This window comes from Scleropages formosus, chromosome 23 (assembly GCF_900964775.1).
Source record: "Scleropages formosus chromosome 23, fSclFor1.1, whole genome shotgun sequence".
Classification (NCBI taxonomy): Eukaryota; Metazoa; Chordata; class Actinopteri; order Osteoglossiformes; family Osteoglossidae; genus Scleropages; species Scleropages formosus.
The window spans coordinates 18,616,285-18,735,185 of NC_041828.1; the positions used below are offsets into that span (position 1 = coordinate 18,616,285).

Here is a 118,901-nt window from a genome sequence, read left to right on the forward strand (position 1 = left end):
TCATTTTTACCCGTATTTCTCACAGTATTAGCCCCCTCCAGGGTTACTAAACTTCCTGCTGCTTCTCCTCCTACACGTTCGCTTGGAGGTGCCGGCTGAAACTGTGAACGTACGCCCTTCTTTCGCCATAGCTAACGAAAGGAGGTATTTTCCACATTGATTTCCCATGCGCTTCTACGGAGAATAAAAAAAGAAGACAAATCAGAGGAGTGAACCGTTGGAGGCATTTTTCCTCCAAAAGCGGGAATCTGTCCTCCTGCAGTCCCCAGGCTCTCCTACAGGGGGTGCTCCTGTCAACAAATAGTTTAGCACCCCCCTTACTAACCTTATTTCAACTCTAACTTACAATGTTACATCAGTAAGTTTACAGTGTTTTACCCATTTATACAACAGGGTATTCTTACTCTACTCATTCTAAGTAAGTACTTTCATTAAGGGTCCTACAGCAGGAGCGGGGATTCAAGCCGACAACCTTGAGATGGCAAGACAGCCCTGTGTACTACACCACTCGCTGCTACCTGGGGTCAGCTCCATTTACCACGACCCAAAGCGAAATGATTCGACCATTTGGCCGAACCTCATTCACACTTCCACCGATGCAAAGTGTCTGTCCATATGTGTGTGAAGAAGCACAAGACTCAGTGCCTCCGCCCCCAGGGCAACCAGATACATTGCTTTGAGAAAGCAGCTACAAACAGGAACACTGTTTCTTCACGAGCCAGTTAAAAAAGTGACCAAACATTATCTCAGGGTAAAAATAACACCCAGTTTAAAGACAGTACCAACCTCTAGGAACATCCTCAAGTGTGCAACATACAAATTGCATCCACTTCCAGGTCATTTCCAGGTTATAAAATAGTAGCTGAACTAGTTCTGAATAACACAGAAGTGGTCCAAGACCCATCGATTTTAAACACACTGTGGTCACCTGTACATGAAACATTAACTATACATTGAGAAATCCTCATGGGATGTCATGATTCAGGCCAGTTTACACTGCTAAACAGGAGATGCCTGCCACTATGTTACTTTGGCACCAAGCATCCACAACTTGTACAGTGGATTTGTACAGTGAGTTAATTCATAGGGGGTGCGGTGGCGCAGTGGGTTGGACCGCAGTCCTGCTCTCCGGTGGGTCTGGGGTTCAAGTCCCGCTTGGGGTGCCTTGCGGCGGACTGGCGTCCCGTCCTGGGTGTGTCCCCTTCCCCCTCCGGCCTTACGCCCTGTGTTGCCGGGTAGGCTCCGGTTCCCCGTGACCCCGTAAGGGACAAGCGGTTCTGAAAATGTGTGTGTGTGTGTGTGTGAGTTAATTCATTGGCATTGTTTTGCTCTGCTATGAAACCTACATAAGGAGCACAAGGATCGGTGTCTTCACACTCTTCCTCATGGGTATTCATAACATTAGTGAAAACGGGAATTCTGGCGGAAGAAAACAAAATGAAGAGAAATGTTAGAATCCGCCTAATTAAAACATACCTTTCTGCAATACTAAAGGACTACGGGTGCTGTGAGTTTTTACAGCTCCAAAGCACTTTGTGAAACGCACGGGCTCTTTGTTCACCGCTCACAGCAACACGTACAAGTTTTAAGTGTCAAGTTCATCAGTACTTCCCCGAAACCACTTTGCTTTCAATGAAGCGGACGGACGTTTTCTGATCGCGACCGCTGTTATTTGCACACTGCGGTCCTACACCTGTTACCAGCTCATGTAGGTGAAGACAAGGTGAAGGTAGGACTCTGTGAGCATCCAACACAGGGCCATACTGGTCTGTGGGCTGCATACTATACATTGTGTATATTGTGTGATTTTTGTCCATGTGAACGTTATCAGGATGTTTCTGCATTTAGGTAGGAGGGGGAAGACAGATTTTAATGGAAATGTGAAGCAAGACGGAGTTTGACAGATTCTGACTTTCAGAATTATTGTGCAACATTATAATCTGTCTTTACTTAGAGAATGAGAACTGTGCTTCACGTTTCATTAAGAACTGAATTTTATTTGTTTGATTGTGATAATGTGTCTCAGAACTGTATTTAGTGTTTTTCAAATATTATATATATATATATATATAGACACACACCGATCAGCCAAAACATTAAAACCACTGACAGGTGAAGTGAATAACATTGATTATCTCGTTACAATGGCACCTGTCAAGGGGTGAGATGTATTTTGCAGCAAGTGAACGGTCAGCTCTTGAACTCTATGTGTTGGAAGCAGACGAAATGGACAAGAGTAAGGATCAGAGAGACTTTGACATTGGCCAAACTGTGATGGCTAGACAAGTGGGTCAGAGCATCTCCAAAACGACAAGTCTTGTGGGATGTTCCCAGTATGCAGTGGTCAGTACCTGCCAAAAGTGGTCCAAGGAAGGACAACCGGTGAACCGGCGACAGGGTCGTGGGAGCCCAAGGCTCACTGATGCGCGTGGGGAGCGCAGGCTAGCCTGTCTTTTCCGATCCCACAGAAGAGCTACTGTAGCACAAATTGTTGAAAACCTTAATGCTGGCTATGATGGAAAGGTGTCAGAACACACAGTGCATCGCAGCTTGCTGCGTACGGGGCTGCATAGCCACAGATGAGTCAGAGTACCCATGCTGACCGCTGTCCGCAGCCGAAAGCGCCTACAATGGGCACGTGAGCGTCAGAACTGGACCATGGAGCTATGGAAGAAGGTGGCCTGGTCTTATGAATCACATTTTCTTTTAGATCATTTGGATGGCTGGGTGCGTGTGTGTCATTTACCTGGGAAAGAGATGGCAGCAGGATGCACCATGGGAGGAAGACAAGCCGGCGGAGGCAGTGTGATGCTCTGGGCAATGTTCTGCTGGGAAACCTTGGGTCTTGGTGCTCATGTGGATGTTACTTTGACACGAACCACCTACCTAAAGATTGTTGCAAACCACGTACACCCCTTCATGGCAACAATATTCCCTGATGGCAGTGGCCCTTTTAGCAGGGTAATGCGTCCTGGCAGACTGCAAAAATTGTTCAGGAATGGTTTGAGGAACATGACAAAGAGTTCAAGGTGCTGACTTGGCCTCCAAATTCCCCAGATCGCAATCCGATCGAGTATCTGTGGGATGTGCTGGAGAAACAAGGCTGATCTATGGATGTCCCACCTTGCAACTTACAGGACTTGAAGGATATGCTGCTAATGTCTTGGTGCCAGATACCACAGGACACCTTCAGAGGTCTTGTGGAGTCCATGCCTCGACAGGTCAGAGCCGCTAGGCACGAGGGGGATCTGCACAATATTAGGCAGGTGGTTTTTATGTTTTGGCTGATCGGTGTGTGTGCGTGCGTGCGTGCGTGCGTGTATAAAATATACAGTATATATATATATATATATACACACACACACAGTATATAAAATACACACACACACACGCACACACACACGCACACAGAAGGATTGATTAGTTTTATAAGGCTGAATTACTCAGTCATCCAGCCAAAACTTCATTTAAAATTTTATATGTTCTGAAAGCCCTTTTCCCATGAAAAGATAAAGCAATGCCATAAACACACAATTATAAAGCCCTAAAAAGCTCCAAACCACTGAAGTAGGTACAATAATATGTGAGGTAACAGTTTGTTGACTTAGTGCTTAGATTTCACTACTGATTACTTACCTGTGTCTTCTGTACTAATCCTCTGACCCTGAAAGTGACTTCTTGACACACTGCGGGGGTTCCCAGGTGTCACTGTCATCTGTCTCATTGTCTTCCTCGTTTCCAATTCCAGGAGCATCTCCCCTCTCCTCAGCCACCATCTCGCCATTGCCTTTGCTCTGTGACTCCTCCTCCTCCACCACCTCCTTGGCTTCCTCGAATGGGTCACTGCCCATTTCCTCCCGCTTCCTGACCTCAGCAAACCATTCCCGCACTTGCTCATAGCCCATGTTGGACTTGGCCACCAGCTCGTCCAAGTCCTGCTCGTTCAAGAACCGGTGCTTGAGGTAGTACTCCTTCAGAATCTCCTTCCCCATCTTGAACTTAATGACGGGGGGTGACCGCCCCCAACTCGAGGCTCGTCTACTCTTCCGGGACCACCCGCGTCCTCGGTTCCGTGCCCGGCCCCTGCCTCTCTTCCGGTACCCGCTCCCATTAATAGCCCCAACATTGCCACTCTGGTAGAAGTAGTACCACTTCAGATTGCCGTTCTTCCAGGCATAGCGAGTGTCCCCAAACCAGTTGACGATGTAGGACCTGGGCAAGCCGCTCTCCTTAGCTAGCTTGTCGTACTCCTCAGCGGAAGGCCACTGCGTGCGCACAAAGGCAGCTTTCAGAATGTGGAGCTGCTCGGGCGTTTTCTTGCCGATCTTCTCCCTACTCTGTCTGCTGCTACTAGGAGAACTCTGCTTGGAGGAGGACGCAGATTTGGTGGAACCGGCCTCCTTCCGCTCGGCTTTGGGCTCCGCCGACTCCGGCGCTTTCCGTCTCTCTGTGAACCAGGCGTCTATCTCTCGCCGGGTGAGTTTTGTTTCCGTCCTCAGCCGGCTCAGCTCCTCGTCCGTGGGCGTGCTACACTTCTGATAGCTCTCCTCCAAAAGCAGCAGCTGCTCAGGTGTCTTCTCTTTGAACTTCTGCAGCGTGAAGTCCGGAAACGGGTTTAGGCTGCGAGACTTGCTGCGCGTTTCTTTCACAGGAGTGGGAGTGGGAAGCTCCGTGGTCTCGTCGCTAGAATCGATGAAAACGGCGGTGGTGCCGCTGCCGTCGCTGGGAGCGCCGTCATTAAACACGATGACATGGCTGTTCTTCGAGTTACGCTGGTTGTACCGTGTGTCGCTGAACCACTTCTTTATCTCACCTCTGGTAAGGTTTGTAAGCTTCATCAGACGCGATATCTCCGCGTCGCTGGCAAAGTGGTTCTTCAGGTAGCTAGCCTTCAGTTCTGCCAGCTGCTCCTTGGACTTCTTAGTCCTTATGCCGAGATGATCGACACCAATGGCGGAGCTCTCCTGAGGGCTCAGAGCAGGGGCCTGCACTGTGGTGGCCCTCTTGGCCTCCACAGCAGCAGGTGTTGTCTGCATGGCAGTGGGTTTGGGTGTTTGAGTCTGGTTGTTGGGGATCCCAGCTACCGTCAGTGTAATGGGTGCGGTCACCGGCAGAGCGTTAGCGTTCCCAACTTGGGTCAGCACCAGCCCAGGCTGCCCTACAATCTGGCAGGTCTGCAGGACAGACTGCAGCCCATTGGTGGTGGCAGAGAGATGGGCAGGTATGACGGTGATGGTCTGCGGCACGGTATGCACCGTGCCATTGAACTGCTTCCTCCTGGCCTCTTCCACCTCCTCAGGCGTCCAGCTCACGCCGTGTTTCAGACGCTGGGCCGAGAACCAGATCTTAATCTGCTCCTCCGTAAATTTGGTCTGCACAGCCAAGCCCGTGATCTCGGACACGGACGGATACGGGAACCTGTTGTAAGTGCTGACCAGCAAGGCGTTGCTGTCCATGGCCCCATTGTATGTTGGGATGCTGCTGACGGGTATGAGGAGCTGCGTCTGAGAGTTCTGCTGGGCCTGCAGGGCAGACAGGACCTGGGCCAGGCCTGCGGGCAAAACCGTGGCAGAACCTATTATAGTCTTCTTTGGGTCGGCCAGTACGGGACCCGGGTTACCGATCACGACGCAAGTCTTTGCTGGCTCAATGTTAAGTGTAGCCGCCACCTCCATGGCGGACGGGGTGCCCACGGCAACCTCCTCCATAATCTCCTGCTCCCCTCCACTGTCTGCTCCCGCTTCCCCATCATCCACCACTTTATGAGGCACGGCGATCCTTTTCGGCTCAGCTTTGCTCCTCATCTTCATGATGGGCGTCTTGCTGAGAGGGATACCTGTCGCAGACACGTCCTCGGCCTCCTCGCCCTCCAGCTGAGGCACAAAGCCGCAGTCAAAGGTCAAGTCATCAACGGCGTGCTCGGAGACGGTCCGGCTGCAATGCCTCACCGAGGTCCGAGTGAAACAGCCCTCGTCAGGGTGGGGAATCACGCTGTGCTCTGCAAGTGAATCGCACCTTTTGGTTAGAAAGGTGCACTCCACACACACAGGCTGAGCTGAGTCTTAAGAAACTCAGTGCCAAAATGAAACATGAGGACACAAAGCTCTGGAGAAGGGGTGTCAACCTGGCCCATAACAGACAGGTGTGCAAGTTTATTCTTACTCCAACCAATCCACATACCTAATTAGCTCACTACTGGACCATATTAATTATTATTCAAGGCCATTTCTGTGCAGTTACTAACTTATTCCTCAAAAGTCTGACTCTGATACTCCAGTGAGGTCTGAAATCAATCCACACACGCACTGACAAAACACCCCTACCCCCACTCTTTTCACCATCCATTGTTCCAGGGAAGTGGTCAACAGCCATCATACTATTCTCACCTGGCTCAATGTCTGTGGGTACAACAGCACCCTCTACGGGAGCAGCTGCCATGCCCTCTGCACCCTCCTCTCCCTCCATCATCACCTCCATCTCTGGGTCCTGCTCGATGGTGTCTGAGGGAAGGACCATGCAAGGGGTCGACGACTTCCTTTTGCTCGCCATGGCGTGTCAGGGGGCCAAAGGAAAAGGCTTTGGAAAGACACACAATCCCGATTCGGTGTTGGCCTTGCTTTGGACTTCCTCAGAAATCGTTCATTTCACATGTCTAACTCCTGTCTTTTCACATTTCACTGGTATTCTGCAAGAAAGGAAGAAAACTTGATAAAGCAAAAAAGTTTAAGAAAAACCATTCATTCATTCATTCAGTGTGACCAGGTGAAAGATGCCAAATGTTTAATACTCCATCCAAATGTATAGATCTGATTGAAAATTGTCTAAAACTGATCACATACTTTTTTTGCATCACCAGGTTATACTTCCAGCAATTTAAAACTTAATACTCCCTTTTCCACTGAGTATCATGACAAAATAATCCATGATCATGTAACCATTTGTTACCATGTAAATCTGAAGCCTTATTACCACCTGCAGTATGTCATTTAAATACTTTTACATTCATTCCTTGTCAATAATCTCTTATCCAAACACACTCACAGAGTGCTGCACCAAAAAAAAAAAAACACTAAAATGGCTCACAAAGATACATTTCACTTTAATATAACAGTTATTATTCAGTACAACTGCATTTTTGTTCATTATGAGGTCATTTTACTTCCACTGCAGGTATTTCATTCTAAATAAACAAATACAGAATAATTTAGAAAAGATTTTTTTAATCTATTTCCTAAGGATCTTACAGTTTTAAGATCATTTTTACTGTTTCATATTATATCGAATTAAACCTGGAAAGTTCAGTGCAAGGCAGCAGCTCTAAGTGTTACTCCCTCTGAAATACTAATGCCTGGAACTTAACTATAAAAAGTAGCCTTTGACTAAACGTTAAAGCTTTAATAACACAAACAGCCTTGTGCTATGATAAATTGACTCAATGTTGTCAGTAAAACTACACAGCACTACAGAGTGAAAGACGGAGGCAGTGATCGTGGGAACTGTTATATCATAAACATCCATGAATCAAATTATGACAGTGTCACCATCTAGGGAGTCCAGTGTCTCATGTCCCATGGTTTTTGGCCAAAATCCAGTCCCTTGTGTTACCCTGATTTGGACATATGGTTATTGATAATGAATCAATAAACTGATTTAATGGACAAGAGGGGGCGCAGTGGGTTTGGCTGGGTCCTGCTCTCTGGCGGGTCTGGGGTTCGAGTCCCGCTTGGGGTGCCTTGTGACGGACTGGAATCCCGTCCTGGGTGTGTCCCCTCCCCTCCAGCCTTACGCCCTGTGTTGCAGGGTTAGGACCCAGTTTGCCACGATCCCACTTGGGACAAGCAGTTTCAGACTGTGTGTGTGTGTGCGTGCGTGCGTGCGTGCGTGCGTGCGTGCGTGCGTGCGTGCGTGCGTGCGTGCGTGCGTTAATGTACATATACCATAACACCACAAAGCCAGAGGTGGTAGCTGTAACTGCTATGCTACCTACTGCCCCCAGAATAAGTTCATGTCACTGATTCTTTCATACAAAGTGATTTACATCACTGCTTGTCCTTGTCAGGGTCACAGTGGCCCAGCACTTAATCCAGACAGAATGCCAGTCCGTTTCAGAGCAGCCACACGAGCGCACATTCACATTCAATATATCGTAACCAGTTCTCCCGAAACGCACATCTTTGGACTGCGAGAGAAAACCAGAGCACCTGGAGAAAACCCGCACGACCACAGGGAGAACACACAGACTGAGCTGGAATCCAACCTACGCCTGAGCAGTCCAGGTACTCTAAAGCTAAAATCTTACCCGCTGCACCACTGTCCTTACAATCACTGATTCATTTATACAGCTGGGTAGTGTTACTGCTTCAGTAAAATCATAGTGCAGTACTGTTATTACCGGTGTTAATACTGTCATGCATTAAAATACCTTTCATTTGATCTTTTCCTTTAGGCAATACATTTTTTCCCATAACCTAGTTAGAATAATTAGACCCCCTCACAACGGGAAGTGGCCCAGTGGAGAGACTTCACTGAAGGAGCAAATGCCGTTGTGCGAGGAATAGGTGTAGAAGAGTCCCGGGGGATGTGGGGGCCAGACGCATTTTACAGAACACAAATAAAATCTGATTTCCACTTAAATGTGACAATATCTGACAAATTTCCGTTTATTTTAAGCTATATAATTAAAATGAGAGATGATGCTTCTCAAACATCCAGGCGTGACATCACTACAGGCAGCTAAACCACAGCTCTTATTCGAATAGGTTTTTATTTCTATTCTTGACTTGGAAGCGTAGTAGTGTATTCAGCAAATTTATATGGAATTCTTTCTTCAAATATTGCTCGCCCCCTCGAGTGAAACACAATGAGACGTCAAGTAAAAAAAAAAAATAATCACCTAAACCACCTGGAAAAGTTTGAATAACTGAGGTACACTATGTATGACGTTTTCGGGTGTGGTTTTTAGAGCACTTGAACTGTTCACATGATGATGAAACACTGGAAAAATAAAACATTTAAAGCTGTCGCTCGTCACCTAATCGACGCGTTTGAGAAAGCAGGGAGTGCGTTAAATTCCACAAGTTGAGGTAAACTGACACGCACGCGCATCTGCTTATGTCACATATTGATATTGCAAGCGAAGCACGCGCCGAACATCGTCATGTCATGCTGCGTGGTGCATTGTTTCCGAGAGCATGATGAAAACGTTGCACATTTATCACTAGATGCACACGAAATATTATCGATACAACACCTGGATCGGACCGAAATATTTATCACAATTAAAAAAACGAGTCCGCCGCCCAAACGCGTGTCTCATTGAATCATTGAGGCTTGTTTAGTCAACTTCCGTGTAACAGATAATATGCAGCCGCGCAAATGCTCATCAGGCTCGTTCTGCAGTCGCGCGCGAGACACGCGGCACAGATTGACGGACACCTACCAGGATGGAGCGTCGCGTGCGCAGCTCGTCCGGGCGCGCGAGCTCCGCTGTTGCTCGCTCGCTCGCGCCCGCCCTGCGCCGCGCCGCGCCGCGGGCTCCTCCTCGGCTCGTCGCGAGTCCCTCTCAGCGCATGGGCTCTGTTGCTGCACGCTGACAGGCGCCTGTCGCGGCGGACGCGAGCGAAACGGGTCCAACTGCCGTGGCCATAGATGCACGACAACACAACAAAAAACACACACGCACGGCGAACGGACAGTTTCTGATTTTGCTCAGGGACTAGAACTTTAGACGAGCGGCGCTGCGCTACAGCCTTTAATGAAATGCGATAAAACGGTTACAGCCGCACGCCAAAAACGCGTGTAATTTCACATTTGACAAAGCGAAAAATAGTTCGTGGCTCTAAATGCTAGGCTTTTAATCGACCGGGCGTCACCATCGATGAAATACGTCGTTGCGTCATCGTGACGCGACTCCCCCGTGCACCCGCAAGGTCGTGTGATACAGTACGGGCAGAGGCGCGCGGCTCGGGGCTCGCCGCGTGTCCTCACCTCCCGGCTCGGCGCCGCGCGCCTCCGTGTCGTCTCGCACCTGTCCGTCCAGAAGAAGAACAGCACAGAACTAACTTCTCAGTTAGTCACAGCGCTGTGTGCGGAGAACAGTCACACGCGCTCGGGTGTGCAGTAACACGTGTCACATGATTTTGTGACATCTGTACTCTTGCATTTTTATATAATGTACTTGGCCTCAGGCCTCATTTATAACCACAGTGTGGTGCAGTGACCTCTGTGAAAGCACCCTACACTCTTTACTCTTGCAGACTACAGTACTTCCAGACATGTATTGTAGTGTACAGTAGGTATTGTATTGTAGTACAGTAGTGAGGTAAGCTACAGTTTTTGGGGGACCCAGGTTTCCTAAGAATCCCACCTCCTGCTGGCGTACCCCTGAGCACAGTACCTACCCCTCCAGTGAAAACAACACAGCTCTGTATATGGGTAAATCACCATAAGCTACTTAACATTATAAACTGGTTTGAAGAAAGGAATGTGTTTGGCAGAAAATTATGGATTATTTATGGACTAATGAAAATTATTATTTAGATGCTAAAGACAAACCAACTGACCAATGTCTACAACCACTTTCCTCGAGCGGGGTTGCGGCCAGCCAGAGCTCACCAGGCAACATGGGACGCAAGGCCGAAAGGACACGCCCTGGATGGGATGCCAGCCCGCCGCAAGGCACCCCAAGCAGGGCTCGAACCCCAAACCTGTGGTGCCTCTGTGCCCCCACACTAAAGACTGGCCCAACAAATCAAAACTGTGCAGATGCTATGCTGTGCTGCAGTTAAACAGCTCGGGTGTGAAAGAAATGCACTCAATAAAACTAATTGTCATTAGGCTTTTCTCAAGTTGATCTGTACAAGATGGGGAATGATCAATACGGGATGGTCCCAACTTACACACCAGGTGGCATGATGTTTAAGAGTAAAGTTCCAATTAAAGTCCCATATTCGCCGATTCCTGAGGCCGATTTTCTTGCTATTTGCAGGTGGCTGGTTAAAGTCCTTTGAAATGGCCTTGTTGTTGGACCTTTTAAAATTGATTCCCTGAATAACACCAAGGGTTTGCATCATGGAAAAGCTTTCTGCCACTGTAAGAACAATCAAGTAATTTTTTTAAATTAATTTTTACATGTTACAGCATGGATTCCAGAATAATTATTTGTCCCCCACCCCCAGCACATACAGTTTTAAAACTGTGATTGCGCTGGTGTTCAGTTTTCACTGTGTAGTGTAACTGAGTCCTGGAGCATACCTCATATAACATTTTAGTGCGCTAGATATAATGTCAGTTTGCATGTGGAGTTTGATTAAGGAGATGATTATTATCACTATATTTGCTTATCCATGGAAACTGTACCCATTTATATGTTTGATGTTTTACCGCAGCACTTCCAATTGAGTCTTTCTCTGTAAAAGTTTTGGGGGCACAGTGGTTCAGGGTTCCTGTGCTGCTCAGAGGGCATGAGGTTCAAGTCCAGCTTGGTTGCTATGACTTGGCTTGGACTTGATGGCACATCCATCCATCCATCCATCCATCCATAAATGAAACATCACCAGAAACTGTTCTGAACTTGCACCTGCAGCCATCACTGCAAAAACAGCCCTCAGATAAGTGTCTCTCAGATAAATGCTACAGAATACTATGGTTTGTGCCTTGCACCTCCTGGGTGTAGGTTTGAATTCAGCTCTCTGTGCCCCCAGTTTTCATATTCTACCCATGTTGCTGTAGGTTTTCTCTAGGTGCTTCAATTTCCTCCCACAGTTTAAGGTATCTAAGCTACTTACACTTACTTAACCATTTGTACAATTGGGTAATTTTTTTGTGGTGCATGTACCTTACTTAAAGGTACTACAGCATGATACAATTCAAACCTTGATCCTTTGACTCTTTATAACAATAAACTATAACCATGCAGGGGGGTGTGGTGGCACGGCAGAACAGCAGGTTTGGCCAGGTCCTGCCCTCTGGTGGGTCTGGGGTTCGAGTCCCGCTTGGGGTGCCTTGTGACGGACTGGCGTCCCGTCCTGGGTGTGTCCCCTCCCCCTTCAGCCTTGCGCCCTGTGTTGCCGGGTCGGGCTCCGGTTTGCTGTGACCCCATTTGGGACAAGCAGCTTCAGACAGCATGTGTAAAGATGCAACTGCTAATTTCATTACTTCAATCATTGTGAAACACCAGCTCCTTCCCGAGAGCAGGAATGAGGACTGACTGAAGGTGTGTGTAACACTTGTGCTTTTTTTTGTGCCATTTACAGAAATGGTGACTGGTTAGGGATAAAAGTGAGGCAGGGACCTCCCTCAGAGGATCAAAATGTAACCTGTACCGTGTACCTTGTCTCACACCTTGTGCTTGGGAGATAGATTTGGGACCACCGCCACCCGGCATTCGATGAGAGGTCATCGATAATAAATGGATGAATAAAAGTATAACATTAAAATAATTAAGAAATTATGATTTTTTCTTACAAATATTATAAAATGTGTTGTAATGCACAAAAATACCTTTTATTTTTGTTTTGTGTTCATACTTTTTTATTCATACAGTTATTGTGGAAATGTGATAACATATCTTACTGGACTGGAGTAACTGCAGCCATCTGGGACACGTTTAACAAAATGTGATTTCTCCACAACTGTTCTCTTGTTAAATTGTACTTTTGCTGAGATGTACGTCACTTTGGACAAAAGCGTCTGCTAAATGAATAAATGTAAATGTAAATCACAACCCAACTGCTTTCTTGATGATGGGTATGGCACATAGACAATCCACTCTGGCATATTTGGGAAAGGAATGAATTTTAATGTTGTGTTCTACACCTGAAGTTCCCTCTGTAAACATGCGGATGACTGAAGTTGTATCATTTAAGTTATATCATTTTTTTAACCCCAGCAAAAATGGACAAAATGCAAATCAAAAACGTGAAAAACGGACTTATTCCAAAAGGTTGTAGTTTTCAAGCGGATTTATATTAGTGTAACACGCATAAGCGGGTGTTCTCCGGACTGCATTGATTGTGACACAACAGGCGGAAGTCTCGGGAGCGGACATGTAGTTGTGCCGTGGGCTCGCACCGCCGGAGTCCGGCGCGGTGAAGTGGTTCGCGGCTTCGAGATGCAGCAGAACGGCCTTTCGGCGCAGCACGAGCGCATCGCTCCGGCCAGACACGAGTGTGTGTACACGAGCTGTTACTGGTGAGCGCGAGCGCGAACATGAGCATGCGCAGAGCAGCAGCGACGCTGAAGAGCGCTGGCTCTCATTATCATTATTTATTACAAATATTGCGCTATCTCTGTACCTAATAACCTCAGTTAATGTTGCGTTCGGTCTGTTACTTCGCGCCGAAACTATGGAGCAAAATGCCAGCGGATATTAAACGTAGGTTCTCTAGACATTAAAAAAGCGGATCAGAAATATTTTCAAATCCTCCAAGTTGTTTTCATTTCAGTCTGTTTTCTTCAGACCTCAGATTTACTTTTTTTTAAAGATTTTTTTACTATTCGTGTTCATTTCGTCTTTTTAAATTTGCATGAAAAGTGTTACTAAAGCTATATTATTATTATTATTATTATTAATAATAATAATAATGAGGTGACATGGCTATTGTGTAACTTCACATGTGCTCCAGAGTGTGGAATGATTGTTCTATACAGTATTACTTTCAGCACAGCTTCTCCATTCCGATATTATTGTTCTCTGCTGACCTGATATCGTGGTGAATTTTACAATGATTTACCCCATGTGTACAGCAGCTTGTTCTTAGCATTATCAGTTCAGGGTAAGTATCTTGATCGAGCCGGGAGCTGCAGCAGGAGAGGGATTCAAAGAGGGACGCTTCGGCTTGTAAGGCAGCAGCCTGAACCACTGCGCCACCTGCTGGCCCAGGCAGAAAGATGCAGAGACTGAAATAAGTGTGTGTTTGTTATAATGATGGACACTTACAGTTGTGCTGAGGTGTCAGGTAGTGTTGTTTATTGGCGCTGGATCATTAATCTCAGTTGCATATGCAGAATACAAAATAGAATTTGTTAAAAAGAATCGAAAATGTTCTAAAAATGTCTTTTTCCATTTATAGTGAAGAAAATGTTTGGAAGCTCTGTGAACATATTAAGACCAGCAAGCGGTGCCCTCTGGGTGACGTTTATGCCGTCTTCATATCGAATGAGAGGAAGATGGTGAGATGGAGTCCTCTGAAGGAGGACAGTATGGCAGACAAAGACGTAATTGTGTTTTTATCGATTATTGTGAAACGTACACAGTGTGATTGAACTTTCGTCACAGGTCCCTATTTGGAAGCAGAAATCTGGCCGTGGAGAGGAGCCTGTCATTTGGGTGGGTTCTGCTTAACACCCGTGTTTCAGCTTTAAGGCAAGAAGAATACGGACACCCCTCGACTTACGCAAATAGACCGTTCTTTAACCCGTTACGTAAGTCGAAAGTTACGTATGTCAGATTTCCCCCTCCTCCCCCACCGTTCATCATAATAACATTAATAATTTTTCCATCTCAGTTATTGCACTTTGATGTTTCTTTGGTATTAATTTCATGCTCGCTGTTCTTTCACATGCTTCTTTATACTTGTAGCATCCTTCACTATCGTATTTATAGTCTATACGGCTAAACCTGGTTCCCGTGCTATCGACCATAATCTTTGTCCACCTTCATACTTCCTTATTTTTTTCGATTTCATCTCCAAATCGATTGCCGTACGCTTGCGAGACGCTTCTCGTTTTCCTTCAAGGGCACATTTACCACCAGTCATTGTGAACAATGAGAAGGGGAGAAAATATGAGGGGAAAAAAAGCTCTACACTAACGAGAGGAGATGTGTTAAGGGCTCAAAACTCGTGGGAACTGGGAAGATGCAGCTTCCTGCCTCGTCTGGCTACGCCGACTTTCGCTTAACGTATTTCAGATGTTTTGCGTAAAATGAAAGCGCGATCCGTAAATAATGCGTATGTCGGGAATTTTTTACATAAATCCGGATTCACGTGTCGAATTTACGTAAGTGGAGGGATGTCTGTAAATTGATTTTTGCATGTGAACATTTAATGCTTTGGTTAATGAATCTCTATGCCATTTTGCTATAATAAGGTGGGCAGTAGAAACAATATAGTGTTTAATTAACACAACACGCTTATTGCATGTGTTTGTCAAAGAAATGTCATATTCTTGATGAAACGGAGTACTGTGGGTATTGGGAGTTCAGGAAGGTGAGTTTGATTGTGAGGCGAACACGGCCTGGAGTGGAAAGAAAAGGGGGGGGGGATGCGATGAGGGGGTTTATATAGGTTATCAGGAGACCCCCTATAGGTGGACCATTCTAATTGGCTGATTGGATTTCCGCTGACCTTGACCCTTTGCTGTTGATCTTTCTGGATTTCTGAAAGTTTTGTCATCCTTTACCCCCAGGATTACCACGTTATTCTCCTGCATGACTGCCACAAGGAGCAAACCTTCATATATGATCTGGACACTACTCTGCCGTTCCCCTGTCCGTTCGACACTTACGTCAAAGAAGCGTTTAAGTCGGACAATTATATAAATCCAGCTTTCTGGAGGTAGTTGTTTTTTGATATTGGAGGAAAAATTTATAGTGTGTGAAATTAATTGCTGAAAGTCATTTCAGTTGTATATTCTGTTTATTGTACAAGTAATTTGAACATGCAGCGTTACACAGTGTTTATCATTTGGTGAGCTGGTGTGTGTTGCGGCATCTAGAAAGCTGAGAGTTGTTCCTGCGGACGTGTTCCTGCAAAACTTTGCATCGGACCGGTCGCATATGAAAGATGCCAGCGGAGGTTGGCGCATGCCTCCGCCCCCGTACCCCTGTATCGAAACTGCAGGTAAGAGAGTATTTTACTCAAATGTAACATTGGCCTCTTTCAGTAGATTTGCTTACTGTAACTTGGGACACACTTGCAGCGTATTTATGTAAGTGTTCCTGTGCCCTGTAGAGTAAGGTGCAGACGTGGCTTTACACAGCACTCGATTTCTTTTTGGCAGAATCCAGGATGAACCTTGACGACTTCATCAGCATGAACCCCAGTGTGGGCTGGGGACACGTCTACACCCTCGAGGAGTTTGTGCAGCACTTTGGAAAAACCTGATGCCCTGTGAATTTTGCCAAACGGGGCTTGAGCGAAAGGTTGTTTACACTGTGGAATCAAATTTCTTAAGTGCAAAACAGAGCGATAGCCTGAAGAAATGTGACATCATTTTAACTGCCAGGCTTGTTACATTTGTACTGATGTAAATTGTTTTTATGCAGTAAATACTAAATGTGAAATGTCCTATAAATAAATTTTGGAAATGAAACCATGCAGACCAGAAAAATGCAAATTTTTAATTACTGGCATTTATTGGTGTTTTTCTCTGTAACCAGTGCAAGAAATACAAATAATAAAAATAATCATGAACCAAATGTACAATATTTGAGGTCATTTTAACCACAGAAGAGAAACAATTAAGGAAAATGTTGTTCAGGCAATGGCTGCCAGGTAATCTTTAACCTCAGTTGGAGAGAGTCTTCTGAAGCCGGCTTCATTGCAGATGCCCACTTCAATGTTGTCTTCAGTCATCTGGCCCTCAAAGCTCTCCTGTGACATGATCACACATGTGGATTAGGTCATGTTTCAGGGTGCCTGCATCGCTCAGCTCCTCACTACATCCCATCTCTCATCGGTCCCACTTGTTTTTTAATGTAATCTCTATGCTCCACCTCCTCTCCATGTCTCCTTTCCCCACACACACTGAGGAGGACCATCAGAGCTGTGGAATGAGCTTCCTCCCAACATTAGTTCTGGCCTCAGTCTTGAGATTTTACACTGCTTTCTGAAGCAGCATCTCTCCAACTTCAAACTTTCTGAACATCTTTGGTCATAGGCTCATGGCATCTCTCACTGTGTTCTTCACCCTTGTTTCTTTGTGACAACTTCACCCTGTTGCCTATATTTTATTGGGTTTTGGCTCCTTTTTTGATTTTTTTGTTTAAATGTCAACCATTGGGTGATGTCATTGCTTGATCTTTTATTGTCATCATCATACGAATCTTATCCTGTAACCCTTTAAGCACTTCTGTACTGCACAAACTCAAAATTCTCACCTTTTATTATGAAGTAAACCTTTTGTCTTAGGTGCCTGATGTATAGCATATCTTACGATGATGTAAATCAACTTTACCATGACTTACACAGCAGGGTATTTTTGCTGGAGCTTTCACAGTAAGTACCCTGATCAAAGGGACTATAGCAGAAGTGGGACTGAAACAAGGAACCTTCAGCTCTATGCCACCCTAACAGTATGCTACCTGCATGCTGAATTCAGATCAACACATATATACACGTTAACGTCAGTGTCAATTCACAGCGTCCCCTGACCCCCTTTGGGTGAGCTCCTCGGAGCCCCGTAAAACCAGATGTTTCTATCTGGAAGTTGTAAGTTGCTGTGGACGGAGATGTCAACTAAATACAAAATAATAATTATACTGGTCTTAAACATGACTAAGGAAACTACAGGGATTAAGGACACAGTTCTGGCTGTTAGGACTCAGCCATGTTGTAGTTAGGCTTGCAGTACCTTTAGTGTCAAGATAGCCGTGTGGATCGCATCTTCCAGTTCAAGGTCCTCATTATACCTGTAAAACAGCAATGTAGTCTAATATCTTAACTTGAAAATTATCAATATTCAGGACAGTACATTTTCTGCAACTTAATCTTGTTGTTTTTAAGACACAGTACGATACCTTTTCTCGAGGAATGTTTTTCCATTTACGTAGTTCTTTCCCATTGCTGTTGCTTTCCAAGCAAAATATGCACCCTGTATGAAAAGAGGCAGAAACGACCCGTCATGGAATTCCACTTTTTAACATGCACATCAACATCTACAACACAGTAATGTTTGTTGGCGTACACATTTTCACTCAAGTGTTGAAAAATAGCACAAATTTGTGCCCTCTCCCAGAAGACAGTGGCCAGTGGTACTTACAGAAGGGTCTGATTGGAAGAGGTATGGGCGATCTTCATCCCAGCCAGCAATGAGCAGAGACACCCCGAAAGGACGCACACCTCTGCAACATAAACAGTATTTGTCAGAACTTTTCTTACCATGTACAGCTCCTTAAAGCTGTACGTCCTCCATAGCTACGTAGCTCCTTAGAGTCTCATCTATTCATCTGTCTAATCTTAAAAAGTACTAATCACCCACTTATATCTCTGACAAATTCACAAATACACTTGTACATCAACTTAAAAACACAACTAGGACCAGAAGTCTGTTCATAACTTGGAAGCATTCGTAAGTCCAACCATGTCTCAATCAGAAAGTCTGACACAGCTTAATCCCTCAATTTTTTCACAATTTAGCTTCTGTTGAAAACATCAGATAGAGCTAAAATGATTTTAAAATTCACTGTAAATATTTTGTCTATGGGGGTGCGGTGGCGCAGTGGGTTGGACCGCAGTCCTGCTCTCCGGTGGGTCTGGGGTTCGAGTCCCGCTTGGGGTGCCTTGTGATGGACTGGCGTCCTGTCCTAGGTGTGTCCCCTTCCCCCTCCGGCCTTACGCCCTGTGTTGCCGGGTAGGCTCCGGTTCCCCGTGACCCCGTATGGGACAAGCGGTTCTGAAAATGTGTGTGTGTGTGTGTGTGTGTATTTTGTCTATATTCACCAACAGCTCGCCATCAACAGGTAACAGGTTGCTGTTTTATTGACATGAAGTAACAAGTCTGCTTTAAATCAACTGAAAATAAAATGTATAATGCCCACAGCCTCCGATTCAGTCTGTTGTGTTCTGCTTTATACACACAAAACAGTGCTGGATTACTTCTGCACATCAGGTGTCACAGGAGAAAGAAACAGTAGAGTAGGGAAAGGACAGTGCATTTAGAGAAGTGTTCCAACTTAAAATCCCAGCTGTATTTCTTGGCTCCAAGGAAGCAGCCAATTCATCACACAAACATGTTTGCGAGCATTTGGTCACTTCCAGTTTAAGAAAGAAAGAAAAAAAAACGTAACAAGATATGCACCTCTAGTTACTCACTGAGCAGCTTCTGTAAAAGTTTTGCATATAAATGTAATAAATAGAAATATACTAAAGGACATAGGTCCGGCAAATCCTCAAGAGGACGTGCAACACAAACCCCCCCCCCCCGCCCCCGGTGCCCTTCTAGTGGCAGAAAACAGAAATGCAGGGCAACAGACATTTGAGAAAAAGGTTGAGAGAGTGAAATGAAGAATAAACTAGAAAATGTTTGTGTTCTTGGAAATTTGCAGCTTGGATGTTTGTAACACAAGGAACAATTGTACAGAAATATACTCACGTGGATTAGGAGCAATTATTGAAAGAAACTATTAGTAATTAAGGCAACTTTAAACGCCCATGTCACCCACCCAGACTGCGTGTACTCCTGCATAACAGAGGCCACCCTCTGCACCAGCTGGCCGGTGGGAATAGGCTCCTGGTAAACTAGGAAGTACTGCTGGGCGAGCTTCCTGGCTCTTCTCACCAGCACCCTGCCAAAAGAGATCATCTTTAACAAAGCGGAGCACCTCATGTTCTCCCCTCCGACTTTCACACATCCTAGCGCGTTGGTAACCGAGACTTGGAGCACAAGCAGAAATAAACAAGAAGCACATGTATTTCGTAGCCGCTCAAAAAGTATACAGACGTAAGCCTGGTGGACACCGCAGGTCCTAAAAGCAACGTGCACGTTGAACGCAAGCAAACAGAACTGAAAAAGTTCAAACAGGTTTACCTGTAGTCAGGACCCATACCGCTGTAGACCATGCCTATGTGTTTGGTGATCGGCTCCACTTTGTGCACGCTCTGCTCGTCGTACAGAATGGACTTTTGTTTCTTTTCAGTTGCCAGCACCACGCCATTTGAGGCTGAGTAGGTAAGACGCAAATGAGAATTTACTTTAACAAATTAAGTCATGTGCAGCAACTTCTAAAAATGTCAGCCATGCAAGAGTTTTTTCTTGAAAGTACAGAACCAAAGCTAACATTTCTCATATTTCCCCAAATTGACTACACCTTCAGCGCCTCCTCAGCAAAAACTTTCACCCTGAGAGGTTTTCGCTTCTTTATACAGCTGCATGGCAGAGGACTGGAACAGCAGCAGATGGTGGTGTAGTGTTAGTAGCCGCTGCCTTAGTATGGCGAGATTTTTGATTTGAATCACTCCCCTTCTGTACCCTTGATCAAAATACTTTCCCAAAATTGCTACAGCGATAATACCCTGCTGTATAAATAGGTAAACCAGTGTAAAGCTGACAGTCCAATGCATTTCACATACACGGAAGCATCAAATCAATTATTAACTAGCATGAGAGCTGCGGGGAATTCTGTGGGATGAGCAAATTCCTTCGCCAGTGCAGCGAAATGCGTCGGGAACACACTGGGGGGACAAGGACACGTATTTCCCACCTTTGATTCCGACTGAAGGGGCCCCTGCAGCCACTGCTGCGAGCGCATATTCAATCTGGACCAGTTTGCCGGAGGGGCTGCGAACACACAATAATTCACTTCAGTGAGAGATACAACGGGAAACACAGCTGCAGCAAAAAAAACCCAAAATCCATCAGTTTTCGTGCTCTCGTCTGGGCTGAACCGAAGTGTGCTGCACTGAGCCAACACGCACCGCGTGTATGTCCATCCACGGACCGAGCAGCATAACGCAGGCAACTAGAGGACATCCCATCAAGAGAGCAGAAAGTGATATGCATTTACATATTTAGCAGATGCTTCTCTCCAAGCGACTTCCAATTAACTCTATGTAGTGTTATCAGCCCACACACCTTATTCACCAAGGTGACTTACACTGCTAGATACACTACTTACAATGGGTCACTCATCCATACATCAGTGGAACACACACACACTCTCTCTCTGTCACTCACACGCTGTGGGGTGAACCTGAACAGCATGTCTTTGGGTGTGGGAGGAAACCCACGCAGACGGGAGATCATGCAAACTCCACACAGCGGGGATCGAACCCATGTCCTCGTGCACAACCCAGGCGCTGAGACAGCGCTACTCGCTGTGCCACTGTGCAGAGAAGAATAGCATATAAATCATGAGCTAGCCTACAGTAACAGCCCCAACAACGAAAGTGAAACCAGAGTGACTGCAGCCGCGCTCAGGAAACACTGAGAAAACGAACACATAAAATTTATAAATAATTATGGCTCCTTAACGGGAGAGGAGGGAGGCAGCAGGTTCCCGTGCGGTAAACACGGCGAGCGGCTGTAGTGTGGAGCTCCACGGCGGCGGTCAGTGACCGCGAGCTCCAGCCGCCGGGCTGCGCGCGAGACACACAGCGCTGAAGTGAGAGCGGCGGTGACGATGCAAATCCGCGGCCTTCGCAAGAACACCAGCACACACTTTTAATTTACATTCGCTACCATTTCTCCTTCACTCGGTCGCATATAGCACACGCTACATTCTATCCAACCCAAATGCAAACAGTTTTAATTACCTAAATGTAGTCAGAGAGAAACTGTATCCTCTTTCTGCCATTTTCGATGACGTGCCGGGGAAACACAAATAAGAGAGACATGCGCCGAAAAGCCGCAGTGGATGCTGGGAAATGGTGTTTGGGCGGAGGCACGTAACACTGAACCGTATAGGATGCCGGGAACATGAGTTCAGCATCGATGCTGGGGTTCTGACTTAAGTCTGACAACCTACGGGAAACTGTACAGCATGCTGGGAAACTGAGTAACAACGAATTCACACTATGGGAGGCCGCGGTGCATTGTGGAATGTTGAGTTAAGACGGGCACAAGCTGTGAAGAACTGCAGATGATTCTAGGACACCGAGCTTTCATTTGTCAGAATGGGGCAGTTTTACATTACAACACGGTTGTTATTTATATAAACAATATACTACTTGAAAAGACCACTGTAGCAATTAAATTATGTGGAGATCAAAGCCATTCAGATTCTTAATCAGTGTAAGTTTCAAAAAAGCACTATCATTGAATACTTTTAAGAATGCTATATTAGACTAGTCAAACATTACAATAAAAATTACCATTAAGACACCCAACTATTAAAGCTATTAACTTTATATTTCTGATATAAATTTAATCAATATGTAATTATATATTTCAGAATAAGTCAATCCCTCTTTGAAGTTACAATGCTGAGCTCATTTAGTATAGCTATCTGGAGAGATGCTTTATATAACTAGAAAACATGACACACCATGGAAAAATATACTACAATCTGCTGTATTTCCATGCATTGTCTCAACCAGTAAGTCCAAGGAATGCAAAAAATGAAATTTTTTCCAATCAGAGTTGAGTCTTTACTTCCTGAAATTTCACAAAGGAGTGAAAACTGTAGTGGAACATTACAGTAATAGAAGATTTACCAGTGATACATCTTTATTGATCATAATCGCATCCCAAAAGCACAAGTCACACTACATTTACACATTTTTTACTTCACCGAGCTCTAGTGGTCACAGGAGTAAACTGCATATCGTAACAGGATCTAAGAATTCTTTTATTTTATGTATGTATATAGTGGTTTGTGATTACACTGCTACTACTTGTAAATATTTATTGATTTGCCTGAAAAATACTATGCAGGAACTTCACTGGCTGGCCAACTGAAGCTGAAGTAAAGTGTATTAGTGAATATTAAGTCCAAGATGAATGTAGCATGTTGTACTTTGCATGTTTTATGAACACCACATATTAAAAAAGAAGCAAATAGGAGAAATGAGCGGGTGGGGGGAGCACACACGAAATTCTCATTACAAAATACAGTCAACCAGATCAGTATGAGCGGATTGCAGGGGGGATGGCAGCACATTTCTCCTCATTCAAAGAGTTGTCAATCACAGGCCTGTAATCCAATGTTACCTAAGGAACACAAACACAACCATTTATAAAAATAAAAATCCAAACTAAAAACCCAATGTCTGATACATTTTTTTTTTTTTTTTTTTGAAGTTACATAAAGTCATGACCATTTCATTAGATAAGTGTTTGTAGGAATGAGGTGCACTAAGAAATATCTTGTAAAGTGTAAACTGACTGCCTTCATATGCATTTTTCCAAACAACACTTCAAAATAAATTTTCAGTGACAAAACTACAAAGAATACATAATGTATGCATAAAGCTACAGTAAAGGTTCTTAATTTACCTTGCCAGATATTGCATCTACGTATGACAGGGAGTGCTTCCTCCAGTGCTCATCAAAAGGCTTCTTCTGCTGCCCCTGGATTGGTTTGGAGTAGTCATATTCATCTATACGTTCCTGGAAGACAGCATTAGTCTCAATGTTAAGCAAGACCCCTGCAAGACTCATGCAGTTCCCATCAAAATTTGTTAAACACACTCATCACCCTCCTCTCAGTGTCTGGTTTTCATGTATTCAGAGTTCAATTACTAATACCACTTATTGTAAATTGGTCCGGATTTTTAATTCAACATACATTGAGTCCTCCCTAATGGCATCTGGTAGAGTGAATAAACAGACTGAATTGGAAAACTGTGCAAAGCAGCTATCGGAGACAGACTGGGAAACACAACAGCACTGTGAGTAGTATGTACCAACACTATCATTTGTTACAGCATAGTATAACAAAAATCATAAAATATATATTAAAAAAAAAAAAAAAAAAACTCTTATGTAGAACAGTCAGGAAGCTTGTTATTCTCATTTAATATGTTACACTACTTCCTTATATTAGCCATAACTGGGGTGACACCTGGAATTCTGACACTCTTTTCTGGAACGAATTAGGACCAGACATAGGGTGCGTTATGTATAGTACATCAAAAAAAAGAAATCAGTATTGGGGAAAAAAGTAACCTTTACAGTGTGGAAAGAAAATGTCATTTTAAAAGCCTTATTATGTCTACATGCTGCTATAATGGAATGTTTAACAATGCTTAGTTACTGAACGGCCTATGCAAGAAAGTGCCACATTCCAGGCAGCTGTTTGGTGTCAGTTTGCCCCTTTCCGGTGTCAGTGAGATATCCAAGGAATGCAGACTTACGTAAAACCCAGAGAACTGGTTTTTTGTAAGAAAGGAGATAAAGGACATAAAACTGGCAACTTCTGGAAGTGTTTTACGAGAGGATGAGCAATTAAGGGGCACAGCGACATGCCTAAAATGTTGAGGGGGGGGGGGGGGAACGTATATCTTACCCATGCTTGCGAAGATCCGCCCTAGAATGTGTATCAATATCTGCTTGCTTAGATGCTGTGGTGTGACTCTCTCTAGGAGGCTCACGCATGTGCGCACATGAATAAATTAAGTTTTCTGCAACTTTAGTGACTGAGTGATCCGTTTGTGTGACAATTCTCATTTTTCCTGCCACAGCGCCTGTCTCACAGCGCCTGTCTCACAGCGCCTGTCTCACAGCGCCTGGGTGGTGGGAGAGGATGTGAGTTCGATCCCTGCTCAGTCTGTGTGGAGTTTGCATGTTCTCCCCTTGTTTGTGTGGGTTTCCTCCAGGTGCTTTGGTTTCCTCCCACAGTCCAAACACATGCTGTTCAGGTTCCCCCATAGTGTGTGAGTGACAGAGACTGTGTTCCACTGATGTATGGATGAGTGACCCATTGTAAGTAGTGTATCTAGCAGTCTAAGTCACCTTGGTGAATAAGGTGTGAGGGTTGATAATACTACATAGAGTTTGTTGGAAGCTGCTTTGGAGAAAAGCATCTGCTAAATTAATAAATGTAAAAACAGCTTATGTGGTGAATAAGCAGCTCCAAGCAAAATAAAAATTCACTATTGGGAAGAGTTATTTTTGGGGATGGAGAGGAAGAGTTTTGGGGGAGGCTGCAGGCAACCTACTCACCTTGTAATCCTCCCTGGCATGAGCACCACGGCTCTCTTTACGTGCCAACGCAGACTGGATGGTTTGCACAGCGTTCAGCATCAAGTTTTGCAGCTCCAGGGTCTCCACCAGGTCCGTGTTCCATACGATGCCTGGTGGCAGGAAGGAAAAATTTTTTGGTGACAGTTACAGTGGCTGAACTGTGAGCTACAGAATAACTTTTTTTTAAATTGATCTTGACTTGCCTTACAGGTAAAAGTGACTGCCACTGGGGCCACTGTACTTCCTCAAACTAGGTCCGCTTATGTGGGGTTTTCAATATCAAAAAGTTAACTTCTAAACCAATACAAAGACCAGGAGCAGGAGCAGACTGATCACTGGTCTTTACAGAAAGTCACAGTGCACAACACTCTCTAAACAAATGACTCCCGGGGTGATGAGGGGGAGGGAAATTACACCTCTGTCAAATGTTTTTATGTCGTCCATGGATCTGTAGATGGAATCCATCTTGTCACAGCCCTCCTTTAGGATGGAGCCAGTGCGGAAGACAGCAGCATTACTCTGCATAGTCTTAAAAAAAAAAAAAGACAGGGACACCTTTGCTTACTAATCAGCAGCTTGGGGTTAAATACCAATCAGCAGCAGCAAAAACAGTTCCTTCAAAAAAGAAGAGAGGTAAAAATACTAACTTACAACCAAACACAACAATATTAATCAAGATAGGTTAACTATGGATCATTTTGGCTTGTAAAAGAACACAGCTCCGTCTATGCAAGATGTAGATGTCACGGTCGAATCTGAACCTTTTGCATATTAAGCCGGATCTCGGATGTTCTTGTGCTTCCGTTCGCAAATCTCAGTTTATCAAGGTTAGCCACAGACTCCTCGCCAACATCGGCCTTCAGCGGGGGGAGAGTCTCTCCTGAAATCGCCATCAGAAAAAGTCCCAATAGAGTCCCACTCTACTAATCCCAATCACTGTAAAATTACTATTACTGGTGACTTGAACAGCATTAGAGAAGCCAAACTGTCTCAACAAAACACTGACAGGCTTCTAACAATATTTTCTGCTGTTTAAGAAAAATTTTTCCAAAAAAAAAAAAAAAAAATCAAAGATTCCCAGCAGTATGACAGGAATTACCTGGGGTGAAATTTTCAGCAATGGTGAGGGCGCAGGCACGACCGAACACTACCAGGTCCAGCAGAGAGTTGGCGCCCAGGCGGTTGGCACCATGTACAGAGGCAGAGGCGGCCTCGCCACACGCATACAGCCCTGGCACCACCTTGTCCACCCCATCCTTGTGGCTGATGACCTGCAGAGAAAGGCCACGGTCTTACACAGCACCTGAGTGCAGGTCAATTCACAAGAAACCCTTTTTTATTTACATCTTTTATATTTATTCTTTTTTTACTCTGTAAATATGCTATTTATTCTGTGTCTGTCAGCTGTCTGTCTTGTCTATTGTCTGTAAAACTGACAGCACCAAGCACCAAAGCAAATTCCTTGTGTGCGTCAGCACATCTGGCAAATAAAACCTCATTCTGATTCTATGCATGAACATCCAGTCCAACTGGGGCAAAATGCACCAGGACATGCACTTTAAAAAGAAATTAAAATGTGCATCAACTTTTCCACGGTAAAGACGTTCCAAGACTGACAACTACACAACACTGCTGTGATTACCATAGAGCTATCATACCATTATACATAACACACACGTGCCAATCGCTCGCAGTCACAGCAGCTAACTGTACAAGTGAATGCTCATTTTTTAAAATTTATTTCTCACAACCTGCATATTGCAATTCAACTGTGATCAATGTTTTGCTTCTGCTACTTCTGAATGACTACAGAAGATGAGTACATCTTAACACTAAGATTAACAAAGATTTGCATGTGGCACATTAATGAATGTGATCATGTCTGTCATAGAGCTTTGGCTCAATCAAGGGATGTGACGATTACCTGGCCCTTGAAGTTTGTAGGTATGCCTCCCATGTTGTAGTGGACGGTGGGCAACACAGGGATGGGCTCCTTGGTGACATCCACTCCGGCAAAGATCATGGCTGTTTCTGAGATACCAGGCAAACGTGTGGCCAGCTGCTGGGGAGGGAGGTGATGCAGCTGCAGGTAGACATGGTCCTTCTCTGGCCCGCAGCCCCTAGGAATCCAAAACCCACGGGGTGTATCAGCTGGCCCATCGACTAAGGCAAGGTATAACAGCAAACTTATCAAATCCCCTAACTTGTTCAGCAAAACACACCACACCAAATAAATTATTTCTCCAAACAACTTCATTTTACCCGCTCTCTTTAACAGACACCGAATAAATCTGCAGACACTATTAATGCAACCATTCAACCTGCTTATATTTATTCATTCAACTGATGCTTTTCTACAAAGCAGCTTACAATGTCAAGGTTACAATTATCACAGGCTTATAATTATTTACCCATTTATACAGCTGGGTAATTTTTCTGGAGCAACTGAAGGTAAGTACCTTGGTCGAGGGTACTACAGCCTGAAGTGGGGATCAAACCTGTGACCTTTAGATGCAAAGGCAGCATCTCTAACCATTATGGAACCAGCTGTCCTAAATACATTTTCTAGAAACCTGGTTTTCAAAGCATGACCATGCTTAAGCGAGGAAACCATACTATTAGCCTGAACTTTGCTCAGGAACGAAAAAGATATTTTATGATCTTACTAGTTCAAGAGCATCAAATTTCCAGGCCTTACAGCCCATACCACATGTGCTTTATTATAGCCTTAATCACTTTCTGAAAAAAAGGATTTTCTGCCTTTTGGACTCATGGTGTGAAGGTTATTTATTCATTAAGCAGATGCCTTTCTCCAAAGGAAGGTACATCTCAAGAGGAAAATACAAGGTTAAGATGGGAACTGCTGATCTCAGCCCAGAGAAGCCCAAAACTGCTTGTACCTTCCCTCTCGGATTTCGATGGTCATGGAGCGACTGACCACATCACGGGAGGCCAGGTCTTTGGCATTGGGGGCGTAGCGCTCCATGAAACGTTCACCCTCACTGTTGATGAGGATGCCGCCTTCCCCACGGCAGCCCTCGGTGATCAGGCAGCCTGCGCCATAGATCCCTGTCAGGGTTGTGTCATGCAGAAGTTATCCGAAAGGGAAAATGCAGACCGAAATACAAACACACACAGGATTGAACAACAAAAAAGGTAAAAAAGCAGAATATGGAAATTCCCATACCTGTTGGGTGGAACTGAACAAACTCCATGTCCTGGCATGCCAAACCTGCACGGGTCACCATGGAATTGCCATCACCGGTGCTGGTGTGGGCAGATGTGCAGCTGAAATAGGTGCGACCGTAGCCACTAAAACACAGATACAGCAAATGACTGAGGTCAAAGTTACTTGAGGAATGATGAAAGTGAGAAGAAACTCATTTGCTAACCAGTTTAAGCACGACTGCACGGAAAAGGCCAAAATATAACAGGAAAGAAGACCTTGCTAAACTTTCAAACAATTGTCACATGTGTCATTTATAATATCAGTCAATTTCTTCTCTGCATCCTTGTGGCACCAATTATTTATAATAAAAATAAAAAAAAAATAAAAAAAAGAGAAAAATCAGTTCTGGGGCTATTACTCTCCAGTCCTGTAAGGCCAAGCTTAGGAAACATCTGCCACAGCTTTGCAACAAAACACCTCACTTAAGCGACCACTGCGAATGAGCCCATTTGATTCTCTCACTGAACTCTCCACAGAGTAAGAAGTGAAAAAAATCTGGTAAATTTGGACATCCAGGACCATGACTGAACAGCCCTGCTCTACTCAGTACCTCTGAGTTTGTGTAAAGACAGAATAAGAGCAAGCCCCTGGTACCCTGTGGCGATGACCGTGTTCTTGGCTCTGAATCGGTGGATTGAACCATCCTCCATGCACAGCGCAATCACGCCTCTGCATTCGCCATCTTCCATCAGTAGGTCCAGGGCAAAGTATTCCACAAAGTAGCTGGTGTCATATCTCAGGGACTGACAGGGAAAACAAATCATCTTGGAGTGAGCAAAAGGAAAGGCTAAATGATGGTTTCACCTCTATAGCAAACAGCATTCCGTTACCTGAGAAAGGCAGAAGTAGCTCTTGCTGCTAGGCTACAGACGGAGTCTGGTTAACCTCATGTAGCTGTCATAAATGATATCCCTAGAGATTTTAGTTACCTGGCCTTGAACAAGCTAACATTCTTCGACACATTTTGGGGGGGAAAAAAATCTATATTGATACTTTCACATTTTCAGCAGTAATATTAGTTTTTTTTAACTGAAATTGTCATTACTGAACACATTCAGATTAAAAAACATCAATAAAAACGCACGTAGTTTAATAACTTTAACAAATGAAAATCTTAAATATAAAAATGCATAAAACAAAATATCAAAAAAATGCATAAATATTGTTAATTTCCATCTACTATAAACATGATTTCTCATTACCATTGTATTACTTCAAGTGCTTGTCAGTTACAGCTAAAGCATGATTTCTCTATGATGCCTCAACAGGATAAAAGATAGAAAAGATGAACTATCTTTACTTGTTCAGTCCTTAAAAGTGTCAGTTTTCTTTGTAGCCCCTACAACACCATTAGTTCTCATTGCTATAATAGGATCTTATTAGAAATCTTAAGAGCATTTAAATAAAATTATCAATCATTGTTATTAAAGGGCCTAGAAAGATAGGTAGCAAAAATTGAGAAATCACTTCTACCACCATTGTGAGAATTTCCTCATCTACTTTGGATTAAAGTTCAAAAGATTAACCCAGCCATTGTTATTTAGTGACTATTAAAGCTGGCAGGCAGGAAGTGAAGAGATCTTTACCCGGCCATAGAGCGTATGCAGGAGGGAGTGGCCTGTCCGGTCAGCTACGCAGCAGCACCTATGCGCCTGTCCTCCCTTCCCAAACTTCAGGCTCTGACCCCCGAAGGCACGCTGGTAGATCTTCCCATCCTCTGTACGGCTGAAGGGCATGCCAAAGTTCTCCAACTAAAGAAAAGGCAGCAGTCCAGTTCAGTACTGCTGGCAGAAGGACGTGTCCTACAGCATACATCCCAAACACGATTGCAGAAGTACATCCATTTTCAATCCCAAATCAATATTAATCTACTTATGGAAGGCTTTAATAAGAAAAACAAAGGCATCACCATAAAGCACTCAAACCTAATGTCTTCTCCTTTGAAGAGAATTCCAGAGAATGTGATTCTGGAGCAGCGAAGGGTGAAACTGAGTTCCTTTGGTAAATCAGCTTAATTCAGTTTTCAAAACAGTATTACATCATGTGCTCCATGAGCTTCTGTTTAACCTACTGACATTACTACCCACTATCCGATAGTTTCCAAAGTTGGATCCCAAAATTCATTTTTTCCGTAACTGAGCCTTGACAGTGACTATCAATAATATCCCTGACTAGGAGGTGAACAGTCATCCTCCAGGAGGTAGACTTGTCTTCTGAATTTACAACCTGTATCCTTATGTTCTACTTTTTCTTAGACTGGAGGTCCATCCATCATAAGGAACAAAACATAGGCAGCCTAAAACTAGTACATACAAGAAGCAGAACATACAGCGATGTAGACCTAGTGAAGATTCGGCCGGACCGAAACACGGCACTGTTAATCATTTACATTTATTTATTTAGCAGGCGCTTCTCTCCAAAGCGATTTCCAATGAACTCTATGCAGTGTTATCAGCCCTCACACCTTATTCACCCAGGTGACTTACACTGCTACATACACTACTTAGAATGGGTCACTCATACATACAGTACATCAGTGGAACACACTCTGTCTGTCTGTCACCCACACACTGTGGGGGAACCTAAACAGCATGTCTTTGGACTGTGGGAGGAAAACAGAGCATCTGGAGAACATGCAAACGCCACAGACTGAACGGGGATCGAACCCATGTCCTCTCGCACCACCCAGCCGCTGTGAGACAGCAGCGCTATTCGCTGTGCCACCCAAATAAAACATGCACACACAGACAGTATACAGGTGGTCCCCAATTTACGATGTTTCAGCTTGCGATTTTTTTTTACTTTACGATGGTGAGCTGGCGATAGACATTCGGTAGAAAACGTACTTTGAATTTTGAATTTTTTCCCGGGCAAGCAACACACGGAGCGATACTCTTTCGCAATGCTAGGCAGCGACAGCGATCCGCATCCTCAATTCCGTCATGCAGAGGTATGCATTAGGTGTATTAAATGCATTCCCGATTAACGATATTTTCGACTTATGATGGGTTTCAGGGAACGTAACCCTACTTTAAACCGAGGACCACCCGTACTGTTCTAATTAGTCATATTTCTTGTACATCTCCACTAAGGTCAACACCTAGAACCAAGATGAATGTATGATTACATTAAAACCTCCCCAGTTAAACTGACCATAACAGATTTTCTAATCACCAACAGAGTTCTCACCTCCACCACAGCTGCCGGGGCCTGCTCTGTCATGTAATGTATGGCGTCCTGGTCTCCCAGCCAATCAGATCCCTTCACTGTGTCATAAAAATGCCACCTCCAGTCATCCTCTTCCATGTTTCCAAGGGCTGCGTTGATGCCACCCTGAATCAAGGAGGAGCATTCAAGATTAGCCATGCAAAATAATATCAAATTATCAACACTTACAACCACTGGTCAAAACATGGAAAAAGTAGTACATCATCCTCTGTTAAAAAGCCTATCTAACGAAACACTTTTTGCCCACATTATCCATAGTAATATTCATATGCCCTTTCAATTCCAATCAGTCTCTTATACCTGCTAGAAGACTACCACTTTTGCTTTAGAGTCATTGTGAACTCTAAAAACAGATCTCCAAAGACAACAAAGGATAGACAAGCCTGCCATACCTGTGCTGCCACGGTGTGGGACCTTGTGGGAAACAGCTTGGTGACACATGCTGTATTGAAGCCGGCTTCTGACAGACCGAAAGCTGCCCGAAGCCCAGCACCGCCAGCGCCCACCACCACTGCATCGAAGTCATGGTCTACTACTGGGTACTGCGTAGAGATCTGGGAATGACATGCAAGCAAATTAATCATGACTTGATCCCTGCACAATGTGTAGACTTAGAGCATCTGCAGCAAGGTGAAGGAAGCAAAACTGAGCACTGAAAAGTAATGGTTTCACATGCCTGCTACATATGTGGAAAAACAATCACCTCTGTTTAATGCATCACGAAGACAATCTACATTTACTGCCTGAACTAAATGAATTAACACAGAGTTAAAACTCGGCTACTCAGCTATATTAAGAGAAGCTTCTATATATGCACTGGCAGAATACCTCCAAGTCATTAAAGCTACAATCACATTTCATTAACTAAAGAAGTATGTGAAGGAAGTAAAATGAACTGAAAACATTAACACCACAGACAACTTAATATAAACAAACGCACATTAAATATTTTGTTACAGGGCTAGCAACGGCAGAGGAAGGTTTTAAAAAACTTTTGCAGCTATCTTCACTGCAGTTCTTTTTCTAATGCCAGTGTAGAATGTACAGAGTGGTGTACATAACCTGCATTTCAAGCACACTTACGCCATCTGAAACTTTAGCATTGTCCCTTTTCCCATAAATGGAGAAGTGAAAGTTTCTGGAGCTCCCTGGGAAAATTGCTGGGAGCTGGAGACATAAAAACAAATAGCCATGAAACGGTACAAAGATATGTGCTGATAGTAAACACCACACTTTGCACTTACATTCATTATTACTCTTCTCCAAAACCACGTACAAATCTGAGTGAACAAGAGTACATTCCAACAGACGGAATGATGCATGTGGTCTTATTGCATTTCCCCAAGTAAATATCCAGCTGAGTACATAACAGTGCCAGATCACCTAAATAAACCTGGATGTAGTGGTAAAAACACACCTTAAGGGAAGATCAAATGTGTACGTGTACATGCACACACCGATTAGTAACTGCTAAATTCCTAATTTGGCTCCTCGCTCCGACAAAGCAAGTTTGGTCTGAGTAAAAAGTAGCGGATAATAATATTCAGAGTACTGCAGACATTAGTGACACAGCCACATTTCATCATACACCATGTCCTATCAAAACAAGCCAAAAATTTTGGCTATGCTGCTTTTAAAGTAAAAACAGGGTGAGTAATTGATTTCAATTTTATCACCGAGACAGACACCAAGCAAACCATCAACATTTAACTCACAATGAAATATAAATAGCTGCGCATTTTTTCCTGTAATGATCCAAAGTGTCTACTTGAGTGCTGCAACACTTCAGTTACAGACTCAAGAAGCCTGACAGGTCCATGTTTTTTAACCAAATGCTGCAGCATAACGCAGCTGTGACGTTCCCCTTAACATGATGACCTTGACAGATTCCAGTGTTAAAATACACACTAGGCGAAATTTATGCTAACAGCTGTATTATTTCTTGTATTAATACTAATATCAATATTATGCTCGGTTCGGTACAGCGGCAGCTCTTCAGACACAGAATGACAGTTACTCAAGTCAGTCACGTTACACAACAAAATCGCGTCGACAAGCAAATTAAAACAGCGTTAACTACTGCAACGAGAAGCGAGCAATCATAACTAAATAATGAGTATAATAGTGGCACGCTGTTGCTTCTCGTCGAGCTGCGTTGCTCAAAAACTCACTGATTTAGGTGACAGCACCCGCTTGGCAAGCACTCGCGAGGCAACGCACACCGCAGCCATGATGCGCACTAGACACAGAGCACTGTGTTGCTTCCTGTCGAGCGGAAGTTCGTCATCTGACGGACTATACCATCTTCTCAATAAATGGAAGACATCCATGTTCTGCAATAAATTACACGTCTTAATCTTCTTAAACACACTAATATCAATAATAAATTATTAGCAAACGTTGTGAATTCAATAGCGCTGATTATTCGTGCGGACTGTATTTTTGGAGAATACATTTAAAAAATACTTTAAAACCAGAACCTCCTTCGGCTGGTTATGGAAGACGCCATAAATCACATTGAAACCGTTTCCAGCGAAATTCGGAAGTACATGACAGACTTTCTCAAGGTGATGGAGAAGGAAGTTTGGACTGAAATACTTAACATGGGTCATGTCAGCATTAACTTGTATAAAATTGTTAATATAATGCTTTATCCATTGCTCTTATCATGGCCAGTGTAGTGCTCAGAAGACTGTTGTGACAAACATATTACAAAATGCTATCCATTATCATATGAAAAATAGGGCTTCCTGGCCTACCTTCACCAGTAGATTTTCTGCTGTTATGTTCTGAGAGTATAAATGTATGAGTGTAGGGAGGGACATCACTAACTAATTCAGTATATCTAATAGGGTATTTCCAAGGACATCTTAGCTGTGTGCTTAAGTGTGAGGAAACTTGGACTGCATGTACTACACTGATGGAAATATTCCACCCAAACCTACCCGATAAATCATAATCCAAATGGTGCCAAGTAGGACTGAACCAAATGGTTTGGTTCAGGTGTACCTTTGGCAAACCTTTCACACATTCAAGTGTTTACTATCAGAGGGGAAGGGAAAAAAAGATTAAATGCTATAGAACATCTAGTTAAACAGATTCAAACAGAACCCAAAAATAAGATATTAGTCATACTTGGTGCTTGTACACATTTTTTCAGTTGCACATTTAAATCCTCTGCCCACTGAAAATGAGTTTAAAACATCCATGAGATTACTTGTGGTATTTGGTGCATTTTCCTAATTTGATATCATACTGCATATGTTAATAGAATAACCAAAAATTACTAAGACTGAATGACTAGTCCATTTAGAGCAGCGTATCCATCACTAAAGTTACCTTGGATAAAGGAGTCTGATAACTTGTTCATCATTGTACGTTGCTTTGGAGAAAAGCATTTGTAATATCTAAATGTACAGTAACCAGTTGCCTGATGTTAAAGGGGTATTTATAAAGATCATACTATAGCTCAAGCACCTAGGATAATGTACAGGAATAAAAAGTACATCATGACAAAGCATGGATTACAGACTACATTTCTCCACTACAGTAATATATCCTTCACATATAATTTGACCAGAAACCTAAATGAGGGTTAAATTCAATTAAGCCAATGGTCTTATGAAACCAGAACATATGGACTCAGTTCCAAACATATTTATTATGTAAAGTTTATTTGAAAAATATTGAGAAGTGCCATCAATTAAAAATATCAGTCATGTCAAAGTACCTGGGACATAATTTGCTTTCATTGTACACTTTACATTTTATATCATTTACATGTAGCTGGTAGTGTGTGGTTAGAGCTGCTGCCTTTGGATCCAAAGGTCACAGGTTTGATCCCCACCTCTGGTGGTAGTACCCTTGAGCAAGGTACTTACCCTAAATTGCTCCAGTAAATAGGTAGTTATTTACCAAGTCACTTTGGAGAAAAGTATCAGCTAAATGAATAAATGTACATCACAACTGAACACATACATTAGTTCTGGAGAGTACTCCTAGTTCAACAGTGTAAGAATGTCCTACCACACCAGCATTTTCCTCAGAGGTCATTAGTGGTCACCATGCTGGTGGTGAGTATCAATGGTCCTGAATTGTTAAGATTTGGTGTGAAGAAGTCCAAGGTAAGTTGGTTGCAAACCTTCAGCTACAGAGACAGAGCTGCCCACCCGTGTCTCAGCATCCCTCTCAATCCATACTGAAGTCATGCTTCACAGTTCTTTTCTAGTGCCACTCTGAACTTTGCCTTGTGGGGATTGTTTCCTCAAGAATTTCAGCAAATCCTTCACGTTAAGCTCACCCTGCCAATAAACACCAAATTATGTAAAATTAATAAGAGTTCAGTTTAAAAAGTAGAAACAAGCAAAGTCTACAGGTAGAAGGAATCGTATCCTTCAGTCTGAACGGATTAAATACCAGCTATCCAACTGTCTAATATATTAAACAGCAAAATAATGCTAAATGTGTTAAGGCATGTATAAAATGCCAAAGAAATATGACTGCTGAGTGAGGTAAATGCCTACCTCATATTTAACAGGTTTATGCTTTTTTCTTGCTGGTACAAAGTAAATTGTGGGAAATCTTGGGGAGGGAAGAAAGAAAAGAAAAGAAAAAAAAAAAAAAAAAAAAAAAAAAAAAAACTTGTAAGTTATAATAATACAGGGTGTAATCATTGCACTTTTTAAAAAGAATGAAATGGGAAGTCAAATATTGAAGTGCCACAACTCACCCATCCACATCATAGCCAGATGGGATATCATTGGCAGTAGCATCCATCCTTGCAATAACTATGCTGGGGTCACCAGATAGCTGGGGGAAGGGGGGGGCGGGGTGGCCCCCAAGCAATATTAGGCAGGAACACTTCTCTGCATTAAAGCAGGTCTGTGAATAAGTTACAATATACTTAAGCAGCGCGTCAGATCGTTCACGGAGTGAAAGCCTCACCTGCTCTGCCAACTCGTTGTACTTGGGCTCTAGGTTCTTACAGTGGCCACACCAAGGTGCATAGAGCTGAATGAGCACGTCTTTCTCAGGATCACTGACGATTTCCTCAAATGTTTCTGCAACCACCGTCTGTGGAGAATGAAATCTCACCGTGAAACTTGAGCATTCAAGAGGTTCCATAAAAGAAATGGGGAGGTGGGAGCCATAGCCAAAGTGGAAGGATCAATCTTGGAAGGGGAGCACCTAAAGACAGACCCAGATTACAGGAGCACTTCCAGCACATTCAATAACTCCAAAGTCAGCGTAATAAGCGTAAAAATTACCCTGCTCAACAAATAAAATTTCAATGTTTCTGAAACGGATTACAGCACACCTGAAATCTGCAAAGGATTTAAAACATGGATTTGACAAGACATTCTCAAGTGTACGTTCATTTATTGAGCGGATGTTTTTAATCAAAAAAAAAAAAACCTCAATTCTTAAATTTCTCTTCCCGGTTTCAATGTACGGGGGTGCGGTGGCGCAGTGGGTTTGGCCAAGTCCTGCTCTCTGGTGGGTCTGAGGTTCGAGTCCCACTTGGGGTGCCCTGCAATGGACTGGCGTCCCATCCTGGGTGCGTCACCGCCCCCTCCAGCCTTGCACCGTGTTAGGCTTCGGCTCACCGTGACCCCGCTCAGGACAAGCGGTTTCAGACATCGTGTGTGTGGGTTTCAATGTAAAAACAAACAAACCTGAACGAGAGATTTGTTGTATTCTGGTACAGGTTGGGACTTTAGATATCGCTTCAATCGTCCAGCAAAATAATCCTCAAGAAAGCGCGTGAGGGCCTTTCCATCCGGCCTGCAATTGGACACGGGATAAATGCACATCAAGAGGCTGTGCAACAGTAACACATCGCACTCAGTTAGATGTAAAACGATTGCCATGTTAAGTCAGTGTTCAGCACAGCCATGGCATGTTTGCGACAGGTAAACGGACATTTATCACTCGCCCATTTATACACCATAGCAGTGCACACCCATATGCACATTAGGTCACTTAAATCAACAATACACATTTATTCAAATCAGATCCTGCTTCTCCGAAGCAACTTCTGTTAAGGTGCCTACAATTATTTACCCATTCATACAGCTGGGTCATTTCATTGGTGCAGTTTAGTGTAAAATATCTTGCGCAATAGTACTACTACTGGATGTGGGATTCAAACATGTAACCTTTGGGTCCAAATGCAGCAGCTCCAATGCTGTGCTAGCAGCTGCCCTGAAAGGCATGTTTTTGGACTATGGGTGGAAGTCCACAACAATGCACAGGGATCAAATCCACAATCAATCAGAGCCCAGGTACCGAGAGACATGTCAGCATGAGTGCAAATTCATTTTCATTTTTTGTAAATACAGAAACATTGAGAGTATATGTTCCATTTGTGTGGTACATAAAACCTATGAAAGATGAACAAGCACAGGTACGCATAGTATTAGAGAGCAATGAATGAAAGGGAACTGCTTTGTTATGATAAAATTGACAACTGCTTCATTTTGTAATTACCTTTATTTAGCAGACGCTTTTCTCCAAAGCGACTTCCAATGAACTCTATGTAGTGTTATCAGCCCACACACCTTATTCATCAAGGTGATTTACACTGCTAGATACACTACTTACAAGGGGTCACTGATTCATACATCAGCAGAACATACTCTCTCTGTCATTCACACACTATGGGGGAACCTGAACAGCATGTCTTTGGACTGTGAGAGGAAACCAGAGCACCCAGAGGAACCCCACCCAGACACGGGGAGAACATGCAAACTCTACATAGACTGAGTGAGGATCGAACCCACATCACCCCACCCAGGCACTGAGAGACAGCAGCGCTACTTCCTGTGCCACCGTGTCGCCAATTAATCCAGTGATATTTTAGCACAGGGGGGTGCGGTGGTGCAGTGGGTTGGACCGGGTCCTGCTCTCCGGTGGGTCTGGGGTTCGAGTCCCACTTGGGGTGCCTTGCGGCGGACTGGCGTCCCGTCCTGGGTGTGTCCCCTCCCCCTCCGGCCTTACACCCTGTGTTGCCGGGTAGGCTCCGGCTCCCCCCCGACCCCGTATGGGACAAGCAGTTCAGAAAATGTGTGTGTGTGTGTGTGTGTGTGTGTGTGTGTGTGTGTGTGTGTGTGTATATATTTTAGCACAAATGGGTGGCAAACACAACTTTTTAAACCACCGAAGCTAATAATTATGTGAGAATTCACCTTATGAGGAGTTTTCCAGGGACACATTTACCTGCCGAAGATGGGGGGGTTAGAGGGAGGGAGGCAGCACTCACGTGAACTCTTCTCGCATGCTGTACTTGTGCCCCTCGCGAGTCCTTATGGTGACCAGAGGGAACCCTCCGCCATCCAACTGGTCCAGGCCAAAGTCCTCCTCCAGTTCCCTCTCAAACTCTCGGCGGTTGGCAACCGCAAAACTCAGGCCTCGGGACTGGAACTGGACCGCCACCTTCAGCACCCTAGAGGAGGGTGTGTGCAGCTGAGAGCTCACCAACAGCCAGTACCATGGGCTATCTGGAAAAACTAGTCAAGCACTTGTGTGTGTACACACAGATATACAGAGAAATAGACGATGTATTGAAATGTTACCATCTTCAAGCCGAGTACTTAAATTTGACTTGCTTTCCGGAATGCCACCCAGCTACAGAGCTGGGAATATCACTGTAAGGTGCACCAGATGGGAATAAACCCCTTTCTGAATTTATCCGTATATCCATACCAATGTTCATACTCTATACCATGACGAACATGCACACCTGTTTCTCCAGTAATTGGAGCCCTTGGGGTCACGAACATAGTCCAGGTCATAGTAAGCTGTCAGTAAGTCCCGTCCCTTTAGTTTCTCTCTGTTCTCCTTGGTCACGTGAGGGCAAATTCCAAAGCTGCAAAGTTTAAAACAAAGGGAAGAAAAAATGAGCGATCTACAATGATATCTAGGGGGGGGAACACCCTCAAAGTATTAGACAGGCAGACCCCCCCCCCATTGGCAAAGCCAGGAAGTGCAAGAGTAAGAGATTCATTGAAAGACTAACATGTTGTGCTTGATGAATCTGCGCAGGGTAGACGTGTTGATGGGACCGGTGTACTTCTTAACGCTCTCCTCAAATATGCTGCTGAGTCTTGGGGGGCGGAAGAGCAGCACACCCCTGCAAGAAACCCAACTGTGGGTTACTGGTCAACCACTGAGACAGGGACTCACAGCCTTCCCAATTCATCTAAGAGTCTCCACTAGAGTCACGACTCGGCCTTTCACTTACACACCACCGTCATTAATACATTGCTCCCCTTAACTCATCCATCCACGGTCTACAACCACTTGTCCTGAGCGGCGTCGCACAACTTAGAGCAAAACTACATTGACATTTATTAATTTAGCAGACGCTTTTCTCCAAAGCGATGTACATCTCAGCGAAAACACAATTTGTGCATTACATTACAAGAAAGAGACAAGGCTGCAGACATGTGACTCAAGTAAACCAAGTTTGTTACCTTCCGCTTGCTGCACCGATGTTCATCGTTCAGGTAGGTGCATAAAACACAGGATAGATGAATCCTGATCACCTTCCTACCATCCTTCTAATTTTTAATGACACACAAACAAATCGCATACAGTGCCGGAGTTTCTTACGCAAATGGTACATCCAATCACTACGTGACAATCAAAAACTTCATACAGATGCCCCTCAATTTATTCACGGTTTGGGTGCTGAAAAGCTGAATTTAAAGTTTTCTGAGACACTCATTCTTTGATACTGCACTGATTGAAGCACTAAATGGGACTTGAATAAAGAGACCTGTTGAAGGTAGGAACGCAACTCTAGTCCCAATTGATTAAGTTTAGGATTCCTCATAGAAGTTAACAGCTCATAAAACTAGTATTTCCAGCACTACTGCAGAACTTTTGCCATGACTAGTTCTTTTCACAGAAATGTAGACTAGACCTAAATGCATGTTTAAAAAAAATAATAATAATTCTTTAGGTGGCATTTTGAGACAGACACATTAACCTGGTTGTTTTGCCCATTTCTCACTCACTCTGCCTCCAGCCCATGTAAGAGACCCAGCCCTGGCTCCACGGTGTGGGCGAAGCGGTAGTTCTCCCTCAAGGTGCTGGCTGCTTTCTGGAACTCGACTAGGTGAGTATTGCTGCCGTTTGGAAAGAACCCTGCAGGAGAGCACGAGAAACACAGCAACTCTTCTACACACTGCAATGCACTGATTTAAGTCTCAGAAACATGGGTGGAAGCCTGGGGCATTTCTGCCACAGCTACATGAATTCCTGAAGAAAGTTGGTATCATCATCATCATCATCATCATCAGTAACTCCAAAAAGACAGTGTTCCCTTGCTTAGCTCAAGCCAGCCAATACTGAAGACCACAGAAGTACTGCAGACAAACTTCTTTGTGGGGTTTGCAGGTATCGGGGATTGCCAGCGACAACAGCATGAGCTCAAAATCAAACGTGGCATAATCGAACCCGCACCCTTTGCAGATGCCCACGACATACTCACCCACCACGCTGGCATCAGAATGGTTGATGAAGGCATCCAGATCCTCCTTGCTGTGCAGGACCACGGAACTGGGTCCTGTCTGCTTCTGCATGTAGTGCACAATCCCCTCTGTACGTGTGTGTATAAGCACAGTCCCGGTGGTCAGGTAAACATGCTCACATGAACAAACACCCTGTACTGCTGCCCTACTCACAGAACGCAAGGAATACATAGAGAACAAAAAGAAAAAAAGTTTTCCAAATAAATGAAAACAAATGTTTGCTGCCATTGTGGACACAATGCAAACATAGGCGAGTTACATCTTGCACTGGGACTATGGAACTGATGTGCTGTGTAAAGAATTAAAAGCAGCACAACTTGGGGTTACCATGTTGGTATGGTACCATAAGACTGTGATTGCACAAAACAGTACATGTAAAAATTAATTTTAAAAAAATCAGTTCCTTAAAACATAACAGTATTCATTATACTGATTTATACCTAGTAGCAATATGGTAAACCCTTTTCCATTTTGTCATAAAGACTAATGCAGAGATTATCTAGGCTAATTGCCCAGGGGAGGGTTTGTATGCTCTAACTTACTAGAGAGCTCAGGGGGCCAAATGTGTGTTCAGAAGTGTTATTTACTATTTATGTATCCAGTCGCGGGCTGTTTGATACACAAATATGTCAAGGTTTATGGGCCAGTTACATAACTGTCCCTTCAATCAGTGAATTCAGCTGTAAACACACTACTTGCATTTACCATATTTTCATTAAAAGGTCTCTTCTGTCCATGTTGTACATGAAACTGTGGCCAAGTAGAGCAACCCTTTACAAACCACAGATATCTTGCATTTATTTTATGTTCAGGGCCCTGAGGAAACTTAAAAAGGCCAGTAAATCGGGGGGGCGACAATACAACTGAAATTGAATGGAGACATAAATTACTGACCTTCAGAGTGGGATCTATCATAGATAGCAAACTCCTTGCCATTTCGAAACACTTTGAGAGTGGGGTAACGTTTAATCCCAAAACGTTTGCAGGTTTTGGAGCTGGTCGAACAGTCCACCTGTGCGTGGAAATCATGCCAGCTCAGCATCTGGTTGCCTTAAACATGTAAGGTCATTTAAAATGGTACATTTACTTTGTAGGCAATGTAAGGAAAACCCTGTACAAGAAAGGTACAATAGACTTAAAAAAAAAAGAAAAAAAAAAAAAAAAGGCCAAACTGCCAAGTTGTATTTGTAAAATTTCACCTGTCCCACAGTCAGTGTCATCTCACCTTTGCAGTAGGACAAGGAAGGAGGCATTTACAGGAGAACTGGAGGATTTTTTGAGATTGCTTTGCATTTTTGAGTTTCTGGTCAAAATTTCAGCATCTCAGCTATAACACACAGATCGCCACCAAATGTGATACACTTCTTACCCAAATTCATTCCTACTCATTGTCATGAGGTCTACACCTTTTTTGAATTTATATAGTCCAGTCCAGCCTCATGTACCTGAAATGGTATCACTGGCACTGGTGTCTGCACTATTTGATAACTTTTACTCTTTATTATAGTCTCACCCATTCACTTCCTACACCCAGAGGTGAACACACACGTGAATAAAACGGGTAAAATTCAGTGAAAGTGCTGATTATTAACGATTTGTGTTCAGGTACCTGGTGGGGAGGATGTGACACGTGTCATTAATACACACACGTGGTCATACATGTGTACTGAGACGTACTCAGATGAAAGAACCCGTATTTATGATAGACAAAAGTTGATGGTTCAGATTCAGAACATAAGTCGAGGGTTAAAGCTCTTTTGCGGGCGCGTACAATTGTCCATCTATCCATCCATCGTCACTTAGACACAAGCAGGAAGATGAAGCGCCGCAAGCGAGCGGCACCAATAATTCAATACGAATACGGACCTTCGCTAAAATCGCCGTCCCCTTGAGACGCGTCGCCGCTCTCTCGTATTCCGGGGCGAATTTCTGACAGTGCGCGCACCTGGCCAAAGGAAGGAAAAGGGAGCAGCGAAGCAGTGTCAGAGACACCTCACCGACAAACTGATGAAAGAGCACCGTGTACAATACAGCGGAGCACAAGTAACGAAGCGGTCGAGCCCTTGGAAATAGGTTTGTTCTCTCAATCGCTCCCAAGATTATCGTGATGACACTGTGCTTTTCGCACCTGTCACTTGAAACGGGAATTACGTTAATATACATCGTGGGTGGTTATTAGACGTGCATTTGTATAACTATACTACAGTATATTAGTAAATAAAAGCTATCTTGCATAGCTAACGTGCTCAAATTATGCAAGATGGCTTTTCAGTTCGGTTACCTAGGAAACACGATGACGCTGACCGTCATTGACGCGTCAAACGCCAATACAGAACGGACTGTGAGACTGAGAGGCTACCGAGCAGCTGAGAAAGTGTCATTAAAAGGGATTCTGGCGTCATCCTCACCGTGGGAGGAAGAAGTCGACGAGGATGGTCTCGTGATCCTCCACGGAATTGTCGAAGTCGGAATCGCGCAGCACGAGCACGTCGCTCGCCGCCGCAGCCAAAGCGCTCGGCAGCGCGCACAGCCGTAGCAGCAGAAGGGCGCACGAAGGGACCATAGTCGGTAGGACAGCAGCGCCTAGGGGACGGAGAGGACGAAGGAGGGCCAGTACGACTACGACCAATGATGTCCCCGGTATCCGGCAGCCGCGGGGAAAAGCGTCGATTGTGCCGGAATATGCTGGAAAGCCGCTCTACTCAACTCGATCCGCCCGGCAGATGGAGACGCTCCGCGCCCGTAGTTCTCATGCTAAAACTTACTCACTGTTAGGTGGTCGGCAGCATACAACGTCTACATTGTGTAATTAGTGTGAGAGGCACCGTTCCCTGTTATTTAAATAACTCAATGCAATTTATTTGGCTAATATTCAGCGCAACCCGCAAGATTTTCTTCCGCATAAGACATTTAATTTATTCTTTCTTAGGTGCTATTAGTGTATTGTTCAACAAACTGAAGGCACTGTATTAAAATATTCACTCAATTTTTTTCAAGAATTGGAGCAGAGTAGCAAACAGTGAAAACGGAGTAACAGTTCGCAGTCCAGTTTAAAACCAGCTCATTTTACACTTTAGCACCTGCAACTTACCGATCTGCCGCGTGCCTCTTTATTCATATTTAAAGGTGTTGATTGGTTCCCGTCTACAGCCATGACCTTAAAGGGCCAGACCCGACAGAACCAGCGTGGACTCTCTCTAAGACTCGGCGCTCGGCCACTTGTTCTACAATTATTTTTAATACACATTCTACTGATTGTCGATATTCGGTTTAAACTATGCAGCTACTCGTGTGATGTACATTGGTTCATATGGTGGAAATTGAAGACTTTTGTCATTGTACTCCTGTGCCATACAGCGAAACTATAGTGGTATTCCCTAAGTGCTTTAGACAATATAAAAGAAACACTTAAGTATGAAAATAGAAAATTAAACAGTTTAATTTAAACAAATAACAACAGTAAATAGATAAACTAAGGTAGTGTAGTGTTCAGCTGTTTCACAGCCCTGGGGAAGAAGCTGTTTTTTTTTTTATTGTGGTGCATGAATGAATTGTCCTGTATTGTCTTGCAGAGGGGAGCAGTTTAAAGAGGTGGTGTGCAGGGTGAGTGGAGTCCTTGATAATCTTGAAGGCTCTGCTCTGACATCTGGACACGTAAATGTCTTTGATTGCCGGTAGCTGTGTGCCAATGATGTTCTGAGCCATCCTGATGACACGTTGCAGAGCCTTCTGTTGTTCTTTTGTGCAATTGGCATACCATGCTGTAATGCAGTACGTCAATACACTCTACGCTGTACATCGGTAGAAATTAACAAGAAGATCCTGGGGCAGTCTGGAAGAAATTAGCTGTACTTTAGAATCATGCATCTGCAGCTAAGTCTCTCTTTCTGCTAAAGTAATGAACACATTGTATTTTCTATGAGATGTCACTTTGGAGAAAAGCATCTGCTAAATAAATGTAAATGTACTACTATACTTATAATGAAATTACCATAAGACATTTAGTAAGTATTCCAGTTCATATATAAAAACTTTTATTTTACAGACATTTTACAATTTCTGCAGTCCTCATCAATAGTGAGTCCAACAGGGTTCAGAAAGGAACAATATGAAGATTCTTTTCAATTCAGCTCAGCAGCATCCTCATCTAACACTAGAGTTCAGACCAGTCGCAGATTGTGGCGGTAGCTTGATGAGGCTCAAACCCTTGAGTTGATTTAGTCTGGCTTGTTAGCAGGAGGCTTTCCAGGATTTCCCATGTGGCATTCTGGACTTGTTGGTTGTGCAGCAGCGTGGAAGATGCGCACAAGGTCCCGAAAACGCTTTGCAACCTGAAGATGCAAGGAGTGGAGCACGTCATAATGCACAGCCTCCTTGTCTGACAATTTATGTCCACCTTTACTTGGGGACAGATCTAAATTCTTAATGAACAGCTAACTTGAAAAATTAAACTAATTTTATCAATTATTTAACTCAAATTCAATAATTATCAAAAGGACTCAATACTACATGTACCAAATGGTTCTTTGTATTCTTAAAATTGGTTTGTCATCAAGAAATATATATCCTTACAAATATTCCTATGTGGGAAAAAATGGTATCAAATTTTCTGTGCATTTACCCAGCTAGAAACTTGCACCACAACTAATTGTTTCCATAATATTTAAAGAAAATATTCTGCAAGGTGTCAAATACAGTTTTTGCAAAAATAAAAACAAAGATACTTCACCTCACTGGCTGATTTATTTCCCAGCTGGGCAGAGACAGCCTGAAAAGTGTTCTTAGTAGCTCCTTGCTTTTGACATGCAGTTAAAATGGCACGGTCAGCTTCCCTAAAAAAGCATACACAAATTTATTTAATGCATCTACGGTCACAGTTAGCCAATGAAAATTCCAACAGAAGAAGCTATAGATCTCCATAATGTTAAAAATTAAATACAGTCTTTTTTTTCCCCCCCTGGCATAAGGCTGCATTGTTATTCAGCAAAATCTTCTAGCAGATTAAAGGAGAAAACTACTGCAAAAAAATTAGTAGTAGTGAGGAGGCCACAGTACAGGCCCCTGTTTACTCCACCTGGTCCAGAGAATGACTCTTTCCCCACTTGGTGTAAAGGAAATGTTTTTGGCACAAATGACAGGGCTGGGCAGTGTACTTTGCTGGGTTGGAACAGTCTCTCCCCTCTGCTCATTCTCACGGCTCTTCCTCGGTGACATGCAGCCCACTTGTTTCTGCTCTTTCCTCTGCTTGTCCTCCAGTTCTTCAGCCTGGAGGCAGGAGCCCCACTGGGGACCATTCCCACCATGCTGCGTCACTGAGGAAAAAGTCAGGATCTTAACAGTTATGGACACTGGAAGCAATATACTAACCTGACACAGAATATTCAAATGCATAACAGAAAATATTGAACAACTAAATTTAATGAGACTGAATAGAGCAGAAGTGAGAGATACGGGATAAGTTTATGACGTCAGTGCAACACACACTGTCAAGAATCCATTTCAATCTTTTTAAGGGTACATTACTATATGTTTTTCCTGCCTATCAGGTTAAGGCGGGGGCTGCAATAACATCTTCTCTGGCATTTACCTGCTTATATTAGACAGAGTGCAAGCTGCTTAAGTGATTCCTTTTCCTATTTAGGACACAAGAAAATACTTCTCTGGTATTATTGTGTCTCTCTCTGGATATTCCCCAGTTCAGTGGAATAACTGAAGCCATAAAACATCCGTTGTCTAAGTTAATAAACATAGCCAGCATTTACAAGTATGTGCTGTTAGAAAGTAATTTTGAGGCATAAAACTATTTGGGAGAGAGGCAGGCAGGCAAGGGATGGGGTAAAAATGATATAGCCAAGTACATCATGTTAATATTAAAATATGGGTGTTTGCTTACTGGATTTCTCTTGCTCTCTCAGTTCCCTGCCCTCTGTAACCTCTTGTTGTTCATCCTCTCTTTCTTCTGCTTGGGCAACAGTAGGGGGGATGCTAGATGTGTGATGTACAACATAACAGCTCTTCGTTTTCCTTGAGGACTTCAGACAGAAGTAAAGACACATTTCAGCTTACGCTGCAATACTGTACATTTTCCTCACAGGTCACCCTCTGTGCAAAGGTGTTTCACTTTGTCACCATCATGCTAGTCTCACATAAAAATGACCCTTGCCTCAACAATAAAGGAAGCCACAAATTTACATACAGATGCTTTTAAATTCAGCATAGAAATTCATATCCTCAGCCCTGTCCATTAACCTTAAAATGACAGTAACAGCACACTTTCAGCCTAGTGAGTACAGTGATGGCAGTTAGCAGAACTTCTTGTACCCTTTGACCTTTCACCATGCCGCATGAGACAGCATGTACCAAGCTTTATGTCTGACATTTGAATGAAAGAATCACTGTGCATGAAAACCAAATTTTACTTCTAACGTCGGGAAAAAAAAAAAAAAAAAAAAATCACATTAAACCCTTAACTACACTATATTTCAAAAAAGTTGACAGAACACTCAAAAAATTTGTAAAGGCATTACTACATGTGAAATTTTGTCATATCCCTATCCTAGGTGAGTTTTTGTAAAAGTAATCAGGTAATTCACCAGAACTAAACTGTCAACTTCCAAAAATACAATAAATAAATGTATAGATTAATAATTAACAAATGTTACTGATTTATATCATGTATCTCACAACAGATCTGGACACCTCATCAGGGGTCAGGATGTGTTTCGGGGTCTTTCAACATCATACATCCAAGGGATCTGAACAATGCTGATGAGAGCCCAACCTACACATCTAGGCAGCGCTACTTCAAACCCATGGCTCACATCTCCTGATCCAGAGCCATCTAGATGCCCCCTCCTCAGTCTCAGTAACAACTTTCACAGCCTGTGACACCAAACATGCTGTAAGCCCTATACAGTGACTTTCCAGCAAAGCCCTGGCAGCTTACGTCTGTGTAAACAAACACACACCCCACCATCCAGCCTTATGAGCAGCACTGCTCCAACAGTTTCCCAAACTTTGCCACCTTTCTCTCATTGGCCACTTCCTGCTTTTCCTGTTCTAATTATCTCTAAATGCATTTCCTCTACTCATTTCTGGTATACTGCAAGCAAATGCTATTAAGGGGAATAGGTGGGTCTGAAGTGCCCTGAGTGCAACAGTTTGAAATCAGAGTGTGGATGTGTGTGCACCCTGGATTTGACTGGCATTCCACCAAAGGAGTACCTCATCTTAAACCCTAGGTGTACAATGACTGGTCTCAGACAACAATCCTAACTGGAGAAATCATCAAATCATGTTTAAATGCCACAGTATAAATACCTGACAGCACTGCAGTGTTGAAGCTGTACATGTGTATTTATCTCACAGCAGGTACACTGCTCACCTGAGCAGAGGCAACATCCTTCTTCTCCCTCATGGGGTTGCAGTGCAACATGTGAACTGTGCTTTTCCCAGCTAAATGGGACTTTTTTCCTTCTTCAAGAACAAGTTCCTCATCCTCATATATGCCCTTTTCCTCCACCTGGGAGTTCTGGGACACAGGGGTGAAGAATACACTGGGTGTCCTCGTGGAACTGTAACAACTGGTACCCTCATCATTCTCAGCATCTCCTTCTTCATACAGCCTCCCCTCTGAGGCCAGCCAGCTCAGCTTCTCCATAGTCTCCTGCAACACAAGTGAAACAAAATAGCTCCTGAAGATTAAGGCATTGTCATACATTTCTCAGCATTTCACAGATGGCAGGTAAAACATGAACAACATGGACAGAAATAAGACACCATGACCACACACACACGTTGCTTAACGATGGAGATATGTTCTGAGAAATGTGTTGTGCAAACATCAGAGCAGTTATACAAACCTAGATGATACAGCCTCGATGCAGTCAAGCAGCACAAAAAACATGAGATTTATGACGCTGCTGCCGACTATACACAGCAAACTTTTACAATAAACTTTTTTAATAAGTAGAAAAAGTACACACACACACACACACACACATTTTCTGAACTGCCTGTCCCAGACAGGGTCGCGGGGAACCGGAGCCTACCCGGCAACACAGGGTGTAAGGCCGGAGGGGGAGGGGACACACCCAGGACGGGACGCCAGTCCGTCGCAAGGCACCCCAAGCGGGACTCGAACCCCAGACCCATTGGAGAGCAGGACCCGGTCCAACCCACTGCGCCACCGCACCCCCCTTTATATGATAAAAGTACAGTATATCAAATACATAAACCAGTAACATAGATGTTTAATATCATTATCAAGTATTATGTACTGTACATTATTGTATGTGCTACACTTTTATACAACTGGAAGTGCAGTAGGTTTGTTTACAGCAGCACCACCACAAACACGAAAGATGTTGCGCTACGACAGCTACGAACGATGTCACTAGTCGATAAGAATTTTTCAGCTCCATTATAACCTTATGAGTGGCGCATGACTGTATACGTGTGTGTGTAGATATATATAAAACTATTTGTATAAGTAACTTTTTAGTAACAGTTCATTCAGAATGGGCTCCCCCAGGAACACCTCAAGCTTTGAAAAACAAAATAAATATAATTTCTACACAAACAAATGCTTCACCCAGGGCATCCATTAATAAAACCTTAAGCTACTCAGTTTACACAATTATTTATGCAGCAGGGTAGTATTTACTTGAGTAATTTTAGAGCACGTCCATCGCTCAACAGTAGCACAGTAGGAGGTGGGATTTCACACCCAGGCCCTTGGAGCGTAAGGTGGCAGCTATAACTACTACACCATCTGCTGTTCTCTATAAATTCAAAAGTAACTCAAACATTCATAACACAAGGACCCAATGTATGAAAATGACTTCAGAATGGATAAATAAAAATAAAATTATATTTGCTTCCTCATTACGCACATAGCCCCCCACACAAAGACAGACAAAAACACAAGCATAAAGAAAAACATATGAAAAGAGAAACACACACAAAGGCACATACCTGTAACTCGGGCACAGATAGAACAGACTTCTCTGAGGATGAGGACATCACCTCTTCTTCATCACATTCTGGAATGAGTTGGTAAAAATCCTCTTGTCCATCTGACTGCTGTCCTTTGTCTCCCCCAGTGTGTGTGTAGTGTTCTGTCTCTCTTACCTGGCCCCCATCATCTTGACCTTTGCTTCCTACCTGTCCCTGTACTTTCCCCCCAGTGCTTACTTTTGTCCTGCAGGTTGAAACAGACAGCACTGCATTGCCTTCCATCCCCACTGCTCTCCCTTGCTGTCCTTTCCTCTGCCCATCTGTTTCTTCCTGCTTGTCAATCACTGCCTCCAGGGAATCGGTGCAGCTTTCTAAACTGGAAGGAGGGCTTGCTGAAGACTCAGACAGAGCAAGAAGAGGCTCCCCATAATCACGATATTCCTCTTCTTCCTCTCGACAAATGTCCTTTTCTTCTTCCTCTTGCTGCTCCTCCTCCTCCTCCCATAGCCCTCTGTCATAGTTTACACTGGGGTTTGTGGATGGCAGCCCTCTAGAATCTGCCCTGTCCTCTGGGGTGGTCTCTCCTGTTCCAGGGTGATTTGGCCTGGAGGGAATGGGCAGCATGCTGTTGTTGTTAGGGAAGGTATGATCCTCCTCGCTTTTCCTCTTCGGCACAGACGCATCCAAGATCTGAACCTCGTTATTCCTGGTGACGGTGGGTTTGGGAGCAAGCTGTGTATGAGAGAGCAATACACACTTTGTGGAACTGATTACATCAGGACCATGAACATTTGGGGAAGGACCTTCACTAGGTACTGGCATCAGTGGTCTTGCCAGCTTATGAGTCTTGGCCAGGACATCTGTGGAGCATGCCAGGGATCCCCAGGCCAAAGGTGTAGACTCAACAGGAATCCTAGTGATTCCGCTGGCAACAGGAGTAGGACACATGACAGAAGTAGACAATGGTGGAACTAGACTGATGACGACAACTGGTGGGACAAGGCTACACTCCCCAACAGAATCCACTTGTTTTCTCGCCTCTCCCCTGTCCACGGAAACTCTCCCCGCTGCTGCTCCATCACCCAAAGTTAACGTGTTCATGACCCCACCAGGTGCTACACTGAGGAGCTGGAGGCCCACTGAAGATGGCTTTGGTGGTGCAGGTTGGATGCGGCACAGCTTTCGGGTGGGAATCAGCGGAGTTTGTTCCGCTGTGTGTTCCTGTGCGACTTGTCCTCCCAGACCAGTGGAGGCAGAAGTAATGGAGACTTGAGGTTCCTGCGCCAAACGTACAGCTGTTGGATGGCACAAGGGAGGTGCATTACTGACAGCCTGAGAGGATGGCACAGATATGGAGAGTGGACGCAAGTGTCTGAAGCCAGCAGCACGGAGGGTTAGAGTTTGAGGGAGGGAGGGAGGATAACGTGTTCCATGGGAAAAGGTATAGGAGGGTACAGATCGACTTGCTGGAGGAGCAGCTGTCTCGCATGACACGCTGTTATACTTCTGGACTTCCTCATGGATAAACGGCAAGCTTTTCTGTTGGAGGGAAGAATTGAATTAACCACATAAATGTTGCAACATCTGACATTATCTCTACATCAGAAGAACCTCTTTCAGTTTGTATCTGCTTACCAACAGGTTCCTGAGAGATCCCAAGGATAGTCCACTCGGGAACAATTACAGGAACCCCTGGCTTGACCCTTAACCCTACCCCACTGGCCATGACCCCTGTGAATTAAAGCTGAGCTGCTGAATTTTTTTGTACCCGTAGCCATGAGGGCATGATGGTCTCCTCTCTCTCCACTGGGGGACACTGTTGTTCTGGCATCACTCTGCTGCAGACTAGGGGCATGGAGGGGACCAGTCTGTGCTGGCAGTAGAACTAGGAAACAGGGGAGGGGAAAGAAATGAAACAACCCACACAAACCATGCAGTACACATTCTCCATTAGTAACAGTCATATAACCCCCCTTAAAGAGGCTCCAAGCAATTCAAGTGCTTGAGACTGCAGACAGATTTAGTGGGCACACCTTGATGCTGTTGGCCTCTGTCCGGCGCTGGCACATGTCTTGAACATGCCTGCGGAGCTGTTTAGGGCTTTTGGTGCAGACCAGGTACTGGGATATCAGTTGGTAAGGGTGCACAGTCTCACTGAAGTTTCTCAGGCCTAGCACAAGAAGGCTATGGGGAGAGGCAGCGGGAGAGAGGCCAGTTGTAACCAGTCAGTACATGCTTTACTGGTGTGTTACAGCTCTGTGACGAGACCAGAATAAATGTGTTATCATAAAAGTATACATAAAGTGCTGTGATTTTGGAAATGGGTTCAAATATGGCTCTATCTGGGTGGAGTTTGCATATCCTCTCACTTTACTCCAAATACTCTGGTTTCCTTCCACAGTTCATGGTGAACGAGGGAATCTAAGTTGTTCTATCCACCCCTGTGGATCTCTGGTCAGTGGTGTATGGCACATACTAAACTACCTACAGTAAGTGACCTCAGTTTAGTAGAAACAGTGCTGTGACATTCTTTATTTTCCTGTTTGCAGACATTAAACCTGATTAAATCTTTATGCGAGTTCTAGTAATACATAAACGGAGCCTGACAGGAAAAAATGACACCTTTTCTTTGTTTGTTTGTCCATTTCTTTTGTGTGGAAGATAATAAAACATGCATCCACCAAAGAGAAAAACAAATTGCCCTTTTGCAGTCAGTAAGTCGTTGGCCCGATCCTCCGCACAGAACTGCTTTAGCTCAACAACACATACACATGCACATACACTGAATAAAGCGTTTAATGCTGCATCTGGTGGAAATACCTGTTCTCTCCTTGGGTGTAGATAGTGCTGACATGTGGTGGGTGCAGAGAAGGGTCCAGGCTGCAGCAGGGCAGAAGTTCGGGGTACAGGAAGACAGGACGAGTGGCCAACATCCAGGCCAGTCCAGGGGGCAGCAATGGGTATGAACGTGCTACCAGAAATACCAACGGAGTAGCGCAAGATTTGTAGTATGTTATCCAGAAGCTTGTTTTTCCACATCCCCTAAAAACACTTTCAAAGCTACAATTACAAAGCTGTTAAACTGGTACAAAAACTGCATGTTCCTTCTCAAAGGAATGAAATGTATAATAATCTAACTGGGAAATGAAAATGCTCTTATGGGGATTTTCTCCCCCTGAAAAAAAGTCTTATATACTCCCAGCTGTGAAAGTGCTGTAGTAGACTTATTGCCTCCGAGATGCATGAACCTGTAGATACAGAGACATATAACTGCCCTCCTCACCAGACACCGGTCGTGCAGGCTCAGGAACAGCAGCATTGTGGCGGGATGAAGGTGCTCTCAGCTCATCCAATAGAGACATCGCTCCCTGCAGATTACAGGCTCTAAATATACTAACGAAGCCAGGCTCCGTGGTGCGTCGAGTCTGCTCCCCCCGTTGGGCAAATACCTGTAGCTCTGTCTGAGCAGCAGCGGAAGAATAAAAAGATGAAACTATGGTGGAGGAGGAGGGAAGAAGTGTTTTTTGGTGCTGCTGAATTATACATAAAACTAGGATTCCAGTACATTGTAGTGACTGCCAGTAATAGCCAAGGGCTTATACGGAACTAGTATGTTGTATTAGTGTGTATGTGCAAGAATTTCGAAGAAACCATGATGTATTGCCAGCGAGTGAGTGTAAGAACTCTGCAAGAAAGGCAATGTTGTTTTTAGTGTGCAAGAGTATGGACTCAATAGGAACTGTGAGGACTGAATAGCAAATACTGTGTACTGTCACAGTGTGAGTGTGTGAACTCACCAGAAATTGCTGGGTGAGATCAGCTTCATTCTGCAAGGCTTCCACTGAGTAGCTCAGCATGTGCACCTGGGTTAGCAGCTGGATGTGCTTTTGGATCCCCACCAAACAACAGCAATATATTGTTAATAATGAGATTTGCCAACTGGTAACAGGGCTTTAAATCAAAACTTGTACCTGCCTGTAGGCTCCATACCTGCTGTATCTGCTGCTGCAGCTGCTGTTTCTGAAGAGGAGTGACGGTAAGGGTACAGGGTGGACTCGGACACTGCGCTGCTGGAACCATGGTCTTGCTTCCCACAAGAGCCTGGTATTGCCGCAAGGCTGCCAGCTGCTCCCTCACTGTACGACGGTGCTTCATCAGCATGTTTGGCAGAGGTTCCTCAAACCTGCAGCCAACAGCTGTTCTTATTTCTGACATGGAACTATGGAGTATCATTGTAAATATGCATTAAACATAAAAAATAGCTTTATTTCAGTTCTCATTTACATTTATTAATTTTACCTGATGCTTTTCTCCAAAGTGACTTACAATGTAAAGCTACTTACAATTATGTATTTACCCATTTATAAAGGTGGGCAATTTTACCAAAGCAATTTAGGATAAGTACCTTACTAGGGATATGATCATCCAGATCTAATACATCTTCATTTATATGTTTAGCTGATGCTTTTCTCCAAAGCGACTTAGAATGTTAAGCTACTTACAATTATTTACCTATTTATATAACTGGACAATATCAGGATCAGTACCTTGCTCAAGGGTACTACCACTGGAGATAGGAATTGAACCTGCAACCTTTTGGGTCCAAAAGCGGCAGCTCTAACCACTACGCTACCAGCTGCCCCATTTATAAAACTGGATTTTACTCATTTTTACTGGAGCAATTTTAGTTTAAGTCCATTGCTCAAGGGTACTACAGCAGTAGGTGAGATTTAAACCGACAATCTTCGGGTCCAAAAGCTCTAACCACTACACTACGCTATGTTACGCTGCCACCAGCTGTCCCCCCATTAACACATCAATTTACTGTATTTAATGCTCAAGAGGGGCTAGGATCATCATAGCGTAAGAAATATTACTCGCTGTGCTCTAAGAATGGGCATCCACCGCAGAGACACAAGGGTTCAGTGGGGATATTACCACTGTGTGTGTCACCGTACAAAATGCTGCCACCACAAGAAACTACAGGCTCTACTCCATTATCATAAAAGCCAGCATCAGTATCTGTGTTGCTACAGAAATCTGTAGTATGCCAAAATTTACATCACATCAGAGAGTTAGGGTACAGGTTTTCAATGCGTATGTTTGTGTTCAACAGGCAATGCTCTTTAGGAGTTTTGTACCCAGTTGTTTGTGGGTTGTTGAATTTAGGAGGCTCTGCAGGTAGTTCCTCCTGTTTCTCCTCATCTTCTTCTGCAGCTTCTTCTTCTTGTTCCTGAACCCCAAAGTCATCCTGGAACTGAGGAAGTGGAAACAACATACTTATGTACCTCTGGACATTTGGGGGTACAGTAGGGCTAAGGTAAACATTACTATTATTATCATTATTAATAATAACAATAATAATTTTTCTGATACTTTTCTCTGAAGCAACTTGGAATGTTAAGTTTGTACACAAAGCTGCTTTAGGGACTGGTGGTCAGGGTCTGGGAATCTGCACATTTATACATTATATCAGAATTATCAGTGTAACTAAAATAAGAAAGACGGTGAGTTACACAGCATGAAACAGATAAACTGAATAAACCATCATTAACACAAAAGTGTTTTGTTTTATTCTTTTTGCACCTTACCGTTTCAAACAACTCTTCCATTAACTCATTCACTTCCTTTTCTGTGTGTGAAACAGACATGAAGCAAAATGAAACAGAAGCCTTTACAGTTCAATCCAGTTGTTAAAGTACACACTGCTACTCCACACAACCTCTCCCAGATCCAAGGACAGACAGCACGCTTTCCTGGCATATCTAAACCTGTAATAATAACTTCTATGTTTACTGACAGTACTTTTACGCTGCAGATAAAGTACGTAACAGTTTCTAGCTACTAAACTTTAAAATTCTAGAGTGTAATTTTACCTTGTAATCGTACTGAGTTATCGTGTTAGTACACACTTCAACTGCCTCAAGTGTTATCACATAATATGTATATTAACTGTCCCTACTGTATGATGGGTATATAGATCAAAGAACTCAGTACAATTCTCCTTCACCAAGCAGGATTAATTTGTTCTGTGAAATCTGATTAGGAATTCTCGATTCTCTGGATAAACCTTTATGCAGCTACTCGTGTGATATACATTGGTTCATATGGTGGAAAGTAACTAAGTGTGATTTAGAACCACATGTCTGCATCGAGGTTTCTCTTTCTGTTGATAATGTGTAATGTACTCACTAAATTTCTCTATGAGATGTACATCACTTTGGAGAAAAGTGCCTGCTAAATGAATCAATGTAAATGTAAATTACCCCTTAGGCAAATCTCCATTGTGACATGATCAAAATTACCATTATTTTTTACTGCAGGAAATCTATAATCGATTCCCTGATTACAAATGTGCAATGTAAACTTTATTAAAAATCCAAAACAAAAGGCATTTTATGCACAAAGCCTTTAGTACACAACTCTACCATGAAGAATGAGCAAAAATTCCAGTGCCAAGATAAACTGTGCTTACAGATTACCCCAAAGAATCTCACAGCTGTCTCAGCTGTAAAACTGTTCTAGTGAGACATGGTCACAAATTTAAAGTACCATATCTGCAAAACAAGGGTGACCTATAGTGTGGTCCATCTGTATTGCATGACAGAAAGACCTTCATATATGTTAACTTTTTTGGGTGATGTAATTTTTCTGTTGAGCAATAGTCACCATATGTTTCTTTATTCTACATGTCCTCCTGAGCAAAAGTGCAAAAACTGCAGTTTACAGAACTCACTGCTAATGCGAACAGCCCGGTCATTGCGGTAGTCCTCCAAGTCTGGCTCATCTATATCCTCCAGGATGTTGTATTCTGGGTCATCATCGTCATCCCCATCCTCTGAAAGAAGGATGCATAGTGTAAAGTGCATCCAGGAAGAATCCTGAAGTGTCACATTACACACACACACACACACAAAACAAAGACAATGCTACTGAAGAGACAGGTCTGCTACTTAGAAACACACAGCCTTGATGCTGGATCTTGCTGCTCACCTTCATTCTCCACATCAGAGGCCATGAGGCCCTGCAGCCACTGAGCCCACTCTTTGTCCTCTGGGGCAGACACACATTCATACATATCAGGGGTGATGTCAGGGGCACGGAGTTCTGCCTCCAGCTGTCCCAGTGGGACATCCCGTAGCGGACGTTTTGAGCGCGTGCGGCAGGCCATCAGGCTGCTCTCATCACCACCACCACTCAAATTCTGAGAGTGGGGAGGGGCAGAAAGAGATGGAAGGAGAGGGAAAGAAATGAGAAAAAAATAAGACAAAAAAAAAAAAAAAAAAGATAGGAGACTTACTACATAAAATGAAAAAGATATTTATCAAACTGCAGTAATGTGTTTACTTGTGACTGGACTCAAAGACTTGCACATCTCCTGTCCACCAAACCAACATTGCAGCATCCCTTAGGGAGATTTCACATGACGCCAACACCACTATTCAACTGAAATGGAAATCCTAAGAACCTTTCAGGGGGCCATAACAGAACGGCTATTTCCACATGCTGAAAGTGATGACAACATCTGTTTTAACAGTGAAAACATGCTCACAGCTCCTCTAGAAGGGCACCTGGTAGGGGTCCATACATATGGGGCTGGTGGCTAGCTCTTCCTCTACAGCATGGAGCTTCTCCATGAAGCTGCATTCAGGTGGGGTCCTGGGGCATCGTGGAGGTCCCACTGGCTGTGGGGGTGGTGGAGGCCCCATTGGCACAACCTCCACCTGAAGGTGTCTTGATTCAGACGCTTTCTTCTAAACACACAGAGAGGACTTTTAGTACAAATAGTCAGAAAGGCCCAATTATGCAAGGCTCATAGCTACAAAAAGGACAGAAACAGCAAGAACAACTTATGATGTAAAGAAATGAAAAGACTTTATTCATTTAAAAAGTTAATCAAATTAATTAAATTATTCATGAAATTTATTACAACAGACTTTCAGTACAAACTAAAGCAGAACTGGGTTGTATGTCATGTGTGGAGTCTCAGCTGTAGTGCTTTCTACATTACCTGCATGGGACTGTGGTTCCTGTCTTCATCGCGCCCTGTGGGGATCCGGGGAGGGCCTACTCGGCTGCCTCGAGGGGATGAGGCAGTGCTCTCCATATCGCTTTCCAGGAAAGTCTAAACACCACATTTCACACATTAATATGTGATTTTCTCAACTGACCACTGATCCATCTTAATTACTTTATTAACATAAAAAATACATGATGACATAAAGGTTGCCGGCAACCATACACCCATTTTTTGCAGAAACTGCACTGGCCATGTGGGATTTCACAGTGACTCAACTTGACATACCAAATAATTCCCAACCTCATTCCAACAAAACCTGTAAATGTGATTTAAGGGATGTCTTCTGCTTAGTTAGTCCATGATAAATATCAACATTTGAAAAAACTAATCAATAAAAGACACTGTATTTTGTAACAAACTGCAGCCTAAAAGCAGGGGTATCAAACTCCTTTCACAAAGCAGGCCAAGCGGGATTCAGTGCTCCTTCTATGGGCTGTATTATTACATATTTCTATAACAGAGACAATGACTAACACAGCTGCTAAACACTATTCACAGCCACTGCAAAGTGATTACAGCCATATCTACTGTACTATAGTACTGTATACCGATTCAGTACTCTTCAATCACTAAGTTATTAAGGCTATTACGACTGTACTATAGTACTGTGTACTGATTCAGTACTGTTCATATGTTAGGCTGTATATTTTAGCTTGCCTAGATGAATGCTACTGAAAACTAAGAAATTCTGAAACGATGTCACATAAATCGGGGGGGGGGGGGGGGGGGGGGGGGGGGGGTGGTGCCGAGGGGGCTCCTCTCTCTGGCGGGTCTGGGGTTCGAGTCCCACTTGGGGTGCCCTCCAGCAGACTGGCACCCCGTCCTGGCTGTGTCCCCTCCCCATCCAGCCTTGCGCCCTGTATTGCCAGGTTAGGCTCCGGCTCACCGCGGCCCCACTCGGGTCAAGCGGTTTCTGACAATGTGTGTGTGTCACAAAATATTCTACAGTAGATGTATTTGGTTGAATAATTGTATTTGTATATGTATTGCAGCTTGTTTATGTTGTTGCTTACTTCCTGATGGTTGACACCACTTCACTGGGACAACAGCGTTAAAGCCTGGACCAAGCAACTGAGTATTGGCAAGCTCCCGCACAGCAATCAAATGAGCATAAAAAAAGCTTGGATTAATATTATAACACTTCGCCTTGATTGCACTCTCAGCAGCAGTGTTGTTACTGATGAAGTGCTTTGGAGATAGCACTTTAGGAACATGCACTTTATTGCGCCTTGGCATGTCTTGGCAGTAAAACTTGATAAAATGTGTGGACCGACTAGCCAAAGCTCCAGAACACACAGAACTGTACAGGGGTTGGTTATAGCGATGGTTACTACACTAATACACATCCACATGCAATATGTTTGACACCCCCCATGTAAGGTGCCTGCTAACTAAAGGCTGTTTAAAAAATTGACCTCTCACCTCCTCTGCAGTCTCATCTTCTTCATCATCATAGGGGCAATATTCTTCATCAGAAGAGTCCTCCTCCTCCAGAGGAATGTCAACAAACTGGGGGGGCTGGAGAATTGGAAAAAAATGAAAGAGTAAGCAAAAAATAAATTATTTTTGTCATTGCAATATTATTTTTTGGTTTATACAATCATAACAATGAATGGAATTTTACCTTTGCTTTACTGGGCTTCTTGATAGGAGACATATTCCATGCAGGAATAACCTGAAATATATAAATATTGGCAGCACTTAAAAACCACAAAGGCAATAAAGGAAAGCACAAGACAAATCAACATAAGTAACCAATCTTTACCATTTCATGAATGTACCTTGCTCAGTAAAAGTTTTTAACTCTATACGGCCCTGTGGTGGAGGATTCATGTCTTCATAATCTGTTAATCGCTTCAAATATTGAAATTATCACTACACCTTAGACTTTGTCCATGTAGCCCTTAGTAAACTCTTGGTACAGTCTTGGATATTACATTAAACATAGGTTAAAACCACCCTGAAGGCTGCATAAAGGTTGGACTGTATCCTCAAAGAACTCACCACGCCTTTTTCCACCACTTCCTTCAGTTTGGAGCGGGTCATTTTGGGCTCCTGATGTGGAGATATCCCACATTATCACAAAAACTCCTTTGTTCCACACATGTATACTGTCAGCAAATATACAGATTGTATGCCTTCATACACACAACAGAAAATTACTGATGTAGTATTTATATTATGATATGGTATTATCTATATTACGATATGTGACACTGAAACTTACGAATATGGCTATGGGTTCCGTGTCTGTGATGGCAGCTTTCATCATGGCTACCACATGCTCATTGGTAATAACTTCCTGTTGACAGGGGGTCCAGACAATGGTTCAGTAACCACACAAAGAGAACTCTAAAAATTTGTGAACTGACAAGACAAAGTTATTACATAACAAAGAGTAGGCATATCTGCTTTACAATTATTTATCAGAAAAATTAGATTAACTTTCTTGCTCAAGTATAGAGCAAAGAATCCCACATACTTTTATGCTGTGATATTTTGGTCACTATTCTCCCTGCAGCCCAAAATCTTACAAGTTACAGACATTGTGTGACAATGGCCCAGCTCCTTACAGGCACCAATTTAAAGCACTGGATGTCATTTACATTTTTTCCCCAAAGTATCTCATAATTTTAAGGTACCTACAACTATTTACCCATTAACACAGCTGGGTAATTTTACTTTAGTAATATTAGGGTAAGTACCTTTCTCCAGAGTACTACAGCAGCAGGTGAAAATTTGAATCGGAAACCTTTGGATCCAAAGGCAACAGCTGTAACTACTACACTACCAGCTGTCCACGCTACGTTAAATAATCATCAATCTTAGTGGAACTCAGCTTGTGAAGAGTGCTGGCACAGGCAAACAGAATATTAAACTGCTTGCTGACGACGACACACTTACTACAATATAAAAACAGCATGACTCACATGAATGATGTTGCGCACGTTTACTGTGGTCAGATTATGCTGCCGGGACTTGGTTTCCAGCTCTCTGTCTAGCTCTCTGTCAATTTCCACTTCAATAGCATCCTCGTCATCTGATCCACACTTAGCCTCGCTGCCCTCAGAAACATCTACATCCAGCTTTTTCTTGGTCCCACCCTTCTTCCTGGCTGCTCGCTGGGCCTTTCGCTGATCATCATCTGAAGCAGTTTCACACAAAAGATCCAAACTCGTGATACAGCACTGAACAAAGCATTTTTTTCCATTGCTACCCATATCAGGGAACAAATAATCTATGGCTTTGTTCACTGTTACCCACCAAGCATTCAGTGACTAGAGTCCTTGGAATACCATACAATTCACCATATGATAGTGATGTGTGCAGCTGTGCATGGATGCAGTATAACATTGTCAATTACTCAACCAAAAAAATTTTATTCAGAAGAATGAAATGAAACCAGATTACAATCATTGGGCCTGTCAGTACAGTTTCAGAGGCAGTTACATAATTTTAAAAAAAAAAAAAAAAAAAAAAAATCACCTAAAGTAATGACCAAATCCATGTCATTGTCTTCCTCAATCAGTGTTTGAGGATGTGAAGGGCTGGATGTCTGCTCAGGACCCCTGCCATTATGTTGTGAAGATCCAGCTACAGAGATGGAATAATGTTTACATTTGATGATGGACACCACAACTGCATTAGAATAAAATAAAAGAAGTCAGCACACAAACATGATAAGCAAAACCTGTCAAGTGCCATCTTACTTCACAAAGCATATTACAGGGTAACAAGGCAAATAAGAGGGTCACCTGCAGTACAAAATTCTTACTATTATTAAATAAAAAGGTGGGAAACCAATTCTTTATACAGTAATGGTATATTCATATAACATTCCATTAACATATTCAGTTACTTTTTAGCATTGGTACTGGACAGATTATGGTCTGGACAGTCTTTTTTCCAGTTTTTCTATGCTGGTTCCTATAGTTTTAAAATTAATGGTCTTCAAAGTAGTGACGATTGTACCAAAATAATACAAATAACATAAAATAGTGAATACATATGCAAATTTTGAAAAATTACAATAATAACCTTTATTCCACCATTTGAATACCTTATCTTCCCCCACAATATCCAATTTCATCATTACCTGTAGTCATGAGCTCCTGGTTGAGTGTCTGATTCAGACATTGTACTGATGTCAAACATCTTTTTGATGATGAGGAATCTGCAAAAAATCCTTGGTTTCTCTCACTGCTGAGTGAGGTGTTTTTACCCTTTTCTGTAGTAAGTTGTGCAGTGTGGGTCAGACATAATTCAGACTCAGTCTCCTTTTTCCTCTTGACTTTGGACCACGAGAGACTTACTTTTGGAGGCCTTAATCTACGCTTCCGGTTCAGGCTCATCATGAATTGGACCTGTTGTGGAATCATAAAGATGTCCGTCTTTCGAGATGCGAGAGAGCAAAAACAAAACTTCAAACAGAACATGCACAGACCTGGGGGTTTTTCAACAGTGTATATCGGAAAAGACAATGCTTCTACAAAATCAACGGACCAAAAAATATGTTACAATGTCATGTTATTCCGAGGACATTTTTCCTAATAAGGAAATCCTGACACTTGCTCAAAACTGGAGTGATTTAAGATGCCAGTATTGCTGACTACAAAAATCCAGTAGCTCGCTTGACACTCAAGCCAGCTTCTTCTGTCCGTTGGAGCTGGAAAAGCGACAAAGTCGGAGAGACTTGCACAGAAGGCCTAAACATCAGGGAGGGAACATCACCTTTTACCTCTAAATTTACTACTGCTTTTAACTCGTGGAGGTTGTCGTTTCTCCGTTGTGGTGGAACGACTTTCCCCTCTCGCTCAGAACTGCGGAAACTCTGTCTACGTTCAAGAAGGGTCTGAAAACTCACCTTTTCCGGACCCATTTCGCCCAAGATCTCTCCAGCTCATGTATGATGTAAATGTTTATGCACCGTAACTTCATCAGCATCACCGGATAAAGCCTTTATTCAGCCACTACTCCGGCATTGTTTTTTGCTTGCTTGTGTATCTTATAATGTCATTTTAAAAAAAAGGTGGGAGGGGATCAGGATTTGTCTATTCTATGTTTTATGCACCTACTTGAACGATGAACCTCGGTACAGCAAGTGGTAGGCAACAAACTAGGTTTACTTGAGTCACATGTCTGCAGCTATGTCTTTGTCTTATTAATGTAATAATACATATCGTACTTTTGCTGAAGATGTACAAGGACAAAAGCGTCGGTACGGTAATAATGTAAACTGACCAGCTAAGTTTAACCAGCCAATTTGCTTCTTTCTGGGACCACATCGAGTGCTGTGCACCTGCCTTTTTCTCAGATGTTGCTTTTCGTTTTGGGGCCGTTGCAAAATCATGTTCTTCTTACACTGACTGAAACTGTATTCGCGTTACGTCTACATAAGCGGGCGCCAGCTCTAAACTCGAGATATCTTCAACGTTCTGCTGCTTTCTGTACATTCGGTGTAGTATTAGAAATGTGGTTATATAGAGTACAAAGCAGAGTAACAAGTTTCTAACATAACATAAAGCTGTACACAAACCTGAACATTCAATTGCCAGAACGCTCCGGCCACCGGCATCCACCCGACAACCAGTCGTCATTCTCAGCTCTTCAGTCCCCTGCAAAGACTGTTATTTTGCATTATTAGATAAATATATCAAGTAAAAAATGTGCCTGTTATAGTTAGTACAGCTATTATGTGTAAATTCAAAAAAAAAAAAAAACCCTGCATATGTGTATGTAAATAATTAAGTTCCGGGTGCTCCGCTATAACATGTCCTATTCAGCCCGGCGCTGCGGTGTCACATTAAAAAGCTTCCGTCTACCAAGCGTTTACAATTTTGCTGAAAGCGCTGCAAATACCGTTTCCCGAGAAAGCTGAGGCACGTGCCGGAAAATGTGTACTTCCGGTAAAATGCTTACCAAGGCTCTAATGTACCTTATAGATTAAATTGAAGACTGCAGCCTTTTGACAATTTCAACATATACTGAGTGTAATGTAGACCACAGAGAGAGGACAAAAATATAAATTTGTTGTGCAAGAAGTGTGAATGCTCATTCTATCCTGAAAATGGGGACAGCTAGTAGTGTAGTGGTTAGAGTGACTGCCTTTGGACTCACAGGTTCAGGCCTCATCTGGCTGTAGTACGCTTGAGCAAGGTACTTAGCCTGAATTGCTGCAGTTAAAAAAAAAAAAAGAAATTACCCAGCTGTATAAATGGGTAAACAACTGTAACCTTAACATTGTAAGTTGCTTTAGAGAAAAGCATCAGCTAAATGAATAAATGTATACTAAAGTGATCCAGCTCCCTTCCACAATGCTTACAGCTAATGTGTAGTACTGGGCATAGTTGTGCCCCCACATACCAGGGCTGTATGTGCAGCTGTAGCTTGAAATCCTTTGCATCCTACAATAGTCCAGAAACCTTGAGAGAAAAGCAATAGTAAACCCTGGTGTTTTTTGTGAAGGGGACCATTGCTGGTTACCACAGTGTCCTCTGTCACCCACCACAAACCATAGTACTCAAGCTGTTGTTTTCCAGAGGTGAATTGCGATGCTAGAGGCCCTCCTGAAAACCCAAAATGGTGTTGCCTACCTACTCCTGGAGCGGCTCAGAGGGATACAGATACATCCTGAGAGATTTGCTTCTGTCCCCGGTTCAGTTACCTCTGAACATAAGTGTTTTGCACTTTTAAATTTTAATTTCGAGGTGGGTTCAGTGTGACAACTGTGCTCTGTTTTGAAGAATGGCGAGTGAGGTTTTGGGTGGAATGGATAAGAGATGTTTTTGGTTCTTTTCTGTGGAAAGTCCTTCTTTGGTGACTTTAATTGTTGTATTTGGCTTAATAAAAAAATAGACTTTCCTCTTACTTGGGCTACAACAAAACGTCACACTTATATTTATATAAATAAGTTAAAGGCTCTTTTCAGAGATAATAAAAATTGGGTCTGCGAGTAAATACGATGCATACACAACGCCTTAAATTAAATAATTCCTAGAACGTTTTATCATGCCTGTGTTCTAGAGTTTAATGTGGGGAGAATTAATATACAAGACTGATTTTTACCTATTAATACAACAGAATTTGAATACCGCTGCATAGGTAAAAAAATAATATTCCGTTAATTTTATTCTGTATGGTTTAGTTGAGCCAGTCTCGATTAACCAAAATCCAGTGTCGCATTTCATAACTCGAACTTTCACGATGGCGGGCAGGTCAGGTGCACACAACTGGCATAGCATTTTTCTGATTTTTTTTTAATGATTAAATACATTTTTTATTCTCTTCCGAAGAGTCTTCGATACAAATTGGTATGTGCCTCAAGCGGGTGGAAAACCCATATAAATTTCCGAACAAAGTCCGTTACAATTGTAACCCAGCGAACGCTTCCAGGACGCCGTTCCTCCCACAACAACAACACAATTGAATCCTACCACTGTGTACCAGCGGCAGGGAAACCCGGACCTTCCGTGTACGAGCCACAACCAATAAGGAGGCGACTTTTCTTCTTCCCTCCAATCAGAAAACTCTGATGCGCACGTGGCGAAGCTGACGACGTGCAACCTAACTATCTTCTTTCTTTTTTTTAACGCAACGCAAATTTAGATCGACTTCCTGCCAATCGTAAGTGTCGCATTGGGTGCCGCAGAAAGGGTGGGACGAATAGTTTGTTAGGTTGACGCGCGTGACTCTGCCCGTGTGTGTGCCACTGCAAAGCGGTGCGATGTCAGTCAGTGTTTTAACTAATTAACAAAGATGTATTCATTAGTATACTGAAAATTAGTATTTTATTTTGTTGAAATGGGTACAGTGTGTAGAGAGGTCGTGACCTTACAGCTGGGACACTATTCAAACTTTGTTGGAACACATTGGTGGAATTTACAGGTTAGTGCTGACCGGTGGTACTAAATTTGCCTCAGTTTGGTTTCTGAAGAAGCTGTCAGTGTCATGGAGTTGTTAATGTTAATACGATACCACGCACTCTCTAAAGACGGTTTTCTCTTTCTTTGTCAGCCGTCTGCAGCACGTGTAACTTTTTTTTTTTTTATGCTGTCGCTTGTTATGATTAGAATTAGAAATACTCAGGTCGGTGGAACCGTCAGTCTGTTTGAAACGATGCTACGCAGTTCAAGTTTAAATAATTGTAACATATTTGTTTTAGAAATTCATAGTCGCTCTTTTACTAGTGCAATATCTTGCTGTGGGGTAATAGCTTTAATCTGTGAGGTGGCTCTAGGTTGTAGTGTTTGCCTCACTTTTTTTGCCGACTCCTTGCTGTGACAGGATGCGTCGCTGGTTTACGATCCTGACTCGGCGGCGCCCCCTACTGAGCTGCACAGTGACGTGCTCTTCCGGGAGGGCTTCACTCTCGGGGGCCACATTACGTACACGCCACGCCTGATTGCCATGGACCTCAAGGGTAAGGTTCAGTGGGCAGTAAGTCCTTAAGCACGGACATCAGTTTGATTTCAAAGTCTGCTCCTCTTGTCAAGCTGTGGTCTAATTAAAGCCGTGAGGTTTTGAAAAGTCTTCATTTAAATTACTGAAATGAGCTCTAAATCTGATGAGCTTTGTTGTCCCTACTAGTTGACAGAAATGTGTATCTTGTCTCACTTTACTTTTAGGTAGCCTTCAGACCTTGAAGCAGGAAGGCAGTTTGTATGATTTCGGGAAAGAGACCAGTACCTTCACGTGGTCAGTCAATATCTTTTCTAGTTGCGCAAGTGAAGATGGACTTGTGTAGCTGCCATACCGTGGAAGATCTGTCTAAACAGTGTTGACGGTGCATCCGTGCCCTCTGAGTAAGTTTTGTGTTTTAGGGAGGGAGAGTTGGTAACCTATAAAGAAAGCCCTCCAGCAAAGAATGCTTTTCTTCAGGATCTGGATAAACTGGCTGTGAGTATGCTGCGTTTCAATACCTTGCGTTTTACAGCAGCAATTTCCAAGTGTTTGTGACACACTCAGACTATATATAGCACTGTTCTCTGGTCATCTTTATGGACTTAAAGATAAACCCACGTGTTACCTAATTTTTATTAGCATATCACAGCTTTGTTTGTGGTAGTCTGTATGTATCCTCTGTTCTCTACCCTTTAGCTAAGCTTTATCTCTTTCTCAAGGATGGTGATATACTGGCTGAAGCTGACTTCCCATCTCAGCCATCTCAACACCCAGGTGGGAACAAGTAGTCACATCCATTCAGTGTATGGTTTGCTAGTTTATTAGTAGCAGTACTTTGCTTTAAGCAGCATGGTGGTGATGCGGCTGCCTTGCAGCTCCTGGACTGTGGTTTCAGACCTGGATTCGCATTCATCTTTCTATGCAGAGTTTGCATGTCCCCCCATGTTCAAAATGCTCAGAAGAAGGCAATAGTGAACCATTTCAGTGTCATTACCTGTTGTACCACAAGACAAGAGTCAATGTTAAGCCTTTAAGTTCATCAGATATGACAGAAGTAGGTCTGAGGATTCATGAAAGTTTGTCTACCCCCTTTCTTCCCATGTAGAGGCTGTTACTATGGAAACAGTGAACAGCACTGTGGCCCGCATTCAGAAGGGGTACCAACTAGAAGGCACTGTGAGGGTGTGGTCTGACTTCCTGCGAATTTATTTTCACCCTCGCTCCATCTCAGTCATCAACCAGTACAACCACGATGGGTATCTGCACTTTGCTCTCCATCATAGCTTTTATGCTGTATAGGACTCCTGGCAAGTGTACCAGATGTCTAATATACGAATATCAAAAAGTACATAAAGTGAACTTCCTGAATTTCAGTACTCTGTTTAAGTGGTTTTACATCTCAGTGTGTGTGCGTAAAGGGAGTCCCAGCGTTTGGAAGCATTTGGCCAGGGAGAGACTCTTCTGCAGGGTTCCGTGCTGGAGGAGCTGGAGGACAAACTGCACTTCTTTGTGGAGGAGTGTGACTACTTGCAGGTGGCCTCTAGCACATACTGTATGTTACCTTTTACATTTCTACATAAACCTGTTCTTCAGGTGTGACTTTGTTTTGTTTGTTCTCCTTCTGTCTCTCAGGGATTTCAAGTGCTTTGTGACCTCGCTGATGGCTTTTCAGGCTTAGGGTCCAAGGTGACGGAGATGTTACGTGACTCGTATGGAGGTCGAGGGATCCTTACATGGGGAATGGCCCCTGTTGCTCACTCAGATTCGGTGAGTAACCAAAATTGATGGTGTGCTGTCAGAATTTTGAAAGGTTTTATGTTATCGCTTATGAAGAGTTGATAACACCTTGTGTTATGAACATCAGCGTTCTAAATTTTTGAAGATAGAAGCATTCACCACTTTACTTTTGATTGTATTCATACTTCTGTTTTGTGTAATTGTTCTGATGCAGCATGCAACTGTTTACGGTATAAAGCAGAACACAACACATTGAGTAGGAGGTTGTGGAAAAATTTTTTCCCATTAATTTTAAAGTATACTTAAAAATAATAAGAAAGGTCTTGCTGAATACTGATGTGCATGGTTTGATGTACGTAGTTATCCATGCTTCAAACCCTATATTTCCAGCATAGACTCATAACATTGAGTTATAACAATAGAATATACACACACACACACACACACATTTTCAGAACCGCTTGTCCCATACGGGGTCACGGGGAACCGGAGCCTAACCCGGCAACTCAGGGCGCAAGGCTGGAGGGGGAGGGGACACACCCAGGACGGGACGCCAGTCCGTCGCAAGGCACCCCAAGCGGGACTCGAACCCCAGACCCACCGGAGAGCAGGACTGTGGTCCAACCCACTGCGCCACCGCACCCCCTCACAATAGAATATATTTCTTCAGAATTTTCATTGTGGCTTTATTAAAATTGTCAGCTTTTATATGATATTTTTAAGACAACCTTACTTAAAGGTTGAGGGATTGAGCAGGGTTTTTTTTTTTTTTTTTTTTTTTGTGTGTGAACATAGTGGTTGAACGTATCGATTTGAGTTAACAGATTTTCAGTCCTAAATGCGTCCATAAGTTGTGGTACAAGTACACTGTTACGCTTTTATCTGTGGTGTTTTACATTGATTTTTGTTCTCTGTCAGAACCCGATGAGAGATGTGTACCATATGATGAACTGTGCCTTGGGAACCATTAGTCTGGCCAGTCACAGCTCTTTCTTTTGCCCTTTAACTCTTAGAGGTGGGCTGGGCAGACGTCCATCGCCCCCCACCTTTTTCTCTCACCTTCACTATGACGTAAGTCTGTAACTCCCTTTCATGGCCTACACAGGTCCTTGAAGTTTTCATTGTATTCATTATCTTCCCCTCCTTTTAATTTCTTTTTCTGTACATTGTGACATTAGTTCATGTGATTTTTTTTTTTTTTTTTTTTTTTTTTTTTTTTTTTTTTTTTTTTTGGTATTTTAAACCTGCATGTGATTCTCACAGATTGCCATTCCGTTCTTTAGGCTGCGGTGTACATTGCAAGCTTCCACCTATTTCCCAAAGAAGTTCTTGAATTAAGAGCTTGAACACAGTCACACGTGTTTAGTATGTGTAATAAGCTGCTGGATTTCTGATGATGCTGCCTTTGACTGCTCCCTTGTCGTCGTCCCCCCCAGCCCATGCAATGGTACCACTCTAGTGCGGTGCTAGCCCTGGCTCTGGACTCACTCACTGTGCCCTACAGGCTACGCCACAACAGCGTGCCCATGTGGCAAGTTGCAGATGCGCTTGTCGTGTCAGGAAGGAAGGTAACAAGACTAATTTACTTAATTGGAAATATATCAATTCTGGACAGTAGTCAGCAACATATAGACGGGTATCTGTGTTTAGACTGGATTGCATACCAAATCAGTTGTTTGTTTGGTTATTACTGTAAAGTTTTTCTGTTTTTCAAATATTTTCATACTAGCTTACAAGAGTTTGGCACATAATAAAGAGGCATAGTTTAAAGAACATTTTAAACTACATTTTAGAATACGTTTCACATCTCATGGTAAAACTGAAAGGACTTTGACAGTAGGAAGATTTGAAGTTCTGATCAACACTGAGTGTATTTCAGGTGGTGGCTGCTTATGGAGCCATTCCATTTCCCATGATGCAAGGCACTTCCCTTCCCGATACTCTGGACAGCTTCAGAGATAAGTTGCCATGGAAACCTCTATCAGCTTGTCCTGAGCTAAACGATGGGCGCTGCTTTGGCCAATGGGTCACACTTCGTGGCCTTAGTGGCCAGAGCCTTGTGAGGTAAAGGGGTATGAAGCCAGTCTGAACTCTTTCACAGGTTGATTGTTAAGTTTTTAATCTACATAACCTTTTGTCGCTCCAGTTCTCGAGTTCCTGGGACAGAACCACCCAGCCCTTTACACAGTGCCTGCAGTGGTGAAGAAGTCCTCGCCTCGTACATTACAGCCCATTACCCTGGTAGTCCACTGTGAGTACCCCATCCTCCTCACATCACACCTCCCACCTTCAGCTTCATCCTCAGTGATCCTGTGATCACTGATGTCTCAATTTTGAGAAAATGATGCAATGTATTGTGATTTAACAAAAACAGCTTTAAACTCAAAAACCACTTTTCTTAAAATTGTTACTTTTGGATGGTGATCATTTGTCAAAAGTAACTTCTCCAATCTCTCTCCTTCTCTAGTGCAGTGCAGTTGGTGTCCAACCCAAGTAAAGTGACCCCTCCCTTCCCACAGTTTTTCCACCAGTCTTTGGGCCCACAGGGGCTTCTAGAGAGTCGTACCCTTCACCCTCAGTCTGGTGAGTCAAACGGGGCCCCCCCCCCCAGGTGTATTTATGTACAAATTAATGGATTTCGCTTCCTGTCATTAAGTTGTTGTGTCTCAGTTCTGCAGTATAAAGTCAACCTTGTTGCAGTGTCTACAATTATGTCCCAAAAACATCATTGTATTTTAGGACCTTTTTTTTTTTGTTAAAACAATAAAACTGCTGTAGTTTTTTCTTTTTATTATTTCCCTTTTTTTTCCATTTTAAGTCTGCATCCAACACTCTAATTCTTTCTGTGAAACCAGAGTGTTTGGTGAACTTACATTGTGAAAGGCTGTGTATTACCATTACTTCTTACAGGAAAAAAAATTGATTCCTGGATGAAAAATGTCACCTGAAATTAATTGAAATACTGACATAAAAGGTTTCTTTGCATAAGAATGACACCAACATATTTTTACTTTTGGTGGAAACGTAACACTTCTTTTAATGCTATACTTTTAATTAATTTGTTAGTAACTGTCAGATGCAGGGTTGTGGTGGTCCACGGTGAACCCTCCCACACATCATAAGCTTCCAGGACAGGTTCTGGACCACAATCTATCTTTGCCAGTATTCAGGACTCTTCATTTATTGAGTTAAAAAATGTGACAAAAACAGAGGTATGGAAGTAGTATGTAAGAACATGTTAACTGGAAGTAAAAGCTGACCATAAATCAGTCTGACTGTTGAACTGATGCCTGATTTTGCGCTTCTAGAACTACCTGTTAGCATCTATTATGTAAAACTGAAGTTGGCATATGGAGTGAGACCCCTTTACATGTATGACATTGACTTTTTTTTTTTTTTTTTTTTGGTCCTTTCCAGCTGTTACCTGCGTCCCTGTACTCTCCTCCTTGCAGTCTTCTCCAGCCCTGGGACCCTGGCTGCATGAGATGCAGCAAGGAGTAAGTGTGTTGGACCCCCGGCGGGTAGCACCCAGCTTCCTGTCCCAGGGTCCTGAACTGGAGGAGTTTCAGGAGGCTCTGGAGCAGCTGCGTACCCTGGCGCACTGTTACAGTGATAACAACCATGGACTCTCCTCTTCAGATGATGACGATGATGGTGACTGACACTTTCCCTGTCTCTCTTTATGGAATAATAACATAAGAAACATAGAGAAATGAAGAATGAAAGTACCATCTGAAGGGAATGACAAAAGAACAAAAAGAAAAAAGAGCAAAGCCAAAGGACTTTGCATAGTGAAGAATGACAATTATGGAATATAATGGACTTCCTTGGGAAGCAGTAACAGTATTAAAGTATTCTTAACCCATGCACATATGTACATATAAGCTGTTAAATTACTAGAGTATTTTTACTGATTTGTTTTATTTTTGACAGTGATTTCTTTCATGATAGCCAACAAAAAAAGGGATGCCCTTCCTCTAGGGAAACATGGATCATTGGACTTAATGTTCTCAGGGGGTTGCAGGTGTCGGTGAGCTGTCTTGTATATGTATGAAAATAATCTAAATCACTCTTTTTTTTGTTGTCCTCTTGTTTCACTATTTGAAGTGTAACTCAGACTGTAACTCCAATGTGCTCATGACATTAAAATACTGTTTTGCTACCTCAGAGTTTTATTGGAATCTGTTTTATTACCCAAAACTACTTAAACATCCAAAATTGTCTACTTACTTCTGCGACATACATGAATCATGATACACCACAGAAATGGGAAGCCACTTTATCTGCTGCATTCCTGTAACAGTAGGTTTCAACGTGAAGTATGACTGGGCTTTTCACTTTTTTGGTCTACGGAAGGTCTTGGTTCTCGGAGCCTTTTGACTCGAGCTACTTTTGTATTTGTAGCTCCTCTGTGATGCTTTGCAAGAGCAGCGTTGCGGAGATGTGCAGTCACGTGACCACTCTCACTCGTGTCATTTAGCCGCTCGTCAGCCCCGCCCCTTGCGTCACAGGGTTGGCAAGGGCTCGGAGCATGCGCAGTGACGGTCTCAGTCGATGCCGAGGAACGCAGGAAGGAAGGTGGGTTTCCGGCGAAATTTTTCCTTTTAGTTACGTTTCCCCCCCCATTCTGTTGCACTGAAGGAGCCGCTTATTTGATTTATTCGTAAATATAGGTCTTCGTAGCCATGAATACTCATTGGGTCATTTTGTAACTGTTAAATCGTTTAGACAGCCGCTTCACCGTTCACGTTGCGGGTCGTTAGTACACGTAAGCACGGAATCCCATGGAGCAGTCAGTCAGTGAGTCCCTCACTGCACTCAGGTTTGCTCACTTAAATGAGTTAGTCCCGTTGTTATCCTCGCCGAATATTGCTCATTATTTAATCGTTTTAATTTTATTTTTACATCATGGTCTGTTGAGAATCGAGCTCGCCAGTACTCACTGATAGTTGCTGCCTGGCGCTCTATGTACACGTAATCCCTGCGCCGAGGGAGCGGGACCGGGACTGAACGCTCGCGCTCCACTTTGACCAGTACAACTTACAACTTCCGTGTTTGTTTCACTGCGATTATCGCGCATGTGAATGAAATCAGTCTTCAGTGCGGTTGGAGGATGATGGAGAGGTGGCACTAGCTTGGATTTGTATAGAACATACCTGTACGATACATAATGTCTAGTGACTATTTTTGTATATTTGGTACTTTATATTTTTATATATTTTTTATCCTTCATTCGCATATTCTATCTTCTCATCTGTCTTGTCACTGTCATTCTGTCTGTGCTGTGGAAGTTTCTGTCACCAAGACAAATTCCTTGTACGTGTGAACATACTTAGTAATAAAGCTCGTTCTGATTCTGGATTAACTTTCGGAAACATTTAGGGAGAAAACTTACGAATTTTGGGACCAACTCACTGGCATATGTAATTTCTGTGTGTGTTTTGAAACAAAAAATGGCAGTGAAATTACATATGAGACTGCCGTGTTAATATTCTGTGTCTTAACTGTCCAGCCCTGCTCCACCAGCAGTGGATTCCACCGTATGCAAAACCCTGGTACTTAAATTCTGCTAATTGCAGTTTATCTTCCACTCCAGATGAAGACGCTGTGCATATTCGCTTTGTTGGCTGCGCTTGGCCTGGTGACTGCGGAGGATGGGGCTCGGCTGCTGGCCTCCAAGTCCCTGCTGAACCGATACGCAGTAGAGGGACGTGATCTCACTCTGCAGTACAACATCTATAATGTTGGGACAAGGTATGAACTGCACCCCACTGTTAATATGTGTAATTGTACATCATACGCTGTGGAGATGTGCAGGCAGTCCCTGAGTTACGAACATCTGACTTACATACAACACGTACTTAGGAGCCACCCCCTTACTGACCGGAAGTTAATTTTTTTCGTCACCCTTAAGTAACAATCAAATAAAAACTTACTTATTAAGTCTACTATATCCCAAATTCGAGTCATATACACCGTTTGTAGTAACAAACGGGCGCAACTTTGCGAGCCACCTCAACACATTGCGTGTCTGCAGCAGTTTGTCGGCTTGTGGGCGGGGGCGTGTGAGCCCGAGGTAGGACACAGACTTCCTTCTTTTGCCATTAAGTGCCTCTTGTTACTGTATTTGGCTTTTTTTGTTTTTACCCTCCTATAACCAGATGGCACCAAAGCATAAATGTAATGCAAGTGATGGTGATGCATCGAAGAAAAGGGAAACGATCACGATTGAAACTAAAGTGGGAATAATAAGCGAAATGCCACCGAATGTTGGAAAAACTAAGTTTAATGTTTTGCATGCATACTCTCTCTCTGAGAGTGCACTCGGCTATAAAAGACACATTTCAACTTCTTCAGTTGCTGAATCTCACCCCCTCCTTGTTCTCAAGCCTATCTTATTCTGCTCCTCCAAGTCCTGCCCCTCATTGTTCCCCAGTCCCGTTCCATGTCTCTATGATAAGGACTGCCCACCTTCTCCCTCGACCACGACTTTGGATCCTTGCCTCTGTTCAGTACGCCGATTACCCGATCATTCGCCTGTCCCCGACCACGAGAACACGTTTAGTCCTTTGATTTTAAATAAACGATCCTGCATGCACTTGGGTCCGTGTCCTCTGTTCCTCATGACAGTAGTAACATTTATTATCTCTCCATCTTTCTGTCTCTCTATTATAAATACTGTAGTTATATTTATCATTATTATGGTTATCATTACTGTATTGCTATTAAAGATGTTTTAGTGTATCTGAAGTGTTTGTTTAATTTTTTTCTGCATAGAAAGGTACACGATATGCTAAGGCAAACAGTTGAGAAACTGATGTTAGGTATCCACTGTACCTAACTGTTCCGACTTGCATCAAAATCTGACTTAAAGGCAGCCTGAGGACACGGAACTCGTTCGTAATTCAGGGACTGCCTGTATAGATAGTATCTTGTAGCAATGAACAGGCTCTATGGGACAAGTCTGCAAATTGGGCTCTATTCCTTTGATTCTTCTCCTTCCAGTGCTGCCCTGGAGGTGGAACTGTCTGATGATTCCTTCCCCCCTGAGGATTTCGGCATCGTTTCAGGGATGCTGAACGTTAAATGGGACAGGATTGCACCGTATCCTTACACTGGATGATCTGTGTGTTCTTAATACATGTCTTTCAAAGTAAATATATAATTATTTACTATGAATAAATCAAATGTAAATGTAGAATTACCTAATTTTCAGTATTATGGCTTGTAGCTGATCAGTTCAGCCAGCTACACAGTGAACTTGTAGGAGCAGGATTGGGAACTGTGGCTTCAAAGTTTTATCTCATTTGAAGAGACTAAAAGCTGTTCATTGGGTCATCTGAGCAGGAATGATTTTATTATTAACCCTGCTGTTATACTATCCTCTTGTCAGTAATCATTAGTGTTGTCACTTGAGTACTATGTATAGTCTTCCCTGGCCTTACAAAAGTAATTTGCTCTTGAAAAACCTTTATAACTCAGATGTAATTAACCACCAGTTTAAATTAATTTTTATGCATTCCTGAGCCCCAGGACTGACACCTATCTATGCTAAAATAGCACTAAATACCACACAGATAATTCAATATTTAAGATCAATTATCATTACAATGAAGTTTGCCCTTATTAATTACTTGGTAATACTGTGTTATAGGTGTAGAGAGGTGGCGCCTTTGGTCTTCAAACACTAAGAAACGCCTCATTGGCGAAGTAGGGGTTTGAAATGGAACGCCATGTGAAGTTGGAATTCTTGTAACTCCAATGGCCTGTCCTGGGTGTGTCCCCTCCCCCTCCAGCCTTGCGCCCTGTGTTGCCGGGTTAGGCTCCGGTTTGCTGCAACCCCCACTTGGGACAAGCAGTTTCAGTCTGTGTGTGTGTGTGTGTGTGTGTGTGTGTGTGTGTGTGAGAGAGAGAGAGACTCCAGTAGGGTGGGTATCTCGAGGATGACTGTATTGAGTACCTGATGGCACATCTCACAAACACCCTTGTCTCCTTAACATCGCTTCCCAGTGCAAGCAATGTTTCCCACACTGTGGTATTGCGTCCCCTGAAGGCAGGGTACTTTAATTTCACCTCTGCGACTGTCAGCTACCTGGCCCAAGAGGGAGGGCAGGTTGTGGTAAGGGATCATGAAATGTTATTATAATTACACAATTATTTCCTGAGTGTCTCAAATGAATGCACACCATACCATAGTTTGAACAGTTATTGATGATGGTTGGCTTGAGTCTGATTGCACAATGTAGTTCTCTAGGTGAACTTTGGGATGACATATGGGCACTTTGGATGTAATGTTACACTCTTCCTGCCTTGGGTGTGCAAGACTACTGTATGTTCCTGACATTGTGCTCCGGTATGGCAGGTTGGCTACACAAGTGCCCCAGGTCAGGGGGGTATTCTGGCCCAGAGGGAGTTTGACAGGCGCTTCTCTCCTCATTACGTAAGTGATTTCCTCAACAACCGTCTTCAAAAAATATTTTTTCTGTACAAACCAAGTGCTGCTGGAAGCAATTTAGATTTTTTTGAAGAAGGAAAATAATTTAATGAATAGTTCAAAACCACCTCAAGGTGTCTCAACTGGAATTTGTCTTAATGCAAAATTTTAACAAGCTGGCAGTTTCCCTGGATTAATTCTGACGATTTGAATAAAATATCCAACCAAAGCTCAGACCAGCTGCAGATCTTATTGCACGTTTGTGCATCATTGTCTGAGGCTCATATTCCTGATGGATGTGCTCCGTTCCTGAAAATGTTGTGCAGCGCATAAAAGGGGTTTGGCTAATGATACCCACTTTAGCTTCTCACCATGTCAGCTGTGACCCATCCTCTCCCTCTTTTCCCACAGCTGGACTGGGCTGCGTTCGGTGTGATGACCCTTCCGTCCATCGGCATCCCGCTGCTCCTCTGGTACTCCAGCAAGAGGAAGTACGATTCTCCGAAGGCCAAGAAGAACTAAGCTAGATGAATGTGAGGGTTGGTTGGGAGGAGGTTTTCTTGGAGGATGGGTGTGAAGTTTAGCAGCTGGGAGGAGTGTCTATTTAGGGCACCTGGGTTTGGAACATAATGCCCATATTGAGGTTTAAAAAAAAAAAAAAAAAATTTCACTACTTCCCTTTTCTGAGAAGACCCAGCCCAAGCATGGCATTATGTTGCCATTATTATATGGAACATAATGCCCATATTGAGGTTTAAAAGAAAAAAAAAAAAATTCACTACTTCCCTTTTCTGAGAAGACCCAGCCCAAGCATGGCATTTTTTGTCTTTATGCAGCAAGCCAGATTTGAGGTGAAGATGTGGCCTGTCACAGAATGGGCTGTGTCACATTTATCATTTATTTAAGATGATGTAAAACAACCACATGCTCAAGTCTTAGAGTTTGTATTTTTGCCCCTTTTTAGCCCTTTAGTAAATGAAGAGTTGTAAATGTGGCCTGGTGAGCCTTGTTGCCTTCTTTTGCTAATAAACAAGTTGTTTTACAACATGTAGTCTATTTTTAAGCTTATGTTTTATTGCTAAATGAATAATCTGTGTACTAACGTCTTCATTGTAACTGCTTTGCACACATGGTTTCATTTAAACAAGAGTTATGTGACTAACCTGTGGGTGGTTTTAAAATATTGACAATAAAAGCACTGTGGCACAGACACACAAATGGTACAGAAAAGAAATACTGCACATTTTCATATGAAATGAAATGAAATCCAGCGTTTAGGTGTAACCACATAGCACAAAAATACCCAGATACATAAAACAAGAGCTTAAAGGAAAGAACACTTTAGAATTAGGAGTATTCAGCTGTATTCCAAAAGATTTAAGGAGATTAACTTCATAACCTGAAAGTTTACTATAATAGGATATCACCTTGAGAGCTGCTGGGACTGATGCTTTGCAGTTATTCAGCTTTATTAGACAAATATATTCACAGTTACTGCTTTAACACCAAGAATAAACTTCACAGTGATATAAATAACAGACCAGATTCATTGTTAAGATTACATTTCAATTGCATGTATTATTAGTGTGGCCTTGTGAACAGGTTCCTGCAACGAATGTGAGGGCAGCAGAAGAAACCAAACTAAGGCTGGTAGAGGTAGGAAGAGATCGCTAAGGTCTCCCCTGGATAACCTAACAATAACCAGAAAAGGGGTAAATGGGAAAATCAACCTTCACATGTACTTTTGGTGTTTGTTAACTGTTAAGGTGTGACATGGAAACAATTTTTCCTTTTTTAATGTAATAAAGTCATAATTTTCATAATCACTGTGATTTGTATTAAGCTTATTTTTCACGTATACAAATGCCTGGGGAAAAAAGGTACATCTGAGGGAAAAGATTTAACAATGAAACAATAAAAACTAATCAGCCTCTTTTCTGGATACTAATCTGCTGTAATAAATAGGTTTTTCCATCTTGATCTTAGAAAACAAAACAGAAGTTGAGTCAGACTGAGCTCAGTTACAGGAATCACAGCCCTTCCACTGTCACAAGGAGAGGGGCTCAGTGGCCCTGAAATAGCATATGAACAGAGAAGAGATGAAAAGGACATGTACTGTACACAGTATCGTCCCCACGAAGCTTTAGCACTGGGAAGGGTAGCTCAGGAGGGTTTTGCCTTGCAAATGCGCTCGATGAGGACCTTGAGATGGTACTAGAAAGAACCCACCTTGTCATTGGCTGGATAACAAACACAAAGCTGCCAGGAGGCTGTGATGCGAGTTACTGGAGGTTTGTGGTCAACCATGTCAGAGTCTGGTGTACTCTCAATTCATTCCTAGCTGAACAGCTGGTAGTGTAGTGGTTAGTGCTCTTGCCTTTGACTCCAAAGGTTACAGGTTTGATTCCTACCTGTAGTACCCTTGAGCAAGGTACATACTGTAGATTGCTTTAGTACAAAAGAAATTACCCAGCTGTATAAATGGATAAATCATTATAACTTTAACAGTGTAAGTTTCTTTGGAGAAAAGCATTAGCTATATAAATAAATGTAATACTAACCTCCCATGGACTGGTGTCCTGTCCAGGGTGAACCCCTCCAGCCCTGTGTCCACAGATTCAGAGATAGGCTCCTGACCACTGTGACTCTGATGAGGACAAGTGGTTATGGGAACTTTAAGGAACTGTCAGGGTCATGTTGGTTTTGGTTCCAAAATACATGTTTTTATATCCCCCTACCAATCATAGTTACAGGAGCTCTTCTTTGATTCTTTATAAACTCGGTAGTCAGTTGTGCTATGTGGCAATACTGTAGTTGTGTTCCAGTGACAACTGGCCTGACAGAAATAACTGTTTCGATTGGAAAAATGGGGTTGGAGCAGCAAATTTGAAAATTAAACTAAAAGACAGGGCAGAACAATCAAAAACAATGTGCGCTTCGTTCTTTCGTCTCTTTCAAACAGCTCGATTATATTGATGACACTTCAGTTCTGCCATTATAGCCTTTCATTTATGATCTCCACCAAGGCTTATTTGCACCTCTATCTCTTCAGGGAACCGTGTTTCTTGTTTACGTTACTTTATTTAGCAGACACTTTTCTCCAAAGTGACTTCCAATGAACTCTATGTGATGCCTCTCCTGATCTGCCTGGAATCACCTCCTGGAAGGTATTCTTCATCTTGCCTTTTGTCATCTACCTTCATCTGCTTTCTGTTTCTCTCTCCATCAGGAGTTGTACATCACCTTGCTGGAGAACGTTACCCGACTCTTTGCTGATTGTGATCCAAAGATTACTCAAAGTCCCTCATTTATACTCCCACCTGTTTAGGATCACGCTTAATCGGCCAAGTACATTGGCACCGACACCAGCTCCTCGGGTTAGAAATGTTTGAGTTACAGATTTTTGAAGATGCCATTCCCCCCCCAGACCATTTATTTTTAACTACATTACATTTATTTATTTAACAGACACCGGTTTAATATCACCAGTTTACATTTATTTAGCAGACACTTTTCTCAAAGTAGCTTCCAATAAACTCTATATAGTGTTATGAGCCCACACACCTTATTCACCGTGGTGACTTACACTGCTAGATACACTACTTACACAGGGTCCCTCATCCGTACATCAGTGGAACACACACACTCTCTCCGCCACTCACACACTATGGGGGAACTTGAACATCATGTATTTGGAGTGTGGGAGGAAACCGGAGCACCCGGAGCGAAGGAAACCCACCCACGCAGACACTGCGAGAAACGTGGAACAAAACGAATCCCAGTGCTCAGTACGCCTGGGGTGCGAGTCTTGTCCCCAGTGGCTCTGACTGACTGTAGTTCTCTCGTAAGCGCTGTCCGTGGGCCGAAGGAAGGTATAATAGTATAGTAATGTACTGTACTGCTTTCGCAACGCCCACGCGCCATGTTCCGCATTCAGCACTCGGGAGGAGCCTCGACGAAAAAGGCTGCTCACTTTAAAGTGTCAGCAATACAGTACATTTTTCACATTTTTCACAGAAGAAGAAAGACCTGCTGTAGCTACCGGGAGACACACAAACTGCTGTGGCTCCGACTCACTTCACTCTCCGGGTTTTACAGGTGAGTTTCTGTCAGTTTCTGTCGGAAAGTTATGGTACCGTATGTTGTTCTCCGAATTTCTAACCCTCATTGACTTGAGCGCGAGAGTCGTGACCCTCACGTTCGAGTATTTTCTTTCGAGATCCTTACACTCCTTTCTCTTTCATTGTGTATATTTTCCCTCGAGTAAAACGTATGGAATATTGTCTGTGAGGATCCCGCCGAACGTACCGCTTCCAACTCTTTTTAATCGATGCCTCGTCAGCGCTGAGAGAGCGGTGGGCGCGCGCCTGAGCGAAGCCCCGTCGTCCGCTGAACACCTGCTGCTGTCGGAGGGCTCGCGCGCGGCGTAACTCCTCTTCTCCCGCGCGCCTGCTGCGTCTTCGAAATCCCGCTGAGACCTTTCATATTTACTCTTATTTACTCATTTATACAGCTGGCTAACTTGAGTGAATCAATTTTTTAGGGTAAGTAGGGTACTACAGCCGGAGGCGGGGATGGAACCTGCGACCTTTGAAAGTTTGAGCGCTAACCACACCAGCGCTCAAATTAGTGCTTTACGCGTAGAACCACTTCCCCTATGTTTCTTTATTTATTTAAAGTATATTTTTTCCACTCTGTTCGTCCCTTTCGGCAGTGTTTCCCTAACTCTCACTGATCACGTGCCCCGCCTTGGACTCTCTGCTTTTATCTTCACACACACCCTCTGAATCCACTTGTCCCATGCGGAGTCGCGCGGGGAGCCGGAGCCTAACCCGGCAACACAGGGCGCGAGGCTGGAGGGGGAGGGGACACACCCAGGACGGGACGCCAGTCCATCGCAAGGCACCCCAAGCGGGACTGGAACCCATCGCGCCTCTTCGTTTCGGGCAAATCATGTCATTTCAGACTGATAGTATTAGTAGGTACTGTTTAGAGGAAACACGGTATTTATTTTTGAATACTTTAAGGAACACTATCCATGTACTGCTTTTGGAATCAACTGAACGTGTTTTATGTGACAAAGCTGGGGTAGAACGAACAAGAGACCAGATGATGTCTGTTTTTAAATTTTGCTCAAATGTTGTTTTCAGGAAGAAATCGGAATGTGAGGGCATATTCAGATATCCCGACTTTATTTACATTTAAATGTATTCATAAATATGAAAATATGTGTTAATTAATTACATGATAGGAGAAAAAGACACTTAGATGCAGACGTGATTAATAATTAAGTGCAGTTACTTTGTTTCTTTCCACCATTTATTATAATAATAAATACGAACTGGACTGGGGGAGGTGGTTGGTGGGGATCACAGATATACATTTTATTATTCTATACATTTATTTTTAAGTAACATACGGACAGCGAATCACTGTTGCGGGGAAAGAAAAAAAAACTCGTTGACATGAACGCAAATTCGTTGGTGACTTGTTGGAAACAGAGGGCGTGTGACTTCCACAGGTCGCTCTCATTTTAAGCGTTATGTGTTTATATGAAAACGAACGCGTTCAGATTTGTTTACACGCACTTCTGCGCAAACCGCTTTGGGAAACGCAGTCCGGCGGCGCAGTGAGTGAGTTCGGCCCTGGGGCGATTCAGGGTGTCGTTCCGCTCACAGCCAGTAGGGGGCGGAGACCGACGGTGACGCCCCAACGTGCTTATTCTTCGCCGCAGCACAGACTGTCGCACTTTCTCCCGTTTGACACACGTTTACACAAGATCTGTGCGCAGATTCCTTACGCAATATTTTCCTGATCTCAGTCACTGCGATATGTGCAAAAGAAGAGCTAAACGCCAATCGGTTCCATCGATTGATCTGATGCGCTTTATTCTAATACTCAACCACGTGATTGATGGAGCAGCCGAGGAAAGAATCTTTATTATGAAATACCTAGAAATTTTAGAATTATGTTTTGGAAATTTCCATCTGACAGTCTTTCATTTTTCAGCTTTTTAATTTTTTCCCCTCCTTTCTTCGGCCTTGGAGACATCATTGGTCAGCTAGTAGCGTAGTGGTTAGCGCTGCTGCAAAGTTATCAGGTTTGATCCACACCTCTGGCTGTAGTGCCCTTGAGCAAAGTACTTACCTGAAAATTGCTCCAGTAAATTACCCACCTCTATAAATGGGTAAATAACTGTAAGCATGCGAAAACTGTGACTTTAACATTGTAAGTTGCTTTGGAGAAATGTATCAGTTAAATGAACGGTCCTGGGCACTGAAGGGAAATCCAGCTCTATCTGCACAGTGTGGGATTCACACCTGTAACATTCAGAAAAAGAGATGTGAACCCAGCACTAAACTGGCCTTTGGCTGAAAGTGAAACTGATGGCAGTGCTGTTCAAAAGCAGCTCTAACACAAGTGAGCAAAAGGTTGTGCTTTTGCAGACTTTTGGTTTTCCAGAACACGGAAATTCTGGTCATTTTTCCTCCAGAAAAATTCAGGAAGGGGGCTGCAGTGGCACAGTGAGGCAGTGGGTTTGGCCTGTTCCTGCTCTTTGGTGGGTCTGGGGTTCGAGTCCCACTTGGGGTGCCTTGCAGTGGACTGACATCCTGTCCTGGGTGTGTCCCTGCCCCCTCCAGCCCTATGCCCTCTGTTGCCAGGTTAGGCTCTGTTTCTTCCTGACTTTGCTTGGGACAAGTGGCTTCAGACAGCGGGTGTGTGTAAATTCAGGAAAATAGAACAAAGTCAACTCTACTATCACTTCCACAATATGTTCAGAACATATGAAATTAAGAAAATTCTATTGAAAATAAATGAAAAAGCTGTTGTAATAAATATTCTTATCTGTAAAAATTCCTAACTCGTAATGTTAGTAGCTTGAGAAACCAATGTATGTATGTTTCCTGAAGTGGCTTAAAAACAAGAAGTTGCTTTACCAGAAGTTATGGCAACGTACATTGATGGATGTGTCACAAAGCCCTTATAAATAGCAGAGCTGAAGGAGCTCTGTCCATGTAAGCGACTAACGGGTAGGTACATGAAACACGGTTCAGCACCAGCTATTGAACACAGGATTATGCTTATTGTTCCCAGCCCAGGATTTTTTTTTTTTTGAGTAAATAATGTTTTTTTTAATTAAATTTTTTATATCCTTTGCCTTGACTCCTGTGCCCATTTTCAGTTCTCTTTACTGAGAACACTTCTTGTCCAGATAAATTTAAAATTAAGCTTGTCCCTCTTTATTGGCTAATTTTTTATGATGCTCCAGGAAAGTTTTATATGAACTCAATCTCCTCTTCACTCTTTCTGCTGGATCCTTATCCTGTGAATCTGTGTGTTAAGGTCCTGGTGTAGTGTGGAGCAGCACAGAGGATGGTCTCTATGGAAGGAGGACACTGAGGACAGGGAACAGCATGGCAGCTTTCAAAATGGAAAATGTGGAGGACTTGTATGAAATTGGAGATTTGCTTGGCAGGTGAGAAGGACATCACTCTTAGTTCCACCTCTTGTCATATCATTTTATTTGACACAAGCACCTCTTCTAGCTCCAAGTGGCACTGACTTGTAAATTAGCATCATTTGCAAATATTATTTAATTTACATGTATTTATTTAGCAGACACTTTTCCCCAAAGCGACTTCCAATGAACTCTATGTAGTGTTATCAGTCCACACACCTTATTCACTGCAGTGATTTACACTGCTAGATACACTACCTACACTGGGTCACTCATCCATACATCAGTGGAACACACACACACACTATGGGGGAACCTGAAGAGCATGTCTTTGGACTGTGGGAGGAAACCCACACAGACACAAGGAGAACATGCAAACTCCACACAGACTGAGCAGGGATCAAACCCACTTTTCTCACACCACCCAGCTGCTGGGAGACAACAGTGCTACTCGCTGTGCCACCACGCCATTAGATCAAAAATACTTTGCACTTTAGGGCATTCATCATATTTGGTGCTGTGAGAGTTTGATTTCTACACCTTGTATGATTAAACAAAAAGAGAAAATTCATAAACAAGTCCTTCAGAAACAATAAGATCCGTATTATGAAAACAACATTTATTTTCCTCTCTGCACATCTTCCAGTGGACACTTTGGACAAGTGCGGGAGGTGCGCGAAAAAGCCTCCGGGTCCCGCTGGGCTGGGAAGTTCCTGAAGGTGCAGAAGAATGAAGGCAACCACATGGGGTTGGATAGCAGGCGCGTGAAGAAGGAGGTTGAGATCCTGCAGGCCTTGCAGCACGATAACATCATGGCCCTGAAAGATGTGTTTGAAAGTGGAGCGGAGTTGGTGCTCATCATGGAGCTGTGAGTGGATGGGGGTCCTGGGTGGGAGAAGAGCGGTTACTTGTGGCCTCAGCAAGGTTTCATTGGGCCTCGCGCGTTATTCAAATGCGCCTGTCTTAATGATGAAATCGAAAAATATAAGCTACCTGGGAGCAGCAGGGGGCCTAGTGGTTGTAGCTGCCTCCCTGCATTCGAAGGACCCAGGTCCAAATCCCACCTCTTGCTATTGTACCCTTGAGCAAGGCAGTTACTGTAAAGTGTGATGGTAAAAAATTACCCTGCTGTATAAAGGGGTAAGTCATCGTAAGTAGATTAACACTGGAAGTGTCTTTGGAAAGAAGTGTCAACGAAATAAATACATGTAAATGAAGCATGAGCCACAGTATTTTTTTCATGCTGTGGTTTCCCAGTTGCCACAAAGTGGGTTTTTGTTTTCCAAATTCTGCAGAACAGTGGTCTTACGAAAGATAGGAAATTTCCCTTTTTCAAGTTGGCCTGTTTCCAAGTATCTTTGGTTCACTGCTGCTTGTGAATAAATGGTTTCTTCAATAATTTTAATCATGTCGAAATATTGATGTTGAATTCATGACATGAAGAGCCTGAGCTGAGATATGGTGTAAGTTTTTGTTTGTCTCTCATATTTTCCTGTTGGTCAGATGAAAAGATTGCTTGGCTTCACATTTATTCTTCGAGTTAATTGTTTTGTTTCTCTTAGACTCCTTGGTCGGAACAGTGCACAACGAAAGTAAACCAAGCAAATATTTTATTACACTTGATCAAGGCTTTTAATCACATCTTTTTTTAAAAAGAAAAAATCACAGATTCCACTCTTCGTTAACCACACCTTTGTCCAGACTTGGAATCCTGTCGCTTTCACAAGTTCTTGGAGTTTTCATGGTACTTCGGTATTATGATACTTATGGATTTATGTACCATGTCTTCTTCTTGTAGAGTCAGTGTTATCCATCCATTTTCAGTAACTGCATATCTAATTAAAATGCGATTCTTGGAGGACCTACGGAAAAGACAAAAATGTTGCTTTCAGATTCAGATGCAAGAGCTGGTTACCTGGGTAGCCACCATGTCTGTATTTACTGGTGTGGCTTTCCTTTACGTGTTTTCTTTTCCTGCAGCATCAGTGGTGGGGAGTTATTCGATTTTGTTGCTGAGAAGGAGAACCTTCTGGAAAGTGAGGCCATTGAGTTCATCAAGCAAATTCTGCATGGTGTTGGATATATGCACAGCAAGCATATAACACACTTTGACCTCAAGGTAGTGGTTTTGCACCATATCATCATGACACCATGTCCACTGAAAAAATTTGCTAATTCCGTTTATTTTATAGTGCCCTTTTCCTAAAGGTGTTTTCAGAGCCAGTAACATAAGAAAAAAGCATAAAGAAATCCTCACTGCCATCGATACATCCAGGGATATTGCTTGGATTTTTGGTGCCCCTGGGCAAGAATCAGTCCAGAACCCTTTAGATTTCTGTCTCTAAATTAATAAAGGTATACACATGCATATACAGTATATGACACAAATATTTTTATTTTACATATAGATACTTACGGGTCTTGAAGCAGGGAAAACAGAATTAGAGTTGTAAAATAAAATGTTACTTTCTATGTAGCTATTTATGATAACACGTATCAATCATCGTAACGCGTCCGTTTTTATTATTGTTCATCCCGTGTTTTTTCGTGTTCAGCCAGAAAACATCATGCTGTCCGACAAAGACGCACCAATCCCTCAGATCAAGATAATAGATTTTGGGCTGGCGCATCGCCTCACACAGGGAGAGGAGTACAGGAGCCAGTGCGGCACTCCTCAGTATATTGGTGAGTGCTGTTGATTCCTTCCAAAAATGCTCCTGAACAGTGTCTTCCCTTAATGTATTAGTAAGTTATTAACTTGCTTATTTGTTGGATAGCATCAAATTCCCTTCTTTCATTTGCTCACTGGGATTGAATCTTTTTCACAACCCTTTTGCAACCTTAAGAAAAGGTATCAGCTTTACCTTTACTTATTTCAGCAGACCACTTTTCTCCAAAGCAACTTCCCATGAACTCTATGTAGTGTTATCAGCCCACACACCTCATTCACCAAGGTGACTTACCCTAGTAGATACCCTACTTACAATGGGTCTCTCATACATACATCCATGAAACCCACTCTCACACTATGAGTAAATCAGAACAGCATGTTTTTGGACTGTGGGAAGAAACCAGAGCACCCAGAGAAAACCCACACAGACAGAACATGCAAACTCCACACAGGCTGAGTGGGGATCAAACCCACATCCTCTCACACCACCTAGGGGCTGTGAGACACCAGCAGTACTCGCTGTGCCACTGCACTGCCAGGTTGGCCCAGGAGAGCATTTAAGGGTAACAGTTAAGGTCTAGAAATGATGATAAACTGAGGTTGGATGACACACAGTTTGTGAGTGTAGTGTGTGTTTGTGTTTGTTAGCTTCAGTCAAATGGAAATAACTGGAGTGATGTCAGAAGTTGTTGCCTGGTAAAAAGGGTGTCATTTTTTTGCACTTTATGTTGGTTCTTGTCTAGCTATGAGTAAATCAGTAAAAAAAAGAGAAGCAAAGAGACGCTATTTTTCGTGACAACCTTTACCATGATTTCAAATATACTGAAATTATGCAAACTGTACATTTTCTGTCAGTCAGGAGTGATATTATACTTTCTCTTCATTTCTCCTCATCGACACGCTCAGCGCCAGAGGTGATCAGCTACGAGCCCCTGAGTCCTGCAACAGACATGTGGTAAGATGGCCGAGATTCTCCCCATCATCATACGCTCCTCAATCAATAACGCAGTTCCTCTAACAAATGTCAGTTTTTGCCTTTATAACTCAGTGTAACACAATGTGTGTGTTTCCTTGACTTATTGTTCCTCTGCGGTCGTAATACTGTGTGAGTCATTTCTACTAGCAAAAAATCTGAGGTGGAATAAGGCGCTGATTTGTGCTTCCTAGTCTTTTATGACAGTTATGAGTCATTATTTCTGACTATCAAATATACAGTATACTGCAAAACTGTCCGGGTTTCAGAGAATAAATCAGTTATATAAATAAATGTGTTTAAATTATATATACAGTATATATATATATAACTTCACAATATTGCTTAATACAAATAATTGTATTTTTTTTTACAAAAATTAATACAAATATTTGTATTAAGTAATATTTTGAAGTTATAAATGTGTTTAAATTATATATACAGTATAGATATAAAACTTCAAAATATTACTTAATACAAATAATTGTTTTTTTTTTTGCAAAAATTAATACAAATACTTGCTTCTCACCTGAGTGAGGTAACCTATGAACTGCAGGGCAGCAGAGAAGAGCTGAGGCTGCACAAACCTCAGCTCATCTGGCAGCCATCAAAAACTGGATTTGTTAATCTGTGACTGGCAGAAATAAGTATTTCAGTTGTGTACTTAGGTGTTCAGGTTAATCGAAAACCTGGAAACGCCGCGTGAAGCGTTGAAAGTCGGTTTTCTCAGAGTTTCTGTATTATGAGGGAAACTTTTCTGTTCCTTTTCAGGAGTATCGGTGTCATCACCTACATACTGTAAGTATTAAAGTTGATCATTATTAAATATATGTTTAGCAGTTTTGTAAAGTTAGTTATTTTACCATTTTGCCAAATGTTCTGTCAAATATTTACCGTAGCAGTTTATCTTTGGGAATCAACTCAAAGGTACAAGAGGAAATCCCTTCCTGGAATGTCGCCATCCGGCTTTCAGAGCGCAGTTTTCAACTTCACTACCATGTAGCCTGCAGCAAGCAGAATAAGAATAAAGTATGCGTTTCTTACCTTAAAAATAAATCTTTGTTCTGCAGACTGAGTGGTATGTCACCCTTCCAAGGAGATTCAGATGAGGAAACGCTAAAGAACATCGTAGGGATGAACTATGAATTTGAAGAGCGATATTTCCCAGACACCAGTGAGGCGGCCAAGGACTTCATTCAGAAGCTATTAGTCAAAGACCAGAAGTAAGTGACTAATTGCTTGCTGGAGATAAAATGATTATAATATGATATACATTTGCAGTAAAATAGCATCTTTTTAATATATCAAATTTTGGTTAAAATTGGGAAAATGTGGTCAGTTCTTTTAATCAGGAATAATATAATTATTTTACAGCATTTGTGAGCGATTATACCCAGTTATGTTGAAAAAGCAATGATTTTTCTCCGTCTTTGTGTGCGTGTGTGTTTAAGTATGAGGATGACTGCTGAAGAAGGTATTCTTCACCCTTGGATCAAGGTGAGAGTGAGCACCTGAGATGTCATATTCAACATTGTGATATGAACTCATGGCTTATCGTCACTCTTACTACAGTGTGTTTTACCTTGCTCTCGACCCCAAATGCTGTCAGCCCTTCTCGAGAGGACACGCAACTGACCGAAAACGCTCCTCCATCAACATGAAGAACTTCAAGAAGTTCAATGCAAGGCGGAAGTGGAAGGTGAGGAAAGCCTGTTGCTACATGTTAGTAAAGCAGTTGTGTACTCACGCTCATGTTTTCCACTTTCTGTTACATTTTCTTGCTTTCCACCCATTTGTTCCCCTGCACAGCTCTCCTGTAATATGGTGTGGATGTGCAACCGCCTAAACAACCTACAGCTGCTGCGCCAAACGGCAGTCCCGATGAACGTGGAGAAGGTGCGGAAAGCTCCGAGCAGCAATGACTCTATAAAAATGGTCTCTATGCTCCTACAAGCTTCATGTCACTAGGATGTCGCCTACATTACCTACCTGAGTGATAATTATGAGAAAGAGGGACATTATTGCATTGACGCTTATGGCAAGTGGACAGTTTGACGTGAGCTCTAACTGTGCCGCTCCTTTCCTCCTCAGGAGAAATCCCACAGAGACCAGGAGGACAAGCAAACCAACACTTGATCCACAGAGGACAGCAGTATATGAGAGGCAAGGCTGACTGGTCAAAGCCCTGGTGGTATAGATGTGTACAGAGGACACCGTCCACCTGGATTCACTGGACATGGCCTCAGCTGACTCAGGGGCATCAGAGTCTAAGACAGTTACAATGTTTGGCATAGTAAAGTTATCTCCTTACAGTTATTTATTCATTTTTATATTTGGTCATTTTCTTTGGATTGAAAAAATAGAGGACGAACTCAGGCTTCCAGACGCAGACTTTCCGTTATTGAACGTTATCATATCTGGATGGTTAGTGGAATTTTAGATAGTGGAATTTTCTGTGTTTTTTTTTTTTTTTCTGATTTAGATAAAAAATGGTCTGTGATGACAGGATGGAATCATGTCACTAAACTGCACAATGCACAGCACCAGGCAAAAGCCTGAGTTCACCTGGGTAGCCGCTGCAATGCTTTTATGGGACGAACTGGACAGAAGAGTCAAAGTGAAGCAAAACACAAGTGCATAACCTCTGTGGAAACTGCTACAGAAGAGTTGGCAATGCATAGCGGCTGATTTTCTGCCCAAACTTGTCAGCTGAAAGCTTTGTGAAAAAAACAGCTTTCCAGTACTGTACCGAGGCTGTTTAATGCAATGATCAGCATAATAAATGAATCAGTCATTATTGTTTTCACATTTACCCTTTTCTCTTACCATTTATTGAAGCGAAAATAATTGATTTAGCATTTTAATATTTAATAACACAACAATAAATGTCTGTATATTTATTTATTTAAAATGTACATATGTAAATTTGGTGTTTCTGGTGTTTTATGAAACCGAAGTGTTACCTTTCAGGTACCTGAAAGAGTAGTAACAGCTTGTATTGCTTTTATTAGAAGTTAAATAAAAATCTAATAAATTATTCAGACAGTGTGTAATACCTCAATTCTGGTTTTATTTGTTCTTTAACATTCAACTGCACCTCATTGAGACCTCATTGACCCTGACGTCACATGGCCTTTGACTTCCTCAACAATCCACCCTGGTTAAGTGGTTACACTGCAGTCTTACCTCTTTATTCCCTTCAAACTACTTTGGTTATGGAAATCTCAGAAAATCTCTTCCAGAATGTTTTCACATTCCGTGGAATCACACAGGACACTGCCAGTCAGAAGTCCACAGTTTACTACTTTAAGTCTGGAAAGCTTCCTGTAGCTTCCCGGATCAAATTCAAGCCCCTGGTTATGGCCTACAAAAGCATAAATGGAAGTGCTCCCTGATATCTACAAGATCTGATCATCTGCCACGCTCCTCAACCTCTGCCTGCCTGGTGGTCCCACGCACAAAAGGTCCAAAAGAAAAAGCACAAAGGTTTTCGGTTCTGGCTCCGATGTGGTGGAACAACCTTCCCCTCTCACTCAGAAGTGATGATTCTCTCTTACTTCTTCCAGACTCGCTTCTCCCATGATGTCTTAAGTTCATGTAATGCGTAAATGTTCATGCTCTGTACCTTTGAGATCATACCTGTTGAACAATGGATAAACTTTCACGCAGCTCCTCATGTAAAGTAAATGTTTAAAAAAAAATATTAAGAATGTGATTAGAAATTGTCGATATTCGGATAAAGTTTTATGAAGCTACCCGTGTGATGTACATTGGTTCATATGGTGGAAAGGAACAAACTGTACTTTATAATCACACGTCTGCAACTGTCTCTTTCTCCATTTCTGCTAAATGAATACATGTAAATGTAAATATAAAGCATTCCATGGTGAGCTGGCTGTTACCCTAGCTGTCTGTCTTGAATGTACCATCTCAAGTCTAATGGTCTCCCAAACATGTTACCCATCAAATTGGCAGATTCCTGCAGTCAGAGACAACATAATCGGAGTCTGTCTGCCTTGGTCTGACTGCATGAAACTCACACACTCTCTTTCATGTGTCTCACTCCATTTCAGTGTACTGTAGATTATCAGTCACTCCTGTTTCCCTGGTTTGTCAGGTCTACTGATGTCCAGCTGCAAGTAATTGGTATAAGCGCAGTGAAGAGATATGGGAAGTGGCTCACATGCTTCTGCACATGGCTATTGCCAATCAGAAGGTCAAGGGTAAATGCTACCATCGTCATTTTGTTCTGTTCCACCCAGATTGGCACATGTGGCTGTCCACCAGAGACATCAGTTTCGGACTTTCCTCAAAAAAATAAGTCCTAAGCATATTGGTCAAATTCATAAAGGAGGAGCGTTCGGCAGAATCTGCGATGCCCGAAAGCATTTCTATAGATCAGCTACATTACAAATAAGTGGGTAACGCTGGTGTCTTACAGCTCCTGGACTGTCCATTTGGACATGGGTTGGAGTCTCGATGAGTTTGTGCAGAGTTTGCATGTTGTCTTGGTGTTTTGGGTGGGTTTCTTCCACATAATCCAGAGTTGTCCAGCAATTCAAAGACAGTTGTTTTTGATGGACTGGTGACACTAACTTTCCAGCAGTGCATGAATGTGTGTGATTGCTCTGCAGTGTACCCTGCCTTGTGCCCTGTCCTTCTAGAATAGGCTCCAGACCACCAGAACCCTGTATTAGGCCAGATTGATTATGGTAATGGATGGATGGATGGATGGATGGATGGATGGATGGATGGATGGATGGATGGATGGATGGATGGATGAAGGTGTTGTTCTATAAATTTTTCAGTTCAGTTTAGCATGTATCCGGCTGCTAGATGAGAAGGCTCCCAATAAGTCCTCATACATTCTCATTAAGCCTTCTCAGTGTCCACACTGAGATGTTTGCAAATGCAAATAGTGGTGGGATAAAACTTTGGCTGGCAGTCCGGATGAATTTAGAATATAGTCATTTGTATTTATATTTATGAGCTTACGCCGTGCAGATGACCTTCCTGCTCTACAAATGGTTCTTGATGTTGATGTGGTGTAACAAAGAAGGTAACTAACCCAAGATCATTGCATTCATGAAACAAGCCATGGTATTTTGGCTACATTTGAACAAATGTATTTTATATTACATTTCAAAAAGTATTAGTAATAACACTACCAAGGACAATAGTTAACAACATAAAGAGATAAACCATAACTACGAGTGGTATTTTAATACATCGTGAGTGTGGCACTGGCTATTTCAAGTACATAATGCAAAAAGATACTGAACCGGTAAAATGATGATACTACTCTTAATTCCAGGAAATTAAAGGAATTCCAAGGACATGTTTAAACACAAAAGTTTTTGTTATATTGCTAAACACATTACTCACACTTTTTTGAAATCAGACGTACCGCCAATTTTACCGTACAACTGAGAAATATATGTATGACATATCTATAATTTCAGTCACAAGTGATGAACAGGATATATGTTCTGACTAAAAATGATCACGTATAAACATTCCTTTATGACAAATACATGAAAAACGTGTTGCTTTCTGAACAAGAACCAAAATTACTGTGAAGAGTGCTTCAAGGAGCAGGACGAAGTGCTGGTGAATGTATGGCTGTTGTGACTCATCCAGGACAATGTCATCCAGGAGACATGTATTAATATCCCAGGAGCTGCCGAGTGCTGTACGTAGCTCGAATTCCCCTGCACCATGGAAATGGCATGGCCCACCTGCTGTAGAATTGCACAGAGCTCGAAGGCCTACTTCATAAAAAAGTTTGAATGTACCCGTATGATCTTCATTTCCACTGATTTGGTTTTGTGCATAAACATGAAACATCTCTGAAATTTCTAAAGCTCGGATTATACATGCTTACCCGCATGTTCATCAACATGCGAATCTCAGATCAACCGTTCTCACCGTCTTCATGACAGTGGGATAATATTTAACATTTCGTAAGAAATCCAAACATATTTTATGTATGCGACTCAAAGAGTGTGATGAGAGAGAGGGACAGAGACAAAAGTAAACAAGTAAAATTAAACATAGTTCCTCTCTAAAAGCACATTAAATTGTATGCACATTAAGTTCCTGTGTATTAAGCGCCTGATTTTGGTTTATGACAGTTCCTTGTAAACTGGTTAGCCAAAGATTGGAAACTGGACATTCGGGATACCATCTTTACTTTTTAAACTTTAACTGGAACTGAAGAGCGAATCGATAAGTGGACGGAGACCACTTGTTCAGACAGAGTTACAGTGATGGACGTACAGTAAAAGAAGTTTGGGCAGGACCTTGACGAGACACCCAATGGTGATTGCGAGAGGAGGACGATGAAGGAGGGACACATTGCTGGGTGGGATGACCCCTGAGCTTCAGATATAAATATCCTGACTCTGAGACTCTCAGCTCTGTCTCCCTCTGACCACCTCTTTCCGCTCATTCTCTCCTACCTTTCTTTCCCTGTGTCTTGGGTCTCCTTCCCTCCTGCTTCCTCTCTTCTCTTTCTCTCTCTCTTCTTGAAGCCCCACACTGCTCATTCCTCTCGAATTTCCCTCGTCCTGTTAGTGACCCTGATCCAGATCGTTTCCCTCTGCCTCGGCCCCAAAGCCCAGTGCATTTTCGCCAAGATGGAGGCTGTGAAGAAGAAGATGCTGATGTTGAAGCTGGACAAGGAGAACGCGCTGGACCAAGCGGAGCAAGCAGAGGCGGACAAAAAGGCTGCCGAGGACAGAAGCAAGCAGGTGAGCAAGTGCTGCGTCACAAAAGGGGTTAGAAGTCAGGAGTAACTTCTCAGCTCTGGTTACCTCTGCAAGTCACGCCACCGTATAGTCCACACACCTGAATAAATTAGTCGCCATTCGCACAGACTTCTTTCCACAATAATAACACAAATGAGAAAATATCCCGACAGGTTTGGATACTTTTCACATATACTAAGACATATAAAGATATATATTAAATACTGTATATTTTCATTAAAAATCTCCCTTAAATTTTATTCTAAGCATGTATACAATTAAACAAAGAAACTCCATCTAGTTTTATATATGCTGCATTCATATATATATATATATACATACAATGAAAGTAATTTTGATTAAAGCTTTAACTCTCCAATAGTTTAGCTAAACATAAAGTTTTTAGAGGTTCTAGCCTTATTACACCAAGGAACACTGTGAAGCACTGTTGGGATTCCAGCTGTCTAGAATGGCACTCTGGGAGGTCCAGCAGGGAAAGGGAAGGACAATAAAAATAAAAGGGAAACAATAGAAATGAGAAATGGCAAGCAAATATTTCATAGCAGAGGATAAGTAGACAACTCGTACAGAATATTAAAACTCAAACGGCGCTAATGCTGGATGCAGATTTACTCGTGTACACACTTACCTACACGTCACCCTTTCCAGAGTCGCATCAAGTCACTTTTGTAGTCATGCTGATGTCATGTATCCTGTGGATTTCAGATGTACCTGTGTTTAAACCCCCTCTTTTACTGTTACACTTTACAGTGTATTTCTCAGTGTTTCTCTTATAAGCTCACCTGCTGGATGTTGCCGACTTTAGTCTCTTAATGCTCTCTAAGTAAACATGTTCTTTCTTCACTATGTCTTGGTCTCCTGTTCCCACACTTGCGCCCTGCTGTCCTGTGCTCTGCGTCCCCATGTTTTCTGTCTACTCTCAGCATGAGGAGGAGCTCCTTGCCATGCAGAAGAAGCTCAAGAGTACAGAGGATGAGCTGGACAAGTACTCAGAGTCCCTGAAAGATGCCCAGGAGAAGCTGGAGCTGGCGGAGAAGAAGGCTGCAGATGTGAGTGTTGCACAGCTGTTCAGGGCCCACCTTGGGCCATCTGAACCTATTTGACCCAATGGGGCCTCGTACCCACAGCGGGTCTCACCCTAGGGTTTCCTTTTTTGACAAAACAATCAATGCCCTGCAGTTGTTTTGTTCTGTTTCGTCTTAACATTGTGTCAAAATATAAACTAATAAATACAGATATAGTTTTGTTTTTAATACAACATACTCTCAATACCTACATTTATTCATTTAGCTGATGCTTTTCTCCAAAGCAACTTACAATTTTCAAGTTACATTTATTTACCCTGGGTGTGGGTAATTTCACTAGCGCAATCTAGGGTAAGTACCTTGCTCAAGAATACTACAACTTGAGGTAGCGATGGAACCTGAGACCTTTGGATCCAAAGGCAGTAGCTCTAACCAGGAGGCCTCACCAAAGTGATCCAAACTGGGCCCCCGCAATTGCGAAGGCTGGCCTTTCAGCTCTGTCATCTCTGCAGCTCAGTGAAACAAACCTCAGCTTATTTAATTTTGTCACATGTTAAGGAATTTTCCATTACGCAGAGAGTCAATGAATAATTTAAATTAAGGTCTAATGAAATCTGTAAATGAGTGCCTGTTAAGTTTATTAATGTGTGGATTCCAAGACATTGTTTAACCTGTTAAAAGTAATATGAAAAGATCCATCAATACTGTTTACACTTACATCACTACAGGAACGTGAAGAAATGAATAAATGGCACGCAGTTTATTCTTGTCAGGCATACCTTACACATTTGCATTAGATTATAAAACCATATTTACATTTACAACAACATCCATATCAGTATATGGGACTTTTGAGGCCCTGCCTTGCTCTCTGGTCTAAGTCAGCTGTTACCTCGGTGCCGAAGACACATGCTTTGAAGGGATGCCGGCATGCTCTGGATATAGCTGGAGCACCTGTTGCAGTAATAGTTTGCCTTGTTATGGACAAGTCATGCAGAAAGGGCTTTGGGAAAATTCCAGAGGGGTTAAAAATAGGAAAAATTTAGTAATGAGGACAGTGGGGTACTATGCAGAATGCAGGAATAAATGTAAGCAAACTGTGCCCCGGTTCAAAGATAGCCTGGAACCTGATTTCAAGAATTATTTGATAAATAATAAAGGAACTTCATAAAATATTAATAGGTAATATGGATTGCTTGATGTTGTAATACTAAACATAACTTCATGTATGTCAAAATCAGAGTATAGATGAAGAAAGGATTGAGAATTTATTAGGCAAGCAAAGTAAAATACCCTGAGTGGTCGAGTAATGAATTTTCTGAGACATTAATACTTTATTGTTTACTTATTGGGGGGTGTGGTGGCGGATTTGGCCCGTGTCTGCTCGCTGGTGGGTCTGGGGTTCGAGTCCCGCTTGGAGTGCCTTGTGACGGACTGGTGTCCCGTCCTGGGTGTGTCCCCTCCTACTCCGGCCTTATTCCCTGTGTTGCTGGGTTAGGCTCTGGCTCACTGCAAGCAGCTTCAGACAGCGTGTGTGTTTACTTATTTTTCACTGCATTTATACCAAATATCTTTTTTAAAAAGAATTTCTATCTGTAGAGAGCAAATGCAACCTGTTTCTATGTGGAAAGCCCATTGGTATCAGTAAAACACCTTGAGACAGGAATACAGGCCTGCCTTAATTCAACTAGATTCAAATGGCAGCTCCTGTCTAGTGTTCTAGGATGTTCAGTACTAAAAGCAAGATGATTAACTTCACACATGTTTTAATAGTAATGTAATAAAGCCTTACAAGGTATTTTTTTTTAATTGCAGTTACATATGGCATTTTTTCCAGAGCGAAATCCATAAATAAATTGTGGGATGTTTGTATTATTAACCTTTTACTGATTTTGACTCAGTGGTAAAAGTGACACTGCAGTTACAAACATACACATTGACTGAAACTGCTTGTCCCGAAGTGGGAGGTCGCGGTAAACCGGAGCCCAACCCAGCAACACAGGGCATCAGGTTGGAGGGGGAGGGGACACACCCAGGACGGGACGCCAGTCTGTCACAAGGCACCCCTAGTGGGACTTGAACCCCAGATCCACCAACGAGCAGGACCTGGCCAAACCCACTGCGGCACTGCACCCCCCCCGAATTGAATTAGGTGGACTAAGTCAGTTTATTAGCCTTACCGATTCAAGCTTCTGTACTTAAGTTTGACTGTAGTATACAAATCAGGACTGTAACTACCTGGAATGGGACATTTCTGTTCTACTGGTAACATTTTAAAAGTACCATTTTTGCGGGAATGACTGAAGCTGCGCTTTAACCTTATTTAGTCATACTAGAACGTTGCTGGATCGCTATTCAGCTACAAGAGAGAACAGGTGATTGCAAATATGTATGATGTCACCAGTGTGCTATTGTGCAATCACTTTGTGGTATGGATCCTTGATTATACTAAAAAAAGAGTTGCCGAATCTCACTTTCATCAAGCAGAAGAGTTTTCAAAATGTTTTATGAACTGGATTCACCTGAATTTGGTTAGTGTTGGTAGTAATAGTAACATTAAGAAATATAGGGGATGAAAGGATAGAGGATGAGGACTGTGCTGTTACCTGCCTCGGTGTACTGCAGTGTTATGCAAGATTGGGGCCTTTCCATCTATGCCAGGGATGGAAACAAGTCCAAGCACTGTACCGCACATTGCTCGGAGAACACAGAACAGGAATGCAGCGCTCATGAGCCCGTTCTTGTCCCAAGGCTGCTATGAAGAAGGGCTGTCAAAGCAGCAATCTTGCCAAAACGGCAAAGCGAAATGTACCTTACAAATAGTTTAGCAGACACCCAGGGCATGTTTTTCATAACAGTTGAGATTTAGAAAATTAAAATTCAGTCAATTCTAAATGTGTATCATAGGTGTTCCCTCAAAGAGACACATGAGCAGCGATGATACACATCCAAAGGGAATGCAACAAATGACAACTTTATTAATCCTAAAGGAAACTGTAGAAAAGAGTCCACTAGACTTGTGGAATATTTCTTAGATATATTTAGTCTTCCAAAAGTAAACGCTAGTTAGTTCATCGTGTGGAATTGCTGCATTTTTGTTAGTCACAACTTTTCCAGCTACTACTCATCATGATCGTTGTGTTTTTGCTACTCCTGGAAATGTTCGGTTCTACAGTGATCTTGAAGGTGAATCCCATGGGATTTTAGTTTATGTGATAACACTTAGTTTACATGTATATTTATTGTCCAAAGTTCCAAGCCTTCACTTTTTAAAGTTTTTAGAATACAAAAAGGTTCAAAGGTACGCGTACATTTCAAACTGGAAGATCTGATCCCAGATCAGTACTCATAGGTTGCCTCGAGGACAGGGACGGTCTGAACCTAGATCAGTACTCATACGCTCCCATCGAGGGCAGGGGCATCTCATCCCAAATCGGCGCTCATAGGCTTCCGTCGAGGACAGGGATGGCCTGATCCTAGATCAGTTCTTATAGGTGCCCGTCGAGGGCAAGGGAAATTCCGATCCCAGATCAGTGCTTATAGGCGCAGTTCAGGACAGGGAGGAGTAACCGGGCGTCGCTGGGAAGGAGGAAGACGTGGGCTGTGGAGGAGGGTGATAACCTAGAGAGAAATCTTTACAGTTCTGTCGCGATTCTTTGCGCTTTAACAGCGGTGCATTCCGGTTTATATACGTAATCAAACTTTGGCAAATTAACAACGTCAGAATTCTAAATTATGCAAACTGTTTGCTGACTCACTATTCATCAGCTGCCTGAACTACTAGTGTGTCGTATCAGCTCAGCCTCTCTCTGTGTGCGAGTTCGACCGTAGTCGTCACTCGTATTTCGTGTGTGCAGAAACTCGTAGCGAAGTTTCGACGGGTCGAAGAAGTCGCGTGCCACGTGTCGCTGGTGGGTAGCTTAACAGATAAAAGAAAGTAAATCGCTGCCTCCTGGCTCTGTGAGCGGAACGAGTTGGTTGGGAGCGAGTGGCGCTGCTCGGCTGGGCGTTGTTCGCTTCGGAAGCCGAACGGAGGGGCGCGAGCCGTGAGGCAGAGACTAGTCTAGTGAGTCCCGCTGCGCGCTCTCGGACAAGCCGACCTCTCTCTGTTGCCTGATTCAAGCGCGCCTGTAAAATCTTGCGGGGGGCCGTTTGGAAACGAGCCGAGAGAAAATGGCTGGAGCTAACAGTGTGGAAGCGGTGAAACGGAAGATTAAAGTTCTGCAGCAGCAGGCGGACGATGCGGAGGAGAGAGCGATCGCCCTGCAACGGCAGCTCGAGCAGGAGAAGCACCTGAGGGAGCAGGTACGTAAGTTCACTTGGCCGCGTCAGGCGCGTCTCGCGCTGTGTCTGTGAGGTGCGCGTGCGACGCGGACTCCCTCCCGCGCGAAGTTCGTTCTTCCTAAAAGTTTGGGCCGCTTCGCAACTAGGCGCCTTTCTTTCTTTTGGGAATTGTTCTGTAGTTGATTGGAATAATGTACAAGTTTGGTCTTTAATTACATTTATTTATTAGCAAACACTTCTCCAGTCCGGAGCGACTTCCAGTGAACTCTAGTGTTATCAGCGCACACACCTTTCACCAAAGTGACTTGCACTGCTAGATACGCTACTTAGAATGGGTCACTCATCCATACATCAGTGGAACACACTCTCTCTGTCTCTCACACACTATGGGTAAAATGGACAGCATGTCTTTGGAGTGTGGGAGGAAACCAGAGCACCGAAAGACTTGCACTGCTAGATACACTACTTACAATGGGTCACTCATCCATACTACATCAGTGGACACTCTCTCTCTCTCTCTCTCTCTCTCTCTCTCTCTCTCTCTGTCTCTGTCACTCACACACTCAACCTGAACAGGGTGTCTTTTGAATGTGGGAGGAAACCGGAGCACCTGGAGGAAACCCACGCAGACTCGGGGAGAATATGTAAACTCCACGCAGACTGAGTGGGGATCGAACCCACGTCCTCTTGCACCACCCAGGCGCTTTGAGGCAGCAGCGCTATTCGCTGTCCCACCGTGTAATATTTTACATAAGTTATTGCAGGTTTTTGTTTAGATTTAGATGCCCCCCACCCTAACTGGGCTGTGGTTTTGGTTGCAGATTCTATACCCCTTTAGTCTGCATGATGTTCAGAGATGTTCTAGTGATCGTGTGGGTTTCTTCAGGGTGCTCCGGTTTCCTCCCACTGTCCAAATACAAACGTGGTTGAGGTGAACTGGGTACTTTAAAACAACTCTAGTGTGTAAAAAGCAATGTAAATGTCATTGTAAGTGTAAATGTCATTCACCCATCTATACATTTAATTTTAGCTGACACTTCTCTTTTAAAGCAACTTGTTTAGCTACTTACAATTATTTACCCATTTATACAGCTGGGTAATTTTACTGGAGCAATTTAAAGCATTTTGCTCAAGGGTACTACAGCTGGAGGTGGGATTCGAACCCGTGACCTTTGGGTCTGAAGGTAGCAGCTGTAACCTCTAAGCTACCAGCTGTTCCCAAATGATTACTGTTGCATCAAATTGTGAATGAGCCACTTGTACTTGGAGCCCCAGTGGTTTATTTTCCTTTGCTTTTTCCACAGCTGGGAGTTTTTTTGTTTTTTGTTGCCACCTGGCTTATGCAAGTATTTATGAATCGCCTTAGAAAAGGAACCTCTGTATTGGACTGGTCTGTGTTTGTTGCGTAAATTTTTTGATTCGAAACTGAAAAACATAATATGTATTCCGATGCTCTTGTCTTGTTTTTCGGTTTAATATTGAAAGCAGAAAAATGAGGAAAAACGGCTATTGTTTCTGAGCAAACGCACAAAAAGAAAGACTTGTTCCTCAGAGTTCAGAAATCAATGTCACAATGACAAATATGATGAAACACATCTCATCATGCTGTACTGCTACTAGAGAGAGAATTTCACTGTACTTTTGACAGCTGTGCTTAATTAGTAATAAGATTCTTAAGAAATAGCACCTGAAAAATGCTGCCGATTTTCTCGGTGGACATGTCATCCTACCTTGCTGTCAATCTCCTGCTGCTTTTGAAAAGCATCTAATGATCTGTATTAACTTATGAATAACTCGGAGCGAAGCCAGCGTGTTCGATGAAGACACTGATGGATTTATTTATTTATCGCATGATCAAAAACAGATCTTTAGGAACATAACGCAAGCTTTAAGCTGTAAAATTTAATGTAACATCTGTACTGTCGTTTGTTTGTCAGATCCACTGGTGTGGGTGTGTACGTGGGGCATTGATCCAGCAAATGTTTCGCAGTTTGTTGCTGCTCTCCGCATTGGCATCCAGGGCTGATGGATTATGCGTGCTTTCAATTAGTTTACATTTGGGTTGTTCATGAATACCACAAAATGAAATAACTCAGTCAAAAAATAAGAAGGCAGGAAATGATAAATGAAGCGTATTTTAAGTATTTTAGATTTTGAGCAAAGAAGGTTTTTAAACATAGTTGGTTCATAATTTTTTGTTTTTAAAACGAAACAAATGAATGCAACGTACGCGGACCTGGACTGTTCCCTCCTACTGTCACTCCCCGGTGAGAAGAGCTTGTTATAATGATACACTAAGCGGAATTTTCATAGGGTCATTGTATCCAGCAGTGCATGTCACCTTGGATAAAGGTATCAGCTACAAACTAGTTAATCAGTGTGTGTCGCTTTGGAGAAAAGCATCTGCTAAATGAATATAGGCTTAAGAATATAGTGTGTGAGAAGCTACAGTTATGTGTTCTTCAGAATCGTGTTTCCCCACTTGGTTTGTCTTGTTCGCGATAGCTGTGGCTTTTTTAAAATGTCAAACAAAGCAGGCCTTTTGTTAGGTGGAACTTGTATGTAGGGAGTGTGGACAAGAAGATGCACGTTCTTCGAGTGCTATTGCTGCTTTTTGTTTTTATTTGCTTGGGATGTGTTTCGGTCAAATGTGACTGACAGCTTATGTCAATGTGGTTTCTTTCATCTCATTGCTGTAAGGCTCTCTGACATCCACACACACAAAATTTAATGACCATTGGTTTTATTGAGTTTTGTACATCTGTAGTGTGCCCTTATTTCTGGTAGGTCATAGGATACAAATGGGTGAAGCCCCACACACAAGTGGTTTCAATAGAGCGTGACTTCCAATAAAAAGTGTGAAACTTGCATATGAGATGATAGTAATTACGTCATGATTATTAGAGATGAATAATAATGAAGTTGGTCGAAAGGTGTAATACAACAGTACATTTGGTGATTGTTTTATAATTGCTTTATAAACAGTTATAATGGACCACCTGATTTTAGGTGGGAACACTAAAGCTAGAAATGTTGCAACACAAACTAAGGATTAAGATGCTTCTGCTGATGTAGTTTGGTAAAGGACATTAGCAATGCATGAATAAACAGTTTAAAATAATAGTTCTTCCATAGTTCGGTATTGGTTGCAGTTTGGCGTATTCAGTGAGAGCATAAGCTGAAGCTGTTGGTAGAACTAGAACACAAAGCAGTGTGTTCTCTTGACTCCTTCAGGTACATTTTCAGCAACAGCAATGTTTCCTTGTCACTTAGAGTGAAAATAATTAACAATCTCCAAATACTCTAATTTATAGTGAAGCATCACGTAGCAAAACACTTTGGTACAGTTGTGCTCTCATGATGTACTGAAGTGATGCTACTTTTGCTTTATTTTTTTGTGTTCACTCATGTGATCTTTGTCATGTATTCCTACTGTTTTATGAACTAGTTTTGATCTGATTATTTTACTCGGCAGCACATTTTTGCAGCATAAATGGTACATGCTTTGTTAGTAAACATTTACAGGCAAATACTTTTATTTCTAATTGTAGATTCTTGCACTTATGAAAGCTGCTTGCTGGGGTGCTGTGCTTAAATCCTGTCCCAATATAAAACTAGCTAATTCTTAAGCAAAGACGCTAACATGGTCCTATGTTATTGGTGAAAGACTTGAACTAGATAAGATTATTTAAAAAAAAAATCCAGCAGCTACTTGGCTTGCAAAGAATCAAATTATGGATTTGGAAAATAGTCGTTACCCCCCACTGCAAATTGCAATTTCGGACAGAAAATGCAATACTTTCATTGTGCTTTTTATTAATTATAGATACTAGTGCAAACCGAAAGTGGTCAGATGCCGATGAATGTTACACATGCTTCTGAGAAGAATGAGTTAAGTGAACACTGAATAGAATATTTTAGTGGTGACATTTTTCATTTTGTATCACTTTAAAGTAGACGTAATTTAAATGTTGCGTCAAGGTGATGAACGGCATCCAGTCCAGAATGTAACGTGGCTCCTACCCTGCGTTTTCAGGACATGTTTTAGAACATAGTGACCCTGCAGATGATGATGATGATGAAATTGAATGTCTTAATTAAGAAAAAAAAAAATCATAGCTTGATGTGAATTTTTACAGTTGTCAATTTAAGCTGATGTTTTTCTCCAAAGCTTGAAATAAGCAGTTTTCAGTGATTTTTACTACTGGTCAGTTTTCACTGGAGTAATTTTAAGGTATATACCTTGCTCAGTGGTACTACAGCAATAAATGAGATTTGAACCCTGCTCCTTTGAGTCCCGTGGCAGCAACCCGTAAGTTTTAGGAGGATTTGAGGAAGTGTATGCACTCAGTGGAATTTATTAGTTGTAAGTACAGCTCATATTTGAAGACTGCTTTTGACAAGAAGGTTGAACAGTCTTGGTGTTGCCTTATTGTCAGCATGTTGAACACACATACTCACATCACACGTCTCTGTCTCAAGTCATGATGTCTCAATCCCTTTGGGCCAGGCTGAAGCAGAAGTGGCATCTCTGAACAGGAGGATCCAGCTGGTGGAGGAAGAGCTAGACCGGGCCCAGGAGAGACTGGCCACTGCTCTGCAGAAGCTGGAGGAGGCTGAGAAGGCTGCTGATGAGAGTGAGAGGTCAGCGTGTGCACACACTCTTGAAACGCATAGTTCAAGGAATGCTCTGGGTCAGGGTTCTTGCTCTATGTGAGCTTGAGGCTCCTGTTTTGTACATAGAGTGCTGCCTGAAAGTGTGTGAACCCCTTGTATCCATTATTTTTACCACAAAATAGTTATTTAATGAGAAGCAGCTTTTCTCATGTGATACAATGACCAATTTTATGTTACTGTAGAGGGTATCGTGTGGGTAGTAGAAACACAGAAGAGTAGGTGTGAAAATAAGTGAACCCCAAGTTGCATTCATTAAACCATCTAAGTAGAATCAGGTCTGTAAATCATTTATTTTATTAATTTGAACATGTAATATTTAGATTTTCTAAGTTTATTCTTGCATAAAATATCAAAATACAGTCCCTATAGGGTTCACATACTTTCAAGCAATACTTTTTTTAATGTTTAACCTAATGACAAATAGAAATGACTTCAAGATTTTCATATAAGGGGATTTTCAACTTGTCATGAGGTCTTTAGAATGGAATGCTGTCTTAAGCCAAGATCCCCTCCCTGTATTTGAGCTTGTCTGTTCCTACATTGATTTTCATAGCTGGGATTTTGTATGAAAAAGGTAAATAAAAGCTCATGTAGTTTGGATGTGTTCCTCTGTTCAGAGGCATGAAGGTGATTGAGAACAGGGCACTGAAAGATGAGGAGAAGATGGAAATGCAGGAGATCCAGCTGAAGGAGGCCAAACACATCGCAGAGGAGGCTGACCGAAAATATGAAGAGGTGAGGCAACCGGTGCTTGCTGACTCGACCTTTTCTGCAGTTGAAGGCACTCTTGACGTGGCATTTTTGTGTGCGCACATCTGTGCTCTTAGGTGGCTCGTAAGCTGGTCATCATCGAGGGAGACCTGGAGCGCACTGAAGAAAGAGCAGAACTGGCTGAAGCGTGAGTTTTTGTGAATTAGTCACTGTGAACAATGAGGGGAACAAACTTGGCTGTCTCTCCCAGTTTGTTTTCTCTGGGCCTCTTCACCACATGCTTTTTGGTGGGACTTAAACCCAGGTCCTCACCCTAGGCTGGACAGCAGTTCTGGGGAGGCCTTTGTCAACAAATTTTAACTTACTAGCAGGATTGAGTGACTTAATGATGTCCCTGTGTAGTAATTTCTAATGACTGAACAAAAATAATACATTATTGGTGTACATAATGATGTGCATTTGTCTACTTGATGCCTGTATAATGGGACCCCATGCTCCTTCTGCATGTTTACATGCCTGGTGAACCTGTGACCCCTCCCACTAACAGCAAAGCCCGAGCACTGGAGGAACAGCTGAGGAGCTTTGACCAAACTATGAAGACACTGCAGGTCTCAGAGGAAAAGGTACTACCCTCTTGTTTTCCCACATGGCTCAGCTTCTCAGACGTTCCCCTCGCGGTTCTTCGAGTGGGGGCCTCCAGAAGAACAAGGACGATTGCAGCTTTAATGTGGAACAACTTTGGCTCCTTTTTTGAAAACTCATTCATCCTTCCTGACTTGTGCCCTAGTACTTCACTGCTTTCACCTTAATCAGTCTTGTTGTGGTTTCCCCATCCTCAGCTGATTTACAGGCGGTCCTCAACTTGCGACTTGCGGCAACCTTCAACTTTAGATTACTTTCAAATCCCAGCGTTTGGTCACAGCGTCTGAAAACCACTCTATCTGCTGTGATAACATCGACTGCTGCACTGCCATGAAGGCCCATATCTGTTGTTGTTTGGGTCTTAGTCAGCATTTGGGTTTCATTTGCAGATTTTCTTGTTTGTGATTTCATTCAAGTTTTTTGTTTCCATTGGCTATCAAATGAAAAATGAGTTCTGGTGGAAGCAGGATGGAAAAAGTTGGGGGGGAGAAATGAGTGAAAATAATAGTGCAGTATGAAAATAAAATGTGTAATCCAGTATTATTCATATGTTGGCATGAATGTGTGAAATTAGTGAAAAATATCACAAAACCCATATTATAAAACAGCATTCATGCATCTTAATTGTTTTTGTATCATTATGGTTCACATAATACAGTAGAAGAGGATTTGTGACTTAAGGCGAGGTCGTTGGAATGGAACCCTGTCGTAATTTGAGGACCACCTGTACCCTGACATTCTGAGGTTTACCTCCTTAATGTCCCTCTACCCAATTTATACTTGGCCTTACATATGAGTTTGTGTTGTTGCCCATGGTGAAGCATGTTCAGTACATGTTGTGTTCCCAAAGTTTTTGTCCAGCTGTGGTTGCACTCATGCTTTCATCCACAGCTTGTTTCCTTCAGTGTTTGGCCCCTCTAACAGTGCAACAACGCAACACTTGGTCCCAGTCTGAGAGTAGCACACACCACGTGTCAACTGGTCGCTTGTACTGATCACACATTTCAATGAGCAGGTTTCCATTTTGTCCCCAAATGTGTCTGAGGTCACTGTTCACTGTCATGTAGTCATTGTTTTCTATTCCCTCATCTGTTTATAACTTTTACACGTAAAACTTGTGGCTGGTACAAGTTAGTTTCACCGTACGAGTTGTTCTTTTTGCGTACATTTTCAATGACTTTCTTTTGAGTAATTATTCAATGCCTTGTGTGAGTTTATTCACACGTGTCCTTTTTCAGCACTGTTCTTCTGGATGCCTTTTCACCTTATTTTCTGACATTCTCTCCTTCGTTCTGCCCCCTTCTCAAAAAAAAATACTTCCTCTTCCATGTGTGCTAAAAAAATGAAATGAAATCCCAATTGAAAACTGCAGCAAATGTGCAGAGTTGGAAGAGGAGCTGAAAAATGTCACCAATAACTTAAAGTCCCTGGAGGCCCAGGCTGAGAAGGTAGGGAGGTCTGGGTGTGAACACACACTTGAACAGGCTTGTCAATATCCACATGCATGCGTGCCAGGAATGGTCAGCAGCGGCACACTGGAGATCCAGGACTGCCTTGCTGCATGGGCCCTGTTCCCAGTGGGTGCAGTGAGATGTGGGCCTTAGGAAGACCTCCTGCAGGAGCTGTGTTTCATTAACACTGCATGTAGTGCGTACCGAAGGAACTGGATCACCGTTGCAGTATCCAGGATCCGAGAGGGCCTGACCGTGACTTCAGCTTTACGTTAATGGGCAAATTCTCGTGTGTGTGTGTGTGTGTGTTTTTAAAAAAAAAAAAAAAAGCAGTGATTGTACTGTACTACTGTGTGGCCTCTTAAGAGTCTCCACAGCACATGGGTTTGTGTTGTATATTGTGTGTGCTGTATAGAGTTCTGTGTGTACAATGCATGGATTTTGTAGTTGACCTGAATCTTGTTAATGATTTAAGTACTTTAATATGAGCATATTTATATTGGAAATACAAGTATTAGTTCTTGATGTTTTACCCAATTTACAGTTGCCAAGGGGAAATATGTATGCATGGAATTTACAGAATGTTTGTCATATGTACAGGTGCATCATTGTGACTTAGAGGAGAGACTCAATGTTTTTATTTTGGGAGTAATGCTGGCTTGAGGAATCTGTGCCAGCTGTGTGTTTTAAATGCTGCATCGAAGCCTTCCGTGTCACTGGTTCATTTCTGCATCGAATCCTCTTGTATGGCTCTCTGCTTACCGTAGTCCGCTCTTTCTCTATCTGACCCACTTCCATTGCACGTTCTTACATGCCTTTGATCTCTTTACCCACAGTACTCCCAGAAGGAGGACAAATATGAAGAGGAAATCAAAATTCTCTCTGACAAACTAAAGGAGGTAAGCCTTCTTTGAAATATGTTTCTAAATTATAGCTTGTGTGCTCTGCTCTAGGATGGTTTGGTATGTGCTTTGTTACAGATATTTCCTTTACTCTGAGCAGGTCTGCACACAAAACTTTATCCCTGTAGATGTGTAGGTATAATGACATAAGTATTTGTGTTACCTTGAAATTGAAAGTTACAAAAAGACCTTACTGGTATAATTATTAGTAATGGTATTTTCAATTGAGTATTATAAAAGGTGATTTTGGGGGGGGGGGAAGCAAGTTTGCGAGGACTTGCTTAAAATAAACCATTACTAATATAAAATGAGGGAGTGCGGTGGCGCAGCGGGTCTGGTGTTTGAGTCCTGCTTGAGGTGCCTTGCGACGGGCTGGCGTCCTCCCCTGAGTGTGTCCCCTCCCTCTCCAGCCTTGTGCCCTGTGTTGCTGGGTTAGGTTCCAGCTTCTTGCGACCTCTCTTGGGACAAGCGGTTTCAGGCAGTGTGTGTAATATCAAATATAATACAGGGATAAAACCAGCACTGGTACTACCTTCCCTAAGGAGCTTTATAGTTTTTAAAAGAAAAAAAAAAAAAAAATATTTGAAATAATCCTTAGATAAATTTCACACAGCGATCTTCCACGGACCCAGTGTTCGACAACCAAATACAACTTGTGACTGTAGACACCAGCATAACACTCAATACTATCCTCTTTTAATCTAGTGCCATGTTTAAAAAAAAAAAAAAAAAAAAAAAAAAATTTAGGTGCTGTTTTTTTGGAATGTTTTATAGTCAACTTAATTTTCACCTTTGAGGGGAATGAAAATGAACTCAATGGAAAATAGTTTGACCCCACACAAAACACAACCGGAACTCTGAAATAATAGTTTGATGTTTATATCAGTTACTCCAAACGAGGGTAACCTGTTGTGTCAACATAGCAATGCATGTACTATTAGAATGGTAGAATTAAGCACTGATGTCACCTCTACTGGTGACGAAATGTTTGCGGTCTGTATGCCAAACTCGGCAAACACTTGAACATCTGCATGTGCTGTTAATGGAATTATGTAATCTGTGTCACTCGAAGTTATTGCTGCTTGGTTACAGTGTGACCTGTCTGGGGTTGGTGGTGGTTCAGTCCCAGCTGCTCTGTGATGACTAACCCATCACAAGAGCTCTGCAGAGTTGATGGACCTGGCTGTTTTTCCACAGGCTGAGACCCGTGCTGAATTTGCCGAGAGATCAGTGGCAAAGCTGGAGAAGACCATCGATGACCTGGAGGGTAGGGCCTTCTCCATTGTGTGGCCACTTTTATTAAATGTATTCTTGCCTTTCTTTCCTGCTCTTCTTGATTTTCTTTTTTCATGCTGGTCTTACGGGTTCTTTTCCTCCATCTCCACCTATGCTCCTCAAAAACCTGCAGATGAGCTGTATGCCCAGAAACTGAAGTACAAAGCCATTAGCGAAGAGCTGGACCATGCCCTCAATGACATGACCTCCATGTAAATGTTCTCTTGCTTTAGTCTGTGTTGTGCTTGATGGGGAAGGGCCCCAGTGCACGGAGCTCAGTAACTTGCTGTGCTGCTCAGGCATGTCTCTCTCTGCAGTGACATCTGCACACTGGCCATTGACTACTTCTCACAAGTCATAAAACCCATCTGTGCTCAGAGAACCCTTTTAGTCACTTGACTTCTACTTCTTCTTGGTTTTGTACCTCCTTAACAAACTAATAAACTGACCTATAAATTAGACCTTTCTAAAGAGAATTTACCTCACCAGGACCACGCATTCATTTACACAGTTCAATTGAAACACAACTTTTTGACTCCGTTTTGACCACATAGTCATTACGTTACCTTTGGGTTGCCTCAATGAGTGCGAATTTAATAAAGGAAGCGATACTCACTATGTAAAGACAAATTATATGGATGCATTAGAGTTCCAACCTGTTTGAGACCATCTATAGGAGTAACATGGGAAATGAACAAAGCGACCAGAACTCTATCAAGCTGCAAAGAGAAGTGCTTATTATTTCAGCTATGATTTATTCTATTTGCTTACTGTAAACCCAGGGTCAGAAACAGATTTGCCAATTTCTAGATCTAGTAAATTGATGACAAAACTACTGGACCCCAATTTCTGGACATGTTGTATGAGGCAGGTAGGAGGTTTGGACTGAGTAGATTCTTGGTTAATGCTATCTGAGTGTGCATTTCATGCAGTTCATACATGTGTGACGGGATACGCATTTAAAAAGCCACTCGCGGGTTGTAGCACGTTAAGATCAGTGCAGATCCGAGGAGGAATTTGGCTAGAGACATCTTGCCTCCAATCATGTAATTACTGAAAACAGTCTTTTGTACGCAGGGTTTGAGACTTTCCTTACCTTGTCCTACTTAATATTTTCAGCTCAATTTATTTTTAAAGAGTGCTCAGAACACTGAACAACTGGGGAAAGATCTTTGTTTTAATTTAATATTTTTCTGGACTTGTTCCCTGAAATGGTATAACTAACTGAAGTTAGAAGAAAGATGGGCAAGCACACTCAAGCTTAGTGAAATAGATACTTCTATGGATTTGTACAGTACAGCAAAAATCTCATCTCGTTGGTTGACATGATAATGATTAACCCTCATTTAAAACATCAAGGAAGCGCTCCAGCTTGGGCTTTGAACCTGAAATCGGTATCAAATTCACCTGATGTGAGAACTGACTGTAGAGCTGGGTATATTTTAGAGCCGGTTGAGGGGAAACTTCCAGAAAGGTGTGAAAAGTCATTCAGTTGCTGTAACTGACAAGACAGTGGTTCAGTAGTTTAGAAATTCAGAAATTGTTCTGATAAACAGCAGATCTGAAAACAGGTTCCCCTGCTAATGTTAATTTGAAAAATGTAGCTAAAATAAGCATCTTTAGAAAAACTTCATAGCTGCTGGCTTTACAACCTCTAACACTGTGTGTTGCTTTGAGTAAAAGCATCATCAGATAAAGATGAAGCATCACTAATCCTTGCATGAGTTTTGATACTGATATTCCTTAACATTTACTGGCTAGTGATGATAAATTGATAGATGTGATGCTGCACCCTTGCTGTCAGTGGAGAGTCTGTGCTGAAGGCCCATCTCCTACTTTGTTCCTTTCAGATAAGTCTCTGGAGGCTCATGAACAGTTGGACTTGTTGTGGGCTCAGGAACTCGATTGACTGCCGAACTTTCCATGTCAGTTTTTCCCTCTGTCCTTTTTAGATGACTATTTTTAGTGACTTCCTTAATAAATCCCTTATCTGCTTTACCGCATTGTTAACCCTTTCTCTTCTTTGATACTTATTAGTCTGTATCCTGCTGTGCTGTTCTGTCTTGTCTATTCTTGTTCTGTCTGAAGTGATTTATGGTCTCGCCACACGTCAGCCTGACTTCTCCCATCTCTTCTACGTACAACAGCACCTCTTAGAAGAATTTTCCTTCTAGATCCCTTAAGCACATGTTACTTGCTTATGTAATTTCCAGTGCATGTAGATGTAAATGTGAAGTAAATGTTTGATAGCTCAAGATCTACAATTTTAAAATTGGTGGTGGTACCACAGAATAAAATTACAATCCAGAAATGCACAGGATAAACATTTATCATGCTTATATACAGTATTTATATATGCGTACATACCTTATGGCTAGATCATCAGCTTTGAAGCTTTGTTTAACCCATCTACACTGAAAAATTAAAACCAAAATTCAGTTAGTCTTGTTCTCGGCATATGGTGAAACAAAATTGACTACTTCTGCAGTGCTCAAATACATTTAATAGGACCTTGAATTCCTGATTCTATTGTAGCTGTAAAGCAAGGGCACAGTATTTATTTGTTCATTCATTCATCTAAATTTTATAAAGTTAGATTGGGTCGGGGAGCAGGCAGGCTCTAGATGACTACATGTAGTGATGGAGTTCTTCAGTTTTTTTTTTTCTCTTTTTTTTTTTTTTTTTTTTGGTCACTTTAAGGTTAACCGAACACTAGTAGGAGCTATGTCGTCCATAATTTGTATATTATGCACCAAAGCACACTTGCATGTGGAAATTGTATTAAACACTCAATATACTGTACTGGATTTTTTTTTTTTTTTGAGTCCACCTCTAGTTATGTAAGTTGGTGGAATCGGTTTTCTGTTTAGAATATTTCTATGAAATAGACTTCACAGCTTGACAATGTAGAATGTTATTACACCAATTTTTAAATGGTGTCTAAGCATGCTATTTATATTAATCTTTAAGCTGATTTGGACAAGATTAAATACAAATATGGAAATGTGTGGCATGTATCTGGCCATTAATCTGATCCCATGTGGTTCCTTCTCTGTAGCTGAGTGAACCATTGTAAAAAGGCAGTGTACATTTGTCATAATGTTAGTTTCCATCATCATTGAAGTACCTACTTTAGCACCTTCTTGTGTAATTCTGCAACATTCAGAAAACTTATTTGAAAGATGACATTTCTTTAAGACTTGAACAGTATTTTATGTAGTAATAGCTGAAATTTTTTCACGCGTACTACATTTCCTGGTTTTTCTGCGTAACTTCTTTAAAGCCCTATTTAGTGGATTTCAATCAACGGGGTCACCTTCACAAAAGGAAACGCAAGGAACAGTTTAAATCATACTTTGGGAATAAAGTATTTTGTAAAGGTAGGTATTCCCTCGAAGTTTGTCCCATTTGAATCTTTGGAAATTTGTGTCTTACCTGAATATAATTTACATGACATTGTCCAGTGGTATTGACCCCCTGCCTTTTCAACACTGGCAAAATGGTTTGAGATGCTGCTTAATTCCATAAATCTACATGGCAAACAAATAGGGACTACACCAGTGTATTTTCCTGTTAAACTTTTTTTTTCCACCTTGTTTAAAATTGTTCTGGTCAAATAAAAGTAAAAGTTGTGCTCATCTGAGTGTAAGAATGCAGACATTTAAAGTGAATATTTTCATTGCGTGCATTATTTCTCTTCTATTAAATGGTACCAGGATGGAGTATGCCATGGGATACAAGCTTGCATTTTAAGCAGATAGTTTGTACTTCAAGTAGATTTATTTTTCACCCAAAAGAAAATTAACGGAACATTCGTCATCAGTTCTGTTAAATCTTAGTTTGGTGCAAGCATTTGATTATGTACATTATAATGTTGGTCCTCACACAACAGTAAAAATTTTGTAGTTTTCAGGTCAACCTTCTGTAAAAATTGCCAAACAAAGAAAAATGAAATGGCGGGCGGCACGGTAGCACTGCGAGTAGCACTGCTGTTTCACAGCACCTGGGTAGTGCGAGAGGACGTGGGTTCGTTTCTCCCCCACCCCAGTCTGTGTGGAGTTTGCATGTTCTCCCTGTGTCTGGGTGGGTTTCCTCCCACAATGCAAAGACATACTGTTCACATTCACCCATAGTGTGTATGTGACAGAGAGTGTGTGTGCGTTCCGCTGATGTATAAATCAGTGACCCATTTTAAGCAGTGTATCTAGCAGTGCAAGTCACCTTGTTGAATAAGGTGTGTAGGCTGATAATGCTACATAGAGTTCATTGGAAGTCGCTTTGCAGAAAAGCATCTGCTAAATAAATGTAAATGTAGTGTATTATCATTATTTGGTGTTAATACAGTTACTTCTGCGCCCAGAACCTAGTTGTATAATAACTGAAAGCACGTGATTCAAATGAAAACATGGTTTTTCCATCATTTTCTATTTCTGTGCAATGGCTCTTCATGTTTCTAATGGTTGAGGTATGCCTTCATTTATTTCATTTTCTTTCCATTTTTCACTATCCAAAAATTTGTTAAACTGTCAGTTATTTGATTTTAAAGACTCTGAACTAAATTTAACAATTTAGTGTGAGAATAGAACAAAAGTGATTGAAAGAACACTGTTCTTTAGAACAACAGTGCAGTGTTGTGAATTTTGTTTCTCCCCTTTTAATCAGTACTTTTGAGGAGTTTGAAAGACTGGTTTTAATCTTAAGTTTGAACTGTGCATACACATGACATGAAGTCCTTTTGAGGAGTTAATTGTATATTAACTGCCTATGTATGAAAACAAACTGTGTTGAGAGTTCTGCCATCCTGACTTCCCAGTGATGTATGGTAAGTGCTCCCAGGAGATGAACACACAACCCTTTCTGCATATAGGCTGAGGATGCTGGGAATAGACCCCATCTTAGTTTCTCCTTACAAAAAACACTTATTATGTACAAGGTATTTTCTTTGATCCTCGTGCTTTATTTGTGATGCCTTTGATTTCATAATGGACAGAAAGCAAGCCGAATTATTACTGGCAAAAAAATAAAATCCAAAAAGTGCAGCTCATATTAATGGTGCCCCTGCTGCAGTAACCTTAGTTTGGGGTACTTGCCCTTAATGATACAGTAAGAATACTTTATGTCAGCATTTTCATGTTGCGTTATAGACAGAACTGCCATTTGCTGTAAGTCACTTTGGACAAAGGCATCAATTGAAGAAAAATTTGTCTAAATTTGGAAATGAAGCATGTTGAGTTTAGTGAAGAACAAAATCCTGATAGCTACAGTGTGCTGTACAAAATGCATCGTAACCTCACCCTGGCAGTCTGTAAACAATGCCCATGGTGGCTGTTTTCATTTCAACATTTAATTTAAATTGTCTACTTCATGCACACATTTCCTTAAACTGCTGACAAGGGTTTTAAACAAGCCTTCTGTTAATGTTTTCAGATAAAGTAGTGTGAAAAAATATTTGCTGAATTTCCAGTTTTTTTCCCCAGTTTTGTCATTGAATTTGATCGTGTTTTCACTTTTTGTACTGTATGAATAGAGACAGAGGGTGATTCTGTTTTTGTCACGTGTTATTGTGGAAGATAAAATACACAATCATAGATTTGAAAAAGTGGTTCAGTGACTGCGATTGTGACCTTAAGCTACAATGACTACAATTAAACCCCTCATGTGGCTGTTGACCAGGATTTCACATGTTGTCCCACTCCTCTATGTAGAACTGCTTCAGCTCAGATACATTTTCAGGTTTTTGAACACGAATAGCTTTTTTTTTTTTTTTCCCTTTCCCTCTTCTCCCCCCCTTCCTTTTTGGGGGTCTTGCCACATCATATCCATCCAATTCAGGTTAGGACTTTGAGGTCAATGCCTAACTTCAGTGTCTCTTACCCTGCTTGTCCAGTCTGTTGACTTGCTTGTATGTTTGGAACTGGTGAAGCTGCATGACCCGGTTGTGTGGTTGTCGTATTGACAGATTTATGTGTTCTCAGCCGCATGTATTACAGTCTTGTGGGCCAGTTGAAGAGGACTGTTGTAGCTGATAGCATAATGGTTAGAGCTGTTATCTTCAGATCAAAAGATTGCCCACTGTTGTAGTACCTTTAAGCATGATCTGTAGCGTAAATTACTGTAGTGAAAGTACCCAGCTGTTGTCATGGGTAAATAATTTTAGCCTAACAATTTTGATACTTTGGAGAAAAGTGTAAGCAAAATAAATAAGTGTTCCTCTGCCACCTAGACAGCAACTCAGTAGGTAGAGGAAAATATGATCCCCCCCCCCCCCCAACTGAATCATGATTGTCTCTTTTCCAGAGAGATTGGCCGGTGCCAAGGAGGAGAACATAAAGCTCCATGCAACTCTGGACCAGACCCTGCAGGAGCTCAACAACTTTTGAAGCCCCATGCCCTGCCAATGTGTTTCACACCTCTTTCTCACACTTTTTGTATTTTTCATGAAGCTCCATGTCCTAACTTGCTGTTGTGGCGTTTTCTCTCTCTCTCTCTCTCTCTCTCACACACACAGAGAGAGAGAGAGACCTCCCCTCCCCCAGAACTAATCTAATCCAAGTTTCTGCTGATATGCAGTCTTTATTTTGTTACATTTTGGCTTTAGCCAAGCAATACTTGGTATGAGAACAGACCAAAATGCCTCTGGCTGTGTTTGCTTTGCATGCATTAACATGTATATAGTACATTACAGGGAAAGAATGTGGAGTTGCTTAATTTTGAATGACCTGCTCAAAATACTTTTCCAGTATGTCCTCTCTTCCCCAAGTGTGGAATATTAGAGCTTTTCATACCATAGTAACATGCTACACTTGGAAGTAATGGCAATGTTGGAGACCATAGAGATAGATCACTCATTAGTGGGCTGCTGTTCTAAGGAGGGAAGCGGTAGGATTTGGCACACTGCATCCTTTTCATATACAATGTTCTTTCTTTTTGCATTGACTTTAAGGACCAGTATCATCAAAATGTACTAGCAAAGTCCCCCCACCTTTTGTATTTCTTATTTCCATCTGACCTTAAAGAGAATGGCAAATGGTTAATGATTGTGTATGCATAGCGAACAGGAGCCTGACTGTGTTGAGATGTTGGAAAATTTGAGCCACTTGTATTCATTGCCGTTTTTGAAACGGGCTGCTTTCTGATTTGTTACTCTTGAATCTCAAGGTAACTGGAGGGGAAAAAAAAGTTGGTTTCAGGAGCAGCAAGATGGAGTGATCCAAGGATGGAAAGGAAGGGAAGTTTTGAGTTTGGAAGTTATACACATGTCCTTGTAATGCATGAAAGGAAGGAACTGTAAAACAAATTGGAAAAACTGTTTTTAAACTGGAACATCACATGGGATATTGGCATTTGATTGCCAAGGGTTTCTTTTGTAATAATGACATGAGACTTCTAAATGATTTTTAAAATAAACTTTTCTTGTTTGCATTAGTTACATGGATGTTATTTTGACTTCTTGTTATAAAACAGCTATATTCAGAAATATTACAGCAATATGATTGCTAATAATCTGAAAGTTTCTATTAGCAGGTCTGAGCTGTAGGTTTTCTGTTGGGAAAATGAATTTGCTTAGGTGCCATGCTGCCATAGCCCTGAGTTGGACAAGCAAGTAAAGAGTGTGATTTAATAAGTACATTTATTTTTATTTTATTAATTAAAGTACATTTGTTTAAATGAACTCTCAAAGAATGTGGGAATGATTTAAAATTACTTAACATGTTAAAATATTAATGTTTTAAATCCATATTTACTTACAGCTGCTGTCACTGCTGAATGCTGAATCTATAAACGTGCAGGAAATGATCCATTTGTGAGGGGATGGACTCAGTGAATGATGATGATGATGATGATGATATAGTAACTGTAATTGTAACATTTGACCAGAGGGTGGTGCCAAAGATTTGGACATTTCATTCTTGAAATGAATCCACAGTTAGCTGAAGTTTCTTATGGAGTTTAGTAAATGAAAGCATGAGATTTGTTACTGATGCTGGGATAAGACTTTGAGAAATGGAATTTCAAGATAGATGACTGGATAATCTTGGTTAGTGAGATCACCCACATATTTCATTTGCAATTTGATGCTAGTTGTACATTTCCAGAAACAAAGATGTCTAAGTACCTTCCTGGATCGGGGCCTTGTTGTAGCGGAAAAGCTCGCATGATCGAAGGATCTCCAGAGATAATATCGTCGAGAGCAGTATGCTCCTGGTCTCCCATGGTGACCAGGTCTGGAGTAAAGATCCAGACTAATCCAAAAAACCCCTATGGCAAATGGGAACAAGAGACCGTTTACCCTACCCAGAATAGGGTCACTGGGACCTACCCCTAGAGCCAGGCCTGAGGATAGTGTTCCTTGGCGAGTGCCTGGTGGCTGGGCTCAGCCTCGAAAGGCAACGTGGGGGGGGCCATATGAGCCCACCACCCACAAGATCCAACATAAGTATCGGGTGCGATGCCTTTCAGGGGGCAGAGGGGCACGTGGAATGTGACCTCATTGGGGGTAAGGAGCCAGAACTGGTGCAAGAGGTTGAGAGAGACCAACTAGATATAGTTGGGCTAACCTCCACTCAGTGTTGGCTCTGGAACAAAACTCCTCAATAGGGGGTGGTCTCTATCCTACTCAGGAGTTGTACGGGGTGAGAGGTGCCAGGTGGGAGTGGGGATACTCACAAACCCCCGACTGGCAGCCATACAGTTGGAGTTAATCCCGGTGGATGAGAAGGTCGCCTCAATGTGACTTAAGGTCGCAGAGAGGAAAACTTTGACTGTAGGTGCTTATGCACCAAACGGCAGTTCCGAGTGTTTGACCTTTTCGGAAAGAGTTGGTGGGGTTCTGAACAGGGCCCCACCTACAGACTCCATAGTCCTGCTGGAGGACTTGAATGCTCACGTTGACAATGACTGGGAAATCTGGAGTGGGGTGATTCGGAAGAGCGACTTGCCCGATGTAAACCCAAATGGTGAAATGTTATTGGACTTCTGTGCTAGTCATGGTTTGTCCATAACGCACACCATGTTCGAACACAAGGATGCTCATAAGTGTACTTGATACCGAAGCTCCTTGGGGTAAAGGTCATTGATTGACTTTGTAGTTGTTTCATCTGACTCGAGGCCACGTGTTCTGGACAGTCAGGTGATGAGAGGTGCTGAGCTGTTAACCGATCACCTGGTGGTGAGCTGGATCAGATGGCGGGGAAAACTGACGGACAGACCCGGTATACCCAAGCGCATAATGAGGGTGTGCTGGGAACGACTGTCGGAGGACCTTGTCTGAAATGATTTTAACTCCCACCTCCATCAGAACTTCCTCCATGTCCTGGAGGAGGTAGGGGACATGGAGTCTGAATGGACCCTGTTCAAAACCTCCTTTCAGCAGTGTTTTGACTGGCATTTTAACGCTAAACTATATTGTTTGTAGAAACGATGATTATTGGTAACGGCATACTATATTTTCAGTTTGTTTTTTTTTCTGATTATATTCATAACCTGTGAGCCTTTGAACTGGTTAGAATGAATAAATGTGAAGAGTCACAAGATCAAGAGTCATTCCTGTTTCTTCTGTTGGACAATTTATATTTAATTCCATTGGCTAAAATTGAGTACAAAAATTGTGGTGCAT

The 118,901-nt window shown here is 42.5% G+C and overlaps 10 protein-coding genes across 21 annotated transcripts; 5 read left to right on the plus strand and 5 right to left on the minus strand.

Moving 5' to 3' along the window:
- Positions 1-3,642: 3,642 nt before the first annotated feature.
- On the minus strand, positions 3,643-10,065 carry LOC108931754 (zinc fingers and homeoboxes protein 1-like). Of its 2 annotated transcripts, none has more exons than XM_029248359.1 (3): positions 9,988-10,065; positions 6,387-6,685; positions 3,643-5,998 (listed from the first exon to the last, which is right to left on the minus strand). In XM_029248359.1, the coding sequence occupies exons 2-3, from the start codon at positions 6,547-6,549 to the stop codon at positions 3,651-3,653; spliced, it is 2,511 nt and encodes an 836-aa protein (XP_029104192.1). In that variant the 5' UTR covers positions 6,550-6,685; positions 9,988-10,065; the 3' UTR covers positions 3,643-3,650. The 2 variants fall into 2 exon arrangements, with proteins under 2 accessions (XP_029104192.1, XP_018603263.1); XM_018747747.2 differs by lacking the exon at positions 9,988-10,065 and adding an exon at positions 9,440-9,888.
- A 2,946-nt stretch (positions 10,066-13,011) lies between these two features.
- ntaq1 (N-terminal glutamine amidase 1) lies at positions 13,012-16,415 on the plus strand. Its single transcript, XM_018747726.1, has 6 exons — positions 13,012-13,191; positions 14,073-14,172; positions 14,279-14,329; positions 15,409-15,557; positions 15,718-15,842; positions 16,003-16,415. Exons 1-6 carry the CDS (start codon positions 13,112-13,114, stop codon positions 16,104-16,106), a joined length of 609 nt encoding a protein of 202 aa, XP_018603242.1. The 5' UTR covers positions 13,012-13,111; the 3' UTR covers positions 16,107-16,415.
- psma2b (proteasome 20S subunit alpha 2b) lies at positions 16,335-21,613 on the minus strand. The gene is made up of 8 exons (XM_018747725.2): positions 21,474-21,613; positions 20,423-20,499; positions 19,750-19,882; positions 19,385-19,507; positions 17,983-18,064; positions 17,741-17,814; positions 17,575-17,632; positions 16,335-16,595 (listed from the first exon to the last, which is right to left on the minus strand). The coding sequence occupies exons 1-8, from the start codon at positions 21,512-21,514 to the stop codon at positions 16,479-16,481; spliced, it is 705 nt and encodes a 234-aa protein (XP_018603241.1). The 5' UTR covers positions 21,515-21,613; the 3' UTR covers positions 16,335-16,478.
- Positions 21,614-22,543: 930 nt separating this feature from the next.
- Positions 22,544-33,541, minus strand: sdha (succinate dehydrogenase complex, subunit A, flavoprotein (Fp)). The gene is made up of 15 exons (XM_018747727.2): positions 33,472-33,541; positions 32,384-32,467; positions 31,693-31,854; positions 31,262-31,405; positions 29,659-29,823; positions 28,667-28,815; positions 28,031-28,155; positions 27,744-27,912; positions 26,768-26,963; positions 25,943-26,114; positions 25,605-25,723; positions 25,260-25,371; positions 24,823-24,953; positions 23,155-23,268; positions 22,544-22,869 (listed from the first exon to the last, which is right to left on the minus strand). Exons 1-15 carry the CDS (start codon positions 33,529-33,531, stop codon positions 22,783-22,785), a joined length of 1,989 nt encoding a protein of 662 aa, XP_018603243.1. The 5' UTR covers positions 33,532-33,541; the 3' UTR covers positions 22,544-22,782.
- A 1,663-nt stretch (positions 33,542-35,204) lies between these two features.
- On the minus strand, positions 35,205-44,694 carry LOC108931743 (protein disulfide-isomerase A3-like). Of its 3 annotated transcripts, XM_018747731.2 has the most exons (13): positions 43,245-44,694; positions 42,703-42,781; positions 41,731-41,848; positions 40,797-40,904; positions 40,321-40,450; positions 39,318-39,431; positions 39,042-39,167; positions 38,562-38,744; positions 36,976-37,084; positions 36,245-36,373; positions 36,030-36,109; positions 35,824-35,881; positions 35,205-35,601 (listed from the first exon to the last, which is right to left on the minus strand). In XM_018747731.2, exons 1-13 carry the CDS (start codon positions 43,397-43,399, stop codon positions 35,512-35,514), a joined length of 1,479 nt encoding a protein of 492 aa, XP_018603247.2. In that variant the 5' UTR covers positions 43,400-44,694; the 3' UTR covers positions 35,205-35,511. The 3 variants fall into 3 exon arrangements, with proteins under 3 accessions (XP_018603247.2, XP_029103977.1, XP_018603246.2); XM_029248144.1 differs by lacking the exon at positions 42,703-42,781 and having other exon boundaries at positions 43,928-44,694; XM_018747730.2 differs by having other exon boundaries at positions 42,703-43,326.
- A 77-nt stretch (positions 44,695-44,771) lies between these two features.
- Positions 44,772-63,566, minus strand: LOC108931736 (GON-4-like protein). Of its 5 annotated transcripts, none has more exons than XM_018747722.2 (26): positions 63,411-63,566; positions 61,971-62,238; positions 61,361-61,468; positions 60,805-61,019; positions 60,102-60,176; positions 59,879-59,929; positions 59,499-59,549; positions 59,297-59,392; positions 57,806-57,919; positions 57,366-57,548; positions 56,788-56,998; positions 56,531-56,632; positions 55,386-55,426; positions 54,936-55,051; positions 53,785-53,977; positions 53,592-53,678; positions 53,078-53,255; positions 52,615-52,765; positions 51,828-51,978; positions 51,563-51,679; positions 49,813-51,333; positions 48,221-48,502; positions 46,730-46,868; positions 45,911-46,148; positions 45,566-45,668; positions 44,772-45,167 (listed from the first exon to the last, which is right to left on the minus strand). In XM_018747722.2, exons 1-26 carry the CDS (start codon positions 63,447-63,449, stop codon positions 45,054-45,056), a joined length of 4,944 nt encoding a protein of 1,647 aa, XP_018603238.2. In that variant the 5' UTR covers positions 63,450-63,566; the 3' UTR covers positions 44,772-45,053. The 5 variants fall into 5 exon arrangements, with proteins under 5 accessions (XP_018603238.2, XP_018603239.2, XP_018603240.2 ...); XM_018747723.2 differs by lacking the exon at positions 63,411-63,566 and having other exon boundaries at positions 61,971-62,048; positions 62,188-62,545; XM_018747724.2 differs by lacking the exon at positions 63,411-63,566 and having other exon boundaries at positions 62,188-62,545.
- Positions 63,567-65,554: 1,988 nt separating this feature from the next.
- msto1 (misato mitochondrial distribution and morphology regulator 1) lies at positions 65,555-72,173 on the plus strand. The gene is made up of 14 exons (XM_018747728.2): positions 65,555-65,758; positions 66,158-66,293; positions 66,499-66,568; positions 66,694-66,769; positions 66,994-67,048; positions 67,380-67,530; positions 67,693-67,807; positions 67,907-68,041; positions 68,930-69,082; positions 69,448-69,579; positions 69,891-70,075; positions 70,158-70,262; positions 70,479-70,594; positions 71,429-72,173. Exons 1-14 carry the CDS (start codon positions 65,675-65,677, stop codon positions 71,671-71,673), a joined length of 1,758 nt encoding a protein of 585 aa, XP_018603244.1. The 5' UTR covers positions 65,555-65,674; the 3' UTR covers positions 71,674-72,173.
- Positions 72,174-72,531: 358 nt separating this feature from the next.
- Positions 72,532-77,179, plus strand: ssr2 (signal sequence receptor, beta). Its single transcript, XM_018747734.2, has 6 exons — positions 72,532-72,589; positions 73,608-73,765; positions 75,017-75,115; positions 76,022-76,130; positions 76,374-76,451; positions 76,857-77,179. Exons 1-6 carry the CDS (start codon positions 72,566-72,568, stop codon positions 76,965-76,967), a joined length of 579 nt encoding a protein of 192 aa, XP_018603250.1. The 5' UTR covers positions 72,532-72,565; the 3' UTR covers positions 76,968-77,179.
- A 3,213-nt stretch (positions 77,180-80,392) lies between these two features.
- Positions 80,393-90,585, plus strand: LOC108931746 (death-associated protein kinase 2-like). Its single transcript, XM_018747735.2, has 12 exons — positions 80,393-80,543; positions 83,790-83,922; positions 84,551-84,772; positions 85,885-86,023; positions 86,460-86,589; positions 87,482-87,530; positions 88,320-88,346; positions 88,619-88,771; positions 89,000-89,045; positions 89,158-89,247; positions 89,358-89,444; positions 89,640-90,585. Exons 2-12 carry the CDS (start codon positions 83,861-83,863, stop codon positions 89,682-89,684), a joined length of 1,050 nt encoding a protein of 349 aa, XP_018603251.1. The 5' UTR covers positions 80,393-80,543; positions 83,790-83,860; the 3' UTR covers positions 89,685-90,585.
- Positions 90,586-94,014: 3,429 nt separating this feature from the next.
- Positions 94,015-116,714, plus strand: LOC108931756 (tropomyosin alpha-3 chain-like). Of its 5 annotated transcripts, none has more exons than XM_018747751.1 (9): positions 94,015-94,300; positions 95,242-95,367; positions 104,138-104,271; positions 104,922-105,039; positions 105,132-105,202; positions 105,563-105,638; positions 107,945-108,007; positions 109,208-109,277; positions 109,419-109,776. In XM_018747751.1, the coding sequence occupies exons 1-9, from the start codon at positions 94,187-94,189 to the stop codon at positions 109,499-109,501; spliced, it is 855 nt and encodes a 284-aa protein (XP_018603267.1). In that variant the 5' UTR covers positions 94,015-94,186; the 3' UTR covers positions 109,502-109,776. The 5 variants fall into 5 exon arrangements, with proteins under 5 accessions (XP_018603267.1, XP_018603264.1, XP_018603269.1 ...); XM_018747748.2 differs by lacking the exon at positions 109,419-109,776 and adding an exon at positions 115,583-116,714 and having other exon boundaries at positions 94,027-94,300; XM_018747753.2 differs by lacking the exons at positions 94,015-94,300; positions 95,242-95,367; positions 105,563-105,638; positions 109,419-109,776 and adding exons at positions 98,904-99,648; positions 107,030-107,105; positions 115,583-116,714.
- The last annotated feature ends 2,187 nt before the right edge of the window (positions 116,715-118,901 follow it).

Excerpts from the sequence above, each read along its gene's own strand:
- LOC108931754 (XM_029248359.1), bottom strand. The coding sequence starts at position 6,549 with ATGGCGAGCAAAAGGAAGTCGTCGACCCCTTGCATGGTCCTTCCCTCA. Across the intron at positions 5,999-6,386 it reads ACCCACAGACATTGAGCCAG|AGCACAGCGTGATTCCCCAC; the intron begins GTGAGAATAGTA and ends ATTCACTTGCAG.
- ntaq1 (XM_018747726.1), top strand. The coding sequence starts at position 13,112 with ATGCAGCAGAACGGCCTTTCGGCGCAGCACGAGCGCATCGCTCCGGCC. Across the intron at positions 13,192-14,072 it reads GTGTACACGAGCTGTTACTG|TGAAGAAAATGTTTGGAAGC; the intron begins GTGAGCGCGAGC and ends TTCCATTTATAG. Across the intron at positions 14,173-14,278 it reads TATCGAATGAGAGGAAGATG|GTCCCTATTTGGAAGCAGAA; the intron begins GTGAGATGGAGT and ends CTTTCGTCACAG.
- psma2b (XM_018747725.2), bottom strand. The coding sequence starts at position 21,514 with ATGGCAGAAAGAGGATACAGTTTCTCTCTGACTACATTTAG. Across the intron at positions 20,500-21,473 it reads TTCTCTCTGACTACATTTAG|CCCCTCCGGCAAACTGGTCC; the intron begins GTAATTAAAACT and ends GTGTGTTCGCAG. Across the intron at positions 17,815-17,982 it reads TCTTCCAATCAGACCCTTCT|GGTGCATATTTTGCTTGGAA; the intron begins GTAAGTACCACT and ends CTTTTCATACAG.
- sdha (XM_018747727.2), bottom strand. The coding sequence starts at position 33,531 with ATGGCTGCGGTGTGCGTTGCCTCGCGAGTGCTTGCCAAGCGGGTGCTG. Across the intron at positions 24,954-25,259 it reads CATAAAAACATTTGACAGAG|GCATCGTATGGAACACGGAC; the intron begins GTGTAATTTCCC and ends TCCTGCCACCAG. Across the intron at positions 22,870-23,154 it reads TAGATGCAATATCTGGCAAG|GTAACATTGGATTACAGGCC; the intron begins GTAAATTAAGAA and ends TGTGTTCCTTAG.
- LOC108931743 (XM_018747730.2), bottom strand. The coding sequence starts at position 42,999 with ATGTATATTAACGTAATTCCCGTTTCAAGTGACAGGTGCGAAAAGCAC. Across the intron at positions 35,882-36,029 it reads TCTGGCTATGATGTGGATGG|ATTTCCCACAATTTACTTTG; the intron begins GTGAGTTGTGGC and ends TCCCTCCCCAAG. Across the intron at positions 35,602-35,823 it reads ATAAACCTGTTAAATATGAG|GGTGAGCTTAACGTGAAGGA; the intron begins GTAGGCATTTAC and ends GTTTATTGGCAG.
- LOC108931736 (XM_018747719.2), bottom strand. The coding sequence starts at position 62,310 with ATGTTCTGTTTGAAGTTTTGTTTTTGCTCTCTCGCATCTCGAAAGACG. Across the intron at positions 57,920-59,296 it reads AAGATGAGACTGCAGAGGAG|ACTTTCCTGGAAAGCGATAT; the intron begins GTGAGAGGTCAA and ends TGTGGTGTTTAG. Across the intron at positions 48,503-49,812 it reads TATCTGTGCCCGAGTTACAG|GAGACTATGGAGAAGCTGAG; the intron begins GTATGTGCCTTT and ends CTTGTGTTGCAG.
- msto1 (XM_018747728.2), top strand. The coding sequence starts at position 65,675 with ATGGGTACAGTGTGTAGAGAGGTCGTGACCTTACAGCTGGGACACTAT. Across the intron at positions 66,294-66,498 it reads GATTGCCATGGACCTCAAGG|GTAGCCTTCAGACCTTGAAG; the intron begins GTAAGGTTCAGT and ends CTTTACTTTTAG. Across the intron at positions 70,076-70,157 it reads AGTGGCCAGAGCCTTGTGAG|TTCTCGAGTTCCTGGGACAG; the intron begins GTAAAGGGGTAT and ends TTGTCGCTCCAG.
- ssr2 (XM_018747734.2), top strand. The coding sequence starts at position 72,566 with ATGCCGAGGAACGCAGGAAGGAAG. Across the intron at positions 73,766-75,016 it reads ATCTATAATGTTGGGACAAG|TGCTGCCCTGGAGGTGGAAC; the intron begins GTATGAACTGCA and ends TTCTCCTTCCAG. Across the intron at positions 76,131-76,373 it reads AAGAGGGAGGGCAGGTTGTG|GTTGGCTACACAAGTGCCCC; the intron begins GTAAGGGATCAT and ends CCGGTATGGCAG.
- LOC108931746 (XM_018747735.2), top strand. The coding sequence starts at position 83,861 with ATGGCAGCTTTCAAAATGGAAAATGTGGAGGACTTGTATGAAATTGGA. Across the intron at positions 84,773-85,884 it reads TTGGTGCTCATCATGGAGCT|CATCAGTGGTGGGGAGTTAT; the intron begins GTGAGTGGATGG and ends CTTTTCCTGCAG. Across the intron at positions 86,024-86,459 it reads TAACACACTTTGACCTCAAG|CCAGAAAACATCATGCTGTC; the intron begins GTAGTGGTTTTG and ends TTTCGTGTTCAG.
- LOC108931756 (XM_018747751.1), top strand. The coding sequence starts at position 94,187 with ATGGAGGCTGTGAAGAAGAAGATGCTGATGTTGAAGCTGGACAAGGAG. Across the intron at positions 95,368-104,137 it reads CGGAGAAGAAGGCTGCAGAT|GCTGAAGCAGAAGTGGCATC; the intron begins GTGAGTGTTGCA and ends CCTTTGGGCCAG. Across the intron at positions 104,272-104,921 it reads GCTGCTGATGAGAGTGAGAG|AGGCATGAAGGTGATTGAGA; the intron begins GTCAGCGTGTGC and ends TCCTCTGTTCAG.